At 43.3% G+C, this 144,179-nt stretch overlaps 2 protein-coding genes and 2 pseudogenes across 5 annotated transcripts; 1 reads left to right on the forward strand and 3 right to left on the reverse strand.

The window, feature by feature from the left end:
* Positions 1 to 2,577: 2,577 nt before the first annotated feature.
* LOC117015181 (proteasome maturation protein-like) lies at positions 2,578 to 3,003 on the reverse strand (annotated as a pseudogene).
* A 30,644-nt stretch (positions 3,004 to 33,647) lies between these two features.
* GARIN4 (golgi associated RAB2 interactor family member 4) lies at positions 33,648 to 35,366 on the reverse strand. Its single transcript, XM_033093425.1, has one exon. The coding sequence runs from the start codon at positions 35,364 to 35,366 to the stop codon at positions 33,648 to 33,650; it is 1,719 nt and encodes a 572-aa protein (XP_032949316.1).
* A 4,495-nt stretch (positions 35,367 to 39,861) lies between these two features.
* ATF3 (activating transcription factor 3) lies at positions 39,862 to 91,042 on the reverse strand. 4 transcript variants are annotated; one of them, XM_033093971.1, is made up of 4 exons: positions 90,942 to 91,042; positions 46,500 to 46,743; positions 42,478 to 42,585; positions 39,862 to 41,322 (listed from the first exon to the last, which is right to left on the reverse strand). In XM_033093971.1, exons 2-4 carry the CDS (start codon positions 46,737 to 46,739, stop codon positions 41,125 to 41,127), a joined length of 546 nt encoding a protein of 181 aa, XP_032949862.1. In that variant the 5' UTR covers positions 46,740 to 46,743; positions 90,942 to 91,042; the 3' UTR covers positions 39,862 to 41,124. The 4 variants fall into 4 exon arrangements, with proteins under 4 accessions (XP_032949862.1, XP_032949863.1, XP_032949860.1 ...); XM_033093972.1 differs by lacking the exon at positions 90,942 to 91,042 and adding an exon at positions 90,600 to 90,616; XM_033093969.1 differs by lacking the exon at positions 90,942 to 91,042 and adding an exon at positions 52,691 to 52,867.
* A 21,708-nt stretch (positions 91,043 to 112,750) lies between these two features.
* On the forward strand, positions 112,751 to 113,299 carry LOC117015030 (60S ribosomal protein L19-like; annotated as a pseudogene).
* Positions 113,300 to 144,179: the final 30,880 nt, after the last annotated feature.

The following is a 144,179-nucleotide window of genomic DNA, read 5'->3' on the forward strand; positions in this document are numbered from 1 at the left end:
CTGACTTCAGTGAGAAAACTTCTTGGGCCTAAACAGAATCTTTGTGGAAACATTTCCATTTCTTCTTTTTCGGTAGTCATATCACCTTTTTTTCCTTTGTCGTGTGTTTTCACGTGCTTGGAAACGCTTACTAACACCTGTTCCACCTCTTTCCACATTTTCCTCTTTGTCTTTCCTTTTCCCTCCTTTATCTTTTTTAATAAACGACAGAACCCACAAAATGAATTATGCATAACTGAATCTATGTTTGCCAATAAACGCTTTTGAAGGCAGCGAGAGAGATCCTGCTACATTTCCTCTGGGGGTTGTTCTCCAGCGGCCTAAAACACTTCATGGGCACAGCAAAGGAGTGGGCATCTTCCTGAGGCCACCCTTGGAGTGACCCTGAAGCCAGCAGGCACAGATCGTCCCACGTCCAAAAGAAAATGATGACGCTCCCATCTCTGAGTCACCTGACCTCAGTAGAAAGCTAGAAAAGTAAAAGCGTGAGAAGCACTCTGGGCCCAGATCAGACTGAGCAAATCTGTGCACTTACCCAGACCAATTCTTTACATTAATAAGGAGAAAGATGATGATGCATTTCAGAAATATCCAGACCCCCCCTTCAAACCTGGATTTCAGAAAGGTTTTGTGGTATACTTCCATTTCACCCTAAGGCCCTGCAAATGTGGTTGGTGGTCACTGAAGGTTCTTTGTCTTTTAGCTTATTGGGTGAGAAAATATGGAATCCTGTGTCTTTAAGAACTGAAACTGTCTAGAAACAGGATTTGATACCTTGTAGGAGACAGAAGACTTCCCTTTTCCTGTTCAAGTTTCATCTTCAGTTATTAGGAACTGCGCGGGGGGCACAGGACTTGGAGTTGCAGCAGTGCAGGTCTGTGAGCTGCTGCTTTCTGGAAATGAATGTGCTCTTCTTTCCTTTTGAATACACCTCATCACAGTGAAAAATACATTTAAGAAAGTCCCTGGTCAACTCTGCATGTCCTAGGGTTCACTGGAAGAGAGGAGCTCTAGGTCTAGGCCCAGAGGCTGGCCAGTCCAGGATTCCCCAGCACTGCCCTTTGTTGGGCACAGCACCCTATGGTGGGTGTCGGGGGATTCTGGAGCAGTGAGCACAGCGCCCAGCCCCATCTGTGCTGAGTGGGAGGGCAAGCTGGCTGACAGCATAGTCAAGGGACCTCACACTGGAAGGCTTAGACAGTCACTTAGCCCATCCAACCCACTCATTTTACTGAAGCAGTCAAGGTACAAGATGCCAGCGATGTGCCCCTAAGGTGGTTGGTGTGCAGCAGGGGTCGGCCTGTCAGGAATCCAAGTGTGTAGACTTCCTGTGGTTGGCTCTTCTGCCGTCCCACAGTTACCCGTGTCGCTGCCTCACACGGGCTATGGAGGATATGATTATGCTGTTGTATCTCACTTGCCCTCTAAACCCACACACCTCATCCATTCCCTGCCTCGTCTGTGTTGCTGAGCTGACCCGTAGGTACTCCATCCCCTGCTCCCCTGATGACTGGTTTCCAACTGGCATTAGCCAATGGGAGCCCCCAGAGGCGACTGGAGGGTGAAAGGAGGGAGAGGTCAGCCCAGTCCCTCCCTGATTTGCAGTCTTGGTTCTGGCAATGGCTGTCTTCCTCAGTGATTATTGCAGCCACTCCTCCCCAGCTCATTTCCACTGGGCCCCAGGAGTGCCACCCTCTCCCTCTGCCCCTTCAAGCCTAGATGATAACAGCACCCCACTGTTGACATCCCTTGGGTGCCTCAACATCTTTTGTTGGTTCCCCTAATCCTGCTCAAATCCCTGTAAATGGTCCCTTCATTAAAATGTCCACAGTAGAACCATCAGAGCGGAATCCTAGAACCTGACCGATATGCTGGTCAAATTTGCTCCAGCTTCTAAACCAAGGGCCAGTTGGCGAGGGGCTAACAAAGTCCACGTTAAATAACATCACCACCACCAAAAAAACCAGGGAGAAAATTGCTTTATACTTGCTCAGAGCCCTAGGATGCAGCGTCTGCCCAACTAATTAACGTCCAGAGAGAATACCTTGCTCACCGGCAGGGTCTGCCCTAAGGAGGCAAAAACCAAGCGGCTGGCTGGAGTCAGTCCATCTCTAGCTCTCTGCCTGCTGTACATACTCCATGGAACTGAATTCCTGAGCACTCTTTGTAGATGTAATTCTTCGCTCAACCTCTCATTCCCACTCCCATATATAAACCTACTTTGCTCTGTATTTCCCAAGTCCTGGAAAATGAAACCATCACCCCCACCGCTTCCCAAGCTAGAAATTGCAGTTACCTGAAGTTCTTCTTACACCGATTCCAACTGCTCCCCAAATCCATCCCTGTCTTCCATCTGTTCTCACTTTTCTATTTCCATAGGTGTCACTTTGTCTGGACTAGTAGTTCTCAACTAGGATCAATGGGGGAGTTTTTTCAAAATGCAGATGCTCTAATTCTCCTTCCCCCTGTTTCCTACGGGATTATAAGTGTGTGTGTGAGTGTGTGTGTGTGTGTGTGTGTGTGTGTGTGTGCTTTAACAAGATGTAGTCCCTCTATTTTCATGAACAGCACACTGCATTACAGTAAACTGAGTTTACATTCCACCATCCAGTGTGGTTCTCCCATTAGTTCATTTCCTGACGAGTTATTAAAAATATCTTCAAATCCAATAGTCTCATCAGTACCCCTCAAAATATCCAGTGAAAGGTCTGAGCTCAGAAGAAACGGAAGATGCTTAACCGGCAGCACCACCTTGAATTCCATTTGCAATTTTAGTGGAGCCAATAGATTCTGGATATTTCTCAGTGTGGAAAAATTCATTTTATCTTGGTTGAGCTGGAAATTTTTTTCTGATAATTCAAGAGGAGGACTGGGCAATAGTTCTTTTTTCACACAAGAAATACCTTGTCAAAGAAGACGATGACTTTCAAAAGGTCCACTTTCTGAAAGTTCAGTAACTGGACTACTGTCCTTTAGCTGAGACCCAAGTCCTCTAGGCTTCATTGGCAACTCCCTCTGCAAACAGCCTCTCAGTCCCGTTACGGCAGTCCGTGTGTGTGTGTGTGTGAGTGTGTGTGTGTGTGTTTTAATCTAATTTATGGGAGGGAAAGACTAGAAGAAAATTAATGAAAAATGTTAATGGTTATTTCTAGGTGATGGGACTATGTATTTTTAAGTTTTTTTATTAAAAATATAGCTAACATGCAATATTATATTAGTTTCAGGTGTACACCATAGTTATTCAAGATTTATAGACCTAAAGAAGTGATCACCGTGATATGTCCAGCAACCATCTGACACCGTACCACGCTATCACAATATTATTGACTACGAATATATTCCCCATGCTGTACATTACATCCCTGTGACTTATTTGTTTTATACCTGGAAATTTGAACCCCTTAATTCCTTTTCACCTTTGCCCCCGATTTTAAAATTACAGTTGACAATCTTATTTTATGTTAGTTTCAGGTGTACAGCATAGTGGTTAGACATTTATATAATTTAGGAAGTGATCCCCTTGACTAGTCTAGTACACACCAGGCACTGGACCTAGTTATCACCATATAATTGACTGTATTCCCTATGCTGTACTTTACAAGGGGAGACAAAATTTTTTGAGCAGGGTAAGAATGTATTTTGCTACAAACCAATCCCCATGTTCACGCAGTTCCACTGGTTTTGACCTTCATTATCTCTTACTTGGAATACATTCTTCCCTGGTCTGCCTGTCTCTGGTCTCTCCATACACCATCAGAATTATCTGCCTCAAAGTCAAATCTGCCTCAAAGTCATTCTTTCTCTTGCTTAAGAATCTTCAGTGGCTGCAATGATAAAAGCCAACCTGCCTTGCCAAACAAGGCCTTCCACCATCTGCTTCTAACGTATCTTTTCAGCTTCATATGGGAAAGTATAGAGAGTAGGAGGAGGTGAGAGGCTGGACACAGACGAGAGACATTAGGGGCTTCGGCTGCTGAGGCGAGTAGCGGAGCCTCAGATCCATGACTCCTCTCCAAGCTCAGAGTGCACGAGGTCCCACCAAGGATTTCCATGAGACTTTATCTCCTGAACAGTTCCACATGCAACCCCACCATTTGATTAAACGGAAGGAGTTTTAGTTCCTTGTGACCTAAGTAAACCTAAGCAAAATCTAAGGAAATCAATGCCCTTTGTGAATGTCTCTACCTTAAGTACTTAATCATCTTTCAACGCCCAGTTCAAACGGCATCTCCTTTGAGGAGCCTCCCCTGAGTTACCTAGTGAGAGCTATGCTTCCTTCTTCTGTGCTGTCGTAGAGCTTCATATGTATCTCTGTCACAGCACTCGTCTTATTTTACTCTATTTGAGATTCACTGTATTATTTTTTAAATTCCATATAAATTTAGAATCACCTTGTCTGAAAACCACAGCTGTTTTCAAATAGAATTGCACTGAATCTATAGATCAACTTGGGGAGTACTAACATCTTGATAATATTGAGTCTTCTTAATGTGACATATGTATTTATTTATTTAAATATTCATTCATTTCCCTCAGCTAATATAATGTTTTATATATATTTAGTGCTTTATAATAGGGTAGATGTCTCACACATCTTTCATTAAATTTATTCCTAAGTATCTTATGCTTTCTGATGTTATTGTAAATAACATTTATAAGATTATAATTTTCCAATTATTTGTTGCTGGTATATGGTGTGAGTTTTTATTTTATTGTTATTGTTGTTGTCTTGTTTGTTTATTTTGTATTGTTCTTATATCCTTTAACCTTGCTAAATTTACTTATCAGTTCTAGTCAGGTTGGGTTTATTCTTGATTCCTTGGGATTTTCTATGTGGATAATTATGTTGCCTGTAAATAGAGAAGGTTTTACTTTTTCCTTTCCAAACTTTGTGACTTTTATTTCTTTTTTTTGTTTTATACATGCACTAAGAGCTTCAGCATAATATTTAATAGATGTGTTAAAAGCAGTCATCATTTCATTGTTTATTCCCCATCTTAGGGGAAAGCATTTAGTTTTTTTACCATTAAGTATATTGTTAGCTGTAATTTTTTTCAGAATTTCCCTTTATCAAGTTGAAGAAGTTCACTTCTATTCTTAGTTTGCTGAAAGTTTTTTTCATAAAGAAATTAAAAATTTTTTTTCAAATGCTTTTTCAGCAATATTGAGATGGTTATTTGATTTTTTAACCCTGTATTCTGTTAATGTGGTCAGTTACATTGATTCATTTTTGAATGCTGAATCAACCTTTCATTTCTGGGGGAAACTCCATTTGGTCATGGCACATTATTCTTTTTACATATTGCTGGTTCCAATTTGCTAAAATTTTAAAAGAATTTTTGCATCTATGTTCATGACAGATATCGATTGGTCTGCAATGTTTTCCTTGAACTGTTTTTGTCAGGTTTTGGTATGGAGGTTTATTTTTTAAATTAACATTTAATTTTAATCAAACATATGCATAATTTTTAAAAAATCAAGTCGTGCTAGAAGGCCTATGTAGCAATTAGAATTAGTTTCAACTATAAACAACAGAAAAACCCAAACCATTTGTGTCAAGCTGGTATGTCCATTCCACTTTGTCTTCAGAGACCCAGACTCATTTTCTTTTTCTGCTTATCCTTAAGGTCACTTCATATTCCAAGATGGCTGCTGGAGCTCCGTTCATCAGGTCCATGTTCCAGGCCATCATCAAGAGAAAGGGGAATAAAAGGACAAGGGTGTCTGCCTCTCACTTTTATAGAACCTTTCCAAAAGTACCACAGGACCCTTCTAATTATGTTTCTTTGGTAATCATTTTATCATATGGCCACATCTCGTTGCAAGGAAGGCTGGGAGGTACCATTTTTCAGCCAGGTATTTTGCCCAGGATTTACTAAAGAAGAAGGGGAGGATGGATGCAAACTTTATGCTGAGTCAAAAAGGCCAGGAAACAAAAAGAGTACATATTGTATAATTCTGCTTATATGAAACTCTATCCAAATCTAATTTATAGTGACAGGAAACACATTGTTGATGGAAGGCCAGGACTGAATGGGATGGGGTACAGAGAAACTTTTGGGAATGTTCTATAACTTGATTATGATGATGACTATATAGGCATATAAATTTGTCAACATTAATCCAAATGGACACTTAAAATGGGTGCATTTTTGTGTATAAACTATATCTCAATAAAGTTAATTTTTGTAAGTATGGAAAATCCCTATACTTACAAACATGTGGTATTATAACAAAGTACTGTTACGTTTTGTTCTTTTCCATCAAGTCGCCTTTTGTTTGCTGATCTTTACATGACTGAAATCAGAATGCACATCATGACTACGGATCTTGCTTTTTTCACTTACTATTACATCATGAAAATTTTCCACGTTGCTACATTAATTTTCATAATCACCATTTTAAATGACTCTACCATGCTTTGAAAATTAAAAATGTAATATATACTTATAGTAAAAACAAAATTCAGAAATACTAAATAGCACACAGTAAGAACAAAGTCTCCCCTGCCCCAAATCTGATCTTCAAGTTCCCTTCTTAGAAGCAGTGGACAATCCAGTTCTAGTATGTACGTTCAGAAATATTCTATGCACATAAAGTCATATATGTGAACGTATTTCCCTCTCCTTTTAGACACAAATACGACAATATTAGATACTTGCTTTTTCACACGGCATATCTTTGATACCATCTCAAGTTCACACATTGAGACAGACCTCATTCTTTTTAACCACAGAATAATATTCCATGAATGGATATTCTATAATTTACTGAACCAGTATTGATAAACAGTTTTCCCAGTTTTTTTTTCTTTCTATTACTTATACCACAAGGTGTAATGCTGAAGTTTTGACTCAGCTATCAAGTTACAGGAGATGCTACATTCCAAGGAAAGTGCTCAACTGTATGCAAAATTTGCCACAAAAGTAGCTGAAAGCTGGTTACATGACTATTGAAACCTTTCAGCTACACTGAGGATATAAAAGGGCGGAGAGAGAAGAGATTGTGAAGGGATTTTTGAGGGCCTTCTGAAGCCAAAGTGATTTTTAAAAAATCATTCTTTGGTGTCGTCTCATTAATTCAGAATAATTAATTCAAAATAACTGAATTTTTAAAAACTAAATTATTTAAATATTGTAAAGCACAAGGGCTTTTATTTCTTTCAAGGATATGTATTATCATTGAGTGGAGTGACAGAAGGTTAAAAAGGAGAGTCCCATGAATCTGCCCCAAATCACGTGAAGGAAGCATGATTTGAGAACCACTGGCCTGTTTTCCTGTTAGACATGAAGAACCTCAAAACAGCTTGAAAATGCCCAATGCTTTCCCACAGATTAGGGGGCTATGACGGGTTATCTCACGGGTTATCTCACTCATGTTTTACTTGACAATGAGGGCCGTTTTTAGGATTTCCTGTAGCCGCCCCCTTTAATGCATTCTCATATACCTTGAATAAATGAACAAATTGTTGAATTCATTCGCTTAGAAATTAGTTTCCTCATCGATTGTGCAAAAGTACACTTTGGTCTCACTACTATGTTGTTGCAAAGTCTGTGTTCTGCCCACATTGATGACACTTCCCTAAGATTTAAGCCAGTTCTGACATCAGTTTCCTTCTTGTGGCCCTGCAGCCCATGCATTACTCAAGGTTGGGGGAACGTGTGTTCCTGAGCAAAGCTGAGCAATCATTTTTGTTGCCCATTTATTATCACCTCTCCCTGCCCTTGTCATGTGGTGGCGGGGGGGTTAGGGATGGGGGTGCAGAAGGATTGACAGGGAAGTTCAGAGGGTGATTTTAGCGGCTTCCCAGTAAATTGCTGTATGGCTTCTCCCTGAGTCATCAAGACAGGGACAAGCTTGAAGGAGCAGGGTTTTCCTGCCAGTATCTGTGTTCTCTCTGGGTGTGAGCAGACATGAATGGCTCTGGTAACCAGACCCACAGCTGCTGCCCCATTTGCATGATGATTTATAAGGCTGGGTCCTGGACACTCAATGGGGAGGCATTTTCCTGGGGTATTTAGGTGAGGAGTTGTTTGAAGTGATGACGGTCAGAGAACTTGATTTTGGGCTGTTTCCTCATTTCTGCATTTCTACTGCTACCGCAGTCATAGCCATGAAGCTGGAATATCTACCTAGTAGAGATATAAAGGGCACCTTATACAGAACTTCATATGGAGCCTTTGGCGTTGTAGAGGAGAGGATATAAAAACAACTAGTAAATACAGCCCTGGCTTTTGAGGAACTGACTGTTTGAGGCAGGAACAGAAGCAAAGAAAGATCCTGAGAACACTCATGAAGGAACTTCTGTGCAAATGCCTAGGGGGCATAAGGGCACAGGGTGGTGACCATGTAGAGAACAGAAGGTGCTATGGCCTGGGGTAAAACAGAGGGGAATTAGCTGTGTCCTCTAGGGAGTTACTTAACTTCTCTAGGTTTCAGTTTCGCCTAGAGTAGCATCTGGCTCTAAATGGCATCTGTCACAATTATTATTATTGTAAATAAGATGAAACTGTGGACCAACCAGGATGCTGTCTTGCATATTCTTGCCCACTGAGATTTCCACTGTGAGGAAGTCCTGCCCTGAGCTCTCTCATGCCCTCAACCTTCGGGTTTTCGCTTTGGGATCTACAATACCAGTGAATGGCTGGATGGAGCTCAAGGTGCCACCAGCAGCCACCAAACAGGACAGACCAGAATGAGGCTGCAGGGTCTACTTGAGGGGAAAACTTGGGACTTCGGCCTCAGGGACAGCATCCCTAACTTTCATCCCCAGCCAGCTGGCTGTAACGTGTTGGCAGAATCAGAGGCTGCATGGCGTGTAGTTAAAAGCACAGAGCCAAACGGGGTTCCAATCTCAGCAGTCACTAGTTGTCTGACCGAGGGCAAGTTATTTAACCTTTTTGTGCCTCCGTTTCTTGATCTGTCTATGAAGATAATAATAGTACCTACCTTGTAGGGTTGCTGTGAGAATCACAGGAGTTAACACATGTAAGATGCTTGGAACGATGTCTGGCACCGAGTAATCACCATGAAAGTGGTAGCCATTCTTATTTAGTAGAGATCCTTGGGTGTGAAATTCTGAGTTTTGTCACTCTCTGATAAGTTTTGAGGGGTCGACGAGGGTAGTGTGAGGAAGGGTTTGTGAGGACAGCCAGTTGGGCAGGCAGAACCTTCCTCCCTAGTCCGGGGGTCTTCAGGGAAGAGGAGGATAAATATGGGAGCCAGGAGGGAGGAGGACATGCCTGTCCACGGTCACACAATTCCTCTAAAGGACTCTTACTACTTTTCTAGAAGCATCCACAGAAACATCACACAGGGAACTAGATAGCATGCCCAGAACGCTATCCCGTCCTACAGATGGAGAATGGCTGTGTCTCTGTGACCCTTGTGAGGACCAAGCCTGCCAGATGCAGCCTGTGCTTCCCAACTGGCTGGCCAGACCCTCGGCACGTGCATTGGTGACTAAACCTTACCACGGCGACATCTGGCTTTTCCTACCATGATTTTTCCTCCTTACCATTTCCTTCTTTACTTACAAAAAAAAAAAAAAATCTTGCTGTGTCATATCTATTTTTGTAAGTCACTTTAGGTTGTTCTTGGAATAGGCAGAGAAGAAATAAATAAACTAGTTCCTGGAGTTCTTATTTACCTTTCTCGAGCTTTATATAGTAGAAAGAGGAATCCCTTTCTAAAAATGAAATATTTCATAGAAGCCTTACATATGTGTTACACAGATGAAGTTAAAGCAGGGAAAAGAACTCCAAGACCCCAGTGCATGGCCACCCCCTTACCACCTGAGGCGTCCTTTCCAAACCCCAGCTCTGAGGACCCCTGTTTGTAAACCACCAATCCGCTCCATGGAAACCCTACTTCAAAGCTTAGTATGTCATTTTGATGTAAAAATAAGGAAGTGAGATGGTTTCTTGTGACCTTTGGGACAATTTCCTAATGATTGGTGCACACTAACTGCTAAAGAATGAATACTAGTTAATATCTAACAAAAAAGAAATAGGAACAAAATCAAAAGTCCTGTTTTCCCTCCTATTAGATAAGATAACCATTGTCAGGTTAAGTAACAATGAGGCCTTAAGTACCACTGACGGACTTTAATAGTTAAATGTGGGTTCTTGATGTGACAAGTATAAGGAAAAAATTCAAAAGTAGTTTTTCATCGATGACCAACACAACCTGTGTATCAGCTGCTTCAGTTGCCCCCACACCAGTGAATTTCCCATTCCTTAAAATGCCTGTACTTCCATCTCTCTCCTTTTATGTTTAACTCTCTCCTCAAATTTCAGTTCCTTTGTGAAGCCTCTTGTGATCTACCTAGTAGTCCAAACCCTATAGCACTTTGTCACACACAGGCTGCTCTGTATTAGGGTGGAGGTCTGGCTTCCTTATTGAGGAGGTGATGTGTTGTCTGAGTCGCTTTGCACCCAGGGGTCAGCTTTCATTAGGGCAGTGGGCACCTGCTAACTGCTACTGATATTCCCTAATTCTCCCTGGTAACTAACACAGTGCCTGTTTCTAAAAAAAAAAAAAGAAATTAGAAGTTATATGCCTGTGTTGGTATAAAGACAGATATATTACTATTACACATTAAAACATTTTCTTTAAGCCTAAAAATTCTTTTTTTCTTCTGATTTAAAAAAGAAATTAAAACGTTTTTGTAATTCCCCCAAAGCATTGTGGGCCCTTGCAGATATATAAGGCCTACCACTTACTGCTATGTGGACTTGGGCAATTCATTCAACTTCTCTGGGTTTCATTTTCTCATTTGTAAAATGGGGAAAATAATAGGACCCAATCTGCAAGATTAAATGTTGCCTAATACTTATTTTGTATTGCACAGTTAAAAATAGGGTACACAAGGGACAAAAATCTTAATTTCTTCTTGTGCTCCCGTGCAACCTCAAATCTAGTTTTTTATTTCATTCTTGGCAAAGATGGACTTCCTATTTCAAGGGAAAAGCACAACAAGAAAACAGACAAAACCAAATCAAAAGCTTTCCGAGTCATCCAGGGACTCTTGCTAAACACCAACTTGATGAGTTCACAGTAAATGAATCAGAGACTCATGGTTTAGATTTCAGTCTCAAAGTCCAGAGAAGGAAACAGGAAGGCGTGGACTTCACAGAGCAGCTGGCTATACCAGCCTTACTCTGCCAGCTGAGCAAGAGATCAGCATGTCCCAGAGCCCCTCAGACACCTTCTTTCTCTGGGCTCCACTCACATTTCTCATTTGAATGTGTCCTCCTCCTGAGAATAGATGCCATCAAGTGGCCCTGACTAGAAACCAGAGTAACCAGAGCACCCCAAACCCAAGATTTTGTTATTGCCTAATCCTTGATCTCCATTCCATTCATTCCCTAGCTGCAGACAAGTAGGATTTCTAAGAAAGATTTGGGGGTGGAGGTGGTAGATGTGCTCTGTGTGGATGACGTTTTCCAGGAAACTCAGCTGGCTTCCTGAGAGGTGTCATATACTGGAACATTCCCGTGGCTGGTAGGGGAACTCTGGAATGACTCAAGAGAAGACCTGAACCAGGAAAGGGTGGGTTATGTCCTAAAGCCACAACCTCCTCTAACTCTGTCAAACTGCATCCGGTTTAATTAGAGCTTCAGGCCCCTCCACCTCACAAACCAGGACGCTTTCCAAGATGAACCAGAAGGCCCTTCCACTCCAAGTCACCCTCACACCTCTAACACCCTCATTTGCATATGTGGTTAGCTTTTTATTGACATCTGAGTGACCTGTGAACAGCTTCAGCTGGCCCTCTGATGGACTCGGATGAGTTGGATCACAGCTTCTTTAAAGATCTGCTTGGAGATCCAGCTTTCTTTTTTTTCAGTTTCTGTTTTTCGTGTGTTTTTTTATTTTATTAGTTTCAGGTGCACAAGACAAAGTAATGCTTAGACGTTTATCATTTATATCCCTCACACTGTGTGAAACCCCCTCCCCCATCCACTATCCCTCTGACATCGCACACAGCCATTACATTTCCACTGTCTCTATTCCTAATGCTGTGCTCCGCTTCTTGTAAGTATATACATACATATATATACATATATATATAAAATTATACTTGGCATTCATTATTGTTCAGCTTCAGGTGGAAAGTGCAGTGATCAGGCATCTACATCTTCTCTGAGGTGGTCTCCCACATGGGACAAGTGTCCATTGGATACCCTACAAAATCTTTACAACATTATTGATTACATTCCCCAAATTAATTTTCAAAACCCCGTGGCCATCTTGTGGTTACCGACTGTTTTCTAATCCCCTCACCTTCCCCCTTATCCCCACCCCCCCGCCCATTTAGCAACCCTCAGTTTTTCCTCTATGTCTCCAAAACTGTTTCTGATTAGTTCATTCACTTATTCTTTTCTTTAGATTCCACACATAAGTGAGATCATATGGTACTCTCTATTCTGTTCCATTGATCTATGTGTCTGTTTTTATGCCAGTACCATGCTGTTTTGATTACTGTAGCCTTGTAGTATAATTTGATGTCAGGTATTGTCATACCTTGGAGTTCCAGCTTGGTTGAGCCCCCAGAGCCAATTTGTCAGTCAGTCAACACACATGGAGTAATTGGGCACAACCAGCAAGGCCTTTTGCCAGGCACTGGTTAGTGCAAGGTGGTGAGTGATGATGAGGAAAGACCTGACTCTTAGAGATGAAACAGTCAGGAAAGACATAAATAGAAACCCTAGATGTTTGTGCCAGACACAAACATCTACAAACTGACTAGTTCACCTGTGTGGCGAGAGTTCCACGCTGTTTTAATCTAAGGGTCTACAGGCCAAGGTTCTTTCCCCTCTGCACAAGCAGGCCTTTATACGGAGCACACATTCTCTCCAATGCTGAATGGAAACAAAACAACCTTGGCACCACCACCCGCCCACTCTAGACATCCTCCCAACCCCGGGGAGCAGAAGGGGCTCCCTGGCCTAACGGAGGCTACAGTAGTCCCCCTTTACTTGCCGTTGTGTTTTCCAAGATTTCAGATACCTGTGGCCAAACATGGTCTGAAAATAGTAAGTGGCACATTCCAGAAATAAACAATTCATAGTTTTAAATTGGGCACCGCGCTGAGTAGCGTGATGAAATCTCGCGAGATCTCGCTTGACGTGTGGGTACGAGAACCGTCCCTTTGTCCAGTATCCACGCTCTGTACACTCCCCGCCCGTTAGTCACTTAGTAGCCATCTTGGTTAGCAGAGGGACTGTCCTGTTATCACTGTGCTTGTATTCAAGTAACTCTTATTTTACTTAATGATGGGCCCAAAGCTCAAGAGTGGTGATGGTGGCAATTCAGATATGCCAAAGAGAAGCTGTGAAGTGCTTTCTTTACGTGAAAAGGTGAGTGCAGTTCTGTAAGGTATTTTGAGAGTATGAGAGACCGCATTCACATAATTTTTATTAGAGTACATTGTTATCATTGTACTATTTTATTATTTGTTGTGTTGTTCATCTCTTACTATGTATGTCTAATTTGTAAATTAAACTTTATCATAGGTGTGTATGGATAGGAAAAAACATAGTGTATACAGAGTTCAGTACTGTCTGTGGTTTCAAGCATCTATCTCCTGGGGGGTCTTGGAACACATCTCTTACGGATAAGGGGGGACTGCTATATAAGGCTATAGCTCTCGTCACTCAGAACTGGGCACCCTGCCCCACAGCAGAGAAGGGGAGGGGGCACTACGTAATTGCCTATGTAAGACCCTACCACCTGAGGAAGACAAGATGGGGGCAGAAAATGTAGCCAGAGGCTGTGCTTTGTGGTGATCACTATGACCCGCTCTAATTACTGTGCATCCGGTGAGGGCCTGTGCTGGGTGCTTCTGAGCATAGACATATATAACATAGCCTTCTGGCCATGAGACATCCTGTATGAAAAGTCAGCCCCAAACAGCCTGGATTGAATGCCAAACGCCTGGTGCATACCGTAAGTGCCAGAGGAAAAGAAATAATAATGGTAATATTTATTGTGCATTTACTGTGTGTCAAAGCACTATTCTAAATGGTTCATATGTATTTAATTTTTCCAACAACCCATGAGGTGGGTGCCAGTATTATTCTCCTTTTATTGATGAGAAAAAATGAGGCTCAAGGAGATTAAAGAACTGGCTCAGTGTCATAAGTTTTAAGGTGGACCATAATTTGAACTCAGCACTCTGCCTCACCAAGTGCGTGTGCACAAACATACCTGAACATGTTTTTTTGTTTTGTGTTGTTTTGGGGGGATTTTTTGGTAAATGATGGGAAAGGACTTTGGGAAAGAGAGATAACGGCAGGCACAGACGGACTCCTGTTTGTAACTTATTTTTGCTATAAAGAAGGAACTTCGAAGGCTGAGTTTTAAAGTAGGAGCATGTCTTAATAGCGAAGAGATCATTGTTGATGTTTTGTTTTGCAATATTTAAGATCCTCAAATTGTGAGCATGCTGAAACTGTAATGTAGGAGAGCAGTGGGCAGGGACTGGCTGGCTAGGAAGGGGAGGAGCTGAGGGGAAAAGAGAAAGGCAGTGCAGGGGAGGGGAGGAGCAGCTCTCCTGAGCGCTGCCAGGGAGTCGCTGTGGAGTCCCAGCCCACTGCACGACTCCTGTGCCCTGGTGCGGCCCCCACGCTGGGGCCAGAGAGGAGGAGGGAGGGGAGGGGGATTCCGGTGGCGGGTGGAAGAGAGAACTCCACAACCGCTTTCCGTGCCCTCGGGTGGGGTCCTTCTTGGGGTAGCCCTGACCTGGTGGATCCCATCCCCCAAGGGTCTTGGGTCTTGGTCCTCGGAGATGTTGTCAGGCAGGACCCCGAGTCTCCTGAATCACAGCGCCATCTCGTGGCCACTGACCGGTCTCTCTCGGTCTCCTCTGGCTCCGGACCTGGCTCCCTCCCTGTCAGTGTGGGTGGACTCCAGTTGGCTTTCTCCTGGGGCAGGGAGCCCAGAGGGGAAGTTGACCTGGGTGCCGAGGCCAGGACCAGATTTGCCGGACTCTGAGAACTGTCTTCGCAGCGGGTAGCATAATGGAAGGAATGATTCTTAGAGCCGGGCAGGCTAGAACCCTGCCCCTTGCTTATGAGCTTTTGTTTCTGAGCCTCTCCAGGCCTCAATTTTCTCATCTGTTAAAGGGCATGATAACGCTGGGTAGAGAATAAATCGCGCAGCCTCTAGAACACTAGCTTCAAGCAGTAGGAGCTCAATACATTACTGATGGTACCATCATCCTCGGTAACCACAATAGGTCTCAGTGCTGCCGAAACTCATGCTGGCAGATGGCAGGTGTTGGGGCGCATTGCAAACTGGTAGTGATGCCTTCTTAGTGCCAGCTTAATAATGGTACAGACCTAGCACTAAATATTTGCCTAGTTTCATCAAATATAACGGTCCAGCTGGCCTTGAAAACCGTGTAAAAATAGCTGGCTATTTTATTCATCAGCCCAGGGGGATGCTTTATCGTCTCCAATTTCTCTTGCCTTCCATATCTGCTGTAGGAAGCGCTCTTGGAACAAAACCACCCTGCTTCTGAGAGGCATTATAGCAGTGAGGGGAAGGACAGTAGTGAACGGACCGCACAGACCCGGGGTTCACTCTCCAGGTCAGGACCTGGGACAAGTCACTAACGTCTCCAAACCCCACGTTTCTCACCTGTAAGTCAGAGATACTAATACCCACTTCCTTAGGCTTTTATGGAATTAAATGAGACATCCATGTAAAACACTCAGCTAAGTGGATTTAGCATGTATCAGCACCACCAGCGAACTTATTAAAATACTAGTCCCTGGGCCCCACTAAATCAGTATGTCCGAGGCTCATGAATTTGCGTTTCTAATTTGCATCTCAGGAGATGTTGGTATAATCTGTCCAGGAACCCAACTTTGAGAAGGACTAATCGAGCACATACTGTACCCTCAGTGTTCATTGTCATCCCCCAAACACCCAAGTATAAATCAAAAGGGAGAATGAGGGGCTATGGAGGGATGTTCCCCCAAATCCAACCAAACAAAAGCTGCAAACCCAACATCTAGCTAGAAATAAGGACAGTTCCATTTAACAAGTGTTAATTGAATGTCCTCTCTACGGTACTTTCATATGCTTTGTTGGGCAGTGCTTCACTCACGTGCACCGTCTCATGTGATGCTTCTGAAGTATCTGATGGTCCTGAGGCAGGGGCTCTCAGAAAGGCTGAGTGACTTGCTCAAGGCACAGAGCTCTGGGAGGCAGAGCACAGACTTGGTTGGAGTCGGCTGACTGTGATTCGGACCTTCAAGCTGCCTGTCAAGCACCTGAGCATGCTTGTGGAGGCTGGGTGGGCCCATGTAACACCTGCCTTGGGCCCTGCCCTCTGATGGCTTCCATCTCGTCTGAATTCTCGGCCCAAGCACACGCTCTTAACCAGCTCACCCTGCTCTGGGGTCAAGTGCCGAATGGTCTTCCCTTAGCAGGCTCATTGGCTCTGCTTGTCTTCTCTCTCACAGGACACTTGGTCCTTCCAGAGTACAGCTTGTCTCCTGACCTCTGGCTCTTTCTTTTGGGCCCCAAGGCCCCCAGCAAAAGGAGGAGGCCCTCGGGGTTTGCGGTAGAACCAGGAGGCTCACTGTTGGCAACCAGACCCTACCCAGGCCCTGACCTCAGAAGGAGTAGCTCCCTTCCCATGCTGGGCGTCTGAGAGGCCACAGAGAATGAGCCTGAGCAAAGCCTCAGTGGTGAGCCTCTTTCAGGCCTGGAAGGAGTTGCTGCCCTCCCCCACTCAGCCTGGGAGCATTAACTGCATGGACTCCGGGATGCCAGGCTTCCCCCCTCTCGCCCCCAGATCTGCTTCAGTTTTTATGGGTGGTGGAAGAAACATGGCCTTTAGAGCAAAAAGACCTGATATGAAGCAACCTCCGGTCTCTGCTACCAAACTAGCTATGCGGACTTAAAGGTCTCTTACTGTCTTTGCCTGTGATTGTTTCCTCATCTGCAAACATGGGCTGAGAAGGACCCAGCTCCCAGAACTGTTGTGTGGCCTGAATGACATCTGTGTATTCAAGATGCTGGCAGCTAATGAGCAGTTAATAAGCCCACTTTCCTTCCTTTGACATTTATCCGCCTATGGTGAGCCAGTCCCTGGGGGTGCACAGGCCAAGAGTCAGCCTGCTGGGAGCTTCCATCCCAAGCCCTTGCCCAAATAGGGCAATGGGGGAGGTCTGTTACTAGATCTGCTGGGGGTACTGGGTATGGAGGCAAGCCTGCTGGTCCAAGGGATGGGCGCCCAGTGTGTGAACTCTGTAGCACAGTGACTAAAGTCCACTCCGTGCCAGCTGGGCTTGAGTCAGAGCTAATCGCTTGCTAATGGTTTTCAGAGCTTTGACTGGGAGGTGTGGAGAGCAGTGTGACTCACTCCTGTGCCAGCCAGGGAGTCTGGAGGCTCCTCCATCCAGCAGTCTCTGCTTTCAGCACCTTTTGTTTTACGTTCATTTATTCATTCATTCCACAAATACTTGTCAGGAACCCCAGGTATGCTGGGCCCTGGGAACAAAGGCCTGGGTGACAAAGACAGACTTGAAGGGGGAAGGACTAAAGATGGGTTGCCACCCACCCATCCCCACCGCTCCTTGCCAGACCCTGAGTGAGGATGGGGCTAGAGGAGTAGGAGCTTCCCTCCAGGTTCCCAGGGCGCATCTCCCTTTGTCGTGGGGTCACAGAGAAGGCCTGATGCAGGAGAAGTTTCTGAGGTTAATTGATCTGGAAGTGGCTCCGGCAAGGATGTGGGATGAGGAAGGAGTCGTCTAAGTTGGTGACTAAGGAAACAGGTACCACTGACGGACAGAGCCACGGAGTTGGCTTGGAGAGGAAAGGGATCAGTGTGGTCTCAAGTTAAGTGTTCTCTTGAGTTTCTTTTCTTTTAGGAGATGAAAAGGGAGTCAAGATGCCCAGGGTGGGGATATTGGAGGATAAAACTGAGGATCGAGAGAGGGCAAAACACCCTCACAGAAGCACCCAGAATATATTTGACCAAACATCTAGGTAGCCCATGGCCCAGCTCAGTTGACACATAAAATTAACCATCACGCCACTCCTGTTCCTCTCATGTCTGCCCTCTTGACTACATCACAAAACTCATCCACCTTGGAATATTAGGGGGCATTTTGTGTCTCAGGAATATTTACATTGTATCTCTAATGGTGGGATTTCAGAACTAATTTCCCAGGCATAGGAAGTATGATTGGGGCCACAGCTGGTGGGGTGGGATTTGGGGGGGGGGGTCGTTCCTGAAGCCCCTGAAGAAATCACAGCACATTGGTATTTCTGCCAGCTAGCTGCTTTCCTTGACCCATATTCTCACTCAGTTTGGTTCGCTGCTTTCAGCTTTGCAGAGTACAAAAGTTCATTTCTAGCCTCTCTCTCAGGTTCTCTTTGGCCCAAGAACAGCTGCAAGAAAAACTGTGAAGTAAAGTACAGGGCAAGAAAACAACGCCAATGGCCTCCTCCGTGAGAGGAAGAGGACCTTGCTGCGAGGCCAGTGGGGAATCAGAAGGTCCAAGAGACGCAGGGCGTGGAGCCCAGGGTGAGTGAGTGTGTGTCTGTGTGTGTGTGTGTGTGTGTGTGTGTGTGTGTCCTGACAGAAAGAGCTGCAGACACGTCTTACCTTCCTCAGGCGCTGGCGTTTCAGGGGTCTCTGGCCACAGCCCTGCCCAAACCCAGCCCCTTCTTTTTTGCCCCCTTGCCCACGACTCTCAGAGGCCGGGATCCAGTCTCTGTCCCTGTGGCTGCCCATCGGTCTTCAGGGTGTTGGGGAATCTGCGCTGAGGTAAGACTCAGGAGACAGGTTCTCCGTCTGGTTTGGCCTCTGCATATGCTTTAGTGACTCAAAGCTGGTGCACCTCCCAGGTCTCTTCCAGCTCCAACAATGTGTGATTAATTATTTTGGGAAACAGTGAAATTCAGTGAATCTGTGTATCAGGATGTTTCAGGTACAAGTAACAAAGTGCTTGGAATAAAGAACTAAATGATAGAGGCTTTCATCACAGGAAACCTGCAGATCAGAGGGAGGTGATTACAGGATTGGTGTGGTGTCTCTGAGAGATCATGGAGGACTCGGGCTCTTCTACCTTCTCTTTCTGCCTTCTTCACGGCTGCTGCTGTCTCCTCTCATGGTGGCAACATGGTTGCAGTTGCTCCAAGCTTTCCTTCTTATGTAACGGCTCCTCAAGCAGGAAGACACGGGGTAGGGGTGAAATCAGTGAGGAAAATCTTTCCCAGAAGTTCTTAGCAGTTTCCTCTTGCGTCTCTTTGGCCAGAACTGGGTAATAGGTCTAGCACTAAACCCATCAGTGGACAAGGAGTTGGGGCTGACTGATCATGACCCGTCCGCTTAGGCAGGTGGGTTTATGAATAAATGATGACTTGGGGCTCTGTTAGTAAGACAGCGGTGGAGCGGCTGTTGGGTGGGTTACTCATAGTGCCTGCCACAACCAGGGGGTTGTCCATACTTGTCACTGGGACATGGGTTCAGAGACTCCAGGGGTCCCAAGAGTGTTGGCGGCCAGCCTCTGCAGTGCCAGGAATGACTGAGCATGGCAGGTATCTATTGCACCTTGGCTCACTGCTGTGGGACCATGCCCATATTGTACCAGGTACTCACGTTCCTTAAGAGCCTGGAACCATAACTGCACACAATACATATCTGTTCCCACCCAGTGCTGGGCTATCGTGAGATATAATTGACTAATAAGACAATTGCCGATCACTCTTCCAGAGAGATCATCATTTTAAAGGGAAGAGACGGTGTTAAGTCCAAGAGTACATTTTCCAGTATAGAATCTTGAAAATGTTTTGGGAGGTGGGGAACGGGACAGGTCTTCTAGCCCCTGCCAATTATACTTGCAGGCTTTCCTATCGCCATAGAAAATTTAAAACCCTTTACTTCTTTCTCCCTTGTCAATGATCCTTTGCCTCCCTCTCTTTTAAAAATCAGATTGGGCTGATTCTATCATGCGCAAACTGCTGGTTATTCTCAACTTATATTTGATAGAATATAAGTTAGGTCATCTTAATGTATATTAGGTTGATTATATATATATATATACACATATATATATATATACATATATAAAATATGTATATATATATATGTATATTTGCCATGATCCTAGTATGGACTTTATATGATATTGACTCAAGTCTCATTGGCTTGGGGTAGGGATGATAGGATGTAGTGGTGAGCTGCAAAGCATTGCTAATGGCTTTGGCATGCTTTCATGATGACCACGGCTGTACTCCGTGTCCTTCAAATTTATAATCCCACACCCATGGGATGGAGCCTCAGGGCGAGGTGAGTCTTAGGGGAAGGTGGCAGGGAGAACCCGGATTGTCATGAATAATGAAAGGGTATCTCCATACATGAAGTAACAACAAAAGTGGTTTTGTATATGTTCAGCAGGTGGTATGATGGCTGATTGTTCACTTGATTTTATGTTTTTGTTTAGGCAATTTTCTCTAAAATCTTTAGGAATCTATTTCTTGGTTGTGGTAGCAGCATGGAGGGGGAGAGGTGAACTGTGGGATTAAGTAGTATTTTATAGTTCAACTTTCATATTTTTGCTGCATAGTGTGACAGTGTGGCTTAACGAGAGAGGATGGTCTTTGGACTTTGATAGACTTCGTTTCAGATCTTGCCTTCACCATGTTGTTAGTCAGGATAAGCTAAAATCTCAATGCTTTAACACAGTGAAGGTTTATTTCATCTAAATCATGGTCCAGTGCAGATGGCAGAGGTCAGGGTGAAGGGTGCTCTGCTCCATGTAGTGATTCAGGGACCCAGCTCCTTCCATCTTAATCGCATGGTGTCATGGTGCCCTGGGTCATCCAGATAGTGATGGGGAGGGGGATGAGGGACCACCTGCAAGATTTTTATGGGCCAGGTCTGGAATCGGCATAAATCACTTCTGTCCCATTTCATTGACCAGAACGCAGTCACATGGCTGGCCTATAACAAAAGAGGATTGGGAAATGTAGTTTGATGTGTGCCTAGAAAGAAAAGGAGAAAATGGATACTAATGAGTAATAGAAGGTTTTGTCACAATCATTCATCAGCTGTGTAACCTTAGGCAAATGACTTTAAGTCTCTTAGCCTTAGTTTCTTTGTTTATACAATGGGAACGATACATGTCCAGTGGGACTATTATACGACTTAAAGGATATAATATACATAACATGCTTGGTACACAGAGTGCACAAATGAGCAGTTTTTCCTTTCTTTGGGTAACCCCAAATACTGACGAGACGAAAGTTGGCCCTCAGCCACGTTGTCTATCTAGTTAGGGGAACAAGGATCAATACACACTGCTCCCTATCGCCTGGGGTGGAGGGTTCAGTTTGGGTGTTCTCCTCTCAGGGAAGAGGGGAGGTGGTCCCTGAATCTTAGGGGAGTTTATCTTAAGGTCTTTTCACAGCATGTATTACGGGTTTGCTGGAGTAGTACCTTAACAGCCAGGAACAACTGTTCTCTGGTTAGAGGAAAGGCCAGAGAAAGTAAATGATTTCCATGGTAGCACGTAGCATTTATGTTAATATAGGTAAAAACCGTTCTGAGGAAACTTAGCGGACTCTTGGAAATATTTTGGAAGAAATATTTTCTTCTCTTGAAATCTTTAAGACAAGGTCCGTTTCTACCTTTTCTTTCTTTCTTTCTTTCTTTCTTTCTTTCTTTCTTTCTTTCTTTCTTTCTTTCTTTCTTTCTTTCTTTCTTTCTTTCTTTCTTTCTTTTTTAAGATTTTATTGGGGAAGGGGAACAGGACTTTATTGGGGAACAGTGTGTACTTCCAGGACTTTTTTCCAAGTCAAGTTGTTGTCCTTTCAGTCTTAGCTGTGGAGGGCGCAGCTCAGCTCCAGGTCCAGTTGCCATTGCTAGTTGCAGGGGGCGCAGCCCACCATCCCTTGCGGGAGTCGAACCGGCAACCTTGTGATTGAGAGGATGCGCTCCAAACAACTGAGCCATCCTGGAGCTCAGCGGCAGCTCAGCTCAAGGTGCCGTGTTCAATCTTAGTTGCAGGGGCACAGCCCACCATCCCTTGCGGGACTCGAGGAATTGAACTGGCAACCTTGTGGTTGAGAGCCCACTGGCCCATGTGGGAATCGAACCGGCAGCCTTCGGAGTTAGGAGCACGGAGCTCCAACTCCGTGCCTGAGCCACTGGGCCGGCCCCCTGTTTCTACCTTTTAGAGTTAGTCAGCCCATTTCAGTTTAGGGTCAGAAGGATGGGCTGTGGCTTCTGGGCCACCTTCCTCTGTCCTTCCTTTTTTGAAGTGGTTCTTTCCTCCCTCTGCCTGGAAATGAGATGACTAAGTCTTTGCGCCCGAGCTCACCTACCCGAGGCTATCCTCAGGTCTTCTTTATCTGAACATGCAGACCACCTTGCCCCTCTGGCCCAGTTCCTGACCGTTATATTCACTTTATCAGCCATGCTCAGTGAAGGACAATTAGAAGAGGGTCAGTGTAGGCCGGACAAACGGAAAGGAGACTAGCAGAGTGTTGTCAGGGGAAGTGCGATACATATAAAATTCCCGTTTCCAAAAGTGCAGTGACTCCCTGGGTGCTCTGCTCTCCAGCATGTATGCTGTAGGGCAGTTTTGGCAGAGCAGGGAGTTCAAGCAGATCTCAGAGCCAAGAGAGAAGGGGGAAAGGGTTGGTGGCCAGAGGAGTGCTCTTCCTCCACTTTTGCTGGGTCACTTAGAAACCACATGGAACCCAGTCTGTGCTCCTTCCTCGGACTGACTTCCAGCCACATCCCTCCCCAACCCCCAACTGGAGGTCACTCTATTTTTAAATTTCTCTTGGGAAGTAGATTCCAAAATTTCCCTAAGTCTTCCCATCAGAAGAGTCTCTGATTTCCAGTAAATCCAGGGTCACATAGTTTTCTATATTCATTTGCATTCAGTTTGCATAAATTAGCTTGTCACCAGAGTCCTCAACTAGGAGTCAAAGCAATCCAGGAAATTAATGCAAATGAGCTCCAGCTGTTTTGTGCCCCCGGGAGGTGGCAGAGGAAGGCCTCAGCTAGAGAGAGAAACAGAGAGAGCCAGAGAACAGCAACTCTGTCTTGGAGGCAGGCAGTCTTGTCAGCCCCTTGGTCTGCAGATCCTCACCCTGGGCTCACTGAGAACTCCATCAAAGGGTCCTCTGTGTTTTGGATGCTGAAGCTTTATCCTCAATGTGTTGGCGCCTATGAGAGGGGATTGGAGGCGTGTGGTGGGTGTGGAGGTTAAGTTCGGGCAGACTTGAGCTGGGTGAGGAGGGATCCTCAGATCTGAGGAAAGGTTGGAAGGGAGCAAAGCTGGGGGCAGGAGTGGAAGGAGGGGGACAGAGAGTCTCCCTGGAAATGACACAGCCTATGGGGAGGGAGCCCGGGGGTAGAAAAATGAGAGAGAGAAGAGATAAGGAGCATGAGTAGGTGGGTAAGTAGAGGCAAGTTGATGCATGCGTTGCATGGCTAGTTAGAATGGAGAGTGGACTTTTGTTGTCAAGGAAGTTAGTGATCAAAGAGAGAATGTGGCCAGGAGGTTCCTCAGGGAACATTCCTTTCCTCCTTTGCCAGGCAGGTGTTAGACTGGGGTTTCTTGGGGGGCCTGGAAAGTCATCCCTTGAGTTTGTCCAGGACTGTCTGAGATGTCACAACCTGAGAGTGCAGATGACAGATTTTAAAGTGGTTTCAGGTGAGACACGACAGCAAGATGGGACTTTGGGTTGTTTTTCCAGAAGAAGGAATAGACCGTTCCACCCGCAGCTCATTTCCCCAGCGGCCAAGACACCGCTGAGCCTGAGTGAAAGGTGCTGCTTATGGCAAAGGAGTGGAGGGAAATGGAGTGGTCCCACAGCCAGGGGGAATGGTGGTGCCCAATTCAGTGCGCAGTGTTCCAAGCCGTGGAGTTTCTTGACTGCTGGCAGTAGGCTGGCCACTCGCCAGATGTAGGGGCAGACACCTTTGAAGGCCAGGCAGCCCAAGGTGGGGTCAGGGGTGTGGGCTCTAGTGTCAGAACCCTTGGGGTTTAATCCTGGCTCCACCCCTGGCAGCCTTTGATAAGTTATTTGAGCGTGTCTGTGGCTCAGTTTCTTCGCCTGTAAAATGGGAATAATAAATTTTGGAGAAAGAGCTAAACATAATAAACCCTATATAGTTCTTAGAACAGTGGTGTCAGACAGAAAGCACTCAATAGATGCTGCTGTTACTACATGCAGCAGCCCCAAATAATGTGCAATGAAAAGATTGCATAACTTGGGAGAGAAACGCCGGGTGGGAGCCTAGTTTCTTGGCTCTGTGCCCAGTGTGGCAGCTGCTCTTACCCTTTCAGCTCAAGCTGATATGGCCACAGCAACAAACTGTGTGAATGAGGGCCAGGCATGGGCTCTGGCCAACCAGAGGCTGGGAAACGACACTGTGAGCTGATGATGTTTCTTTTTTCCCCCTCTCTCCAGGAGGGGAGTATGAAGGAAAAGAAATGGCACGTTTATTTGTTTGGCAGAAAGGAGCACATGGGCTGGAGGGAGGGACCCCAGCAAGAAAAAAAGTGTGAGGCTCTCCTGACTTATTTCTACCAGTCCCAAGAGAGGACCCCTGAGGAAGGTCTGCTAGTCTGGCATCTGTGGACAAGGAAGGACTAAACCTCATTAGTGGTGTTTCTCCATGTCCTGGGCCTATCAAGGAGAGCTGGCAGAGGCCACTGGAAGGTGAGGAGGAGGGGATACATGGAAAGATGGGACACCCTGGCTGCAGAGGAATGACTGGTGGACCACTGTCTTTAGTGGAGCCCCTAATATGTGCCAAGGTCTGTGCAAGACCTGGGGACCCAGAAACAATAAGACATGGCCACTCCCCTAAAGGAGGTTACAGGCTCTACGAATTAAAATAATGATTTCAATCCCTTCTTTTCAACAGAATCCTCCACAGATGCTATTTCTCCCCACTGCCCCTTCTGTGCTCTGCTCTCAGGCACACGGACAACCTTGGGGACTCTCACTGTTGTCCCAAGGTGACTTCCCTGACAGCACAGCCACATCGTTGCCCTCTCAGTTTATCACCGATTTGTAGCGCTGAATATATGGTGGCCAAAAGCACTGAGATGGTGGATTACAAAAAGTTCTGAGAGACTTCTTAGCAGGCTATTGAGGTCCACCTCATTACTATTCAGGTCCCAGAGCAATGTGCCATCCCCCTGTGTTTTCTCCAGCCCTTGCTCCTCCCTCAATATCCAACCCCTGATGCTACGGGATGTCTGCTGGCCCAGCCTGGGATCCCCACTCTGGGCCCTCACCTCCTCCTGTTTGGAGTTATCAAAGGAAACAGACTTTAATATCACAGAGTTGTTGTCCGTGGGCCTGGCCATGGAGTTCTCTTCTTGCCCTACATCACCTCAGATTTATCCTCAGCCTGACATTAGTCATTATCAGCCTAAATTAAATTCACCATCCCTGGATGTCCAGAAAATTTCAAAACTGGCTGCTAGCTGATGCTTGAGTTCAGAGAGTTCTTGGACTTCAGGATCAGAAAGGACATATTTGTGTCTGGGGTGCAATGAAATGATTGGAGGGGAGCTGATTGCACTGATCCCAAATTGCTCCATCCATCTCTGAAGGCTGGGACCTGGGCCAGGGCTGGGACAGGCTTCTGGGCACCAGTGTTGGTTTCACTCCTTGACCAAGGGACCAAAAGGACATTGTAATATTGAAGCAATGAACGTGAAACAGAAACAAGTGGCTTTAGTTTCAGGAAATCAGAAAGGGAAAGCAAGTGTTTCATTCTTTGAGACCCAGGGTAGGCTATATTTTGTGCTGTACTAGCCAGAACTTGGCTACTTACTTGAAGTAGGACCTTGGGAAAGTCCCTCTCCTCTCCAGGCCTCAACTTCCTCATATGTAAAATGCTTCTGGGATTAGTCAAGACCCTTCCGGGCCTGACGTGCTATGGTTCTAGGTGTCCTAGTCATCTATCACCCAGGGTCAAAGAGCTTGAAGATATGTGAGGAGACATGGGAAGGAAGAAACTAAGACGTGTCCAATGGGAATCCTTGTGAGTGTAGTTGACTGAAAGTGGGGAAGAGAGAAGGGAGTACAAAAATACAGTGAAAAGAGGGAAGAGCGTAAGAGAGCGAGAAAAAAGAGGGAAAATATGAAAGACAGAGGTGGCCACCACAAATACCTCAGGGCTCCTCAGGTACACCCTGGTCAGGTTTACCTTGTTAGGGTGGGAGGGGGACTGGAGGTGGAAAATTGCATTTCCCAAAAAGGGCCACGATATTATTGCCACCAACCCCCATGCTCTTTGACAATATGATCTTGCCATTTCCCTGCAAAAGGGTGGAGTCTAGTTCCTCTTCCTTTAAATCTGGGCTGGCCTTATGACTTGCTTGTAATCAATAGGATGTGGGAGAAGTTATGCTGGGTGACTTCTAAGGCTCAGTCAGAAGCAGTTTCCACTTGGTTATCTTGGGACACTTGCTCTGAGGGGAGCCAATCTGACTACCTAAGACCTTCGTGCTGGAGAGGCCATACATAGATAGGTGTTTCTGTTGATACTCCCAGCTGAGCCTCATCTTTAGGCCACTTCCCTCAGGACACCGGGCATGTGAATGACACTATCTTTAACTCTCCAGACCAGAGTACTCATCACTTGATACCTCACTCGATACCACAAAGAGCAGAAGAACTGCCCAGCTGAGCCCTGCCCAAATTCCTGACACGGAAGTATTTGAGCTATAAGAAAATGATGATTGTGTTAAGTCACAAAGTTGTTTTTTTTTTAATTGAAGTTTATTGGGGTGACAATGGTTAATAAAGTTACATAAGTTTCAAGTGTACAATTCTGTAATACATCATCTATATGTCACATTGTGTGTTCACCTCCCAGAGTCAGTTCTCCTTCCATCACCATATATTTGATCCCCCTTACCCTCATCTCCCACCCCCCCACCCCCCTTACCTCTGGTAACCACTGAATTATTGTCTGTGTCTATGAGTTTTTGTTTCTATATTCGTTTGTCTTGTTCCTTTGTTGCTTTCAGTTTTATATCCCACATATCAGTGAGGTCATATGGTTCTCAACTTTTTCTGCCTGATTTATTTCATTTAGCATAATAATCTCAAGATCCATCCATGTTGTCACAAATGGCACTATTTCATCTTTTCTTATGGCAGAGTAGTATTCCATTTTCCATCCACATCTTCTTTATCCAATCTCTGATGTTCACTGCAGCTTTATTTACAGTGGCCAAGACATGGAAACAACCAATGTGTCCTTTGATAGACATTGAATTTTTAAAATTCCTTTGTTATAAAGCAAAAGGTCCTGGAACAGGATGGTATGAGAGGTTTAAAAATATAAGCCCCCTTGCAATGAAAAACCCTTTACAAAGTATAAATAAGACTTTTGAAATTTCAAAGATGTTTGAGATTTCAAAACTAATTTGAAAGCCAACTTTTAATTTTGCCTATTCAGGACATTACTACAAAACTATCATTTTCTGTAGGTCACCATATTATATTTTTTAAAACCATATTTTGTCACGAAAAGGGGGAAAAAAGGCAGTCCATCCTATTAGAATGGCTAAAATGAAAGAGATGAACAATATCAAATGTTGGTAAGGGTGTGGAACACCAGAACACTTGCACATTCTGGGTGGGAGTGTGACACAGCACAGCTGTTTTGGAAAATAGCTAGGCAGTATCAACTAAAGCTTGAGCATATGCACATATTCAATTCCATTCCTAAGTATATGCCCAGCAGAAGTTTATGTATATTTTTACCGAAACATCTCTATATAAATATTCATAGCGGGAGCCGGCCCGGTGGCTCAGGCGGTTGGAGCACCGTGCTCCTAATGCTAAAGTCGCCAGTTCGATTCCCACATGGGCCAGTGAGCTGCACCCTCTACAGCTAAGATTGTGAAAATGGCTCTTCCTGGAGCTGGGCTGCGGTGAGCAGCCAGAGGTCGGCATGTGCTGCCGCGGGCTGCTGCATGCTGCCAGGAGCGGCCAGCAGCCAGTGTGAGCTGCCATGAGCTGCTGTCAGCGGCCAACCAATGACTGGCGACCGACTGCCTGGGGGAGTGGGCAGCACGAGGCTCATAATCCCAGCATGGGCCAGGGAGCTGTGTCCTACACAACTAGACTGAGAAACAGCGGCTTGAACCCAAGTGTGGGGGCGGGGGCGGAAGAAAGGGGGGAAAATGTTCATACCATGTTTCACTGAAAAGAAGACCTAGCCCGACAATGAGCCCTAATGTATCTTTTGGAGCAAAAATTAATGTAAGACCTGGTATTATATTACATTATATTAGACCCAATCTTATATTATGTTATGTTATATAAGACCCAGTCTTATTTTAGTTATTTTACTATATTAATTTTTACTCCAAAAGACGATTAGAGCTGATTGTCCAGCAGGCTAGGTCTTATTTTCGGGGAAACACGGTATGAATATTTTCATGGTATGAACATCTTCCTAAGAGCCCCAAATTGGAAATAACCCAAATGTCCATCAACAGCAGAATGAATAAATAAATTGTAGTATATTCACACAATGGGATACTGTATAATGTATTGAATTATTGCCACATTGAATTATTGTAACTGTAGCAAATTATTGCCAGAAAAATCATGGACAAATCTCATAAATACGTCAAGGAAAAGAAACCAAAGTCAAAGAGTACATACTATGTGAATCCATTTCTATAAAGTTGAAAAATGAATCTCTGGTGTTAGAAGTTAGGATAGTGGTTACCTTTGGGGGTAGTGACTGAAAGAGAATGGGAGGGGGCCTTTTGGGGGTGGAGTGAAGTTCCGATTCTTCCCTGGATGCAAGTTGTACGGGATTGCTCATTTTGTGAAATAGCATCGAGCTGTATATTAACGACTTGTGCACTTTTCTCTATCTATGTACTACTTTAAAACAAAAACATTAAAAAAGACAGAGGCAGGACATGATCTCAAAGCAAAGGAGAGGTCTTTAAAAACTGATCTAGTCTTATGAAAAATCTATGTCTGTTTTTAGTTCTCTAATTTCTCCTTGGACCAATGTAAATTGCATAATGGCAGGATCCTGGGGCTGTGAAAATATCAGTGGGAAAAGATACGACAAGGAGCAGAAGAATTGGGACACTCGGGGTGACATGGTCAGCATCAACTAGGAGCCGTGTGGAGCAGGTTCTTCTCAGCAGCTCCTGGATGCTGCTGCACTCATAGTTCACACACAAACTGTCGTGTGCATGCATGTGTGCATCTAGGAAGATGCTTCCTGACCTTTTGCAGACCATGGCACACATAGAAAATGACAACATTGGGATGGCACACTGGGTACCAGATGGGCTCCTGACAGCCAAAGCCGACAAGCCCCGTCCTCTCTATGCCCCCCAGGATGAGGGGTAGCAAGATTTTGGCACACCTGTGGGAACACGTCTACTCGGCGAGTGTGTGAGAAGCTGGGCCTCTACTATACATTTCAGGTTCTCTCAACTCGCCCTTCTGCTCCCGAGAGCCGAGCTTTGAACACCCCTCAGCCAGTCTTGGATTACCGGCCCTCTTGCAGTAATGAAGATTGTGGGATTCAGCAGAGGGATGCAGCATTCCAGGTCTCTCCTCTATATTGTGGCTTCCCCTCCTCTTCCCTCCTTTCCTTCACCCTCCCCCCACTTCCCATACCCCACTGTCTCCCCCAAATGACACCCTGGGCACGCTGCACTTGTCTGCTGTCCATGAACACCTCCCAAGCCCCAAACCCCCCCAGCCCTTTTTTCCTCCGTCAGGCTGTTCCCTCTGCCAGGTGTACCCTGCTATTGCTCTGCTCAGACCTCCCCTCCCCTTTGAGCACTGTCTGAGGCCACCATCACGTTTTGATTTGTATTACTGGTGTGTGTTTGTGTGTGTGTGTGTGTGTGCATGTACATTTCCTCGTCCCTGATTTCCTATCTTGCTCGTAGTAGGTGCTCAACAATTGTTTCTCAAATGACTTCTAGGCCGCAGAGGGCCCCTGACACTGACTCCACCCGCAGCCCAATTCTTGCTGGTCACTCATTGTGTCTTTGAGTCTGAATTTTCCAGCTCCTCGAGGACCTGTCTTGCGGGCCATTCGGCCTGGATGAGACATGTCCTCCTCACCCAGATGCCCAGCTCACACCACTGGGATTAGCATTAGGCTAACTGTGGTGGGACGAAGGGAAAATGTGGCTGCCCCCTGGCCTCAGTTCTGGCTTCCCTTACTCAAGCACCAACCTGCAGGACCAGGACTTGACCACAAGGGGCTCTATCTGGCGACTCTGCCCAGCGGAGGAGGGATGTGTGGGAACAGGCCTGCCTGGATGAATGAGGAACGGCTCAAGGGGTCTCTCCTTTCAGAGATCTCCAAGTGCTGAAGCCCGACAGCACCTGTTGGGGGCTTCTCCTGATGTTTTATGCCTTATCCATCTAGAAAATACTGTTCTATATCTTAACACATTCATCCTTGCTTTCCCATGAGCCTCTCTCCTTACCACTCATTACTGACCAAGGCACCACAGGGAGAAGACACCTGTACTTTTGTCAGTTCCTCCTCCTTTAGATGAGTGCTGAGCCTAAACCATAAGCTTCCACCTCTCCTGACTCTGCCCCCACTGCCGTCCAGGTTTGGGGCTCCCTTTCACTGGCCAGGGTTAATGCAATGGCTTCCTGGGGGGTCCCCTGTCTCCAGACAGCCCCCTGCCCATCAACTCCCCACCCCGCAGCTAGAGCGATCATGCTGCCGTTAGGTGCTGGCCCTTCAGGGTCCTGGACATTCACCCAGCACCCAGGCCCCTCAGGATCCAGCTGCCTGATTCTCGTCCTCCAACCAGCAATACTGACATACTTGCAGTTGCTCAACACACTGTGATGCCTCAAGCCTTTGTACTTTGCACACATTCTTTTCCATGGCTGAATGCTCTCCCCGCCCCTCCTGCCACCACCTCCACCTTTCTCCTTGGTCCCCATACTTCCTCCACCTGGCAGAGCCCTATTCATCCTTCATGCTGCCAATTCCTCCGTGAAGCCTTCCCTCACCCACAACTGCTTCCCTTGCCCCAGAGCCCTTCCTCTGAAAGGATCCTGTTCCCCGAACAGGAGCCTCTCCTCTTATCTGTCACTCAGAGTTGTGACAATTACTCTCGCCTGTCCTGTTTCTTCCACTGGCTCTGTCCCTCGAAGAGGGACCTGGGCCGGCAACGCAGTAGATGCTGCATGAAAGGGGTTGCACCGGGGTTGCTCTCTCTCTGCGCCATCACCTCCTGCCTTAAGCAAGGCCTTTAAAGGCTCTGAACTCCCCTTTGCTGACCTGCAAAATGGACAGAGAGGCGAATCAGAAGGGTCACGGGCATTCAGTTGTTCAAAGGGCTAAGGGCTATGCACATGTTTTCATTGCAAGTTTCCCTTCCAGCCTAGTGTTTACCTGCACTTGCCTGTGTGGAAATCACAAGATGAAAGGAATGTGATGTGATCTTTCTGTAATTTCCCCACCTTGAGTCCAGGGAAAAGCTGGTCAAGAGTAAACCATTAATTCTCTCTCCCTGCGGCTCCCAGTCTTCTCTGAAGCTCTGGGTTAATGATTCTGGGGTTGTTTTCTTCGCAGGGCCCATTCGTATCTAATCTCTGGCATGTTCCCTTCTTTCTTAAGAATAACTTGACTCACTCCAATAATCCCCCACCCTGGAGTCAGGAACTTGCTTTGCCAGAGGAAACAGTGGACGTGTGTTGGCCTCAGCAGTGCCCCTCCCCGTGCCCACCATGCCCTCTACCAACAGGAGAGACCTCTCCCCACCCCCAGGGGCTGCGAAAGTCACCAACTGTGAAGGTCCAAGGAACGAGGATGCTGTGACCTAGCTCATAACGTCCTTCATGTGAGGTTTAAGGATTTGTTTCTGGAACTCCGGAAGAAGGAAGTTCTTGAAGATTTGGTATAGAGAAACCATCCTGAGCCCGGCTTTCAGAAGTTTAATAAGTGGCTGGGGGAGGAGAACTGGGCTGCAGAGAGAAGCAGCCCCAGTCAGGAGTGGGCCCTGGAATTCCAGGCGGGAGGTCTGTGTATGGCTGCAGGGTAGGTCATCTCAGAGCTGGGGACGGAAGCCTGGGAGCCAGACACAGCTCAAGGGTGGTCTGGACGCTCTTGAGATAAGGCCAGCTAAGGGCTGTGAGCTCGCAGGAGTTCACAAATGAACTCACAGTGGCTCCCCAGCAACCACACCTCTCCCTCCCCTCAATCCAGTAAATTTGGTGCTCATCTCTGCAGAGTTTTGGAGTGTGCTGGTGAGAACGCTGACGTCTCAGGGTTTTGTGCTGGCACAGTCTCCTGAGACTTGTTTGCTCTGCCTCCTCCCCATGGCTGAGACAGGGCTGTGCAGGAAGCAGTGGGCAGAAGCAAAAGACCCACTGTGGCAAGTTATCTTCTTTGAGCCTCAGTGTTCTCATCTGTAGAACAGGGATATCATTCCTTCTTTTCCTAATAACCAAACAAAGGTTCTTGTAATAATTTACCTTGAATAAATGTAATTTAAAGAGACTAGACCTTTCAGACATATCACTTTTGTGCATACATCAGAGTGAATATATAGGGGAAGACATTGGCTAAGATATTTCTGAGGCAATAACTTCATTACAGCCGCCATGGTGATTGTACCTCTGATTTCAGAGATATTAAAATGTGGGAAAAAAAATACCCACCACCTTGCTTACGAAATAGAACAATTACCAACAGCACCGAAAAGCTTGTACTCACCAACTTGATCTCTTAACTTTCCATCCTAGAGAAAACTCTTGTGCTGAATTTTGTGTGTTTACTGTTCTGTTTTTGTCTACATTTAGCAAACATGTATCCTATGCAGTGTATTGTTTGATCTTGTTTTTGAGCTGTTCTCTGGGTGGAATGGTACCCTATTCTGACTCCTTTTAAAAAAATGTTATGAGAAGTTTATCTGTGCTAATGTGTGTAGCTGCCATTCATTTTTCACTATTGAATATCCCACTCTATTCATATCCTACTGTATTATCAACTCTGTTGTTAGAAATTTGGGCTGTTTCTAGTGTTTTGCTATTCAATTATTTTTGCTAGAAACACTCTCATAGCCGTCTCCTAGACGTGTTTCTCCAAGGTGTATACTTAAGCATGGAACTGCTAGGGCTGAACGAGAGTCCTCCCTTCTGATTGCCAACAAATGCTGCCGCACCCCCCCTCCTCCCTTCCCTGAATAGCCTGAGGGAACGTGAGTCCTGTTTTTGCTTTGTCTATGGAACTTCAGGGAGAAGAATTGTTTATAAAGGACGGGGAGATGGTGGAGGTGGAGCTTCCCAGGTCGTAGTCTGACTTGGACCTGGCGAACGAGGTCAGAAGGAGTCAAGGCAGGATGGATCCCTCCTGTTGCCTCTGCTGGGCACAGGGGAGGTTGGGCTGCCCTGCCTGGACATTGGAGTCTCAGGCTGCAGCACAATTAACATCACAGAATCCACTGTGAGGTCACTACTGGGCTCCAGGGCATAGAAATTCAGACAGAACGCAGCATGACATTCTCAGGTGGTACCGTTCTTTATTTAAACTGCAGGAAGGAAAGCTGGAATAGGCTCTCCAGAGTGCTTCCCTGAGCCCTGGTCCCTTTTGCAGCTTCCAGCTCTGGGTCCTAGTCATGGGCTTCAAAGGTCACCGTCTCTGTGGTCTCAGATGTCACACTATCAGCCATTTTCAGCCCCTGGCCACCCAGTGCTGTCTCTTTGATGACCTCCACGCGGTTCTTCTCTGACGTCTCAGTCAAGATGTCCACATCCTTACCGTGTGGTGAGGCTACTGTCTTTGTAGTAAGATTGGCTTTGATGTTCCTCAAGAAAAAGCTGAACCTGTTGAGTTTCTTGGTTGTGGAACATGAACTTGTTGTAGAGCTCCTCCCCAGTTTGTGAGAGGTCCTTGACTCCTTGGTGATGGGGCCATGACTGCCGCGCCCTGGGCTGCTCTGGCCTTTCTCCGTTTTGTCATCTCTCTGTCTGGCTAAGGACCGGCCAAATGGTTTCTGGAATATCTTGTCCCCCTCTGCCTTGTGTTGGCTTTCAGTAGTCCTGCGGCGATGGGAACCCCTGAGAGCTCTCTCCTTTTCCCTTCGCTCCCTCCTCTCCCTTCTGCTCTTGCGGGCTTCAGCCCTGCCTGGGGACACTCGCCGCCGCCTTCTAACCTGTTCACTCAGGCGACCTTTCCTGGGCAAGGTTGAGATGAGAGGTCCTGTGGCTGCATCATCAGCTGTTTCTCCAACAGTCTTGCTGGTAGGTTCTGCTTTTGCAATTGCAGCGACCGTGCTGGCTTCTGGAGAGAGGCTAGTGCTGGAAGGACACTCTGAGGACTTGTTTGCAGCACCTGCCAAGGCCATTTTAATGCTCTTCGAGGACATGTTGGCGGCGCCCGCAATGGCTCTGCTGGTTTTACTTCCTCCTGGACCCTTGGTAGCTGCCCTTGCTGTGGCCATGCTTAGCTGTTCAGGGGCAGCAGACTCGGTTACTGCCATGCTCAAAGCGCCTGCTGTCAGCCCTGCTGCTGACACTTGGTCCAGCTCTGAAGGTTTTGTGTGTGGGGTGGCTGCATCGGGCATGGCAGTGGGTTTGTGGAAGTCATATATGGTCTCCTCCCCGCCAGCAAAAGCTGCAGAAGTGGCCCCAGCCACCTCCAAGGTAATGTGGAGGCTTTTGGTGCTGACCTGGTCCTGTTCCCCTTCCCCCTGGAAAGTGACCACTGCTGGGCAACTCCTGTCACCTTCCTCAAACACAGGCAGGCATGTCGTGTCCTCGGCAGGAGTGGCATGGGTGCTACTGTTAATGTCCCGTGGTGGTCGCAGGAGGTAAATGACCTTTTCCCAATAGGCAAAGAGGTCTTCCTGTGCATCCAGAGAGGGACACAGCTGTAAGTAGCAGGAACGGCCCGTGGCAAACTTCAGACGTAGCTGTTGCTTCTCACGGTCGTGAATGGAGATCCGTACAAACTTCAAGGGAAGGAGCCTGGTGAGTTCTAAGGTTTTTGCAGCCTTGCGGCTTTTTCTCTTGGTGACCTGGCCTCGCCCAGCATGCTTTTCACCTCTGGTCGCCTGTCGGGCCAGCAGCATGACGTCTGGGAGCGGGAGGATGGGGCTGGTGGAGGCGACGCCCACGGTCACCATGCCGGCTCGGTTGTGCACATCAATCACCTCTCCCCTTCTGGTGATCTGGATAAAGTCGCTCTCGAATATCGGTGCGTACTTGAAGATGTCATATTCTCCCTTGTACAGCTGTCGCTGTAGTTTCCCCATGGTGGTACTGAACATGCCCGCACCAGAGCTACTCTGGGACGTGTAATACGGTAACAGAGACTCACTCTTGTTCATGGCTGTGTTTTCTCATGACAAGCTGGGCTGGCAAGGCGGGTCCCTGGGTCTTCTCTGTCTTGGTCTCGTTGTCAGAAGAGGGAGCAGCGGTGCTCCTGTGTCACACAGATGGCTCTGTGGCAGGTCCCTCCACCCCACCCCAGCCCGCCAGCAACCCCTTTGCCTCACAGAGTCCCAGAAGCAGGGGTGGGGGTGGGGGCACAGATGATTGCCGTAGGGATGCTGGAGGGAGCCTGGACCAAAGACTGAACCTCTTCAAAGATGTAGAGATTGTAGAGTGGGCTTCCCTTGGGCCTCACCTCACCTCCGCCTCTGATTTTTTATTTCCCTGAGAGGCTGTGAACGCCCCTCACTCAGCCGAAACCCCCTGCGCAGCCATATTTATCCTCTGCTGCCCTTTGTGACCTGTTACTGTCACACACTCCTTTGTTTCTCACCCCCCAGCTGCCCCCTCAGTGTAGGGCCACCATCATCCCCTGAAACACCCCCATTGCCTCCACAGAGGACAGACCCTTCCTGCCAGGGGCTCAGGTGGGTACCACAAGAAAAGCTGGACAAAATCTATAGGAACAGAAGATGATGGGGGTACATTCGAACCATTTGAGTTTACGGTTTACGTGAATTGAATAATCTAGAGTTGGCTGCCTTGGTCCCTCGCCCGTGCTTGTATAAAATCTCAGTAAATGTTGACATGGTGACCTTTGATAATAACATTAAAAATCGCTTCCTCTAGGCACTGCGCTACGTTCTTCACACAGGATCAGAAGACTCCATTGAGTTTGGGACTGTTGCTACCATCCTCATTTTACTGAAGTTGTATCACTTGCCTAAACTCACACAAGCAGTGGTAGTGCAGGCAGTATTGGAAGGCAGATCTCGCTGATTCTAAAGACTTTGTTCTGAACCACTGCAGTACTTGGCCTCACAAAGAACGCTCGGGCCAACCAAATGTTTTCAAGCGGGGTGGATTTAACGACCTTCCTTAAGAAGACCCATTCTGTGCATTATTAGAAGTTGCATAATGAATTCTATGTGTGTGTACATGTTATGCAGAGAACCCAAGAGAGTGGCTGAGTTGGGAATTAACTTACCTAGGGGCTAACCTCAGTTCTCCTCCCCGATTATGCTTGTGCAAACAGTTTGTGTGTGGAAACCTAGTACTCTCTCTTAAGACCCCAGTGAAATGGTGGTGGTGGAGTAACCTGAGATGTAAGCTTCAATTCCAGGTGCCTGCCAAAGGCCTTGCTGTAGAAACTCCCTGCCATGCAGAAGTGGCTTGGAAGCACTGACCCCTGTGGGGAGCATGTACCCTTATACCTCCTGCCTTACTACCTCTCCCACAGGGCTAGGCCACAGGATAAGTGATTTCTAAATGGTTATTTGAAAGTTCGGAGGAAGACCCTTGTCATGCAGGGCGTCCAGCGGGGTCTCTGGTCCCGCTCCCCACATAAGAACGCAGGACATGGCGAGGCCAAAAAGGAACCCCCACGGAGCCATAGGTAGGGGAGTCACACCGCTATCCTCTCGCTGGCGGCTGGGTTGGAGACACAGGAAGCAGGAGCCACACAATTCTCAACCCTCACTGCACAGCTTGCAGGCTCAGCCAGCATCTTCTTGCTCGCCCCCATTTTCTGCTAGCCTAGCCACGGCAGTTATATTAGTGCCCAATGGCTCACTGGTTACAGCTGATGGCCAACTAGCCACAGCTGATGGCCATTTGATCACAGTCGATGGCCATTTACTACCTGAGCCAGCACCTTTCTATGTGAGGCCGAGAGCCTGGAAACTGCTTTTTGGGGCTCTGTCCCCACAACCCCTGTTTCCAACCCTCTAATCTCCCAATTTGAAGTTATACCTGAAATCCAACCTTAGAAAGTCGTTCCTTGAGGATAAAGGCTATCTTTCCGTTAAAATACACACATCTGTCTATCAGTAAATGAACAGATAAACAAAATTTGGTTTATCCATACAGTAGAATATTATTCAGCCATAAAAAGGAAGGAGGAAATACACGCTACAACATGAATGAACCTTGACAACATGCTAAGTGAAAGAAGCCAGATATGAAAGACCACGTATTGCATGATTCCATTTATATGAAATATCCAGAAGAGGCAAATCCACAGAGACAGATTATTGGTTGCCTAGGACTGGAGAGAGGGGAGAATGGATTGTGACTGCTTATTAGGTACAGGATTTCCTTTTGGGGTAATGAAAAATTCTGGAAGTAGTGGTGATGGTTACACAGTATTGTGAATGTACTGAATGCCACCAAATTGTATACTCTAAAATGGTTACAATGGCAAATTTTATGTTATGCATATATTAATCACCCCTCCCCCCCACATATATTCCTGCTCACAACACTTATAGTTAAAAATCATAGGTTTCAGCTTTAGAAAAGTCAGTTGTGTGACCTCGAGCAAGCTACTCAGCTCTCTACTTCCTCATCTGTAAAATGGGGATAATAACAGTTGCTGGATTAAATAAGATAATGCATATAAAGTGTTGAGCATACTGTCTCGGTAAATGTTCCTCTTATAAGCATTAGTCCTCAACGGGCCCTTTAAGTCGTGATGTGAATTCCTTCCTGAGAGCAGTTTTTGATAAGACAGAGAGAATCTTCTGGGGTTAGAGAAGACAGAAGGATTATCAATGGGCACCTCTGGCCTCTTCTAAGCTTTCCCCTCGGCGGATCCACAAAATCACTGTTTGGTTGTATTCAAGAAACTGCTTCAATACAACCAAATAGTACTGTTTCCCCGAAAATAAGACTGGGTCTTTATTAATTTTGCTCCAAAAGACACATTAGGGCTTATGGTTAGGGGATGTCATCCTGAAAAATCATGCTAGGGTTTATTTTCCGGTTAGGTCTTATTTTCAGGGAAACACAGTATGGCATGGGATGGGGAAGAGAGGAGAAAGCTTGGTTTGGGTTTGGGTTTGTTCAAAGCCCATGGGGAGACATTAGGATTTAATGGAAAATAGCATTTTAGCTTTTGGCAGAAAGTGAAGGTTTCAGTTCCAGAACCCCTGTCCTGGGCCAGAACCCTTTACAGCTCTTTGCCCTGAAGCAGGTGTCAAGTCAGGTCTCAGGGAAAGGCAATGGGGACAGGATGAGGACAGGAGAGAGGGTGGGCTTCCCATCCCATCCGTGTGACATAACCACAGAGGCAGCCCAATGAAAAGACATTGATTGTCAGCCTAGGTGCCTGATTCTGGAGGAGGTCCCATCCAAGTTTGCTCTCCTAGCTAGACACCCCCAACTTTCCCTCTCCGTCGAATGTAAAACAAGATGCACTAAACGATTTGAGGGTAAATACATATTCATCCTTTTTTTTTATTAAAGTATGAAAACATAAACTTGGCTACAGAAAACAAAACCATTTTTAATGCATTTGTTCAAAGAACGTACAGTTCCATTAACCATATACAGTGCATTTCTCAGATCAGTTTTTCTTGCCGTAGCCACCAGCCCCCTCCTTCATCTCCAATCCGTTATCGCCTATGGCAGCTTAACAACTGTTGGCACCTATGCCCACAACCAGAGGGTAAATGCAAGGAATTTTTCCCCTCCATCAGGATAAGGGAAAGATTATCTCCTAAAGGAAGGGGTGAATGGTACTTCCACCAGATGGCTCTTTACAGATTAGGAACTACCCGTGATATGCAATTAAAGCAGCAAAATTAGGACACCTGTGTCACAGGTGATAGTTTAAAGGAACCATACACAAGTTCAAAGGAGCAGGCACATTCGTGTGCACAAATCCTAACATTTAAGGAAGCCACTACCTCTCTGAAGAGCAGCATTGGTAGCAGGGTAGCCAATTCTTATTTCTCGCCTGTGAGTGTTAGATAAGTACACAGGCAAAGAGCAAGGGAGCCCGGCTCTGCTCCAGACCTAAGGAATCACATGCTCTGGAGAGTCCAGAAAATTAGGTAGAATAGTTTTCTTTGAATTATCACACCTATCCCCTCTAAAATTATTCTTTCTTCCTCTCCATCCCCACCCCTCCTTTTCTGATAGTTGAAATACATTTTTTTGCAACCATGAGACACACACTTGGATATTATACTATCCAGGGAATACTTCAAGAGTTCTGTGGCAGAATGTAAGGTGTCCATGGCTCAAGTTGAACAACAGGTGTATGTTTGAGGCTTATGGACATTCAGAGAAACTACTAGTTGAGATATTCAGCAATTCAGATTTCATATCAAAATTCTATCTTAACACCAAACAGTGGGTCTAACCGATTGATTTGGTGCTGTGTTCCAGGGTTTGTTAATGAGAAATCGAGCATCAGATGCCACAGACTGAGGAACAGGGTTGAAAGTCAACTGCCCCAGCTAGCGGTACCCCAGAGAATAAAGGAGGACACTGGGGAATAGTCAAGGCTAAATAACCCCCTCCCTAAGCCAAGGAGAGGAAAAGGGATGGGAAGTGACAAGCTCTCAACAACCAACCCATGAAAAAGAACAGAAACCAGCACAACACTTAACGTTTACCATATCTTGGTTCCAATATTTATTATATGGACAGGTTAGGAATACTAGGATAAATAAGTAATATTTTTCTCTTACAGAAAATTGTAATGATACTATCGAGTAAGTTGAAACACTCTGAGGATTTCACAGAAACATCAGAATTTAAACAGACAGTAGTAGCCAGCGTCCTCGTGGCCAGTGCGAAGGACCTCTCACAGCTGCACATGCTCTAGGCCAGATTTCTACAAACATCTGCATGACAAAAACAATGCCATTGACATCCAATAATGCTAAAGCCTAGGCCTCACCTTGCCTCAAACCTGTCTCCACTGAATGTGGTTTTCACCTGCAAGTCAAGGAAAATGAAATATTCTTTGGCTCTTCCCACCTAGAAATAACGCCGGACCTGTCACTGAGCGGAGAGTCCTAACCTTTGGTAGGTGGACTGTCTGCTTTCTTCCTGTGACATGATAACTGAGTTTGCAACAGAGGACCTGCAGCGGTGCCCTTGAATTTTGCGTTAACGCCCGGGTGCCAAGGGAAAGGAGGCCTTCTCTGTTGGCACAAAACTGCATTGCTGGCCGTCAGAATTCTGTTTTCCTGAAGCTGACAAGCTCCGGGAAACATTTTGTAAGACACTACATGTGGTGATAGCCCTCGCAAACTCTCAGAAACAGATCTGAGGAAAAGTCGTAGCAAAATCACACCAGTGTTGTTGGAACAAACATCAGGAGAGCACAACGCCTAGTTATGAAACAAACGCCTTGCACACAGTGTGTCCTGTAATAACAGCATAGTTGCTAGAAGCACAACCCTGGCCATTGCACAACGTTGCTAAATGCCATTGTCACTCCACGTCCCCTACCAGTGACCACGGCAGTGGCAGCGGAACAGGTGGCCCCACCCCACCCACCCAAGGTACAGGCACTTCTTTTGCATGAATCCTAATGGTGGGAGTCCTGGTTTTTGTAGAATCCAGACGAAGGCAGGCAGGACCCTAAACCAGGGGCCATCAGGACAATCCAAGAATGGGCGGTATGTAAAGGCCTAAACCCTGGAGTTGAGGCAAAAAATGCCCTTGTTCTGGTCCGAAGTCCACTGTGGGGCAGCGTGGAGAGGCCCACCTGAGTCACCGAGCCCTCCCACCTCCATGGTTCTTTGCTGCTGGGATTCGAGAGGTGCACAGGAAGTCAGATCTCCAAAGCTGCAGGGTTTTGGATGTAGAAGGATGATTCGATGAGGACTCCCCAATTGCCCCCAGAATCACAGCTGCTTAGCTCTGCAATGTTCCTTCTTTTATCTGTTGGATAAAAAGGTTTCTCTCATCTTCTGGAGTCCTCCCGTTCTGAGCCCGGACAATACACGTGGGCCGATGAAGATTCAGCATGTATATCAGATGCTGCTTCTCATGCTTGAGCTCCTCAATTTGGGCCTTCAGTTCAGCATTCACACTCTCCAGCTTCTCCGACTCCTGGGGGACAAGCAACAGTTAGTAGGAAGGGAGCCAAGGTCCAGCAAGGAGGAGGTGGCCACAGGGTGGCCCCTGGGACACATCAGGGCTCATCGAGCTGGGAATGGGCTGCAGAGGAACGCCCTGGGCTCCATGCTACAGCGCCCCACACAACCGGGACAGCAGCATTAGGTTTGGGAGAATCCAGACTCTGGAGAAGCCTTGGAACTTGGAGGCTTCCCCAGAGATGACTTTGAGTTTCCACTCAACATTGAGGCAGGTTGTGACTCTAACAGTAACAAAGCGGCAGTAAAAACCAACAGCTCAGAGAACTCCTTTGCCCGAGTCCAACAGCCTGTGTGCAGGTCTTCGGGACCTGCAAGCGCCTTAGGGGCTGGGAGAAATCCAAACTCATGGTGCTTAGTCTTTTTGTGCACCACGAGTTTCACTGAGAAGCTCATCTCCCCAGAAAGAATCTTTATGGCAACACACAGAATGTCTTAATTTTCACTGACTCCCTAAAGCAACCAACGGAACCCTTGGGGACCTGTGGAACCTGCGTGAAGACTCTGCCCTGGCCTGTCCACACCTGGGGGAAGGGACATAATCACCAGAAAGACTGGACCACGGCCGCCCTGCCTGCCACATATGCCTTTCTGAGAAAGGGGAGCTGGCTGAATGCAGCCGGAGCTCAGACTATTGGACAAGCCAATGAGAAGGGCTGCAGAGTGAAGAACTACACAGGAACACCAAGGAAGGGTACCCACTGCTTGTGGATTAAGGAAATAACTTGTTTGAAGAGATTAATTAAAGGCTTTTCATGGTGAGCCAAATGAGAGCTGGCAGCTTCCTTTTCTTAGGAAAATGAGTAAAGGAAGCCTCTTTAACTGGATGACATGTCCTGTAGCCTGGAAGCTGCTGGACGTGTATGGACTGGCCGAGACCGCCGTGGTTTCTCATTCACACACCTGCCTTTTATACATCCAGACTCACATTCATTGTGCAAAGAGCTTTGTTATGTTCTCATTCAGCCACTGGTATCTCTGCTGCCCAGCTGCAATACCCGTCTTGGGAAAACACTTCTGGGGAGGGGCCGTTTTAAGTCCCCTTCTGATAGTTTCACAAGGTTGGTGGGGGGCAGGCATGAGCAGGAGGAAGGGGTGAGGAGGCACTTACTTTTTGCAGACACTCTGTCTTCTCCTTCTTCTTATTTCGGCACTTGGCAGCTGCAATCTTATTTCTTTCCCGTCGCCTTTTTTTCCTTTCGTCTTCTTCAGGGGCTACCTATAAAATTCAAGAGGGACACGGTTAATGGGAGGCAAGAAATGCGACCTGCCTCAAATACACTGCCTTTTATTGCAGCAAAAACTGGCAAATCAGGGCAGCCCTAATGCTAAAGGACCTGGAAGGAATACAGCCCTAGACTTCTGTGTGAAATCTCGCTACACACATACACCTTTAAGAATGAATGATGAAAATCAAAGAACTGTTAGTTAAAATTATATGGGTGATATTGGTAAATTAAAATTGAGCTGATTTTAAAAATGCATTTGGATTTTGAAATAAGAGTTTGATATTCACATGGATAACTATTGGTGATAACAGTACTACTTTAGAGCAGGAAACAGATTCTGTTTGGCAAACACGCCCTTTCCCCTTGAAGCGGGAATGACCTCAAGAGCATCACCTCGCCACCCTCTCCCCCTAACTCTTCTCAGCCCCATTCAGCTCGGGCTCCTCCTGGAGCGCCAGAGTGGCTCCTTCCTGAACTCAGGAGAAACCTGGGGGAGCTCCTGGAGAAGAGGAACCCAAACCGTTCCCCACCAAGATGGCGTGATCAGCCCATGACTTGGCGCCAATGGTGTGTGGTTAACTGGAACCATTGATTCATCTTCCAGTTAAATACTGATCTCTTCCTCTGTGCCCCACTCTGAGCCAGGCCTGGGGCTCCTCAGAGAACAAAACCCTGTCTTGCCTTAGGATCTGGCCCTCTGGAAGTTCACTCTGATCCTGACTTCGTCTGAAGACGGATGGGGAATCAGCAAAGTCCGGCTGCTGGATGGGGCTCAGAGACCAGAATCCAGCCGGGATGAAGCAGTCCCAGCAGGCTGCATGGGTGATGGCTTAGGCTGCTAAGATCTGACCTTTCATGTCACTTATCACTGCTCTGGACAGTGGGAAAGGGCATGGGAGCCGCACCTCAAACCAAAGAGACCCTGGCCTGCCATAATCACCTCACCTCTGACTCATTACTAGTCCTTTTGGATTAAATGACACTGACTTTGCTTGAACTGAGATGGAAGGCCTTGCAATTTAGAGCAACGAAGACCAAAGGGGAAATATGATGAGAGAAATTCTCCCTTTTACGCTTTCCAAAAGGGTAAAAGAAATTCTCCCTTTTACCATGGGAGCATGGTAATTAATCATTATCCATGATTAATGCAGGTAATTAACCCAGGATCTAAGATTCCTGTATCTTAGAACCACACAGGCAGACATTTGGGTTTAGACTAAATTGCCTCTGAATCCCAGCTTCACCACCTGTGAGACCTTGGCCAAGCTACCATGCTCTTTTGGAGCCTCAGTTTCCTCATCTGTAAAATGGGATTAATAATCTCCCCTAGTAGGGTTGTGATGAGGGTCAAAGTCATGAATATATATGTTAAGTGCTTTGCATAGTGTTCAGCTTAGAGTCAGTGCTATGTAAGCATTGAACCTCACCATCAATGTCTTCATCAAGAACTCAAAACTCTAGTATTTCCTTTACCACCTGACAGGTATTTTTGGATAGGTGGGAGAGGATTCAGGCTTTTCTCATATGAGGAAGTACTGGAAAGTAGATCGAATCTCAGAGTCACACACTGTCAGAGATGGAAAAGCCTTTCTAAAGCCCATTTAATCCAATTCCCTCAGTTTATTAATGTGGAAATGAAGAATGCAACCAACAAATAATAAATACTGATCTACTAGTCATAGTAACAGTGGCCGGTAGCGGTAGTGCCCAGGGAGGCCCGGGCATTATCAGCTCCTGGTCAGCAGCCAGGAGGCTACAAAACCCGGATGTAAACGCAGGCCTTTGGCTCTTGTCCTGTGTCCTCTCCCGGCCACAGCTGCCTCGGTCCACCTGGCTGCCTTCCCAAGAGGTGACCGGGACCTGGGGAACAGGCTCATGCTGCCCAAACACACAGGATGCAGATGGGTTTCACCGGCTCGGTGTCTCCCTTTAAGTGGAGAATTACAGAAACCAAGAGGATCCGGATATTCAAGGAGGTCAGTTGGTGTAGTCTCTTCCCAGTAGAGAAAGCTACTTGTTAGGCTGAGCTAACATCAGAAGGTCGCTTGGTGAACACAGAGTCACAGATGGGTTGGGTGGCTTTAGGAGTGTTTCCACAAAGCAGGCTGCCTGCTTCTGCCTCTGGAGAACCCTCCAATATCCTTCCAAAATGCTCTCTTTCCTTCTAATGGGGATCCTACTACTTCCATTGCATCCGGTTATCTCAAGATATTTAATTAAAAAATTAACAATGCCCTTGAGAATCCCATGATCCACCCTGCACTGCCCAGTGTTGGACTGGGTACCGAGGACCTCCCGTGAGGTTAATTAGGCCCCGTGCATGCCCCTAATGATGTCTTATGGCTACAGCATCACACAGCACTCACTGAGCTATCAGCCAGGTCCTCGGCCAGACCCTTAACAAATGTAATCTCCTCAACCCTCAGATCAGTCCTATAGTGGAGTCATTACACCCGACCCCCTTTTATAGAATCATAGAGAGTCTTAACCAACTTCCTTTAAAACTCAGTTTCTTTTTGGCCAGTTCCAGTACTCCTTGCCCAAATGCAATGTTCATGCTAGGTAAGTAAGCCTGGCACACTCCCCCCTTGCACCCATGTAGGAATGGCCAACAAAACAGCTAAGACCTCAGCTCTGAAGTCCTTGAGCCACCACAGCCTCACCAGCAATCACCTCCCAGACTTCTCACCATGTCTGTCACTCCAGGGGTCTTATAAAGGGTTGCCGAGTGGGGAGGAGTACAAACGTTGGAGACAGAAGGGAACTTGGAGCAGAATCTGGTACCAAGGCTGTGAGCATTGCACACGGCTGTAAGCGTGGCTGACTGGTCCTTGCTCCACAGTCTGGCCACCTGGGTCCTCGTAGTGATGAAAACAAACACTTGGTGCTTCTTCAAAACGATTAGACACAACAGGTGATCTCATACAGACAAGCTCATGGCTTTAAATGACAGCCATACGCATACATCCAACTCTACATCTCTGAACTCCAGACCCACGTATCCATCTGCCTTTTCCATGCTGCCACTGGGAGATGGAATAGGATGGACCCAACCCCCTATAATCCCAATCTCAGCAGCGAGTGGGCACTCCATCCTTACAGTTGCTCAGGCCGGAAATTTTGGAGTCACCCTTGACTCCTCCTCCACTTGGAGCCATACCCCACGCCCTATCTGTCAGTAAACCAGCTTTACCTTCAAGACAGACCCAGACAGCCCCTCACTGCTCCCACGCTGATGCAGACCCTCCTCTGCTGACCTGGATCACTGCGACAGTCTCGTTTCTGTGCTCTGCTTCCTCTTTTGTCCCTACTGCCCATTCTTAACGTGACAGCCAGGGTGAGCACTTAAAACTGTAAGACCACGTCACTCCTCTACTCAGAAACCCTCTAGTGGCTTCCCATCTCACTCTGAGTAAATGGCCATATCTTTATAATCGTCTGTAAGGCCCAGCAGGATCTGCCCTCCACCTACTAGCTCAGCTCCCACCTCACTCCCCACCCCACGTGGCCCACCTTGCTACTCCCCGCAGGCACCAAGCATACTCCCCACTCAATGCCCTTGTTCTTGCTCTTTTTCCAGATACCCAGACGTCCTCCTTCCTCTCCTCCTTTGTTCTATCAGTGAAGCATCCCTGACCTCCTGATTTAAAACAGCATCCCCACCTCTACTCCACTCTGTTCCCCTGTGCTGCTGTATTTTTCTCCTTCACCCCTGTCTCTCGTAGTATGTATTTCTTTTGTGTTATTATCTGTCTCTTCCCAGTAGAAAGTAAGCTTCCTGAGGGCAGTGGTTTTGTTTTATTCACTCTGCAGTCCCCTGCCTAGAGTATGCCCAGCATGTGACAGGTGTGCAGGTGTGTGATACATAAGTGCGGAAAGAACCGGCACATGTGGTAGAACCTACCTGGGCTTTGGTGACTGACATCTCAAGAGGTCTGCTGCTGACAGTGACTGACTCTAGTGCAGAGGACATCCGGTGGCAGAGGTGCTTGTTCTGGATGGCGAACCTCAGCTCTTCCTTGACAAAGGGTGTCAGGTTAGCAAAATCCTCAAACACCAGTGACCCAGGAGGGGACAGGCAGGGGACGATGGCAGAGGCACTGACTTCCGAAGCAGAGACCTGGCCTGGGTGTTGAAGCATCATTTTGCTGAAAGACACATTGAAACCCAAACTACTTCAGGGACTTGGGGGCATGGGACCAAGTTCCCCCACACCTGCAACCTCCAACCCGAGCCCCACGCCCAGGGGGAAGTCCCGTCAGCTCTTGGTTCTGTTTGCACTTCACGCCACCCTCAGCTTAAGTAAAACGGGTTCTTAAAAAACACAGGTCAGTGATGTGGATAAAATGCCTAAGTTTATCAGGGGTGGCGTTTCAGACTATTTTGAATTCACAAAAGCGTTAGTTTTGGCTTGTATGCATACATGCAAATATAGCCTCAAACAGTCCTGAAAGAGGAAGAACATTAAAAAAAAAAAAGGAAACTATTATGTAACCCCATTTCCAGTCTCTTCTTCAAAAAGGAACTTGGAAGGCATCTGAAAACAAGTTGGATCTGCCAATGAGTGGCAGAAAAGCAAGGAGTGGGGGACCCCTGAATTTGGAAAATGTATCTCTGACGCTTCTCCCTCGGGAAGTTAGATCCAAGTAAATGAGAATGAGGATGGTAACTGTAGCAGGTGTGTTTCTGTGAGCCAGTCCTTGGCAGGGGCTGGAGGATGAGGATTCAGGTCACGAGGGACTAGTAGCCCCTTTGTAAAGTTGAGATTGGTGAAGCAAAGACCTCAGAGTAAAGAGAAGGGAGGAGCTAAGAATTTGGATCTCGTCTGGAGGTCTTGTTCAGCCCTGTGCTGTGGCGAGGCTTGGTCAGGGGCTACAGGGGGTCGGGGTCTAGCTCTGGCACTAAGAAGCAGGGTGACCTGAGCTATCTGAGTCTCAGACTTCATCTGGCAAATGGTTGAGAGCTCCTGCAGCACTGGGACTGGGTCTCCTGTCACTCTTTCCCAGAGCCTGGCCCAGTGCATGGCCCCGGCTGCTCCCAATGCCTGCTGACCACTTGAGACTGCCTGACTGACTGAATACGTGAAATGGGAAGCAGCAGTCAAAGCAATGGCTTCTGAGGTCCATCTACCTCCATCATTCTACAGCCAGGGAATCCAGAGAGGCCACAGGAAAGTAAAGGGTAGAAACAGTAATAGTTTCATGGTCCCAATTTGGAATAGCCCCCTATAAATCTCTCCCTGCCATATACTCCCTCCAGCAGCAGTTGTCCTCCCACATCACCGCAGCCAGTTATCCAGGGGTGATGAGTGTGGGGACTGTCTAGGCAGGGGGTCCCCTGAAGCATCCCTCTCAATCTGGGGACCTGTAGTCTTTAGCCTACGCCAGCCAGACAGGAAGACCTTTGGCAAATCGCTAACATTTAAGGAGTGCCTCCTTCATACCAGACACCTTATGTGCATTATCTCACTTAATCCTCGTGAGAAATCAGTGAGTTAGGTCCTAGCCCCATTTTATAGATAGGGTAACTGAGGTTTACACTTGCTAAGTAATTTTCATGAAGTCACAGTGTGAGGCAGAATCAGGATTTGGAATCAGGTTTGACTCCAGAACTCATGAGCTTAACTTATAGAATATTATTCCACATTGCAAAAACAAAAAACCAGAGCAAATTTTTCTTGGGGGGGGAGGGGGCAGGCGTGGGAGCACATGGAGGTCCTGGACTGAAGCGATGGAGGGAAGACTAAGCACAGAACCACAGGGAAAACTTAAACTCTAGGCAATGAATTACTGATCTCTCTAAGTCAGGTGTACACTCAGGCTGCTACCTGCTTTCTGGAATATGTATGTGGGGTTTTTTTAATCCACAAAATTCCAAGACTGGGGTCAGAAGATCAAGATTTGAGCCCCACGTAGTCATATGTCATCATTATACCTCCCAAGGCCTTCTTCTCCTCTGTAAAAGACCATCACCCTATTTTCTCATAGAGTTGTGCAAGGAGTTGAGGAAATAATACATGAATATGGCCTGGAAAACATAATGCCGCCAGGAGGTATACTCTTCCTGGGCCTCCCAGGGATCTCTCCAGCACAGGGTTAGTTCTCTGACAGACACTCAGTGAGGTCCAGGTGGGAGGGGGGCTGGTCACTCACTTTGATCTCAAACGCTTCTGAATAGCACACTGGGACCTCTAACTTCCCTTTAAGATCAGAGATAGACTGTTGGAGGCCAGTATTCCAGGCCGATGAACAGCACCGTTGACTATTCAAAGAAAACCAGGAAATCTATCTAACTCTCTTCTGAAAGCCCTGGATCATGAGTTAGAACTGATGTTCTTCTATCATTTAATCCTACAACCTTAGGACGCTGGGATGGTTCTTCTCTGGCAGGTGGTAAACTCTGACAAACCAGCTTTCCACAGACAGGCTTCAGATTCTCCCAGGCATTCATGTTTTCCCTCCCTTTCCAACTTCATTAAAAATCTAGTAGTGCAGGGATGGAATTCCGAGCTACCACTGGGCTGGCCGTTGTTTGGAGGACCAGCAGGTTCCCCTCTACGTGGGGAGTTTGATTTCCATAGCAGTTGAGTGTAGTTCCATTTTACCACTCTACTAAGTTTATTAATGAGCTCTCAAGGCTTGGGGTCTGCTGTTTGGGAATGTTTTTTCTTCCTTTCTTAGTGTAAAATCAGTAGTCCTGATGAAAGAAACTGAAGAATGTCAGTGGTGTGGAATGTTTTTATGAAAAGGATTGGGTGGGCTTATTTGGGGACAGAAATGGCTTGTAAAAATGGTAAAAGCCTTTTGGAAAGTAAAGTAGTATCTGAAGAGATCTGGGCTTTCTCGGCACTGGGCTAAAGCTTAGTTTCTTGAGATACTTTCTAGTTACTTCTTTACTCAATTCTCTTAAGGTATGATTCAGCCCAGATTCAGGCTGTGCCCCTATGAGGAAAATGAAGTTAAACCTTCAGTTTTTTTTTCCAAAAGTTGAGAATCTCTAACATCCCCCTCACTGAAAAAAGAATATATATGTTTGGGATTTTCTGAGTTGACTTCTGCATTGATCTTAAAATTGCCCAGACTTGCTACAAAGCACATTTTGCTTCTGCTTCATTGTCTCTGGTCAGAAATCATGTCATATCACTGATACTAGTTTCATAATTTTCAAGAAAGTGAAACTTAACTCATGTATTTCTTTAACTGGAAATTCACCTCCTAGATTTTATTTCCTAGTAGCTATGAACAACTGCATTGAATTTTCACTTTTAATTTTCATCTCTTTCCACTAAGAGCTGCTCGTAAAACGACTTACAGTGGGAGCCAATATTGGTCTTTTGCTAGCTTCGTATGTTGGTCTTGCACCCAGCCCACTTGAAGACGGGAGGTGTAAGGCTGGGCTTCAGGCTCAGACTCTGTGCTTCATGCCCTATCACTACCATTCACAAGCTGAGCAGCCACCAACCAGCCACTCATGCTTTCAGGGCCTTGGTCTCCTGGTCTGTGAAACGATACCAATACAGCCTGCCCTGGTTCCCTCACAGGGCTGAGTTTCACGAAGGTGGGTTTACACACATCCTGGGTAGTCATTACTACTGTGATTCCACTTTCCCCATTTCAGGTAGAACTCACAACGTTGTTGTCAATGCATTTTAGCCCCATTAATCAGGAATTAATGGAACCCTCAAAAATTCCGGTCAGTGCAGCCTCTTTTGCACTTTGATTGACCTCCAGGCTCCTGACACCCCAGGTCAATTCCACCCCCTCTATTTGCTGGCCCCAGCTTGTCTCCCCTGGTCTTAAGAAATAACTAGTTCTCACTCATGAAAGCATTTCTGGTTTCTGTGGTATCCTGGCTATGTACTTCCTCCGCCCAAGGACAGTTAACACTTGAAGCCACTGATCCTGCTCCAAGCCCAAAAATCTGAAAAAAAGAAAGACATCCTCGGCTTTATCGAAGGGGATAGAACACCCAATATTAGAATCATCTAGATCAGGTCTTCATTTGTAATTGACTAAAATGAGGTCCAGGAAGGTAAAGTGACTTGCCCAAGGGCATAAAACTGGTGAGTGGTCTAGCCCAGGCCAAGCTGCTGACCACCTATCAGCTGCTCATTTTGCTTCATCACCAACAGAGCTCCAACCAACAAGGCAAATGGAGAACAGAAACACTGACCAGGTAAGAAGAGAGGTCAGTAGTCAAGAAACCTAGTACCCACCACAGAGGAGGTTTGACAGGACTAGACAGGGAAGGGGTATAGAAGAAAGAGAACAAGGAAGAGAAAGGGCCAAGAGGGAGAGAGAGAAGGGTGGGGTTAAGACAGGAAAGACCCAAAGGCTGGGATAACTGCCACAGGTACTGAGTGTTGTATCTTACCCACGCTGCGGGCCTAGAGTGCTACCTGCCACGTTATCTCTGAAACCAGCCAGATAATAACAACTGCAAAAACCACCCCCACCCTGTCTTTGTCTGGAATATCCTCAAAGCAAGAAACTATATGCTGTAGCATTATTCTACAACACGTGCTCAATGCAAAACATGGGGATAGTAATATCAATTTCTCCTTCATTTAAAGTTGGGGAGGCAGAGGCCACAAACAGATGTAACTGTCGCCAACACCAAAATAAGTGCCCTGGAAGACGTGACAAACAACACAATAGGCTCACAGTGTGGATAAGACATAGCACCTGTGGCAGCCCCCTTCCTCTCCACCACCACACACACACACTTTTTTTCTCCATCAGGGTTAGCAACTCCTTTACTTGTAAGGAAACATATGTGCTCTAGGCAATGAAATTAGAGAAAAGAAAGGGCTTAGGAGGAAAGAAAGAGTAAGTAGATGAGCTGAAAATGGGGTGTGGGGAGCAGAGAAGGAGAACCAATCCAAGGAAAGAAAGTTGGGAAGGGAAGAGATGCCCCATGAAGAAGTCCCCCTTTCCCCATTGCCTCCGAGGCTGGTCAGTGACATTAGATAGAAACCCTCCGCATTCAAGTCCCCTCACTGGCCCCTTTCCTTTCAGTCACACCACTCTAGATAGAATCTAAAAATCTTCTGGCCAATAAGGACCTTAATGGTTATCTGGTCCAACCACCACCTCGCGCCAGCAAACCCGCGGAGGGCCAGTAGTTCTATGTGCCCCATCTTCCAGCCGGGGATAATGAGGCTCAAGGACATCAAGTGTAGTATGAGCTCTCAGGTCCTGGCCACTGGACCATAAAGCCATTCTCTCAATTGACTGAACAACTGGCCTCGCACCTTCTCTTCCCCCACAGCGGGTCTCCATGTAAGAAAAGCAGAGAAATCTGCGAACCCGCCAGAGGAAAAGCCAGAATCACAGGTCAGGGAGTAACGCGTGAGAGACTTGGGACAGGAAATCTCAGGCTCAGGAGTCCGACACCACCCTGTCCCGGAGCCCTCTCGGTCTTCCGCCCCAAGACAGCTACATGAGCGCTGGCCACTTCTAAACTTATCGCAACGAACTTTTCGCGCCTGGATCCCTGCGCTGAGCTTGCAGCCTGGCCCTCCCGGGTGCGCAGGGCGACTCCCAGCGGTCGCTCCCGCCACCTCGGTTCGCCTGTCCAGTCTCCATTCATTCCGTTCGGCCCCTGGCGCAGCCCTTCGGCGAGCCGCCTGCCTCCGCGGCCCTCTGCGGGACCTCGGGAAGGCTGGGCTTGGCAGTGGCAGTGCCCAGGCGCCAGGCGAGGGATGGACCGGGCAGCGAGCAGGAAGGAGAGCCTCGGACACCCCCGCGCACCCACCTTCCCACGCCCGCTCCCAGTCTTGTAAGAAAGCCACCAGGGCGGAGAGGAGCAGTATTCCCAGCCCGGCAGAGAAGCGGGAGCCCCACCTCTCGGTCACCGAGAACCTTTCGCGCCCTGAGTCAAAAGAGAAAGTGAGTTCTTTGCGAGAAACTTTCTGAAGCTCCGAGAAGCAGCGGCGGCTGGGAAACATTCAGCCAGAGTTCTTTCGAAGCAGGAGGCTGGGGGCCTGGGTCGGGGGTGGGCGCAGGGGTCGCGGGACTGGTTACTAGCCGGGCGCAAAGGGAATGAAAGCGAGCCACCCTCGCCGCGCTCACTCACTCGGCTTCCAGCGCTCACCTCCGGTCTCCACTCGGGGCGGCCAGGGTCTGGAGGGCGGGCGGGCGGGGTCGGGGCGGGGTCGGGATTCCTGTCGGTAGGGCTGGCGGGCAAGCACCGGGGACGCCCGGCCGGCGCGCGGGTTGGCGGGTCCGCTGGGGCGGCGACGCCAGGAGGGCGCTGTGGAGTGTGCGCCTCGCTGTGTGCGACTGTGGCTGAGAGTGCGTTGCATCACCCCTTTTATAGCCCTCGGGCTGGCGCCGCGCCCGGATTACTCCAGTCTCAGGCTGACGTAATGCTATTAATAGCTTCCCCCGAGAACCAGCCGAACTAGGCAGGGCAAAGGGAGGAGGGATGAAGGAGGGGCCATCGGGGAGGAGGGGAGAGGTGGGGACTGGTGATGCAAGCTCCGGGAGGAGCGGGCTGGGTCGCGTTCACCCGGTCTCGCGCGCTAGGACACACACCCGCCCGCCCTCTCTCTCCATATCAGGACCGGAGTCGCCCAGGCTGGCCGCCAGATGTGCGTACTCGCCTCTGCGTGTTCCAGGCATGAGCCAATGGTGCCCAAGCCAGCGGCATGACTCCACCGCGCTGGCATCTCTCCCTCGGATAGGTTGGGGGGGGAGGGCGCTCCTGGGGGAAAGAAGAAAGGGGTGGATCCTGGCCGCAGCCCAGACTAGGTGAGGCTGGGAAACGAGCACGTCCCCGTCCTTTCTCTAAAATCCGTAATCATTTTCTGGAGTTTCAGGAAAATACCCCCTCCCCCGCCAAGCGCCTCCTTCGCAAGTAGGGGGTGGGGTAGGAACAGTAGCTTTAGCCTCTGGTGAGGGAGAGGTGTCCAAAGGCACCCTACGGTGAACCCACACTGTTACCCCCGGGGATGACCTCCGTGGCGGAGACTCCGAGAAGTCTTGTGGGTTAACCCCAGCGTGGAGGGCAGCACTCTGTGGGCACCAGGCTCTCGCAGCCCCTGCGCACCCTACAAGAGTGCACAAGCGGGCCATCCCTGGAACGGGTTGGGAGCCCGAGCCCGAGGAGAGGGCGAGTGGTGGGACCGTATGGGCTAGGATTTTTTATCAACCAGAAAGCGTTTGAAATTGACTGTGAAACGAACAAGACCCTGGAAAGACGAGAGACCTGGAGAAATCATAGGCATCTCTGAGAGCGACTAAGAGTGGGGCTGAAGCCTAGAGGCCAGGGAGAGGAGGAGAGAAGGTGCTTTGGTTTCTGCGCGCGGGGCTGGGCGGGGGTCGCCTCGCTATCCCGCATTGTTTAGGGAAAAGCCCTCTTCGGCTTTCACGTATTTTTCTGCGCCCAGAGCGGATTGGGCTGGGACGGAACCGCCTGGACTGGGGCCGCAATGACCGCCCCCGAAATGAGGCCCGGTAGCAGAAATTCCTTCCGGGAAATTCCTTCCAAACCCGGGTGGCGGGAAAAGCTGGGTCCCGTGACCCCAGATTCGAGCCGAGGCTTTAGCAGAAGTGGATTTGAATCTTTAAAATGAGGTTTTGGTTCGTATTCCCCGACTTTAGTTGTCTCGGCTTCAAGAGTGGCAGAACCGGGACCTTCAAAACGGCCCATAGAGGAATATGTGTGGACGCCAGTGTGGCCCTCGATGTTTTTGAACCTGCCTCTCGCGCCTCCGTACGAGTCTGTGAGGTGTGAGGGCACAGCCGGCGGCAGAAGCACCTACTTCCACCTGCCTCTTAGGAAAAAGGCGATCGAAGATCATAGTTTGGTAATTTGGGTAAAAACTACAGGGTCTCAGAGACCGGGTCTCGCTCGCCCGCCGCCCCACTCCAGCGCACCTGCAGCCCTCGACTGTTACGGTCATGATGGAGGGTTCAATCAGTCTGTCTCTCTTCCTTACACACACACGCGAGTTTTGCACACACACACACACACCCCGGGAATCTATGACCCTCTCCGATTGCCCAGCAGCCTGGGGCAGAGACCCTTAGAGCTGCAGATAAAAAACTGAGTCTCCCGCACACGGGTTCCTCTCCCTCCAACCCGAGCCTCACACTAAACACCCCGCTTCGGCCCCACGCTTTCGGCTTAGGACAACGCGGAGGGCGGCCTCGGAAGTCCGCTCCGTACCCGGAGGGTTCGGGAGCCCCGGGGTTTCACGCAGGATCCGCCGGGATGTTTCCTGACAAGGTTTCCAGCAGCGTTGCGCGGGAAGCGTGGAAGCGTGGGGCGGTTGTTTTGCTTTACTTTTCGCCATGGTAACGGCTCTCCCAGCCCCACCTTCCAGCCCCCACGCCCACAGCCCCGCAGTCCCCGCTCCACACCCGCCCTTTTGCGGAAGAGTCGGCTGGTAAACCCCGGGGCAAGCTGGCAGGTAAACCCCGAGACAAGCTGGCAGGTAAACCCCAGGCGTCGGTACAACCCATAGACCATAAAGAAGGGCGTCTGTCAATTTAAATGAAAGTTATTTGGGATTCTCCACTTATGTGTTGTATCTTCTTAGCTACTGCCTGGAATGGACTGCGCATCATTATAAAGTGAAACAAGGAGATGGGGGAAGACATGTGAAAGCTTTATCCCTCTGGGAAACGCCTGCAGAAATCTTCAACCAGTTTACATTTAAACTATGAGCGGTTCATACACGCAAGCCAGATTTGTGGAGGCTGAGTCGTGTCCTTAAGGGGAAATTAAACTTCAGGCGTAGGGTAAACAAACAGACCAGCGTGCACAAACCAATGCAAGAGAAGGGTAATTAAGACAGAGAGATCCACATCCCACACCCCCAGCCCCCATTACCATCGTGCCTCGGGTTCCTCTTAGTCCTGTTTCGGTCTAATAATTCTTGGTTTTGAATCTCCAAGTCACACCTGGATAGAAAAGCTCTCAGCTATTCATAGAAGTCGGAACCAGCGGGTCTCTGCCTAACTCTCCCACTGAAACTCTAAAAGCGTTAAGAATCTAGAAACAAAAGTTAAGTCCACCCCGTCGTGAATGAAACTCTTATCTAAGGAAAACAAAAAGGACTCCTGCCTGCCTCCCTGCCCCCAGCCCCCAGGAGACCTGCGAAATGCCTGGCTAATCGCAGAGACTGGGAAAGTGGAAGGGAAGAGCCCCAAGGTCTGTGCAGTCCGACGAGTGATCAGTATCTGAGTCCTGTGCGTCCTCAGTTTACCCTGCCTGACCTTAGTTGTTGCCACCCAATGTCCAATGCGCACACAATGTAGCCTCTAGAGGAGGAGCAAGAACAGCTCCCCAGACCAAAATGCTTCCCTACACCAAAGCAAACAATGCTTCTGCCTCCTGAGAAGGAAGCACGGGCTCGGATTATTTAAGGGGTTCATCTTCAGTGAAAGAGGGTTAAGCAGAGACTTGAATATTGTTGAAGCTTCACGCTGGAGAACCGCCTGGGGAATCTACATTCAGACCAGCCTTGGTGTGTTTTGCTGAGTGAGATAAGAATTGGAAACTTCATGCTGGGGCATGTGCGAAAGGAAGGGAAAACAGTTAAAAGGGGAGGAGATGGAACTAGGCAGCTAAAAACAGTCCACTCGTGGCAACCAAGTCTAAACACCAAAACATTGCAGGGAGCCAAAAAAAAAAAAAAAGTTCAGAGATATTTAAAGGTTTTAGCAGTTTCTTAGTCCAGAGAACAGTTCCTTCCCACTCCCTCCTCCATCCCATTACTCTTCCAATATTGTATTTGCTCATAAAGCTCTAGAGAGGCAAATTAAACACAAGTTAAAATCAGTCATGTACTCGAAGACTTGTCTGATTTTAACCCACTTCACCTCAGAAAAAGTGTGGGGTGGGCTTTCTTCTCTGCTCTGCTTTCCAAAGCCCACACTATAAAGTCAGTTGTATGAGGAGATTACTAATTTCACAGTCTCCAGAACGGGCCTCCTCAGGAAATGGGAAGCATGGCACAGTGGGCTCTGAAATGTGGGAAGTGGTACGTTGATTCTGGATTCAGCACTTGGCACCTGTATCTCCTTGGATAAGGCATTTCACTCTCTGGGCTTGAGTTTCTTCAGCTGAAATATGGCACTAATAGAAGTACGTAACGCATAAATTTATTGGGACGATTCACGGAGAATGGGGCACACAACCAGCAGTGGTGTCATTGATTATGAATCAAGGACGGCTTTCGGGAGATACCCCTGAATCTCTCCCAGAGCCAATTCTGTCCCCTAGTGTGTGACAAACAATTGTGGACAAAGTTGAGCTATATTCAAGAATGACCATCTTCCCAGGATTGGGTATAAGACTCCACACAGAAAATAATGAGAGTGGTCCCTGTTCTCCACTCTCAGCAACTTGGGGACACACAGGGGCTCTCTCAGTGCAGGGTGGACCAATGGCCCAGTGCAGGAGAGCAAGGGATTTGTGTTCTGGTCTCGTTCTGCCTTTGGTATTCTTTTTTTTTTTTTTAATAATTTTTTAAACACATTACAAAAAAACTCTTTTATTTGTTTAAGTGTGTTTTTCCAGGACCCATCAGCTCCAAGTCAAGTAGTTGTCTCAATCTAGTTGTGGAGGGTGCAGTTCACAGTGGTCCGAACAGGCAACCTTGTTGTTAAGAGCACTGCGCTCTAACCAACTGCGCCAATCGGCCATCCCACCTTTGCTATTCTTGAACGAGGCACTTCCCACTCTGAAATGAGGAGCCTGGGCTGAGCTCTGAGGGTTTTGAATGGAGACCTTCCACTGGAACCATCCTGCAAGCCCCTGGCAACATCTCCTAAGAGAGTAGGAGGGAGAGAAGGCATGGGGGTGGGGGGAGGCACTGAACAAGGACAGACCCATTTCCATCATCTCTTTTCCCTTCCAAGAACTAGACTGGAGAAATGTTTTCCGACTTGACTCTCAAACACAGCCTGTGGTCCTGACAACCTTCTCTCTCTTCCTTCATGTCTCTCCTCTCTCTCTCTCTCTCTCTCTCTCTCCCCGCCTCCTCCTCCGCAACATGCCCAAAAATATTTACCAATGGACCCTTACTAGAGAGGAGGCTGTAAAAGCACCCCAGGTGGGGATTGCATCTTTGAGGACCTTCTTATGTGGAATCCATCTTTAACAGCCATAGACACCCACCTTGGACCACAGAACCAAAGCCCAGGTAGCAACTATTCCCATTTAAGAGTGGGGATCCTGGAGCCCCAGGGACCCAAAATGATGTCATAGCCACCAGAATATTAGCAGGACTCGGGAGACCTGAGACCCACTGAAAGGTTTTGCTTTAGCCACCCAAGTGGCTCACACAAATCATAAACGCTTCATCTGTGTTCTAGTCTGTAAAATAAAAATATTTAATATCATCTCCACTAAAAAGGTTATAAGAATCAATGAGATGACAGATGTGAAAGTTATTTGAAAATAATTAAAAGAATCATACTTTTAAATATTCCTTTGGGGGAAATTATATATGTGTGTGTGTGTGTGTGTGTGTGTGTGTGTGTGTGTGTGTTTATTTATTTATTTATCATTGTAAAAGTATGGGAAATAGGTAAGTGAAAAAAAAATTACCCATAATCTCAACCCTGTTAGCATTTCGGTGTGTTTCTATCCAGTCTTTCTTCTCATGCATATACTTTTTAAAAACACACTTGTGATTTGAGATGCAACTTTGAAATTTGTTCTTTTACTGCTTATTCTGAATTGTATGCAGTCTTTATTACCATCATTTTTCTCTCAGAAATTTTTTGTCATATTGTGAAATGTAGCATACATACAGACGATTATAGACTATATATCTTCATTTGAGTAATAAAATAAACATCGAAAGCCCCATCCAAGTTCAGAAACAGACCACCCCCTCCAGTACTTAGAAGCCCCATGCAACCATTCCTGGGCACATCTGCCTCTCTCCACCTCCTAGAGGTAACCACTTTCCTGACTTTTATCACCAGTGGAGGTGGCATGATTTACTCAGCCATTCCCCTACTTTTAGCATTTAGGTGTTGCCAATATTTTGCTAGAGTGTTGCATAAATTTAAATCTTTATTATGGAGAAGGGACATCAGATTTCATCATTGCCCAGGTTGCTTTAAAGGGTTGCTAGAGAACAGGTCTTGATTCCTATCTTCGAGTGCTACACGAGGCATAGTGGAAAAGGGAAGGACTCCCGAAGACTGTGACTACCTGTGCCTTTTCCTTGTTTCCTAACATCCAGACAAAAGTATCCTACAGGCACTTTACCCCCACAGAGCATCCCTTTAATCCTTCCTCTCGCTATTTTCCCATCCCGTCTTAGTTTCTCTTTGTCCACCTTAGAACAGAAAGCCCAGTCTGCGGCATGGGTGAGTGGTACAGGGGCAGAAGAGTGGAAACAATGCTTCTGCCATGCCTTCTGGGCAAAATGCTCCGTGTGGCTCATGAAGCGTCTCAGCTCCGAAATCTCTCTGCCAGCTCCGAGACATGGCTGGCATGGGTGATACCAGTTCGGTTGCCACCAGAGCAGGTTCCTGGAGTCTGGTAGTGCTGATTCTCCCAACAACAAGGCGCCAGAGCCGAAAGGGCCGTGGAAATCATAGACTGCCATCAAACTGAGTGTGAGCGTGCCCGTGGGTACACTAGTGCCCACCAGAGCCAGGAGATAAACAGAGGGGATCTTGCTGGAGTGTCTGCTTTAATTAATAAATGTTTTAAATAGCATTTTATGTTACATATGGATATGTTGACTTTAAATATGTCACACAAGAATTTTTAAGGAAGGGAGAAGATATCAAATACATTTTGGGCTTGGGACAGGCCGCTGGAAGTCATACTCCTGGAACCCTGGGGGGAAATAGTGCCGTCTCTTCTGCCTCTAAGTGTAAAATAAGACCAGCAAATGCTGTTATGTAGCACTTGCTGTGTCCAGACTGTGGGCTGAGCCCTTTACATGTAGTTAAAGCCTTTGATCCTCATAAGAACTCTATGAGGTAAGTACTGTGAACATCTCCATTTTACCGATGAGGAAACTGAGGCACAGAGAGGGTAAATAATTGCCAGAAGTTACACAGCCCCCAGGCAGCAGAGCGGGAACCAAGCCCAGGGAGTCTGGGTGTGTAATCACAGTACCTACTTCCTCTCAGCTCACGGGAAAACTTGGGAAGCTCTGGTGTGGTTCAGGGTCCTCATTTGATGGGTGGGGAGATGGAGCTGCGAGAGGAAAAGCGGCTCTCAGAATCTCACACTGAAAGGAACCTGAGCAGCCAGATTGCTGAACCCCCATTTTGCCCTCTGCCCCAGGAAATGCTCCATTTGAGAAGATTGGTGAGGAGCAGCTGATTGAAAGAGCGACTGACATTTTGGGGGCTAGTGGCCGGCCGTGCCTAGCATCTCTGGAGCTGAAAAGGTGAGCGATGGAGGGGTAGAAACCAGGGATGGCTGAAAGAACCTTGGACCTGCACTCAGATAAAACAGGTTCAAATCCCCACACTACCACCTCCTATTGGGCTTTGGGTGAGATCTGAAACCTTAGCATCTCCTGTAATCTGAGGATAATACCTATCTTACCAGATAATATTGAGGATAAAAGAACAATGCACCCTCAAGGCTTCCACATAGGAGGTATTTACTAAATGTTACTTTTGTCCTTCTTCATGCCTTACCTTTGAAGCTAACAAGTCACAAAGAACATTCATACATCAGAAATGTCTGGATCCAGTGGAAAGCTTTATCTCTTAGGTTGACTTACTGATTTTTAAAACAAAGTAAAAAAAAAAAATCAACATGAGGCCAGGTCATACTTGGTAATTACTATTTACTGAGCACATACTACATGCCAGGCACAGTGGGAAGCACTTTTAAAAATATCCAGTGTCTTATTTCATCCTTATAATAACCCCAATGAGGTAGGTATTATTATTTCAGTTTTACGGATGAGGAAACCAAAGCTCAGAAAGGCTAAGAAAATTGCTCGTTGGCAGTTGATTCAAACCCAGGTCTGACTTAACTTCAAAAGTTTTAAGCTATATTGTCCCCCAAAGCTTAGAGAGCTTTACTCATGCCTTATTTTTCTTTGGCCTTGCCTTCACCTTTGTGGAAAATGGGCACACCTGCTTTACCAAAGACTCATTGAATGCATAGAACCTTCTAGAGTTGACCTTACCAGGAAATTCATACTCCTGAAGTCCCAGAAGTTTCCCACTTGACAGACTCCAGATCCCTGTGTCCTCTGTGATACTGTCATGTCTGCCAAATTTGCAATTAGTCCATAATTTGCTTTAACCACAACCTAAGTCCTGCTATTGACTGAGTAAACTGAGTAGGGCTTTTGGGATTTTTATTCTGTTTCCCAAAATACGATGAACTGAAATCATCTGATGATGAGCTTGTACTTGAAACTGGAGTGGCTGAAGGTGGAATGAGTCACTGTGAATTTATACCTGTCAGTCAATCCTTCAAATGGTGTCCTGTTGCCAGATCCTGATTAGCCATTTTGGGGGTTACAAGGACAATCAGTATAAGAGGGAGTTAGTTTGAAATCATGTTTAGGTGACATGAAATAGTATCCAGCACATAGTAGGTGTTCTGTAAACATTTTTATTCAGCAAACATTTAATGAGCACCTACTATGTGCTGGGTCCCATGTCAGAAGCTACAGAACACAGTGGGGCTTCCCTGTCCTGAAGGTGCTCACAGCTCTTGGGGAGACAGATTTTGACAACAGATAGTTACAGGCTGATGTAATAATGGCTCAAGTGGAGCAGGAAGGCTCTTCCCAGGAGAGCTGGCAAAGGCTGACTTTTGAGCTGGATGTTGAGGGCTGATCATTTTATGGGCAGGAGAAGAGGGAAGGCATTCCAGGCATAGAGAGAGGCATATGCAGAGGCTATGGGTGCCAGGAAGACGGGGGCTGGGCCCTGTTCATTTCTATGCTGAATCCCAGCTCCTTGCACTACTCCAGGCCTATGGGAGGCCCAACTGTAAACATGCATGCAATTAATAAAATATAGAATTGTGAAAACCTGTAGCACATTTGTAGGATGGTGATGCAGCTCCTGAGCAGGATTATGTGGGGGGTGGGGAGTAGGAGTTGGGGCGTAGGTGGTGAGGAGGGGACAGACTGTGATAGGTCTTGAAGGTTGTAATAATCAGTTTGGATTGTGTCTCAAGGACAAAGCAGAGAGGAGGGCTCCAGGGTCTTTGAGCAGTGGATGGACACAAGGAGATATTGAGGAAGACTGCTGGGGCAGGGCTGAGGGTGGACTGGATAGGAGAGGATGGGCAGAGACATGAGGAAGCAGCAACACTGGTTGAAGGCCAGATGAACTGAGAAGACGGCGGTCCAATTTCTATGTCGTTCATTTAAAATAAAAATCATCCACAATGGGGTCCGATAGCTCAGTTGGTTAGAATGCGAGCTCTCAACAACAAGGTTGCTGGTTCAATTCCCGCATGGGATGGTGGGCTATGCCCCCTGCGACTAAGATTGAAAATGGCGACTGGACTTGGAGCTGAGCTGCGCCCTCCACAACTAGATCGAAGGACAACGACTTGGAGCTGATGGGCCCTGGAGAAACACACTGTTCCCCAATATTCCCCAATAAAAAATTAAAAAAAAAAAGTATCCACAAAACACAATGCTCTTATGTATTGAAAGTAAAATAGCTTTTTCTCCCCTACATCTTTTCATTGAAAAATTCAAGATTCCTTCATTAAAGCTGAGCTCCTCTCATTTCGGGGGATGCCCCCACTTTACCAGTGCCCTAAGTGGGTGCCTGGCCGGCCTCAGGAGTGAAGCAGTGCTGCCTGTACTGGGGTGGGGGGCAGTGAGGTGAGCGGGACACGATGATTTGGGGAAAGATCCAGGCGGCCCTCTTTGGATTTCGGCACCAGGTTGGTGTCAGGACAGACTGAGAAGGAAGGCATCCCCTACCTCAGGTGTTACAGAGCAGAGTTGGGGATGGGGTGGGGAGGGGGCTAATTGATATTGTAAGATCTAAGGGCTGGAAGAGACTAATAGGTTTATTTGGGGACAAACACAGTGTTTAGCAGTGGGATGTCAAAGGAGGGAGTGGTCCCTGGACATTATCATGCTGGGGACATCAAAGTAACAGAAAGACTCAGAGGAGAGGGAGGAGAAGGAGGAAGGGTAGTTCCTAGGGCTCAGTGTAGCCTGTTCTAGATTTTTGGAAATTTACTGCTAATCACCAAGTACCATGTAAATCTGCCCGCACTGGTGCAGGGCTCTCATCTGTGTTTTCCCTCAGGCATTTGACAACAATAATGAACCTAACTCAACAATAAGAAAACAAACGACTTGATTTAAAAACGTAGTCCAAGAACTTTAACAGACACCTCCCCAAAGATGATATACAGATGGCATGTAAGCCTGTGAAAGGATGCTCCACGTCATGTCATCACAGAAATGCAAATTAAAACAACCAATGAGGCATAACTACACAACTATTAGAATGGCCAGAACCCAGAACACTGAGGACACCAAATACTGGGGAGGATGTGAAGCAACAGGAACACATCATTTATTGCTGGTGGGAATTAAGAATGACACAGCCACTTTGGAAGACAGTTTGGTGGTTTCTTAAAAAAACTAAGCATACTGTTGCTATACAACCCAACAATTGCAGCTCTTGGTATTTACCCAAAGGAGTTGAAAACACACATATTCACACAAAAACCTATACATGTATATTTGCAGCTAGAAGTAACCAAGATCCCTTTCAGTAAATGAATGGATAAATAAACTGGTTCAGCCAGGACATGGAATATTATTCAGCACTAAAAAGACATGGGCTATCAAACCATGAAAAGACATGGAAGAAACGTAAATACATATAACTAAGTAAAAGAAGCCAATCTGAAAAGGTTGCATATGGTACCTTCCTCTCAGTTTTGCTGGGAACCTAAAACTGCTCTAAAAAACAGGTAGCCTTAATAAAATAATAATAATAATAATAATAATGTTGACCCCAGGTAGCTTTCTGATAAAGTGGTTATGAGCAATGTGACAACTACTAGTTGTTACCAAGTAGTTAGGAGAAGTCAATGATCCCTAGCCTGGCATATTTGAGAACTCACAAAGTAAATGCTCATTTAAATAAAAGTCTATTTTTTCCCCTATATGTTGATACTGTTTAAAAAGATGTTTCCAAAGAACATATAACTTAGTGAATGCTATAGGAGAAATATAAGTTTAAAAAGATGCATACATCGTAAATATGGAACAATCACACTCAGTAAAAACTATAAATAAACAACAAATACATGAATAGAGAAAAAAATAAATTGCCATAAAATTTTAAAAGTGTTTCAGTTTGGTTGGTGGATAGATGGGTGGGTGATTTTTGTTCTCTATATATTTCTGAATTTTTCAACTTTTCTATAATAGGGGCATGTTAATTATGAAAAGATGAAAGTGTAAACTTTATATTATCATGAAGGTAAAAACTAGTATCATCCGATGCCTTTCAAAGGGTATAGTTGCCTACTTTTTTCCAGTCCGGTCCCTGAAGGATATTAAGGACTGAGATTCCATCCAAATCAAATCCTGGCTTAGTCGTATCAAGCACTTTTTGAATTCCTACTATGTGCCAGTGACTGAGTGAGACGGGATACAGGAAAGAATAAAACAGTTTCTAAGGTGGGCAATGGGATGACTAACTCATTCCCAATAAACTTAGATAATTTTTGTCCTGCTAAACCTAGCATTGACTGACATCAAAAAGTCAGAAAGAAGTCCAAAGTGTATTCATCTAGAATTAAGAACATTGGGTACGTGGAAATGACCTGCGTCTTGGGTTCAAGTCCTGATTCTGCACTCAGAATAACCGTGGATACTTTTTCTGAGGGTCAGATTCCTTCTGTGTTAATCAAGGAACCTGTGCTAAGGAGATGGCTCCAGGAGGCAGCAAGAGTCCCAGCTCTGCACTCGCTGTCCTAGGACATTGGAAATGGAGCTAGGAAGGCCTGCTTATTTGTTGCAGTATGAATAAGCTGGGGGGTGGAGGGGTCGGGTGGAGTGGGAAGGGGGACGTGTGTGTGTGTGTGTGTGTGTGTGTGTGTGTAGTGTAACTTAGTGCCAGACTATAACAAATTATCCCAAACCAGAAGCTTCTAGTATTATAAACTCTGAAATTCCTTACAGTTCTATGACTTTAAGCTCTGTGTCCACAATCAATGATGATGATGAAGACGGCGGTCATGGTGGAGATGTTACACTTTAAATGCCCTCTATTCTCCTGTTTGACCATTCCGTTTTGACCAAGGGTTCTACAGAAGAGACATTGATGTACCTGGTCGCTGAGGAGTCCCCATTTTTTCTCTGTCTACCTCAGACATACTTGTTTGAACGTACCATCTCTTTCCCTCCATTTCCAGCACAGAGTCTTAGTTTCTGTTTCCTGATCTGAAAAGTTGCCACAGCCACATAGGAGTGCTGTCAGGAGTAAATTAATTCACTTATTCATCAGATAGTTGTTAAGTACTTACTACATGCCAGGTGTTGTTCAAGGTGCTGGCAATTCAGGAATGAACAAGACAGACAAAGACTCCACACCTGCACTTAGGAGATACTCAAACATTAATTTCTCCTCTTGCATTTAATTTAAATTGAAATAAGGCTGTGGTGGAAAGCCAAAGAGATTCTCAATTCAGAAGAATGAGCGTTGTCTCTTTAACATGCCTGTAAAGAATTTGGGTGCAAAATGTTGACGATTACCAGCTCATCATCAAGATGCTGGAGGAAAGACACCATCTTTCCCCCCCCCCCGCTCCCCCTTTCATGTTGGCCCTGAAAAGGGACAGGCTAGGTGAATAGGGACCGTGTACTTTCATTCTGACATAGAAAACCTTAGTTGTAACTTTCAGATCCCCCGCAGCATACTTCTCATTGACTCTATGACAAGTCCTGACATGTAGAACCAAAGGAAACAGCAAATGAAAATGAAACAATGTTCCACCTGAGTCACCGTCTGTGTTTCTCTTTTATCACCAAAGCAATGAACTCCCACACAATTGAGGCTTGTTCTATTTAAGTTTTAAAACGTCACCTTTGTAATTAAAGCACACTATGATGGCTATAAAGTAAACAATCGGAAAACACGTTCTTAGAAACATCTCTCTGATTCATAAATATTTGGGTGGTGAAGTCACAGAGGTGGAATGTTAACTTTGCTAACATGCTGATGATAAAGATCAGTAGATGCTAATATTACACAGTGAAAAGTTAGCCTTCATCTGCAGTGGAAACGGAAGGTGGAAAACTGGGCAGTTTTTTTGTAATGGTCATTTGGAATAATGTAAGTTTAAAAAACAAGTAATTTTTCTAATGTTGTAATTCACTTGACTTGTATTTATTAATTCATTAAAACAATATTTATCGCGTGCCAGCCTCCTGGCTTGGTACACTAGGTACTTTTCTGCCTCTGTCTTTCCAGTTCAGTGGGGGGCCACGTCCCATCAGCACTTTAAGCGGAAGCCACTTGAGGCGCTAGTGGTTTCATTTTCTCGTTGAGTCTTTCACCTCACTGCCTTGTCTCTGCTCATCAATCTGCTTGAAATTTCCTCCTCCTACCCCCACCCCCAGCCCTCTCCATGTGGAAAACTGCTATTTTATCTTTCAAAATTCAGTTCCAAAGTCACTTCCTCATGTATGTAATGTAATGTTAGTCACAGCCAGGATTAACCATGTAATTTATAATTTAAGTGAAAATGTGGATCCCTTTGTTCAAAAATCATTAAGAATTTCAAGCTGGAGGATTAAACCAAGGGTGGGATCTTTTAAGAGCGGGACTGCACAGATGGCAAGCTCACGAAGCCAGCTGTGGTCACACCTTTTCTGTGTTCCCATCATTCTTAGTGGATATTGTTTCTTGACCGTTCATCATCTATCCACCCGACCTGTAATGGTTTCCTGGTTTTCCTCTGGGAAGGAAAAGCTATTCCCCTCACATTCCTGGTCCTTGTGTCATGGGCCATGGTGATTGGTCCAGGAATGGGCTGCGGATCCAATCAGAGCCAACCAGCTGCTGGATGCATCTCACTGGGGCTGCTGGAGACCAGCCCTCTCCCTTTCCTCCTTTTGGGGGCTGTGAGGCAGGGCTGCTGGGGTTGCCACATGAAACGAGAGATAAGGGGCAGAGCCGCATGTACCGTGCAGTTTTTAGTTATGTGAGCTAGTAAATTCCACTTTTTTGCATAAGCCATTTTGTACTGGGTTTTCTGCCACTTGCAAACAAGAGTCCTACAGGAAACACATCTATTTGGTCTTTATATACCAGTTCTTTTATGTGTGTTCCCCCATTATTCTGTGAGCACCATGGGAGCAAGCATCCTGTTTCGCTCATCTTACCATCCCTAGTGCTTGGGATAGGGTTAAAATATCCTTTCTTTTTTTTTTAAATAAATAAAATGATTGTGATAGTAGATGGTAAAACAACAGTTGACAGCCTTATCTCTGTGAACCTGATTTTCGTTGTGAAATTTAACTAGTCTGTACAATCAAGATGACTGTGAGCCTCTGCCACACTTCCATTCATTTCAATACATGCTAAGTGTGGGTGACCAGGCACTAGATTGATAGGTTAATTCTCCTCCTGGGTGCTGGCAACACTCTCTTCTTTCTCCCCTGTTAGAGGCCTTTGAGGGGCTTCAGCCTACAAAGCACGTTCACACCCACAAGTTCCTACGAATCCCATACAACCCTCAAAACAGATCAGGGCAGGCTGGGTTATCTCCATTTTACTAACTAGAAGTTGAGGGAAGAGTCTGAGCAGTTTTGTCAAGATCTAGAGCAACGCTGTCCAATATGCTAGCTACCTGCCCCAAGTGGCCCTTGAGCACTTGAATGTGACTAATCCAAGTTGAGATGGGCCGTAAGTGGAAAGTACACAGTGGATTTGGAAGACTTAATACAAAAAAAAAAATGTAAAAGAGCATGTTGCTAATTTTTACACTAATTACATGTTGAAATCATGTTTTGAATATATAGGATTAAATAAGATATATTATTAAAATGAATGACATTTGTTTACTTTTATTAATGTGGCTACTAGGATATTAAACATTATATATGTGGCTCACATTTATGGCTCGTATCTTATTTCTATTGGATAGCTGATCTAGAATCTAGCATGCTGGCTCCTGCTCTGTTTCTATCTATAGACCCAAGCTCTCCTCCTCTCTCCTGCAGCCCTCATCTGAGGCTCTTCTGCCCCATTGTTTCTGCTCTGTCTTCTCCCTCCTTGTTCCTCCATCCTTCTTCCCTAATAAGGCAAAATGTGTAAGAAGTAGACTGACTTTTTAAGTCTGTCACTTTTTTGGCCTTTGCTAATATTTAAGGGCACAAAATAAGCACATCAGATCTGAACTTTGGAAAATTGTCAGTTGTTTTTTTTTTAGTTCATATTCTCTGAATCTTTATTTTTTTAAAAAAAATAACTTCTCTGTGTTTAATTTTAAAAGAAAAACAGTGAGCCCTGGCTGGGAAGTTACAATAAAGTATATTCTAGTCCTTGTCGATCTTTTGTTATGTTCATGAAGGTACATGTAGTCTCCCTGGCATGTGTCTGAGCCTCGTCCATCATTTCTCCAGCCCCCATCTGCAGGGTCTGCCTCCCAGCTGCTCTTCAGCCCCACCGAGCCCCAAGTTAGGGGAAATAAATGGAATTAAACTCCAGGAAGAGAGTGCGATTAGACAGAAGGAAGACTCATTCTCAGTGAGAGCTCGCCATTAGGACAGGCTATCAAGGCAGGTGGGCGAGGATTCCTTTTAGGTAGATCTCTGTGGCTCTGAGTGGGTACCCATTTGTAGGCAACTCAAGGACCAGCTGGAAATAGGGAACCATCTTGGGTGAAATCTGAGAGCTTAAGAATTCTGGGAGTGGCGATTCAGCATCACAGATTGAGTAGAGATGGTGGGGAGTTTTGAGGATCCTATGGAACAAATAGAAGACGGTTCCAGGACTGCACATGGTGACTAATATAAATGCACACACAGAGAGACACAGACACATGCTTAGGATCACTTACAAAGACTTAAGAGCACTTATTTTTAAATGCTACATTATAAATGGATGGATCAGACGCAGCAGCACCAGAACTCATGGATCCATTTTATATCCCTGGAAGTGGGACCACCAGACACCATGGGACTCTTATTGTGATGCAATAGGTGGCACACAGCCCACCAAGGGAATTGAACCTGAATTTTCAAAAGCCCCTGATCTGACCATTGGTTTTCAGGGAATTTAGGGGATAGAGGAAATAATTAAACAATGCTATGAGGATCAGTCAGCCAAATCCAGAATGGGGGCATTCTATGGGACAAGTTACTTCATTTCTTCAACAAATAAATAGCATGGAAAAACAAACAAGGAGGAATTATCATAGATTAAAGGAGACTTAGGAGACATAATCAGCCAAATGCAACATGTGGACCTTGTTTGGCTCCTGAGTCAGTCAAATTAACCATATGATGACACTTAAAGAGATAATTTTGGAAAACATGAAGATAGGCTGACTAATTAGATGATATTAAGAAATTATTGTTAGTGTTGTTAGTATGCTGTGATCATTATTTTAAAAGTCTGTATCAGTCTTTAAAAGGAATGGAATTCTGATACATGCTACAATAGGGATGAACCTTGAAAACATTATGCTAAATGAAGTAAGACAGACACAAAAGGACAAATATTGTATGATTCCACTTATGTGAGGTCTCTAGAATAGGTAACTTTATAGAGACAAAAAGCAGAACAGTGGTTACCCAGCGCTATGGTGAAGGGAGAATGGGGGGTTATTGTTAGTGGGTATAAAGTTTCAGGTTTAGATGATGATTATTATTCTGGAGATGGATAGTGGTGGTGACGGTTACACAACAACATGAATGTACTTAGTGCCGCTGAATTGTATATTTAAAGTTGGATAATATGGTCAATTTTGTGTTATGCATACTTTGCCACAATTTTTAAAAAAGTACTTAGCTGTTAGAGGTATATCCTCAGATGCCTGGGATTTGCTTTAAGATACTCCTTCCCTCTCCTGTGTGGAAGGATAGGTAAAATAAGATCGCCAAAATACCAATCATTGCTAAAGCTGGTTTATGGTTATATGAGAATTTATGTGCACATGTTTGAAATTTGCCATAATTAAAAAGTGTTTAAATGACTACAACATGCCTGACTCTCAAGGGTAAATGAATACAGTGCAAATGTGTCTACAAACATAATAGCCCAGCTGATTGAAAGGAGCCTGAAATGGACAGGGAGCAGGGCTGTGGAGAGTACCTGCATTCTCCATGACTAACCCATAGGTCATTGCTGTCTTGGGCTTGATTTGTCAAAACTACCTCCCTCAATGACAGTGTTTTCCTGACCTCTGCCCTTGCTGGAACATCGAATGCTTTTCTCAACTAGCTTGATGAGCTTCTGCATTATATTTTCCCACGGGTATAAGTTATCACTTTAGAATTTTCCTTACAATGGGGGCCTAGTGGCAATTATTGAATACAGTTAAGGAACCTCTATGGAGCAACCAGATAGTACGGGCTGCTGGGAACTCTTGGGAGGGGTCCTTTCTGCCTATGGAGCCTGAAGAGGCTGCAGTGGGCGGGGGTCTCCTTTAAAGAAGACGAGTCTTGACGATATCCCCTTAAGAAGGCCAGGAAAGGCATTCCAGGTAGAAGAATCAGGATATAGAAAGGCATGGGATCACAACGGAGTATCTCTCCCTCCAGAAACAGACGGTAGCCAGGTGTCCCCGGTGCAAGGACACAGAAGGGAAGAACAGGCTGGAAAAGCTAGCTAGGATGAGACTGTAGATGCTCTTGTATGTCTTGCTATGAATTTCATTCTTCAACAAATTGAGAGCCTCCTGAGGGCCACTGTCTTTGCAAAGATGGACAGTGTCCTTTTCCCTCTGAAGAAGTGTGGTCAATAGCAGGGATGATGAAGGGAAATGTGCCATCCACAGCACAACCTGGGACACCTGGCTTTGGGGTCCAAAGTTACTTGTTACACCTTGAATCTCTAATCTTCCTTTAAACCCAGCTTTGTGATGTGCGTGGGACCAGGGCAAATAAGAAAGACCTGCTTAGATAATAAAAGAAGATTCTAGACTATAAATAGGGCTTGATCCAGGAAACCAGGCCCATCCTAAAGAGACATTTCTTACTTCTGTGCAGTCTCTCCTTATTATCTAAGTGGTTGGCGCACTTACCTGGTAGCCAACAGTAAGAGCCACAAAAATACATTATCCTGCCCTCATAATGTTGCCCATATCCAATGCTCACTTGTAAGTCTCTCAGCAAGAGACCCATTAAGTTTATATCACCATTTAAAGAGGTGCCTGGAAAATGTGCAGCTTTTGAATGAATAATAATAGAGATTGCCACTGAAAAATAAACACCTGTAGTTATGGCTCCTGTGTTTACATTAAATTGAACTTCTAAAAAAATGTGTGCTTTTCATTATAATTATTTTAGATTTTATTTAATTTTTAAAACGTGTGCTCTTTAAATGTATTTTTCCCTTTTACAGTTTTTGAATTTGAAGTATTATATGCACAAGATTTTAAAGAATTCAATAATATGGGAGTATATATAAAGAAAACCAACAGGGCTCACCCCACACTCATGCCGTTTTCCAGAGACTATTACTTTCAACTGCCTCTTTGAAAAAATTATTTAAAAAAATTATTGAGAATGTTTAAAAAAACCACAACAATCTCTTGTTTTCAAAAACAGTTAGACAATAAGACATTGTCTTATTTTGACTCACCTCCATAAAATAGGAGGATTTAACCTCCTAATTCCCGGCCCCCTGCTTTTTGATTTATAATTTAGTCTTTCACTTGTTCCTTCTGTACACTTGTGTGATATACTTAATCCTCCATTTCTTCTTCCATCTACTCAGTACCTTTTGATTTCCCACTATGTAGGCTGACGATATTGGCACAGCGCCCCTCTTTCCATCTCTCCCCTCTACCTCCCATTATCTGCCATTTGTACCTTTATATCAAGAGTGAAAACATCTACAATCAGCTCTGTCATCACAGTCAGGTCTTCCTTGCTTCGTGGAGAGGTGGATTTCAAGAGTGGAAAGCTGATAGACAGTGTTTGCATTATTGACTATGTGAATTTGGATTCCTGCGTCGCCCAGGGGCATGCTACGATCATGTTTCCTTCTCTGCCAGCTCCAAGTCACCACCTCTCTGCCACTTAAAGGAGAACACGCCGAGCAAAGCCAGTCACATGGATTCTCTCTTGGGCTCAAAATGACGCTACGTTTCGGTTGGCTTCAAATTGGGACAGTAATTTTCTTTTAAAAATATAAATATGTCTACATAGTCACAGAAAAATATCATAGCCACGTAGTACCTGTAGTTTTGAAAAGGAAATCGCTGCCCAAATATGAAGCCAACTAACATGTGGCATCATTTTGAACATTTGAAGGAGGGATGATGCGGATGGTGGAGGAAGAAAGCTGAATCCAAAACATTCACAGTTAGAAGTCAACAGATAATGTCCGAAATGGAAAAATTAGCAGTGTAAACACATTGTTTCTAAACATGGAGAAGAAACAGCTAAAAGAATGGAAAGTAATTGCTTTCGGGGAGTGGAAATCAGGGGTGGGGTTGCATGGGCTGGGAGACTGTTGATTTTTCGGTATGGAGCTGTTAATATTGTTGGGCTACTTAGGGGTCACCCGTCTTGATTCAGATTTATAAGTAGTCCCTCTGGATGGGGGCTGTCCGTGAGCAGAGTGGGAAGTGTGCTGAGCATCCGCAAGTTCAGGATGTGCAGTCTCACTTAATCCCCTCGTTTTCATCCAAGTCCATGCCCTGCCTGGAATTTTCGTGTCCTGAGCCTCTCCAGTTTCAATTTCTCCTTAAAAGAAGATTCTCAAGGTGGGAGGGGTAGTTACCTGCCTACAGGGAGGAGGGGAGGCTGCTTGGGGGGTCACCCCTCTTGATTCAGATTTGTAAGTAGTCTCCCTGGGTTCAGCTGCACCCCTCACTCTCACCTCCCACAGTTACTGGTGGCCCGAGATGCTGATCCTCAAGAGGATCTGTAGAGAGACCTCCATTCCCCCTAGCAGGCACCTCGCTTGGACTCCTGCTTTGCTAAATTAATTACATGTGCCCCATCCCAGCCCCCCTTTCCATCTTCCACAATTCTAGTGACATCTCTTGTCTGCTGTTATTATCCTCCTGTTCTTTTTGTCCTTATAAATTAATATATTTTTAGAAATCTCTTTGGGGTTATTTTCAAGGGGCTTGTGGGGAAGCAGAATGGAGAGATACATGTATTTTCGAAATAATTGAATGCATGAATGAACGAATGAGTGAATGAATGAATGAATGAATGGCTAACGCTCTGTTTTAACTAAAGGTGCTCCTAACTTTAAAACAGAAAGGCTGCATTTTATTTACCATTTTCTTCCCTCTGCTGTGAGTTCACACTCCAGGGTGTTTACCTGTTTGAAATACTTTGTTCCTTGGTCAATGACTGTTTCCCTGAGCTCAGCCTGTGGGCTTCTAAGTGTGTGGATTGGTCCTGAGAAGCCCAGGCTAGAGACTGTGGTCTGCGTCATATAACCCACCCCTCTGGCAGCAGCCCCAACTTCTGCAAAAGTCCAGTGCAAGCCAGTTGTTTGGGATGCAAAACATGTTTTTCTATAGAAAAAAATGATTTTGCATATTTTTCTATAGAAAAATATGATAAAGGAATGTTTTAGTTCCCAGGCCAGCTTTCAAGAATCTATTTAAATCTCATAGGGATGAATATTCTTTGTTTACTAATATACTCACCCCAAATTTAATGAACACCAATAATGAGTGACTTGAGCGTTATATTTTTATAAGATCCTAACAAACGCAATCTTTTAAATACATCAGTTTGCTCAATTTTTAGCTTCCATTGTTTTTAACTTCCAAATGGTCATCTCTTTTCCAAACATAACCCCCTTTGTTTCTTCTTCCCACAAATCACCTGCCCTACCTTAAGAAAAAAATGCAAAGTTTATGTCAGGGCCAATGAAAATGTTCATTTGTCAGACATTAAGTTCTAGAAGATGCTCGTTGCACCCTCGGAGCTCCTCTGCCCAGTGGAGGGCCGGCCATCAGAGGGAGTCGCTCACTGCTCTTTCTCCCCAGCACTGCAGTGACGTGGATGAAATTGGGAATAATTAGCTCTTTGTCAGCTATCTTTGGGATTCCTAAGGCTGTAGCACTGACATGAACAAAAAGGCACTTTTTAAGGCTTAACGCCAATAACTGTTGGTTATTTTTTGCCTTCTCACAACATGGAAAGGTGGTTGGAGCATGTTGCCAGAGCAGCACTTCCTGTGTTTATTCTCTTGTACTGAGTTTATTCACTTCCGGCTAGCAGAGAGCAGTGCTCTCACTCGAGGAGAGGGGATAACGCCTTTGCAGTGGACATTTGAAACTCTCACCAAATTAAGTTCTTTGGCACTTTCTCCAAGGTTATTCTGGGCAGGAATATCATCCAAGATGGCCAACTCACACTGATAGAGTCATTTGTTCGTTCATTCTTTCATTCACCAAATACTCACTGGAGGCTTACTATGGGCCAGGTAGCGTGCTCAGGCCGGAGGAGGCTCTCCTGGAGTTACCTCTGCACCTTGAGCAGCAGAGAGGAAGTAAGTACTGTGGCCGCAAAGGACTCTTCCCTCCCACTGTCCTCCCTCACCCCAAATAAAGTTCTACCAGCTTGGTAGAGAAGAGATTATCAGAGAGGGACAGGAAGGGGGGCTGCCTATGTGGGTCTCCCCCGCATCTCCAGTAAAGCTCTGGGGTCAGAAGATAATAGGAACTCCACGAAAAGAGAGGAAGAGTGGTGGCATGGCAATAGGGCTTGACCGTCTGTGGCCTCAGAGACCTGAATTTGAATCCAAGCACTGTCACTAGCTACATGACTCTGAGCAAAGGGCTTGGCTTCTCTGAGCTTCTGTTTCCTGGTTTATAAAGTGGGACCAAAGCATAGCAGGTAGGAATGGGAGTAGAGAAATAATGTTACTTATATCACCAGCTCAGTAGTGTTGGTGTTTCCTCCCATTTCTCCTAAGTTCGAGTCTCATGGCAATGCCTGAATTACCTGCCTAAAATCACTTGGTCTCTTTTTTTTTTTAGGTTAAAAAATGCTGCTTAATTTCTGCGCAGGGAGAGATGTCAGGGGTTTTGACTGCTGGCTAAAAAAATGTTGCAGATGGAGGCTTCCAGAATCCTCCGCATAGGAGACAGATCTTTTCTCCCCAGCTTTCTTTCAGGCATTTCCTATTACCAACTTGATTCTCTTGTGACGTGCATGGGTAACGGAGAATCTCATGACCAGCTGAGTTTTTTCTCCAGCGCTAATGACTGTGACTAAAATAGGACGTTATAGGGGAGAGCCCACACCACCCTCCCTTCAGAGAAGTTCTAAAGGCTGCACTGCTTTACAAGGGTGCAGTGGGTTTGAGATCTGTCGATTGGTGAACCTGCTAGTCTCTATAAGCCTCACAATGTGTAAGTGAAAACAATAATGCAAGCTCACTGATACAGAATTTACAGAGTTTGGGACAGAGACTGGTCCGGTTCCTTCCAGAGGGTGGTGCAAAATGAGGGTTAAAAGAAGTGAGGTGAGTTGGGCTGCCAGATAAAGTACAGGATTCCTAGGTAAATTTGAATTTCAGATAAACATCAAATAATTTATTAGTATAAGTATGTTCCAGGCAATATCTGGTATACACTTACACTAAAACATTTTTGTTTTTATTTCAAATTTTCATTTCCTTGGGCTTTGTGTGATTTTATTTGCTACATCTGGAAGTCCTATATGTGCTGGGGAGAGAAATACCTCACTGGTCCAAAAGAACGTTGTTTTTAGGCTCCTTCTCACACATTTTAGAAGCTCTCTCTTATTTGGAACCAATGTGCTTTTTTATAAATTGCTTTTCTATATTCACTAAAAGAGGACTGTAAATAACATTCTATTAGCTGAGTTCTAATGGTTATGTTCTTGAAAATAACGAAACTATATTTCCTTAAGAATCTGTAACTATATCCTTTATCTAGAGGCTATGTTTGTAGCAACTTCAAACATCAAAACACTGCCAAGCTTTTATTGTGTATATGTGTAAGATATTTCACATGTATATATTAAGTATTCCACAGGGCGTTCGGTAATTGCTTTATGCTTTTAATTTGTATGGTTTGCATTTTCATAGGATAGGACATATTTTGTTTATGCCTCTTCAAATCATTAATAATTATACCATAAAGATTATTATGTATAATAGTGCAAATGTCTAAGGAATCACAAATATATTTTGCATTTTAAATTCAATAAAGCACGCTTTCATTGACAAAAATAACAACGATAAGAACAACAAAACAAAACCCCTGGGACACCCATGAGAGAACCTGTCAGGCTTATGTACTTTACTGGGGGGACTGCTGAACTTTTCTTAGATATCTACTCAAAGTCAATTTTTCTAGTCATTGACCTTCTGAATTCTTGGTTTTCTGGTTTTCTACTTCAAGGGAGCACTGGGGAGGTGGCTGGGCTTTCCACGAGAGGCACTCACCCCAAAGTAAGTAGGAGCAGAAGCCCCACGGAAAGATGGGACCCAAAACTCAAAGGGTACCTCAGCCATGGGCCATTTCCTGTTGGGGACAGCAAACCTCACGCTGAGTTGTTCCCGTCACTGAGTTACTGAGGCATATAATAATGTTGTATGTCATCATGCAAAACCTAAATTATGTTCTGGTCAAAAGTTTTGTCTTCCCATCCCCAGAAAGGGCACCATGACACCTTTTAAAGTCCGTATTATTATATTTCTGAGGATTCTGGACAATGTCACAATTTTCTCAGAAAATTGGAATACGGCAAATACGGGATTGTTATTGACTTCCAATATGTTTGCCCTTAGTAGTGAAACTAGAGTAAAGAACGGTTATCATATTTACATACTAAACTGGAAATTGGGAAACACTCGTGAAAAAAAGAGGATCCTTCCACAGAGAGCTCAATATCTGTGCGGCGGAGGGATACAAGTAATTAATTGTATCTGCCAGCTTAGCCTATGTTATGCTGTGGTAACAAGCAACTCTACAAGTCTCTGTTTCTTAAAACAATGAATTTGCTTCTCATTCACACTACATATCCGTCAGGGGTGGGCTGGAGATCTGCTCTGTTATTCTCACTCTGGAACCTAGGCTGACAGAGCAGCGTGTTGCCATCCAATCACAGAATGTACATTTTATAGAAGAGGAATTCTACCTTTAGAATGATTCGGTGACTTAGTTAGGCAATGGGGCAGAGAACCATCTTGAAACCAAGGTCTTTGTGCTCCTACACCAGTGTTTCGTCCCTCCTTTAGATACAAATTTTCCTCTGCACTAGGCTGACCATTCTCCCGGGATGCGAGGAAACAAATCTCCAGGTTCAACTGCAGATATAGTTTGCGACTTGTTAGCCATCATTCATTTATTCAGCTACTACGTGTTGACACTATTTTATGCACTGGGTATACAGTGGTGACCAAAATATACACTTTTCCTCTTCTTACGGAGCTTATGATTTTATGGTGGGGGAGGTACATGGAATTGAGTTTCCAAGCTTGAGAAGAGAGGCTGAAAAACCACTCTAGAGAGCTGCCTGGGCTCTTGCTGCTAGAATTTGCTGATTGGGAATGAATCAGTGACTGGATCTTCTGTGTCCCCATAATCACCATGAAATGCCACCAGAAATTCTGGTTCAGGGTTGGGGAGCTGAAGGGCTGGGTGTAATAGTGGGAGAATGGGGAGGGGTGAGTGCAGAATGAGGAAGACAGAGAAAGAAAAAAGCAAAACTTCCACCTGAAATAAGCCTGCAGACCCAAATTCCAAAATACATGAAGAAATCTAATGCTAAGAAAGACAGCCAACAAAGTAATCAGGAATTTACTCCACATTGAAACAAATTTTATAGACAAGCCTAACTAAGACTTTAGAGTAAGGACATCTGACGTGTCAAAAGAGATGGATAAAAGAAATTATTCAAAATTATAAAACAAATTAGGTAAAACAATATCAGGTTTATATACTATATTTAAAAGAGGCAACTAAAAATCTCCTAAGTGAATGACACAAACATTGAAACTTAAAATGTCCTGGATGAGAAAATTTCTGGACTGAATAAAGCTGAAGGGCACAGTAGTAAGGTGGAAAACGGTGCTGGGGAACACGCCCAGAGTCCAGGCAGAGAAGAGAAAGTCTTAAGAGGCATGGAGGTTTGATTGAGAGATACCAACCATCATCTAATAGGGATTCTGAAAGAAGAAAAAGGGGGGAATGACAGTCAGGCAATATTTAAAGAGATAATTGCTGAGAATTTTTCAGAATTGAAGACTTCAAATCGGAAGTACATTTGCATACCAAGCATTGAAATAAGACTAAATCCTTTTCTAGACACATGTTAGCAAAATTGTAGAACATTAGAGATAAAGAGGTAATCAAAAGTTAACAGAAATAAAAGATGGATTACCTACAAAGGAATGAAAAAATTAATTTGATAGCAGCCTTCTCATAGACGACAATAGATTCCAGAAGGCAATAAGGGTTCAAAGAGCAGAGAGAAAGTAATTGTCAACCTAGAATTCAATACCCTGACAAATAAAGACATTTCAGACATACAAAGACCAAGAGAGTTTATCAATCACATACAATCACTAAAAGAACTACTTAAAAATATTATAAACATAATTGACTATTGATTATTAAAAAATAACTATATATTTAAAAGGATGAAACTGTAACTCTGGAACAAAAATAAGATGGGGAGCAGAGTTCAGTAAGTATCTAGAAGGGCTGAGGCCCTTGTGGTCAAGACAACTGTGAATACCTAACATCTTAAAAATATATTTGGCAAAAACAAAATGAAAAATCAAACAAAAACAGGACAATAAATAAATGAAGTGATAAACTTAAGAAACTAAGAACAACAGAGAAACCTAAACTAGAAATGAGAAAATAATAAATATAAGAGAAAAAAATCAACAAAATATTATTTAGGGGAGATGAATAAAATGGTTTTATTACAGAATAAACAAATCCTGAGCAAAAGTGATTTAAAAAAAGGAAATAAAAACAGAAAATAGGAATAAAAAGGGGTTAGAAATAGATAAAATGAAGATGTAAAAATATATTAAAAGTACTATTAACAACTTCATGCCAATAAATATGGAAACTTAGAAGAAATGGATCATTTTTAAGGAAAAATAACATTCTGGTCATTTATACAGATGAAACCAGAGTAAAGCCTTAACTATTAGAGAAATTAAATTGTCACTCCAAAGGTCTCCTACCTCCAATGATAAGAGGACCAAATAGTTTTACCAGATCTTCAAAAAATAGATAAACACTGTCTAAAAACAATCAAACAAAAAACTGTCTCAGAATGGGGAGAAAAAAGAAGGTTATCCAACTCCTTTTCTGAGATGTAAGGACAGCACAAGTAAATTATAACTTAATCTCTTATGTTTCACATAGACATAAAATCTTAAAGAACATATTGTGACCAAATAAGATTCAATCTCAAGAATGAAAGTATAATTTAAGATTAGAAAACCTATTAAAGTCAACAGATTAAAACAGAAAAAGGTTTTTCCTTTTTTAAAAAATTTTGTAGTGTCATCTTGATAAATACAGAAAGACATTTGATAGATTATAGCATTCATTCATGCTTTTAAAAAAATCTTTGCAGGCTAGGTATAGAAGGCAACTTTCTGTATTTGACAAAGGCCGTATATCAAAATTCTGCAATCAAATATTATACTGACTGGTAATATGTTAGAGTCACTTCCATTAAAGTCAGGAATAACATAAGGATATCAGTTATAAGCCTCTATTCAGCATTGTACTGAAAGTCTTAACTGATGCAATCTAAAAGAAAGGGGAGAGAGAAGTTGGAAAGAGAAAGGAAACTGCTCTTGTTTGCAAAAAATGTGATTGTCTACATAAAGAAGTCAAGCAAATTCACAGAGAAACTCTTAGAGCTAGAAAGGTTCAGTAAGGTTTTTTTAAATACAAAAAACCAAACAAAAATCCATAGCATTTCTAAGAGTAATAACTTAATTAGAAAATATAATAGAGAAAAAGAGAACCTTATTCACAAGAGTTAACAGAAATTTTGTGGCACCAAGAGATAAATTTGTGTAAAAGCTCTATGAAGAAAACTGTGAAAGTATTATTGAACAATATAAAGAAAGAACTAAATAAATGGAGAGAATTACCATGTTCATTGATGAGAATACACAATAACATAAAAATGTCAATTATTTCTATATTGATCTATAAATTTAATGAAATTTTAACTTAAAAAATCTCCAGTGTATGTATGTCTCTGTGTGTCTGTGTGTACACACACCTGTATTTGTGTGTGATTCTTAACAAGCTAATTCTGAAATTCATGTGAAAGGGACAAGAATAGTCAAGACAATTTTGAAGAAGAAGAAGGTAGCAAGACTTGTCTTATTAGATATTTGGGTATTTAAAAGACCGAAATGGCATTGGCCTAGGGGATAGACATATAAATGAATAGAACAGAACAAAAGCCCAGAAATAACTTATATACATGAGGAAACTCTATATACAACTAAGGTAGCATCACAAAGCAAGGGGGGAAATGGTGGGACTGGGACAAGTGGTTATCCATGTGGGAAAAAAAAGAAATTAGATTCTTACTCTCACCAACCTTAAAGATTAAAGACCTAAATGTGAAAAGCAAAAGTTTGCAAATTTTAGAAGAAAATGTGGAAAAATGCATTTATCACCAAGTAGGGAAAGATTTTTTATATAAGGTACAAACCTACAAACAATCAAATAAAAAGGATATATTTGATTATAGAGGAGAAAGTATTTGCAATGCATATAACAAAAAATAGAAGACATTTTAAGAAGCAGAAATTACACAAGCTTAAGTTTTTTATCACAAGGCAAGAAAACTATTGATAATAGAAATTAAAACAGAATAAAATATAAGGACAGAACAAAAGTTAAATAAAACATTTAAAAATATATAGCATGCAAAAAAAAAAGTCTTGCATTTTGTCCCATAAATACAGAATCAGTAATTCTTTGGCTTAAAGCTCTATTATAAACATTATTGGTGATAAGTATCAAGCTTGATATTTCAGCTATTTTTTTTTAAAGTTAAGTTCTCAGAAATTTAGCAAAATCCCATTTTATGGGAATATTCCTTAGAATTCATTTTGTTCAACCCTTTTGTTTAATATTTTAGGAATCTGGAGTCTTTACTAGGGCTAAGAGAACTTTCCCCATGTCTTACAGGTAGGTGGAGGCAGAACTGGACCTAGAAATCTATCTCCTGACTCTCGAGCTCAGTGTCTTTTCTGATAACTTTGTAGAAAAATTTTTTTCTCTTAATTTGACATGACTGAAATAATAAATATAAGATGTTATTTAATAAGTGTATGTGAAATTTTCCTATCATAAGATTGCATTGCAGTCTACTGTTCAATAGCCTCATGTGTATGTTTGGTTTTAGTGTTTAGGCTAGAAATCCATACCCTCCCCCCCCACCATGTTGGTAATAAATAAACATTATGAAATGCAATGCATTTTTAGAAAAGCATTTTTCAATGGTTGGTTTTGGGATAGGTTGGAGTCAGTCTAGGTAGCATCTGCAAAGTAAAGTACACTTTACTTTGGGCTTCTTAACTGCTTTACATATCAAGAGAGGCTCTGATTGTACAGACTTTTTAATTTCTGTTGTTTTTAACTGCTATATGAAATGTGATCAGATTATTTTACTACTAACAGTTACTTAAAAAGAGTCCAACTGTACTAATTGACTGATAATATATGGCTTAAATTGTCTTCATTCCCTTCATATTTAGAAATTTTGCTTTGCCTGCCTGCTCACTTGTGTGTGTATTAGGGAAATACACTGTTGTGAATACTGAAATCACAATCAAATAACTAAGGCCTTAAGTCATACATGATGCTAAGTGTACTACCTGCCTTCGTTGTTTCTGCAACTAACGTACCTTAACTTTGCTCAATCTCGTGTTTAAAAGAAACAAATTTAAGAACTGTATTGTGAGTGTGTGGTATGTTACCTTTAAAACAAACAAACAAAAAAAGAAATGATACTTGGAAAAAATATGTATCAAATACAGAAATTCAGTTCAAATAAAAATAATATTCTTAATTTATCCTTCAAGTATCTTAGCTCAGAAGTTCTCCTACAGTTGATATTATCTGCTTTGGGAATTACATTTGGACTGTAATCTTCAAAATATACCATTTTGAAAACTAGTTTTATCAAAAAGAAAACAGTGTTTATAGGGTATATCCTCAAGCTGTGATTTTCTGCCACCTTAAAAACATTCAAGTAATAGTTTTCCTAAATCTTTCCACATATTCAGTGGTTGGTATGTGCACAAATTTTTTTTTAATGACTTTTATGAGAGTTAGGGAAAGATCAATGTTTACCATATGAAAAAAACAAGATAAGAAAATAAATAAATGATCTTTAGTTTCTAGCTTTCAAAGGAAATTAAAGTATTGTGTGAATAAATATACTTGTTAAAAGTGTGAAAAAATTAAAGTGTAAATACCTAGCAGTTAGGAGATAATTAAAATAAGAACAGACCATATCAAAAATGATGAAATATTATCAAAGTGAATTGAAAGATGAAATTATAGTCTTTATGTTTCACTATTTTCAAGGAAAGGAAAAATTAAAGTATTCAGCTCAAGGATTATAAACAACAACAGCAACAATAAAATCCCTAAAGGAATCAAGAGAGAGAAGAAGAAAAGCAAAAAGAAAACTAAATGAATTAGAATATAGGAAAATTTATAGAAAATTCAAGTGCTTCTTTTAAGAAATAAACTAGACAAACATTTAGAGAAAGTAAAGAAGGAAAAAAACAAAACTCTGTGGATAATAACATTATCAGTTAAAATAGGCGATCCAACATCAGATACAGAGACATTTTAAACATAAGACAATACTTGCAAAATTATAAGTTATAAACTTGAGAACCTAGATGAAATGGATAGTCTTCTGGAAATATATACATTACCAAACTTACAAGTATAAAACCTAAACACACTAATCACAGCTGAGGAAACCAGAAAGAGAAAAGAGAGAAAGAACTCCCTTCAGAAAAAAATTGTCTAGGCTTAAAACCTCTACAGGGAAAAACCTTTCAACTCTTAAGTAATAGGTAGTTACTATCCTTCAATAATTTCTTCAAAACATTGAAAAATATGGAAAGTTTATTTAATGTACTTTATAGAGATAACCCTGATTTCAAAACCTGAAAGGCAGCACAAAACAAAGAAATAATAAAATTATCTAAATTATGAACACAGAGAAGAAAATCCAAACACAAATAACAGAGTATCAGAAGAATAATCCCAGTTGGATTTAACCTAGATTGAAAAGGTTTAATGTTTTAATGTTTGAAAAATCCAACAGTATAATATACCACTAAAAACGAAAATCCAAAAGATTCTCAATAGATGAAGAAAAGACATTAAAATTCAACAGCTAGTCCTTATTAAAATAATGATTACAGATTCAAAGCTCCTTCTTAACAAAAAGTATTTATTGCAAAAAGTCCAAACCACCCTTCAGAATAAAATATTAAGACAATATTATGAAAATCAGAAACAAAACAGGAATATAGTTTATTGCCATTTTTGTTTCATTTTTGATCTGGAAGTTTTGATCAATGATGTAGGATGCATATAAAAATAAGATACATAAATATTAGAAGGGAGAGAACAGATTTTAAATTATTTGTAGATGATATTATTAAACACCTGGAAACTCAAAAGAATAGTTCAACTAAAAATTATTAGAACTGATATGAGAGTTCAAGAAAACTGCTGAAAACTCATATACAAAGGAGACACAAAAGCCAGTAGTTTTTCTATATAGAAATACCATCCAGTTAGAAAATACAATGGAAAAAAAAATCAAATTACAATAGCAAAAATTAACAATGATGACATTGAAAATCTCTATCAAATGTCTTGGAATAGCTTTAATGAGAATGTGAAGGATTTATATCATTAAAACTACAAAATGTTACTGAGAAATATAGAAGAAAACTTGAATATTAAGTTCTATGGCAATGATGTCAGTATTTTTCAAATTAATTTGAATGTTCAGTATACGTTCTCAGCAAAATCATTTTCAGACATCATTCTAATGTTTACTAAAAGAATAATTAGGTATGAAGAGCAAAGAAAATATAGAACATGAAAAGGAATGATGAGACAGTGTTCCTGCCAGGTATTAAACCATTTTTAAAAGACAAGTATTAATAAAATAGTGTGGAACTGATAAAAGAACAAATGTACAAATGTACAAATCATTTGTACAGAGTAGATATTTTGAGACTACATTATACATGAGAGTTTAATTTATGACAAAAAAGCATCATAAATCAGTGGGAATAAAATTATTATTTGATAAACTATGCTGGGTTAATTGTTTAGAAAAATATAAATTTAGGGATTTACTTCAAATCATAATCAAAATTACTTTAGATGGATAAATAGATGTAATTAGAGATAAAATACAAAACTTAAACTGAAACAAAAAAAACTAGAAGCATTTGAAAAATGTTCAATAACTTTAGTCACCAAGGAAATGCAAATTAAAACTACAATAAACTACCACTACACACCCAATAGAATGTCTAAAATTACAAATGACTGACAGCATCAAATGTTGGAGAGGAAACGGAGCAACTGGAACTTTCATGTATTTTTGTGGCAGTAAAATGGTACAATCACTTTGGGGAAAAGTTCAGCAGTTTCTCATAAAACTAAACATACATTTATTCTATAATTCAGCAGTTCTACCCCTCAGTGTTTTCCCAAGAGAAATGAAAGCATATCCATAAGATGATATGTACAAGAATGTTCATAATGGCCCCAAACTGGAAACAGACCAGGTGTCCATCAATAGAGAAAGGGATAAACAAACTATAACATAGACATAAAATGAAATATTAGTCTTAGCAACAACAACAACAAAACTCCTGAAACACATCAACGCAGTTGAATTTTTAAAACATTATGCTAAATGAAAGAAACTTTACACAAAAGAGTTTATTCTGTATGATTCCATTTATATACAGTTCTAAAACAGACAAAACTAATCTAGAATGAAAAAACTGAAAATTGTGGTTGCCTCTGGGGTAAAGTGAGATGGAGGTCTATTGGCAAGTGACACTAGGGAACTTTCTGGAATGATGTTAATTTCTATATCTATTTTCACAGCTTGATTTAGATATAATTCATATATCATACAATTCACCCACTTAAAGTATACAAGCCAATGGCTTTTAGTATATTCATATACATGTGCAACCGTCAACTCAAAAAGAAACCCATAACCTTTGAATTTCTAAATCTTAGTAGGTTTATGCGTTTGTCACAACTGAAATGATCATCCATTTAAGATTTGTGCATTTCACTGTAAATGTGTAAAATATGTAAACTTTACCTTTAAAAGTTTTAACTATAATAAAACATGAAATCATTTCCAAAGTTCTATATGGAGAAGATCAGCCCTCAGAAAGGAAAATATTGACAGATTTGATCACTTCTAATCTAAAAACCTCTGTGTGTGAAAAATATATAAATAACTAACATTAAAATGCAAATATCAAGCCAGAAAATAAATAATATTTTTAAAAACCCATATTAGATAAGGAAATCTTTGTCTATATACTTGATATACATGTAAGACATTCTAAATCGTTGCAAATATTAAGATACCAACAATTATGTGGGCAAAGACTCTGAACAGAAAATTCATAAATAGGAAATAAAAGTTGTTAATAAACAAAGGGGGAAATTTTTTTCATCTTTACAGAAATTTAAGTTAAAATTATATCAGGGGATATATATATAGATTATATATATATATATCATATATCATATATCTATATCAAAGGCTCTGGATTTGAATACTCTTTTGTTTTCCTTTGAGATATATATTTATTCTCCTCTGAGAAGAGATATTTAAAGTAAGTAAGAATGGGTATACACAAAGATTAAGCTACAAAAATTCATTATAGCACTACTTGTAATATTGACAAATAAGATATTACCCAAATGTATAACAGAGTATTAATTAAATACATTACATTATAAAGTAAAAGTATTAAATTAACTTAGAACTCTTATACAACCATTAAATATGAGGTTATAGAAGAATATTTAATGATATGGGAAAATGTTTGCATCTTGAGTTTAAAAAAAAAAGAAAAAGGCCAAAAACCTCCTTGATCCTGTTAGGCTCAGCCACCTCCCTATAGCCCTTTTGTGGACACAGGCATTTAGCTTCTGTCAACTTTCTCCCTTCCCTTCTTCCCCATTTCCTGTTGGAAGCTGTTCCAGGAGGAGGAAATAGGCTGGCTGGTATTAGAATTGGGGGAAAAAATAAAACAATTTTAAAACAGAAAACAGGAAGTGTGCAAAACCCTGGTTTTTTTTTAATTGGGAAAAAAACATGTGCACACAATTAAAAATGGAAACAGTTAATATATGCATATAATGAAAAGTATCTAGTCCTTAATCAGTTTTAAAATCTCCTTCTAGATATATTTTTTAGAAATAAACAAAACACAAGAAAACAAGGCAAGAAAAGAAGGGAGGGAAGGAAAGATGGAGGAAGAGAGAGAAAAAAATAGAGGGAAGTGAGGAAGGGGAAGAGAAATAAAGGGAGAATATGGGGTGGGGGTGGCATTAGAATGAGTTTATTATGTGAGGGTTCTAAACAGCCAAATTTATTTTAGAATATATGGTTAAACACTTGGATCTCAAATGTTCAGTAACCTGCTATTAACTTAATAACACTATTAAATGAATATTAAATTATTTATAAATATAAGATAAATCAGGATTAAAAAATGAGGAACCTTTTTACTTGTGATACCTTAGGGAACAGTAACTCTGTCCAAACCAAAATAGGGTTCCTAGCCTGACAAGCATTCGTGTACTTATAGGAACAATGGGGCAGAGGATGTGAAATCAAGACTGTCCTGGCCAGGCAGCTCTGATACAAATGGAGTAGTGGAGTTTCAGAACCTTAGACAGGCCCCCCGCCTGGATTTACCCCACTGGAGAGTGTGCTTAGGGCAGAAGCACCAAATGACATCCACTGGGAACGCACACATTTTCTTTCCTGACATCATCCTCAGACGTTTGGGGTGGGACCACAGATCCTGCCTCTCTTTTAACAACCATTTTGAATTGGTTAGTCATGAATGTACTGGTTTATATTTACTGTTTGAAGTAAGCCTAACACTACTATTTTAATGGGTGGAGAGAGGAGAGATCAGTCAATCCAGGCAGTCCACAAAAAGCAAACCTGGGCCTCTCAGTGGAGGGCAGGTTAGGGTTTTCAGGGTGTGTCTTTCCCTGGGGGGGCACCCCTTTTCTCCATGATGCAAACGTTGACCATTCAAAGGTCACGTGCTCAAGGAATGAGATTTGATAAAATTAAATTTTACAGCTTCATCAAAGACATTCTCAAGTGAACAGGAGTATTTTTGTGTGTGATTAAGCTTGGTAGCTTAACAGTAATTACCAATTTATATATAAGAGCTCTCATAATTAGTTCATGATTTTTCCTTTGTATATATTTTTTCAAAACGTTATTGACCACTCACAATGTGAGTGACTCCTTGCTAGAAGCTGTAAGAAAGTTTATAAGATGAGAAGGGATGCTTGAGGAGGGAAGCAACATGGGAACCAGAACGAAAGGAAGGCGTTAACTTAGGGATGGAGGAAGCGGGGAAAGTAGACAGAGGCCGAAAGTAGGAATGGAAAGAACAAGAGAGCAGAGAGAGGATTTTGGAAAACGCTATAGCTGTACTTGTAAGCCCTTATCAAAATTTAGAAATATGTCCTAGCATATAGCCTGTTTCTCTGAAAATAAGACCTAGCCGGACAATCAGCTCTAGTGCATCTTTTGGAGCAAAAGTTAATATAAGACTAACTTATGTTAACTTTTATTATAAAAGTATTATTATATAAGTATTATTATATTATATTATATTATATTATATTATATTATATTATATTATATTATATTATATTATATTATATAACACCTGGTCTTATATTATAGTAAAATAAGACTGGGTCTTATATTAATTTTTGCTCCAAAAGACGCATTAGAGCTGATTGTCCGGGTGGGTCTTATTTTCGGGGAAACACGGTAAAATCAAGTGGATGTTTTTCCCATGGAAAAGAAAAGTGGCAGGATTAATTTTTCATGACTTCTTCTTTCTTTTATTCCTTTCAACACATATCAAGAATGGAACTTTTGTTTTTTAACGATTAATCCAATCCAACTCATTTATCCTTCACCTGCCTTCGTAATGCCCAGACACAGAGTTGACTTAATTGTCATTGTACCTGCTGTGATCCTTGCAGTTCAAGAAGCAGCAGGTGAAATTGAGCAGGACAGGTCTCCTGATTCACCTCCAACATATAAACAAATTGAAATGACTGCGATGCTTTTGAATGAGCCTTTTCTCAAGGAGTTTTCATCCAGTTTTAGTAGTTAGTTCCCGAGGATAAGAGCAGTGATTTTTTTTCCTTATTAGAGCTAGTACTTTCAGTAGATGTGTGTCGGAGCACAGCCCCACTTGCTAAGCGCCCCCATCCAGCCCTGGGAAGGGGGAACTAAAGACAGGAAGACCAACTAAACAGAAGAGCGGAGTTCTGGTATTCAAAGCTCTTATCTCATTCAAAGCTCTTATCTCATTTGTTAATTCTGCAAATATTTACTGAGCACTTACTATTGGCCGAGTCTCCCGGTTAGTCACTAGGGGTAGAGTGGTAGGCAGACACTGTCCCTGCCTTCGCAGGCCTACCTTCCTGTGAGGTAGGCAGAGCAGGTGTTATTCATATTGCCAGTACGAGATAAGGAAATGGAGGTGAGGGAAAGACACAGCTCTGGAACAAGACTGGAGCCCCTCTCTGTTCTCCTGAGGTGTAAATACTTGGCTCACTGTGCTCAGTGGCTCTCAAACTTTTCTTACTAATTCCACAAAGGAACGTTAACAATGGACCACATGGGCTTCTGTTCCCCACCTTGGAAATCATTTGTTTCTGTCCTTGCCTTTGAAGAAACAGCACATTTCTTCACACAACGTTAGACTATTGTTGTAATTATTAATACTGATCAAACCTCAGCTTTAAAAAAGTAATTTGCTGAAGTCTTTAAATCCATCTTTCCCTAGGGTTGGGTAAATGAAAACAAAACTATAAAAAAAAAGTCTTTCTTTTATAAAACGATCGGACATCCAGGTATTCAGATAAGCATACTACATCTGGATCTCTCCTCAGGGAACTCTGAGATCACCTGCCTTTCCTGTCTGAATCTTTTTCAAAAGAGAGCCCAGAGAGAAAGGGTGTTTTTCCTAGGAGAATTTTTCACTCATTTCAGCTGTTAGCAGCTGCTCTGTTTCTCCAGTGTGCTGAAATGCCCGCTGCTTTGTAAACATTCTCTCTAATACCGGCATTACTCATAGTTTGAAAATCACTTTGACTCCTGAAACATAATGATGTTAATGTCAGATGAGTCAGCAGGTCAGCATGCTGCTCCTATGGCAGCCGTGCCTTCTACCAGCCTCTCCACCCAGTGTCTGGTGCTTCAAAAGTAAAAAAAAAAAAAAAAAAAAATCAAAAACAGAGAAACCCCTTTTTGGTGGAAGGGTACAGACATTTTGTCCATGACTCAAAGAACAGCTTCAAAGGTGTAGTCAATTTCATTCTCAGGGAACATGAAAGGGAAAGGCAAAGTAAAATCCCTAACCCTAGGTTAATCGATTTACGTGAAGAATGAACAAGGAATTTAGCGAGTTTCTGTAGAGGGTCTGTGATTTTCCCGAAGGGATAAGTCGACACTGATCAGTCTGGTATTCAGTATACAGTTGTGATCTGTTATTTCCAGGACTCCTCTGGGAGGTGTTTTCGCGCCCGTGGGAAGTACACAGTGCAGGAATATTACCGTGAACATCCATGGGAAATGGGAGGCTGCTCGTTTACCCAGGATTCCAGACCCTGGCGGGGCTCCCCCACTGCCCTCTTTGCATTGGTGCTGTGCCCATTCAGACAAGAGATTGCAGCCACTCTCCTGGACTGTTTTCAGCATCATTTACAACCTTTCAATTGTCTCCCCTCCCAGAACTGCTGGGAAATGACCAGGAACTGAGCAGGACACAGTTGGAGTATTTCATAGCCTGGCTGACCACAGCCCCCACCTCCTCATGCTCCCAGCCCCGGTCACAGTCTGACCTGCCAATAAGTAACCCTAACTGTCCCCTTCAGCTCACCTTACCCCACCTTCTCTTCCAACCTCAGGGCATCATTTCAATACACTTACATAGTGCCTCCAAAAAGGCTTCCAGGTTCATTGTGTCACCCCTGTCTCATAATAATCCATATTTTGGAAGTGGGAAAACCTTGTGAAGGTCACATTGTGAGTGGCAGAGCCACACACTCAGACCCCAGGTCCTTTCTACTCTGCAACAACACAACATCAAACCCACATTTAGAGGACTAGCATGCCAGTGAAGGTTGGAAGGATTGCAAGTGCACACATACTATTTTCACAGACAAGAGGAGTAACCAAAATCTAAAGAGAGGCAGTGACTTGCCCAAGGTCACATGGCTCGAAATGTGGCACATCCAGTTGCCAAACTAGGTCACCTGACCCCTGGTCCAGGGCTTTTTCTCTCTTAACTTCTCCTTCCTCACTCTGGACTTATTCCAGTTTAGATACGAGTCTGTACTTCCCAGTTGACCCATGCACCTTACAATGCTGATTCAAAGCATTCTACTCCCAAAGCACAAAGCCCCACAGAGATGCCAAAGAGGAGAACCAAATCCAGTGGCTTTCCATTATGATATGAATAATCAATACCCCAAGTTAACTACGGCACCAATCAGTGGTATCGTCAAACTATACCTTCATGCTGGCTAATTTCAAAGACTGAGATAACATCAGTGCCTCAGTGGGGTGCTGATCTGGCCCCATGGTTGTTATGTAACCTGTAAGAGATAAAATGCCTAGTGCAACCCAAAAATTCTGCAGCACCCTAACTCCAGGCCTTTTCAACCCCCCTCCCTCCGTCCACTTCTTTGGGTGCCATAGAGACATCATGTAGCTGGTGCACAGAACTTCTCACTTTCCCAACCCTCTACAGGGCATGGTAGATATTCCCCCAGCTGAAGGCTTCCTGACCAAACATCTTTCTCCCATGACACTTTTCCTGCTTGGCCCCAAAGGCAAAGAAAAGTCAAGACTCACATTTTGAGGGAAGCTGCCGAAAATCCTTAGAAAACTGTGGAACATCCTATTTAGAGGAGACTCTTCCTTTGTCATGTGTTCCCGGCTGATTCTATTGAATTTATCCTGGAGGTATGGTTAGTCAACAAAAACTGACCCCGCCCCTGCCCCCTAAAGCAACCAACAGCTGTTACTATATTGAGTGGCAATATGAAGTCATAGATAGGTGACTAACCCACCAAGGCTTCCCTACGAGCCATCATCTAAATATGACAGCCTTCCATCATCCTGACCTTTTCACAGGAGAAAGCTGAGTGAGGGGCTTGACACTGCCTCCCAGGGCTCAAGTTCATGTTTGACCTTCTGCAGCCACCATCTCTGACTGAGCATTGGAAGACACATGCCCACTGCCACACACAAATTCCCTTTCTAGTAAAAGGTCACTTTACACAAGACAGCTTTTCTCCACTGGCCTGTCTTTGAAATTAGTAACCATCAGAATGTTTAATAATCAGTCATTAGGGAGGAATCAGGGTGGGGGTTTGTATATATTTACCATGCTGTATATCCCAGGTACTGGGTTAGACTCTTTACACATCGTTTTTCATTTAATTCTCAAAACCCTCTGACGAAGGCTTTACAGTCCTGTGGGTTTAGGAGAAACTGAGATCAGAGGCAACTTGCCAGAAGTCACAGAGCTGATCACGATGGGACTCCACTTCAAGTCTCTGTGACTCCACAGTGAACCAAACCTACATGCCGAAAGCTGCAATCACTTCACCTGGATTTTGTTAAAAATAGAATTTAATTTGTAGAGCGGTTATAGGTTCCCAGCAAAATTGAGCGGTAGGTACAGAGATTTCCCATAGAGCCACCTGCCCTCACAAATGCACAGCCTCCCCTACTGTCAACAGCCCCCATCAGAGTGGTACATTTCTTACAATGGATGAACTTTTATTGACACATCATTATCACCCAAAGGCCACAGCTTACATTAGGGTTCACTCTTGGTGTTGTGCATTCTATGGATTTGGACGAATGTATAATAACATGTATCCACCATTATAATCCTCTGTGCTCTGCCTTTTCATCCCTCCCCCAACCCCTTGTAACCACTGCTCTTTTTACTGATCTTGTCTCCATAGTTTTGTCTTTTCCAGACTGTCCTATAGTTGGAATCATACAATATGTAGCCTTTTCAGATTAGTTTTTTTCACTTAGTAATATGCATTTACGAGTAAGTTTCCTCCATATCTTTTCATGGCTTGATAACTCATTTCTTTTTAGTGCTGAATAACATTCCATGGTCTAGATATACTGTGGTTTGTCCTTTCACCTACTGAATCACCTGGATTTTAGAACTTCATTCTAGTGTGGTTTATATTGAAAGCAGAGATGGCCACAGAACCTGGTTATCCTCTTCTGGAGCTCATACCTGCCTCCTCTCTCCTGCCATCTACACAGCACCTGTGACAGGCGGAAGGACACCCCTTTGGCATCCATTGCTTATTTCAGCAGCCTGGGAACCAGCTATTCCTCCAGGATGAGTTCTAGGGCCGATCTATGGAGAGCTCATCCATGCACACCTACCATAAAATCAGGATATTCCCTTTTCCCTCTGTGCCAATATACTCTCATGTTTCCCTCCAGCCCCCAATACAGTTATTCCAAATATGTCTCACCAGCTACCATACAGGTTTCTCTCTCTCTCTCTTTTTAATTCTATCCATCCATCTAGCCAGCAAGTATTTATTGAGCACCTACTATATGTTGGTCCTAGATGTAAGTCCTTAGAGGACACTGAATGTGTTTACATAAGTTTGTATGCAGAGTTACGCCCATCACAACACCTCACTCCATTAATAAATACTTTTGATTGGCAAGGGGTGGCAGCAGTGTGTGTGCTCATGGAGATAAAAAAGACAAACATAGTGAAGGACTGAAAATAAGCCTATGAGACCATCTGAATTATTACTATCATCAAGTTATAATATTATATTTATTATATAACAGTATAATATAATTATTTTATTTTTTGAGAGTAAAGGAAGGATAAGTTTAATCAAGGAAAAGAGAAGAAAGAAGCAGGCTACTCCATAGACAGAGCAGCCTCGCTCCTGCTGGGGTTTGAGCCTATTATTGGTGCCCCTTTAATTAGGGACTTTACATTCAAACTTGTAGGATTATTATTATGATTGTTAGTATATTGTTTTATAATAATATTAATAATATTATTATAAAAAACCCTTATGTAGCACTTTCTGTGTTTTAGGACCTAAGTGCTTTTACATAAATGGTAAATCTACTTGTTGCCTGAAAAGGCTGCATAGGCTGAAATATAAATAAATAAAGTTTCAAATACATTCCTGGAGGGCAGATCTATAACAAGTTATTAAAGTGGAGTTAGGAATAACCAGGGTGCATTCCTAACCAATGAGAATGATGTCATGAAGGCTAAGTGCTCTAATCCAGCCCAAGCCATCTTGGTGGCTCCATCCGAGGCAGGCGCTTAAGTGGGACAGAGCTCAGGCTGACCCAGCGCTGATCTGCGGACCACTGCTCAGCCTCTGAGTTTCCACTATGTTGGAAGCCTGCCCAATGGCTTCTCCCGCATCCTTCCACCTCTGTCAGCAGCTGTGTGTGTATGTCCACCCCTCCCCCCCTGTAAAAGCAAAGCTTTGCTTTGTGTCATCCAGTGAGTCAGTGGCACAGTTGGGAACAGACCCAGGATTCCTGCTCATTTCTTTGCTGGTGTTGTTTGCTGGAGATCATAATCCTTCCACATTACTGGCCAGTTACATTTATGGCTTTTAACGATATTTAATGGGGCTTCTGGGATTAGAAACTGATGGGAAGTAAAGACTGGGAGATAAAAAATCAAAACCTGAAATGACACATAAGATCTGGATTACTGAAGGTTTAAAAATGGCAATCCAACTCATCATGTCATTCCATTGGGAAACGATTCCTGAGGAAAAATAACCACCTCACCTATCTTGAGGCTGAATGGGAGAGAGACGAAAGGGGAAGTAGAAACAGCCAGGGGACCTCAGAAATTGTGTTCCCCAATTCTTCCCAGTGGCTTCATCTCTATATTTACTTCAATTCCCCATTTTTCTTTCCTTCTATGACATGTTACAATTTACCATACACATTTATGCCCACATTCCACCTGAGACTTATAACAGAGGTGTGATCCATGGAAAGAGCAGTGGGCTGCAATGCAGGTGACTGGGGCTTTCTACCTAACAGGCCAAGTGACCCCAGGCAGGTTACCGCACTTGGACCTTACTTAGTCCGTTATTTATAAAACAGGGGCTGGCCTGGTTGGCTTGAAGGTACCATACTGGTTTAAGCTCCCATGTCTGTGTGTCTAGCTCCAGTACAGAGAAAGAAGCCGCTGCCCCCACAGCTAAGGCTGCCTGTGGTTTTCTCCATTTCCTCCCAAGACTGCGGTGGGAGCACATGCAAGGTGTTTGGGGACAGGCTCCAGAAAGCCTGGCAGTACAGGAAGAGCAGTGGGCAGTGACTCCACTAGAGGGGACAGGAGCCAGGGTACACAAAGAAGAGAGCTCGGTGGTGGCTGGAGGCTGGGTACAAGGGAAGAGGGGTCCGTTTTAAATGGCTCCATGAGGTGAGCTGGGGGAGGAAGGTACTCCTGGTAGACCTGGCATGTGTAGCCTGAGGTTGGGGCTGTGACTCTCAGCCAAGGACTAGTAATGATTGTCGGAAGATAACAGGGACCGCACCTCAGCCACTTGGCTCCATTTCTGGTACACAGTCCCCATCATTTTGCTCAAAACTTTGAGAAGCTGTTGTCTCTCATTTGTTTTCGGCAGGACTATGCTATTCCAACCGGAAATTTTCGTTTGCTTTATAGAGAGGGGATAATGATGGAGGAGAAACACTTCTGCACTTGAGTAGAGCGGGCCCCTGATGTGCCAGTGCATACACTTTAATTAAGCAGGGTGGTCGCTCTAGTTTCAAGAGAGGAAACACCGAGTCAAGGGTAAGGCCTGGCATGGCTGGGACTAGGGTGGGGTGAGTGAGGTGCCTGGAGTGCCCACCTTAAAGACTTGTTCTCAGAGTTGGTCAAGTGCAGGAAGTACCTGAGAGTGAGCGTCCTCACTTGCCTTACCCTGAGGCCTGGCACTTCCTTCTCTGGGGGTCTTCTGGCATGGAGTGGGTAACTTGTGCAGCGGCACTGGGCTTGTGTTAAAAGGGAAAAAGCTTGTTCTAGGGGACTCCACATATCGAGAATAAAACGTACATTTCATAGCCCAACTTGATCTCCAAAAACATAGACCTGGAGTCCAACTGATCTGGGAATGACTTCCAGTTTGCCATTCTTTAGCTGTGTAACCTCGGGAAACATACTTCACCTTGCTGTGCCTTGGTTTATGTTCCTCATCAATAAAATGGGGATGGTAATACCAACCTCTGAGCTAGGAGGATTACACGAGGGGCTGTGGGAGGGTAATGAAAATATCTGCCCTATAGTAAACCTCAGTACATTTTTAGTTCCCTGTGAGACTGTGATAATGCTGAATGATCAACTGTTGAACAGGGTTCCTGCCTCTAGAAGCTTCCACGGGCAACATTAGCATAAGAGGAGATGTTTGGACACCAGTTAACAAATTTCACACCCAGAGAGTTAACTAACTTGTTTCAGGTCACACTACTGATGACAGAGTTTGGACACAGTCAAAAACAGTGATAAAAGGGCCAAGCTGGCCCAAGGTGATGGGGATTATATAAATAAACAGTCAAACCACAGCCTTTATGTAGTAGCAGAGGTACAAGCATGAGAGAAGGGGCTGTAAGTGAAGGTGTTGGGAGTCAAGGGCCATGGAAAAACTTTTTGAGGCAGGATCACACTTTGGTTAATCAAGGAGGGCTTCCAGGAAGAGGTTCTGAGGTTTCAGAGAGCCTCCAATGAGGCTCAGTTGCTCTCCTTTTTTCATCATCTCAACAGTCAACACTTGTCAGTAGAAAGGGATATAAGATGGGCTCTGATTCTATGGATAGGTGAGTGGAGTCATCGCTCAGATCTTCCATCAGAAGCCTGGGCCCTTTAAGGCATGTGAACGTTCTAGGATAGCCCGGCGGCCTCCCCCTGGCGCGCTTACGTCATCTTTCAGGGAAGCGGCTGACGTCAGTGCGTCCTCGGCGAGTGGGGGCGGGGCCGTGACTCACCCAGACCGCGCCCCCGGCCCTGCCAGACAAGGGGCACGTGAGCGCGTATCGCGCTGCTTTCTAATTTTAGCTCCGGCGGCTCTGGTGGGGTCAGGCGAGGTAAAGAGGAGCAGAGGGGACTAAGGGGCTGGGGGCGCGGTTCTCTCGGTCCCTTGGTGGCTCTCCGTGCGTCTTCCTGGAGGACGGAGCTCGGCCAGATGGCGGGTCCCGCGGGACTACTGGAGGTGCAGGAGCGGGGGCCTCCCGAGGCGGGGCCCGAAGCGCCCCCTTCGCGTGAGAGCCGGCCCCGAACTTGCCTGCCTCAGAGTAGGCGCTTAAGAAACGGACCAAGCTTCCCTCCTGGACAGCGACTGGGTACTTGTTAGAGAGAGCCAGGGTTCTGGAAGGTTCCCTGGTGGACCAGGAGTGGCGTGAGCTACAGTCAGAACAGGAGCTGGGCTCAGCGAGGGCCCGGCGGACGGAGTGGCCACGTGGAGCCGTCCCCCAACCCGCAGCCTAGCTGGCGTTGCCATCAGAGCGGGTTGGGGGCGTCCGGGACCCCCCATTGAACCGCCAAGTCCGAATTGCGTTTGGCAGTGGGAAGGTGCCGCGTGTGTTGTGAAGGGCGGTGACCGTTCTAGGGTCAAGCCAAGCACAGGGGCCTGAAGGTCACCAGTTGAGGACCCAGCGCTGATGCCACAAAATCCAGGTGATCCGTCCGGAGCCCGGGACATACCAAGGTGACCGGCCAGGAACCGGATAAAAGCCAGACATCCTATGAAATCCACACTCACCCGTTCTTTGCGGGGAGGGAAGGGAGAGAATTCTGGAAAGAAGCTCTGTCAGCGTAAAGTGAACTGCAAGTTGGACTTTGCAGAGTGGGCTGCCCTGTCACAGTGACCTGCATTCTGTTGTTGGTGTGGTATCCTCAGGTTTCACAGGGTTTGTCTCCATGGACAGCTTATAAAACAACATTTGGGGAGGCTTTGACCTTGTTAGATGAAGGGTGTTGGATGTTACAAAAGAGTTAAATATAAAGATAAACTGAGAGAGTGTCAAATGGTAGTATGAGTACGTTTTTTTAATGGTTGGGTTGTTAAAATTTTCTATTTCAAGGCTCTGAAGGCTATAACCTTAAAAGAAAGTAAAAAAAACGAAAAGAAAAAAGAAAAACAAACAAAAAAAACTCCTCCTGTGCCCTTAAAAAGAAATGGTAGAAAGTTGTGGAATAAAGATACTTTGGAGATTATGACATGAGTGAATAACAAATCTGTCAGCCCAAACGTGTAAGTTTTCATTTGTTTTTCAAAAACACCACACTGACCTTTGTAAATTGGAGATTTTTCAGAGATAAATAGGGAAGCTGCAAGTTTTTAGGGCTTTCGTCCTCATTCGGAATCCATCTTAACACAGTTTAAATAGACGACTGATGGTTACAATCTAACAAATATTACATTGTTCATACAGCAACAGAAATTTCTTATCCTAATTTTGTACAGTTACTACCACATTTTCCTCAATGTAATGCCTGTTTTGGGAGGGTTTTAACTTGGGCAGGTGTGAATGATGATGAATCATGTTCTCAAACTGAGCTAATTTCCCTTTGGGTTATTGTATGTATATATGATGTATCAGAGCTTTAACATAAAAGTCCTCATGTTCAAAAATTAAGGTTTTTAGTCCGGAAATTGAGTTTTTGCTTGAAAAATACTTAACCTTGGAATGGGCCACCTGCATCCTGTAGCATTTCGTTACAGTCTTCCTTGACCCCAAGTTGTACCTACTCTTTTTGAGCGACATCTGTTGCTCAGTTATTGTTCACTGTCTTGTGATTGTTTACTTACATGCTAGTTTCACCCACTACACTAAGCTCTTGGGGCTCAGGCACTAGTGTCTTTATCTTTGTATCTCTGGCACCTGGAATTGTGTTAGCATATCATAAGAGCCACATTTTTGGGTAGGGGTTTGTTTCATTGAATAAATGGGGGTTACCAAAACCAGATTGCACGTTTTGGGAAGGGAGAGTTTGTTACAGTCGAGAGGATGAAGCTGCAGACTTAGATATCTGGGCTAGGGGAAAGAGTTTCCTTTTTTTCTAAACCCACCCTGGCACCTCCCCCACTCCTCCACCACCACCCTTGAGGAAGAAACCAAGGAACATAAAAGCAACAACCAAACTAAATTTTGGGGGGATCTAAGTAGTGTGGTGTACTTTTAAATTTAAGATGGTGGAACTTTGTCCTGCTCTCAAGGCCATAACTGGAATCCACACACTGGTATTAGTCAGGTTCTTGTCACAGAGCCGTTGGCTAGTCTTCATTTTTTTAAAAAATAGGAATTTCAGGACCTCTGCTGATTCTGTGAATAGTTAAAACTGGTTACCGTGTTTCCCCGAAAATAAGACCTAGCCGGACCATCAGCTCTAATGCGCCTTTTGGAGCAAAAATTATAGTAAAGTAAGACCGGGTCTTAACATTATTTTTTGCTCCAAAAGATGCATTAGAGCTGATGGTCCGGCTAGGTCTTATTTTCGGGGAAACAGGGTAAATGCAATGTTTACATTTGAACTAGAATAAGTTTCTTCTGCACAATGATACATCATGCCGTCCCTGAGAGAAAATTGAAGGATATAAAATGAAGAGATTGTACTTATTCTCTTCCTTAGAAGTTAACCATTGTCAGAGGGGGACTTTTACAGTAAAGCTTTTCTAACTAGAACTCTTAGCAAACTAGAATTGATGCCACACTTAATTTTATGAAAAGCTAATTAATGACAACAGATTAACTTGCTCTCAGAGACTTCATTTTGAAAATAATATGTAGTATGTTACAGTGATTAATATTTTCAGTAATAACCTAGTACCTCTGCAAAATCCCTGAATCAGAAGGTCCATATTTGTATATCTATGTTTAAGTCAAGACAGAGTAATGCGTATTTGGAAGATGTCTAACAAAATTTTTAGTAGGGTTTTAGAAAGTTCCGCTAAATTTTCCCATACAAAGAGTTGCATGAGTGTGATGAAACACAGAAGGTAGCTTTCGGGAAAATAGGAGAGAAGACTAGAAGGAAAGAACAAAGGACACTGCTGTTGGCTAGCTTAAGCTTTGACAATTCCTACTGACTTTCATACTTCCCTCCTCACCAAGAATACATATGTAGTCCCTGTTTCACCTGGATTTTCCCCTCAAAATAGAGCCCCCTATAATAATATATATATAATAATAATAATAATAATAATAACTTTTATGTATTGAGCATTATGTGCCAGGCCCTGTGCTTAATGCTTTATGAAATTATTTCAATTAATCCTAGTTACAATCCTATGCTGACTGGATTATTAATTATTCATATTTTATAGGTCCGCACAGGTTGAGGAGCTTGCTTAAGGTCACGTAACTGTTAAGAAACAGCCATGATTTTCAACCCAGTTTATATGAGGGTTCTCCAGAGAAACAGAACCAATTATTTATCTTTCGCTCGATAGATATATAGATACATAGATATATAGATATAGATATATGGAAAGAGAGAGAGAGATTTATTGTAAGGAATTAGCTCATGTGATTATGGAGGTTGACAAGTCCAAAGGTCAGTACTGGCTGAGTTGGCAAGCTGGCGACCCAAGGAAAGCGATGGTGTAGCTCCATTCTGAATCCAAAGGCAGGAGAAAACTGATGTTCCAGTTCAAATGTTGTCAGGCAGGAAGAACTCCCTCTTATGTGGTGGAGGGTGAGCCATTTTGTCTCTTCAGGCCTTCAACTGATTGGACGAGGCCCACCTACATTATGGAGGGCAATCCACTTTACTGAGTCAACCAATTCAAATGTTAATCTCACCCAAAAACACCCTCACAGACACACCCACAATAATGTTCGACCAAACATCTGGCCACCCTGTGGCCCAGTCAAGTTAATAAATAACCATCACACACATCAATTTGATTTCCAAAGATCATGCTCTACACAGTATGTCACAATGTCTCCCATAATGTCCCAACTTTAACCCTGGGTCTTTTCCCCCTCATCTGCAGTGTCTGTCAATGTTCACACCTCACTCATACCTGACAAACACACCTAGTTAGTGCAGGTCTTCAAATATCAGTAACCGACTCAGAATCCCCTTCCCCAATAGCACACACAGCACAGGCATTTCCTTCCTTAGAATAACTTCCCAGCTTTCTTTTTTTTTTTAATTAAAGTTTATTGGGGTGACAATTGTTAGTAAAGTTACATAGATTTCAGGTGTACAATGCTCTATTACATCATCTATAAATCCCATTGTGTGTTCACCATCCAGAGTCAGTTCTCCTTCCATCACCATATATTTGATCCCTTTTACCCTCATCTACCACCTCCCTCCACACTGACCCTCTGGTAACCACTAAACTATTGTCTGTGTATATGAGTTTTTGCTTCGCATTTGTTTGTCTTGTTCTTTTGTTCCTAGGTATTTTATTCTTTTTACTGCAATTGCAAAAGGAATTTTTTTTTTTATTTCTTTTTCTGAGATTTCATTGTTAGTATATAGGAATGCAATGGACTTTTGTACGTTGATTTTGTAGCCGGCAACTTTACTGTATTCGTTGATTGTTTCTAATAGCTTTTTTGTGGAGTCTTTAGGGTTTTCTATATATAGCATCATGTCATTTGCAAAGAGTGACAATTTAACTTCTTTATTCCTACTTTGGATGCCTTTTATTACTTTCTCTTGCCTGATTGCTCTGGTGAGGACTTCCAACACTATGTTGAAAAGCAGAGGTAATAGGGGACAGTCCCGTCATGTTCCTCAACATAGAGCAAAGGGCTTCAGTTTTTCACCGTTATTTATGAGATTAGCTGAGGGTTTGTCATACATGGCCTTTATTATGTTAAGGTATTTTCCTTCTATACCTATTTTATTAAGTGTTTTAATCATAAATGGATGTTGTATCTTGTCAAATGCTTTTTCTGCATCAATTGATATAATCATATGACTTTTGTCCTTTAGTTTGTTTCTGTGATGTATCACATTGATGGATTTGCATATGTTGAACCATCCTTGTGCCCCTGGGATGAACCCCACTTGGTCGTGATGAATAATCTTTTTAATGCATTGTTGTATTCAATTTGTTAGAATTTTGTTTAGGATTTTTGCATCTGTATTCATCAGAGATATTGGTCTGTAGTTCTCTTTTTTGTGTTGTCCTTACGAGGTTTTGGTATCAGGGTAATGTTGGTCTCAGAAAATAAGTTAGGGAGTACTGTCTCTTCTTCGATTTTTTGGAAGAGTTTGAGCAGGATTGATATTAGATCCTCTTTGAAGGTTTGGTAGAATTCACTAGTGAAGCCATCTGGTCCCAGACTTTTGCTTTTGGGAAAGTTTGGGGTTTAATTCAATTTCGTTACTGGTGATCGGTCTGTTTAGATTTTCCAGTTCTTCATGGTTCAGCCTAGGAAGGCTGTATGTTTCTAAGAACTTGTCCATTTCTTCTAAGTTATTGAATTTGGTGGCATATAGTCCTTCATAGCATTCTTGGATGATCCTTTGTATTTCTGTGACATCCGTGATAACTTTCCCTTTTTCATTTCTGATTTTGTTTATCAGTGTCTTCTCCCTTTTTATCTTAGTGAGCCTAGCCAAGGGTTTGTCAATTTTGTTAATCTTGTCAAAGAACCAGCTCTTTGTCACATTAATTTTTTCTATTGTCTTTTTGTTCTCTATTTCATTTAGTTCTGCTCTGATTTTTATTATTTCCTTTCTTCTGCTGACCTTGGGTTTCATTTGTTCTTCTTTTTCTAGTTCTTTAAGGTGTAATGTGAGGTTATTTATTTGGGATTTTTCTTGTTTCTTGGGATAGGCCTGTAATGATATAAATTTCCCTCTTAAAACTGCTTTCGCTGCATCCCAAAAAGTTTTGTAGGATGTATTTTCATTCTCATTTGTTTCTATGTATCTTTTGATCTCTCCTCTAATTTCTTCTTTGACCCAGTCCTTCTTTAAAAGTATGTTGTTTAATCTCCATGTATTTGTGGTTTTTCCTGCTTTCTTTTTGCAGTTGATATCTACTTTCTAAGCCTTGTTATCAGAGAATATGTTTGGTATGATTTCAATCTTCTTAAATTTGCTGAGGTTAGTTTTATGTCCCAATATATGGTCTATCCTTAAGAATGTTCCATGTACACTAGAAAAAAATGTATAGTCTGATGTTTTAGGATGAAGTGCTCCATAAATGTCAATTATGTCCATTTCATCTAATGTGCCATTTAGGGCTGCTATTTCGTTATTTATTTTCTGTTTGGATGATCTATCCATAGCTGTCAATGACGTATTTAGGTCCCCTAGTATAATTGTGTTTTGGTCAATTTCTCCCTTTAGTTCTGTTAGTAGTTGCTTGGTATATTTTGGTGCTCCCTGATTGGGGGCATAAATATTAATGACTGTTATGTGTTGTTGTATAGTCCCCTTTACCATTATGAAATGTCCATCTTTGTCTCTTGTTACCTTTTTCACCCTGAAGTCTATTTCATCTGATATCAGTATAGTACACCTGATTTTCTTTGGATACCATTTGCTTGGAGTGTCAATTTCCATCCTTTCACTTTGAGTCTATGCTTGTCCTTGTAGCTGAGATGCATTTCTTGGAGACAGCATATTGTTGGGTTTAGTTTTTTGATCCAATCTGCTACTCTGTGCCTTTTTATTGGTGAGTTCAGTCCATTTACATTCAGGGTGATTATTGATATGTGAGGATTTCCTATCATTCTATCTTTAGTTTTCTGGTAAGACTGTGTTTCCATTGTTTCTTTGCCTTTTTGTTTTTGTCTGTTATTTCTATGTGGTGGTATTCTATAATGTTTCCCTTTGTTTCTTCTTTTTTTACAGTATATATTTCAGTTCTGGATTTTTTTTTTGAGTGGTTACCCTTAAGTTTATTTAAAAGAAAGTTTGATATTTAGAGTATTCCATTTTCTTCAGCATGCCTACTTTCTCCATTCCCATATTCCAATTCAGGCCTTTACTCTCCCCCTTTTTATGTTTTGGTTGCCACAAATTGTCCCTGTTGACGGTGGTCGAATAGCCTCCTTTAATATTTCTTGTAGTGCAGGTCGTGTATTAGAAAATACCCTCAGCTTCTATATATCTGGAAAAGTCTTTATTCCTCCTTCATATCTAAAGGATATCTTTGCTGGGTATATTATTCTTATTTCATAATTTCTCTCTTTCAGTAGTTTGAATATTTGGTTCCACTCCCTCCTGGCTTGTAGAGTGTTGGCTGAAAAATCTGATGATAATCTAATGAGCTTTTCCTTTGTAGGTTACCATCTTCTTTTCCCTGGCTGCCTTGAGGATTCTTTCTTTGTTGTTGATTTTTGACAGCTGCAATACAATGTGCCTTGGAGAAGGCCTGTTGGGGTTGAGGTAATTAGGTGTTCTATTTGCTTCTTGGATTCCAAGTATCTCTGTTCCCTTCTCTCTTTCTTCTCCTTCTGGTATGCCCATTATTCATATATTGCTCTTTCTGATGGAGTCAGAAAGTTCTTGTAGAGTTCTTTCATTTCTTTTAAGTCTCAAGTCTCTTTCTTCTGCCATCCGTGTCATTTCTAGGTTTCTAGCTTCAATGTCACTGATTCTTTCCTCCATCTGGTCAACACTACCACCTAAGCTGGCTATTTCATTCTTCATTTCTTCTATTGAGTTCTTAATCTCCAGAAATCCTATTTGGTTCTTTTTTAAAATTTCAATCTCTTTGGTAAAATGTTCATGTTGTTCTTTGATTGTGTTTCTGAGTTCATTAAACTGCCTTTCTGTGTTTTCTTGCATCTCGTTGAGTTTTTTCAGAACTGCAATCTTGAATTCTCTGTCATTTAAGTCACATATTTCCATGTCTTTAAGTTCATTTTCTGGAGACTTTTCACTTTCTTTCTGAGCTGTCTTGTTGCCTTGGTTATTCATGGCAATTAATGATTTATTATTTCTCTTCTTAGACATCTACAGGAGTGGGTTCTATAACAGGTTGATAGGAAGAGGTCTTTCTTTTGTTTTCCAGTATGTGTTGGTACAATGTTTTATTTTCTCTCCGACTGTAGCCTTTTTTTCTCTCTCATGCTATAGTGTTATGTTTTCTCTGCACTATTCCAGCTTCTCACACAATGGGGGGGATTCCCTGGAAGGCGGGCTTCTCCTCTTAACGGTTCTCCTGGGTCATAGGGCACCACGTCCCTGTGGGGATGCGGAGAGCTTTTGAAGTTCCAAAGCTCTTCCTGCACCAGACTCAGAGCCCATGTGTTTCAGCAGTTCTGTTTACTCCTGCAGGGATCTGCCCAGATAGGTGGGGACACAGGCAGGGTGAGTTGTGAGAATAGGCCCAGAGCAATGGTGGCGACCACCACCACAGCAAGTCCTACTTCCACAGCTCCCTCCCCTTTGCCGGAACTAGTTGAGCTGCAAATCTGTGTCTGCGGACCACAGTTCTCAGAACTGCAAATATTCTGTTCTTCTGCTCTGACACTGCTATGTTCTGCTTCTAGCACCGGGCAGGTGGGAGCCGGACGAGCTCTGGGAGGGTAGGGAGGGGGCGTCTAGTCTCAGTGCCTAAGACTTCCGTTCTCTGCTCGGCAGTGAGGGCTTAAACCACTGTTTTCAGCCTTCTTCCCTCAGTCTTTGCTCCGAGGTCTCTGCCGTGAGCGTTGGGGTCAGCCGTGTTATATGCTGTCCCCTTAGCCCTGGGGGCCATAAGCAGAGCCCTAGCAGTCCGAGTTCTTCCCTCTCCCGCAGCTGCGGTAGATCCGGGATGCAGCGAGCTCGGAGCACTGAGCTAGGTCTGCGTCCTGCACCCGCGCAGCTCCGTCTCTGCACTTCTCCCTTCCCACCTACCCTGCTTGCGTAATTTGCCCACCTTTAGGTGAATTCAGTGGTGAGACTCTTCGTTTTGCCTGTCTGCTGTGTAGAGAGTCCTTTGTGAAGTTATAGTTTTTCAATTTGTTGTAAATTCCAGGGGAGATTTCCAGAGGCTCACCTCATGCCGCCATTTTGATGATGTCTCTCCCCCAGCTTTCTAATTATACTTCAAGCTTTCTGATTTTCTATTCACATAACCCTTTGAAGTGACTGACCCGGCATCAGCAAATCCTACCTGACTCTTTGTTCAGTACTCTTCACTGATCTCTTTGAAGGGCGCCAAGCCCTGATGGTACAGCTCAGGGAGCCCAGGAACGTCCCTGCTCTGCCTTCTTAGCACTGGCCTTTCTTATTGCTTATTCTTGACTCTCTCCTGCCATCACTGCCATTGTAGAACTCTAATCTCTCCACCCTCTCCCTCCACCAGAAGCAACTATCATTGCAGGGACCTCACTTGGTTGAGTTCAAACTTGTCAACCCACCTCCCAGAGAATGCTTATTCAAAAACACTTCTGTGACCTATGTATTTTTAATAAATATTGTTTATTAAATGTATTAACTTAATTACAATTTTGGAAATAATAAAAATTCTTGGAGTAATTTTTGCCTAGTTGGCAATTGTGTTACATCTTAGGTCACCTTACATAGATACTGTGGATGTCATAATATCGCTTCTTCAGCAATTTTTTCAGGAACAGCCTCAGCGCATTTGTTCTTAGTGGGTTAGTTGTCCTTTAATATCCAGAACATATTCATTCCCAGTAAAGTAATGCTTTGAATACTTTCTCTGCCTTTCAGATTTTAACAATTTTTTCAGTGTCATATATTATTAAGGATAAAAACATTAGAGAACATTAAAAAAACACATGGACAAAATCAGATTTTATTGACACTCAAAAGATACGGTTGAACCTGTCTAGCTTTTAAAACTGAAAATTTTGAGATGGGTTTTGGAAGATGGGCTTCATTGGGAAAGGACAATTGTTACAGCTAGTTGTCAGATGTTATCACTTAAGGTATTTTTCATTCTTCTAAAAGTTAACTTACCAAGCACATGACACTTAAAGGGTATTTTTATTAAAGCCACAAATAAAAATATACTCCTCTCCCACATTAGAAGAAAATCAGGTGTGTATTTTTTGATTGACAGTGACATCTGCCACAATTATATTACTTTAGTCAAGGCAAGAGAGTGCTCTCTGTTTACAGTACATTTGTTCCAGGGTTTCCAGAACTTAGAATTCTATTATGCCTCCTAATTTAAATGGACTTGGTTGGCTTGGGTATGTCTGGTAGAATAAAAACAGGGTATGAAAGAAGAGACATCACTTAATTAACCCTTCCTGTGTTCTTAATTGTGTTGGTTTTTTAAACCTAGTTTTGTTAAAAAACAATCATTACTTTTCCTTTGCCTTTTTAAGACACTGAGTTATGTTTTAGGACGCAATCAACTCTATCAAGTAATGACGCTAGCTAGTAGTTCTTTGTCCCTAACTACAAGCATATTATGTAAGCAGAATTTATGATAATATTATGGAAGTTTAAATCATTAAAATTTTGAACAGACTTAGATTATTTTCTCTTCGAGTTTTTAAAAAAATACATAGCATTGCCTTAGCAATATTATGCGTTTTGCCATCCAAATCCTTAATTAAAAAAAAAATTTCATAATATTTTTCTTATGCCCTATTTTAAAATATTGATACTGATATATTGAATTGTATGATTGCAAATTGGATTATGAACGTTATAAAATAAATGCCAAAATTACTAGACCTCGTTCTCTCATGAAAAGAAAGTTTGTTTTGCACCTAAATCATAAATTGTGTTTTAAATTTTATTTTATCTTTAACTGGGTAGTTAAGATTTCAGCCTTTCTGTTTTGTTTTTAAGTCATGTTTACTGAGGTAATTTACATGCAGTAAAATTCATCCTTTTAAGTGTAAACTTCTATGAATTCTGACAAACACAGTCATAATCTTTACCACAATCAGGTCAGAACATTTCTACTACCCCAGAAGGTTCACTTGTGACTCTTTGTAGTCAATTCCTTTCCTGAAAATAAAATTTTAAATAAAATTAATGAAATAAGACTTGTAAAAAGATGCCTAGTACACTGGCCTTGGGCCATTGTTGTAAACTGGATTATAACTTTACAGGGAAGGAAATGTAATTGAAACAAACCTAAGATTTTGAATATATTACTCTAAAATGATTGGGTAGAAGTGTTACAAACAAAACATAAAGTGAAGTATTGACTTTATTATGTTTTATCACATCTCTCGATGTATGTTTATGATGCATGTTTCTTCACCCTACGTCCATCTCCCCCGATATCTTGATATGATTAAATCCTTAAGGCATTTTCTCTTGCTGGCTTGTAGTTCAATCTTTTCAGTGAATATTAAAAGTGGAATATTTTTTTCTGCCTTCCTGAAATAAGCAACTTAAGGGCAAGGACCACGCCCTCATCATTTGTTTATTACCATCTAACTTTTCTGTACAAAGAGGCCTAAATATTTGTTAAATGAGTGAAATTTTCTTTCATTTGAATGGTTTCAGGCTGAACGAAGAGGAATCTGACAATAACTTGGATTTTCTCAAGTAAACATAGAGAGTATTGGTAATACTAGGTTAAAACAACTTAGTGAAAATCCTAGTTTTAGAGTTAGATCTAAATTTGAATACCAACTTTGTCATTTAGCTGTGAAACTTCAGGCACATTTATTTCTCTGGGTATCAGTGTTTCTCTGTAAAATCACACACACAAAAAAAATGCGTGTCCTATTAGAACTGCTGTGAGGAGGAATTTGAGGTTAAAGCACTTGGCACAGTGTCTTGCTCACAGCCCAATTCTTTCAACTTGAAATCTTCAGAAGTTCCTATAAAACCTGATCCCACAGGTGTCCATAGTGGAAGAGAAAACTGTCTCTTAAGAGTGCACATGCAGGTGTCTGGCTCTGGCCTGTGGGCTAAAGGGGAATAATTACTCTCCTAATTTACCTTTCAGTTAATTAGACGTTTTCATTTATTGGGTTTTCTCAGAGGAAAGAAAGAAGAGTGGCAACGCAGAAGAGAAAGGAAACAAGATGAGGAAATTGAGAAAGGGAGAAATGTTCATTGAATAAATGATTGTACGAACAAATGAATGAATGAATGAATGAACAGCAAAACACCAAAAAAGAGTAGTATTGTCCTATATAAGCCACCTTGTCATATGACACCTATAATAAAAAAGGGAAAAAGTAAGGAAGTTTTACAAACAACACACAAACAATAGGTGTCTAAATGTTTTGGAAAAATAAAGTAAGAATGCAAAAGTTTCTTTTTATACATTGTTAATTTGTATCTATTACATAGTATTAAAGTTCAGAAAACAGTGGGTTCAAAGTTGCTTGCTTTGATTTCCTAAAGATGTTAAATAATTTGACCAGTATGATGATATTAGAGCAGCTAAATTATGAATATAATGAAACAAAAAATGCCACTTTTTTCTTCCCCAATGAGCACAGAAAAAAATAATTTTCTATGCTCAGCCAAACTATCAAGTTTGAGAATAGAATAAAGACAATATCAAATATACAAGATCTCAAAACAATTACATCTCATTTGCTTTTGTCTCAGGAAGCTACTGGAGGGGGTGACCTATCAAAATGAGGGAATAAACCAAGAGAAAGGTGTGAGATGCTGGACTCCAACTAGTTGTTACAAAGGAATAGAGGTAACTTTCAAAAATATTCATAATATGAAAGATTGAAATAAAAAAGTTGAGGGAGTGCAGGTGAGAGAAAAAATTAGATAAAAAAATAGAAGGCAGAAATAAAAAAGAGAGAGAGATGTATTCTGTGAGCCTCTACAGTTTCAAGAATGGGATGGCAAATCTGGCTGTTAAGTTTCCTAGCATCCAAAGCAAAAGGGAAAGTGTTCTCAGTTGTAAGTCGCATAATGTTCTTAAGAAAAAAACAAAGCAGTTGTTTCCCAAAAGACCTATTGTAGATATTGTGAAAGGATCTTTTACTCTTAATTTTATCCCTACAATAGACTGTTGTGTTTCATGTGACTGTTTCTTACAGTGTACCTTATGGCCCCAAGTATTATTAAGTGAAGGCAATTCTATAGTACTTTCCAAGGTCAACCAAGGGCATGTGATTGTCTGGTTAGGTTATTATTAATTGGCACCCATTGAACTTCATGGAAGGCTAGAGGCTGTTGGCATGTTAGTCTTTCTATTATCCAGAGCAATTTAGCTCTTGCCACACAGTAGCTCCCTTAAAGCCAAACAAGATCTCTTGACTACATTTGTCCCTGCTTAGGAGGCAGTTAGCAGCTCTGGTTACTGGAGCGTGTTCATTTAGGGTCTCATGCCCCACCCCAGTGGCTCATCAAAGTATGATGAATCCTACCTTAATTTCTGAAAAAATCTTGGTAAATACACTCCTATCTAATGCACTACATTTCCGAAAATGTTTTCGTATCTTTAGACTGGATTTTCTGGCCCTCTTATTAATCTAATTCTGAATGTAATCTAGATATAAAACTTTCTGATGGCCCTGTTCCTTCAACAGGTAACATTTAGGATTGCATGCCCCTGAAATAATCTTCCATAAGGATTTATTTCTACCACCAGGCTTATATTAATAATTAAGACTGCAATTGGTTAGAAGCTATAAAGTTTGGACAACTAGCTAGAATTTTCAGTTATCTGTCATATATCATCCCCCCGACCAATGATAAGAATTTATTGTACTACCTGTGTAGTTCTCAGTTTTGAAAAATTCAACCCTTTATCCTTTCCTTTGACATATTTTCCATTAATAATAATTCTTAATGGAAAATGAAGTATAATTTTTATAACTCATTGAGGGTTTGCCACTATAACTAGTTCACTAGTTATTGAATAATGATTGGAAAGAAATATATTTTTAACTGGCTTTTGAACTTACCTTTAGAAAAATAAAATTGTGTGTTATTATCTCTTCTGTGTCTAATAGAATATGTTTATTTACACATAAATGGCTAAATCTCTCAGACATCCTAAAATTCAAAACCTTAACAGTAGACTTCTGTTTGTATAGTATTATTAACTGTTCTTTTCCAGGAAGCTTATTATTAGGATTATTTTTCAAAGTTATAAACTCCCTGTGTGCCACTTACAGGTCAGTTATTACTATGCTAGCATTTCTGTTGTTTGTAATAGAAATACTTGAAATCGAAGCCTAGAAAATGCCGTATCCTGATAGAGTCCATGGTAACATTTTTATTTTGACCTGAAGTAATTACCATATAGTAAATGAAGATTCAATGAAATAATATTTCCTCACAGTTAAGTCTACATTTAGTATTGCCGTAAAATTAGATTTAGCCAGTTCTTTTATTTTTCACAACTACTGTTATTTTTTCACTCTTTTAAAAAACAGAAACATGTTTTTCTCAAAATTGATATGATTTATAAACAGTGGTCTCTGAAGTACTGAATGTTATCGTCCTGTAAATAGAACTGTCATAAATCTAGAAATAATTTTTGTGAGAAAATAATCACAGATGTTGAAGAGTTTTTTTCTTTGTAAAATTTTTTCCAAATTTAGCAAACTATTTTGATGTTAGAAAGTTCTATACAATAAGAATTTTCAGGAGTGACATCAGCAAGGTGGCAAAGTAGGAAGCCCTGGAGCCTTCTTCCCCACAAACACAACAATTCAGCAACAATTCATGAACAAATTAACTTTGTGAGAAATCCAGAAACTAATTAAAGGTTCTTGCATTGTGGGAAAATGTGAAACCAGACTCACCAAAGGCATAGGGAGATTCAGGACACCCTCTCACCAGAATCCCTGCCCCTCCAGCTCAGCGCCATATAATCAGGGAGACACCCCTAGCTCCCAGCTTCTCCCAGAGGAGGGAAAGAGTTGTTTCAAGCATCTAACACCCCAGCTTTTCCAAGGGGGCTCCCCAGAGGAATGGCTTCTGTCTTGTAAGACTTGGAACTCTGATGGGTCTGGCATAATCTAGCCACATGTGGGAGAATGGAAACAATGGCATGGGCTGGTAGATGTCATAGATCCTCCCTCCTGCTTAGCACCTCTCACTTACCCCTTGGGGAGGGAAAGAGTTAATCCATGTGTCCAGAGCCCCAACTTCTCTTGGGCTGACCAAAGAACTAGAATCTGTCTTGGCAGGCATGGAGCTCTGATGAGTCTGGTGCAGTCTAACTACCTGGAGGAGAGTAGAGACAGTGATTTGGGCTGATAGATGCAATAGCGACCCCACCCCTGGCTCAGCACAGGGCAAGTGGACAAAAACCACAGATTCTTGCTTCTCTCTGGGAAGGGAAAGAGTTGGTAGAGGCCCCCAGAATCTCTGGTGAGGATGAATGATAGGAGTCTTTTCTTATACAAGGCCAGCCCATGAAGATTGGGAGAGGTGCCTGCTTTGTCTCATGCACAGACACTGACGTAGAGAGACAAGGAAAATGAAGAGTCAGGCAAAGGTGTTTCAGAGGAGCAAGATAAATCTACAGAAAATGACCCTAATGAAACAGTTATGTCATTTACCTGACAGAGAATTCAAATAACTGTCATAAAGATGCCTACTGAAGTTAAGAGAAAAATGGCATGAACAAAGTGAGAAATTCAACAAAGACACAGGAAATATTAGACTACCAAACAAATCATGGAGCTGAAGAACACAATAAATGAACTGAAAAATTCACTAGAGAGGTTCAACGTTAGACTAAATCAAGCAAAGGAAGGATCAGCCAACTCAAAGACATGTTACTGGAAATAATTCAATCAGATGAGTAAAAAGAAAAAAGAATGAGTAAAGAAAGCTTAAGAAACTCATGGGACATCACCAAGTAGATTTAATATATGCCCTATGGGAGTCCAAGAAGGAGAAGAGAGGGAGAGAAAAAGGACCAGAAACCTAATTAAAAGAAATAATGTCTGAAAATTTCACAAATCTGGTGAAGGAAATGGACATGATCCAAAAAAAACCAAAAAAAGTACCAATAGAGATAAACACAAAGAAATCCACTCTGAAACACATTATAATCAAATTGTCAAAAGTCAAAGAGAATTTCGAAAACAACAAGAAAAAAGCTACTTGTCATATACAAGAGAACTCCATAAGACTATCAGTGGATTTTTCATCAGAAACCTTGCAGGTTAAAGGGAGTAGAATGATATATTCAAAGTACTTAAAGGAAAAAAAAAAAGCCAATCAAGAATACTCTAATCAGCAAAACTGTCCTTCGAAAATGGAGAGATAAAGCCTCCATTAGCAGACAAAAAAAAAAAAAAACACAAAAAAACAAACAACAACTGAGGAAGTTCATCACCACTAGATGTGCCTTACAAAAAATGCTAAAGGGAATTCTTCAATAACAACATAATAGTATAAGAAAGTATGAAACTTTGGTAAATATATAGAGAATACAGAATACTGTATTACTGTAATAGTGATTGGTAAATCACTTAATTCTAGTATAAAAGTTAAGAAATTAAAGTATTAAAATGAATATAACTTAAAATATGTTAAAAGATACACAAGATAAATAGATGTAAATTAACATAAAGTGTGTGGAGGTGAATGGAGTTTTTGTATGTGATTGAACTTAAATTGCTATCAGCTTAAAATATACTCGTTACTATAATATTTTATGTAAGTTGCAAAGTAATCACACACGCACACAAGCACACAACACACAAAAATATTTCTATAGAATTTACACAAAAGAAAAAGAGAGCCTCCCTTTTGCGCTGCGGACACAGCCGTGAGTATGCTCAGGCTTCAGAAGAGGCTTGCCTCCAGTATCCTCCATTGTGGCAAAAAGAAGGTCTGGTTGGACCCCAATGAGACCAATGAAATCGCCAATGCCAACTCCCATCAGCAGATTCGGAAGCTGATCAAAGAAGGGCTGATCATCCAGAAGCCTGTAACTGGCCATTCCTGAGCTCAATACTGGGGAAACACCTTGGCCACAGGAAGAGCATATGGGTGGGCACAGGTAAGCGAAAGGGTGCCTGAGAAGGGAACCTGGATGAGAAGGATGAGAATTCTTCACCGACTGCTCAGAAGATACCGTGAATCTAAGATTGACCGCCACATGTATCACAGCCTGTACCTGAAAGTGAAGGGTAATGTGTTCAAACACAAGCAGATTCTCATGGAACAAATCCACAAGCTGAAGGCAGACAAGGCTGGCAAGAAGCTTCTTGCTGACCAGGCTGCGGCGCCTAGGTCTAAGACCAATGGGTACAATAACCTCATAGGGTTGTTAGGAGAATTACATGAGGTTTTAGTTGTAACATGCCTGGTACATTGTTAGTGCTATGTCTACGCTTGTTACATAAATAATAAAATTAACAAAAGAAATTTTTTGAAAAAGAACTGGTCAAATACATTGCTTTTTTAGATCTTTGCTTTCTAAAGATCAGTTGACCAACTGACTATAATGTTAGCATGTGATACCAAATCTGCTTGCTGCCTCTACTTACTCATCTCCTCTTCTAGACGGTTTCTATATTTGAAACCTCAGAGTTTAGGAAACATAGTAAATGCCTCGTAAATTCTCATTGAATGAATTTGAATGACTAGCAAATAACTACAAAAGGTGAATTATTATCACCAGTGTTTTGGAATGAATCATAAGGCTCTATTTACTCTTAACTTTTCCCCCACAGTCTCTATTTCATACCCTTGAATAGGCATGGTCTGTTTGTCTGTGTGTGTGTGTGTGTGTGTGTGTGTGTGTGTGTGTGTGTGTGTGTTATGAATGTTTCAGTGAGGTACCCACCTTCCCACACCGTCCATCTCTGTAATCTCAGATCAGAAAGATTTGAGGGACAATCATAACTTTTGCACAACTTTCATAATGGAAGTGTCTTTACATAGTTTATATGTCCTTTAAACATCTTCCCTAAGTAAAGATATATGATTCCTTCGTATTGGTTTTACAATTTTGTACAGTTAGTAGAGGGAAAAGATAAACATAAAATCATTTTTAAAGGAGGACGTTGGCCTAGGATGGGGTAACATCAGACCACCAGAACACTGTGTGGGAGGAAGAGCAGTAGTACAACCAGGCACTGGCTGGAGAGACCTGGAGTCGAGTCCTGGAGGTCCTCTGACAGCCGTGAGACCTAGACTAGTCCTTGGGTCCCTGTCTGTTTCCTCATCTGGAAAATGAGGGGGCTTGGTGACCTTTAAGATTTCTTCCAATTCTGTGGTTCTATGCTTTAAGTGACTTTTAAATAACAGAGTCCTGGCACTGCCTAAACTGAAGCCTTAATTCTTTTTTGATTTGCTCTTTTGTGCCTTCTCTATATCATTGTGACGTAAACACGAGTTTTTCAGAATTTCCATTTTTCAGATGGGAGTCTGAACGGCTGACTTTGAGTCATGTGATGGATTGCCTAACCTCATTTTAGGCAGCTTCCTTGGACCATCATATGTTTAGGAGGAAAACAAGTTAGTCTCTAGAACAAAAGACCTTATTCTACACCACTATTATGTTGGCCCACTCAGTTATTCCCTAGCTTTTCCCGTCAGACTAAATTGAGTAATTTCACTTTTTACATCACCCCCAGCCCCCCGACCCGGCCTCTCTATCTTATTCACAAACAAACCAATGTTTTTTAGAACAACTGCAAAGTGAAAATCACTGTCCATGCTTCATGGTCTAAGCTCCTGTCTTAATTCCCTTTATCCTTTACAAGGAACTCTCAATTTCTGTTCCCTTTCCAACATTAGAGCACTCTCCTGGATTCTTGATGTTCACCCCTGCACACTGGATCTCCACTTTAAAAGTCAACACTTTAAAAGGCTCTGAGGGGTGGATCCCATTTTAAACATAAGACATCAGACATTGTCAACAGCCTACATACGAGGTCAGACAATTAAGTTTGCAAACTCATCCTAGAGGAAGTGCTACATACCTCATTGCTGAATATCAGTATGGTCACCTTTGAAGTACTACCCTTGGAAAGCTATGCACCAACACCAGCACCTAGTCTACCCTTGAAAGCAATTTTGGAACTCTTTTTCTGAAATGGCCATCAGAGCTGTCATTGTATTACCCTTGATGTCCTGAATGTCATCAAAATGTCTCCCTTTCAATATTTTCTTTATCTTTGGGTAAAGAAAGAAGTCACTGGGAACCTGATCAAGTGAGTAGGGAGGTTGTTCCAATACAGTTATTTGTTTACTGGCTAAAAGCTCCCTCCCAAACAGTGCCGTGTGAGCTGGTGCATTGCCGTGATGCAAGAGCCATGAATTGTTGGTGAAAAGTTCAGGTCGTCTAACTTTTCCATGCAGCCTTTTCAGCACTTTCCACATAGTAAACTTGGTTACCTGTTTGTTCACTTGGTACAAATTCATAATGAATAATCCCTCTGATATCAAAAAGGTTAGCAACATACCCTGTTTCCCCGAAAATAAGACCTAGCTGGACAGTCAGCTCTAATGCATCTTTTGGAGCAAAGATTAATTAATATAAGACCCGATATATTATATGATATTATATATTATATATAAATTATATTATATTATATTATAAGACACAGTCTTATATTATAGTAAAATAAGATCAGATTTTACATTAATTTTTGCTCCAAAAGATGCATTAGAGCTGATTGTCCGGCTAGGTCTTATTTTCGGGGAATCATGGTAGTTACAACAAGTTCATGAATTTAATTGTCACCCCTCACATATTAATCCTATTTTTTCCAACAGAAAAATGAATGCATGTGCCAACAAATTCAGACAGTATAATAAGTAAATCTTTCAACTCCAAACCCTGAGTCCTTCTTCTCAAAAGTAATACTTTTGAGATTTTTGCCACAATTTATATTTTTCAAATAAACCATATATCATCTTGGTTTGAGCTACCTTCTCTAAATGAAAATTACTAGCTTGATTCTTTTGAGCAGTATACACATACTGATTTATTACCATTGTTGAACACTTTTATATGCTTTAATTTTTAAGATGAACACTAGATAAAAAAACAAAGTTATATTAGAAATGGAAAAGGATTAAAGGAACACCAAACTGAAAGCAAAAACTTGGTGTTGATATGGATCTACTACCTAAATCAAGTAATCTATGAGAATGGTTTACTCAGAAATTCTGTAATTCTGTGATTTTCTCCACCTACATCGCATTTAAATAATACAATCCTCTAGAATCACAATCATAAATCCATGTGATTCTTTTGTTATTGAAAGGGAGGAAGGAAACTAACATTTTTTGAGAGCTTAATACCCCACATCTGGTGCTAGTAATGATATCTAATTACTTTATTTAGTTTTTAAAGAACTTTAGGAGATAAGCTTGTTCTATGTGTGATGAAATGGAAATATCTTCAAGATAAATGGTATGTTTTATTAAAAAGGTAAAATGCAGATGAGCATGTTTTAAAAAAAACATCCTATTAATGTTTTTTTTAAAAAGTTCTTGTACATACCTAGAAAATTTCTGGAAAACTACATAAGAAAATGTTAACAGTGGTTGACTCTGATAAATGATAGTGGGGTTGGGAATAGAGTAAGGAAAAAGATTTTTACTCTTTATTTTATATTTTTTTTGCACTTAAAAAACAAGGGCAGGTATTAATTTATTAGGTTGGTGCAAAAGTAATTGCGGATTTTGCTATTATTTTTAACCTTTTAAACCGTAGTTCCTTTTGCACCAACCTAATAGGTCTTATATCCCCTTTAGGAGAAAGGAATTAGGAGGAGATTTTGAAGCGCTAAGAGAATCAGTATCTCTAGTACAACTTATTGTTTCCTTTGTGTGAAAAAAAATGATATTAAAGTAGAAGAAAAAATAGTTGCCTACATATAGATAAACCCATAAGGTTTTTCTTTCAGAAGGGTGAGAGGGGAGATCCTACGTTGTATTTGCTCTGCCTTTGGAATCTAACTTCCAATTTTTTGGCAAATGCAGTTCAGAGATAAACGGAAGTGGCATGAAACAAAGACTTGCATGTGCAGTATGATGCAATTACCGTGATTCAGTTCTTGTTGCCCAATGTAAGATTTATTCCTTTCTTTATTCTTCTTTGCTTTGGTGTATAAAAGGTGTTTTGCATTTGAATGAAATGCCCTCAAGTATAAGAAAAAATTCTGAACCTCTACGTGGTACTCATATCCTGAGACAACACTGAAACACAAAGATAATAATCCAAATATAGAGTTGGCTGAAAGACATAGTATATATTCGCAGGTTTTGGGTTAAATAAAATGGCAGTCCCACCCTCTGCCCTGGATTCTGGGCTTCAGGGGACCCTGCAAACACACACACACACACACACACACACACACACACACACTGCACTAAAGAACACATGGGCAGCCTGTAAATACTAAACATCTGCTGTAGTGACTAACACAATTCACGTCCCAGGGAAGTACTTCATCACATCTCTTTGCTATGGAAGTTTTGTGAATTACACTGCCACCGTCAGTCAGACATTGTTTTGAATACAGGGAGGATTTGAGTGGAAGAAGCACCTCGGTAAGAGAAAAGACTTGCCAAAGTCACTTGTCAAACCCTTCTCAGATACCACTGGTGTCTCTTCCTCTATAAGTACATCAGCCCTGTTGGATCAGGGCCCCACTCTCTTGACCTTATTTAGATCGCCTCCTTCAAGGCCCTGTGTTCAAGTGTAGTCATACAGAGGGTTACGGCTTCAACACAGGAATTTGAGGGGGGCCACAATTCTATCACTACAGGTGTTATGAAGGTGTAGTTGTCAAGGTAGAAATACAGAACATGCTTTACGTAACAGTTTGTTAGCTTGATTTATAACTATGTAGACGTGTGGCATGTGGTCCTCTATGTATACTCTTGCCCTTGACCCCACACGTGGAAGGGGCAGACCTACAACAAAGAAGCACATGCTACCATTTGTGGCCAAGGGTGGCTTCCAATGAAACGTAGCCAAAGGAGTATTTACAGAAGAATTTGTCAATGAGCGAAGCTGTCTTTCAATGGAAGGATCTATATTACGAGTAGTAAGCTCCCTGTCACAAGACTTGTAAAAGCAGAGGATGAGTGACCAAATGGCAGGAATGTCGGGAGGGAATGCCCACGCTGGTAGAAGGTTGAATGATCAGGACCCCTCCCAACTTGAAAGTCCTGTCAGACTCATTATCTGGAAATACAGGCTCTGAGGTCTTCTTCCGTAGTTATGTGTCTTTTAGAAAGGAGCAGTAGCTTTCTAAATGCTGGCGTCAGAGCAGTTTTCCTCAGGCACTTAGTTTCTTCTGAACAGTCTGCTTAATATCTACATAACCTCTTCATCCACAAAAGCTGTTTTCAAGTCGCATGTGCTTTCAAAGGCAGGTTTTTGGCATCTAATATTTCAGGTTAAGCGGTAAAACTGCTAAACAACAGGGTAAACCCAAGTGCATTACTTTCTGTGAGTGTAGTTCAGATAACCTCTAAATAAGGTATTTGATTCAGGTAAATCACAATCATGAGGGGACATTACAACAGAATTTTACCATTCTCTCAAAAATAGCTGATACGCAAATATAGGGGAACTGGGCAGTATTATTTACCAAGATCTAACTATGGAAAGGCTGTAGTTACTGATAGTCTTCCTTACCCCAGAGTGCTTTCTTTTAATGATGAGAATTTTCCAATTTTTAATAGGAAAAGGAAAATATGGGTTGTGCTATTTGTAAAGTATGAAAAGACCTTAGTGGTAGGTCTCCTAATCCTTTCAACTCATTGTGCTAGTGAGCAAACAGACTCGGAGAAGACAGACTACTTGCCAGAGTTCTACAGCTGGTAATCTAATCAGGACTAGACCCAGGTCTCCTGCTCCCCATCCAGGATTTGTTTCCATATACTATGCAGCCACAGCCAGTTCATCAACCCACTTAGAACCTGGATTCCCAATAATAAGGATCAAAAGCACACTGGGTAGAATAATGTCCCTGTTTCTCAAGAAAACAAAAATTACCTAACAACATACTTCATGTTGTGATGATAATTTCTTTTTTCTGAGTTCTATTATTCTAGGTACTGAAATCACACAAAGAGTCCAGAATTCTCCAACTAGAAGACCATGAGTAGAGGCCATCAAGCTCTCCCTCTCTATCTCGCTCCCTGCATCTCAGCAAGATGACACATCCCTCCATCCCTCTTCTTTCTGTCAGTGTTTATCCTTTCTTTATAAAAATAAAACTTATAGGCATTTGTAATCCTCTTCAGTAAAATGTTCTAATGCATTACAGTATTTAAATCAGATAATTCTTTTTGAAGAGGCCTCCAAAGGAAGTCCCTTTAAGATACGTATATACATATGGAAAGAATATAGAAAAATTAGAAAACCTTCAGTGGAAAAAAAGGGATGGAAACCATAAAAGGTAGCTTCACTTGTAAAACATAGACTATAAGGAACTGAAACATGAAGGAAAAGGCACCAAAACTGGAACTTGGGTCAAATCCACCAAGAAGAGAAATGAGTCAGGGCAGTACAAAAGGTTCGGAGTGATAAAAGCAGAAAACCCCAAACAGGAAATGAAAGTCAAATGACAAAAGACAAAGGGAAATTAAGAATGATTTGTATAAGGAACTAGAGCAGGGGTGTCCAAACTGCGGCCCACGGGTCGACTGCGGCCCGCAATCCATTGTTAATTGGCCCACAGCAAATTCCAAAAATATATTTAGTTTACTTAAATAAACCAGGTGAGGCAATACGTACTTCACCTCGAGTGAGTGGCCCGGCTGTTTGTGTATTTTACCGCAAATGGCCCTTGGTAAAAAACGTTGAAAAAAGTTTGGACACCCCTGAGCTAGAGGAATAAAAAGGAAAATACTGCCTTATTAGGTGTTGGAGGGGGAAAATGCGTAACTCACTCTCTTGCTCAACGCAGAGAAAGTCCAGGGGAGTCAGTGCCGCTCTGTGGGAACAGGTGGCCACCTGTCCCCCAAAAGGCCTCCCCGCCTGACCCTTGTTACTCACGGGGGATTATCCCCAAAGGCCCAATTTCCTGAACTGTAAGTTGAAGGTAGTAATAGTGCCTTCCTAAAAAGACTAAAGCACACACTTCGAATAACGCCTGGGACCTAATAAATGCAGGAAAATGGTAGGTGTTATTAATGTCATTACAAAGTTATTAATCCACATTTTTATTCTTTCCTTATGCTATTAATTATGTATTGCAGATAGAGTGTGATAGTTATATGACCTTCGCATACACCGATAACTACACTCCCAGTAGACAAGGCCATTGCTTGTAATCTGTTTTCATCAGCACCCTTGACAATGGGCCACTAGTGACAAATTTTACAATCTCAAATTTATAAAAATGGAATAGAGGCAGCTTAAGCAATTTCCCCAGTGTGATACAATAGTAAATCAGTGACTTAGATGGACACAAGACTTGCATCTCAGAGTTCTGTACTCTAGCCAGAATGTCCTGTTAGGATAAAAAGAAGCCAGTTAGCTTCTTCTTTATAAGCTGTATCATGGAACATAATCCTATTTAATTATAGAAAAATCTACATTTGCCCTGTGATATTAATATTTCTTCTTTTTCTTTTTTTTTTAATTTATTGGGATAATATTGGTTAATAACATTATATAAGTTTCAGGTACATAATTTTATAATACGTCATCTGTGTACTCCATTGTGTGTTCACCATCCAAAGACTAGTCTCCTTCCGCCACCATATATTTGACCCCTTTTACCCTCTTCATTCTCCCCCCAACCCCCTTTCCCCTCTGGTAACCACTGTACTGTCTATGTCTATGAGTTTGTATGTTTCGTTTGTTTGTTGCTTTCTGTTTTATAGCTCACATATGAGTGAAATCATATGGTTCCTGTCCTTTTCCATCTGACTTATTTCACTAAGCATGATCCTCTTAAGATCCATCCAAGTTGTTGCAAATGGCAGTATTTTATCATTTTTTATAGCTGAGTAGTATTCCCTTGCATACTCCTATATGTACCACATCCACTTTATACAATCATTTTGGTCAATGGACACAGGTTTTTTTCCATGTCCTGGCTAATTATGAGTAATGCTGCAATGAAATAGGGGTACAAATGTCTTTAAAAACAAGTATTTTCAAATTTTTCAAGTAGATACCTAGAAGAGGGATTGCTGGATCATATGACAGTTCTATTCTTAAATTTTTGAGGAACCTGTATACTGTTTTCCATAGAGGCTGCATGAATTTACATTCCCACCAGCAGTGTACGAGGGTTCCCTTTTCTCCACATCTTCTCCAACTTGGCTTGTTATTTCTTGTCCTATTGATGATAGCCATTCTAACAGACGTGAAGTGGTATCTGATTGTGGGTTTGATTTGCATTTCCCTTATGATTTGCATTCCCTAGTGAAGTTGAACATCTTTTCATATATCTGTTGACCATTTGTATGTCTTTGTAAAAGTGTCTGTTCAGGTTTTCTGCCCATTTTTAAACTAGATTATTTGTTTGTTTTGTTGTTGAGTTGTATGAGTTCTTTATAGATTTTGGATATTAGCCCCTTATCAGAAGTATCATTTACAAATATCTTCTCCCTTTTGCTTGGTTGCCTTTTTCTTTTGTTGATGGTTTCTTTTGCTGTGTAGAAGCTTTTTAGTTTGATGTAGTCCCATTCATTTATTTTTTCATTTATTTCCTTTGCCTTTGGGATCAAGTTCACAAAAACCCCTCTATGACCAAGTTCCATAAGTTTAGTTCCTATGTTTTCTTCTGTGTATTTTGTTGTTTCAGATCTTACATTCAACTCTTTGATTCATTTTGAGATAATTTTTGTGATGGGCTCAGATAAAAGTCTGCTTTCATTCTTTTGTGTGTGACTTTCCAATTTTCCCAACACCATTTAGTGAAGAGGCTTTCCTTTCTCCATTGTATGTTTTTGGCTCCTTTGTTGAAAATTACTTGCTCATATATATGTGTGGGTTTATTTCTGGATTATCCATTGTGTTCCATTGGTCTGTGTGCGTTTTTCTGCCAATACCATGCTGTTTTGATTATTGTATCTTTGTAGTATAATTTGAAGTCAGGGAGTGTGATACCCCTGGCCTTGTTCTTTTTTCTAAGGATTTCTTTGGCTATTCAGGGATCTTTTGTGGTTTTAAATATTTCTTAAGAGGAATGTTTTATACTTGCAAACTGAAGACAGCAACAAAAAAAAGGAACAGATGCATTTAATATTTAACATATACTCATATTATTACAAAACAAATGATTCACAAGCTGAAATGCTTATTAGGAAAACCTCCTGATCTTTCATACTTATAGTAAAAATGTATATATTTTATGTGGCCTTATTTTCTGTCCCTCTGCAATACTAATATAAATGCTAGTAATTTTACTATTAATAGCTAATATTTATTCCTGCTTCCTTAGCATACCCCTCCCTCCCTTGCAGAGTTCCAGCTCTCAGTTATAAGGTATTGAATAGAAGAAGATGTAAATTGGTGAAGAGGTGACAGAGTGAGCATTTATCTATCCCAAATACTATATAGTAGGGACCAGAGAAGTCAGACAACTAGAGGCTGTAAACATCCAGACTAGAGGTTCCCAGATTTAGGTTTCTGTGCTAGTAAATTCTCAAAAAATTGGGGCAATTGGCATTGAGATGCCACCATTTAATTTGCCAAGTAAGGACATTTAAAATAAGAACCACTACCATATACTAACAACATACTTTACTAAAAGAAAGGCCATTTAAATGTTAAGAAAAACCTGGTAGGAAAGACAAATTTCAGAGTAAAGGCAATCAACAGGAAGTGATAAATGATAACTTTCAAGTTTTTTCTCAGTTTGCTGGAGCCCAGTGAAAATGGACTGGCCTAATTCTGTGGACTGGTCTTTGAGAGCTGCTCCAGAGATTTGCAAAGAATCCTGTTGGGGACCATATATATGTAAAACACAGAAATAACCAGGTGACGTTTATTAAGGGGTTACTCTATTCCAGGCTCTATGCTAAGTGCTTTGCTTGCATTACGAGTGATGACCTCCTAGTGATGTAGATGACCTCCTAGTGATGCCCCTGCTTCTTTCTGATTCTAATTACCAGGAAAACCATTAGGACCCACGATCTCATTGATGATCTGCTCTTTCCAAAAAACACGATCACTATATGAAAATTTAAAACTCCAACATAACAAAAGCTTGAGCAGCCCTTTGGAGGCTGTTGCAGCAGGATCTAGCCTCAAGTGGGATTCAATGTTCTTCTTTCACAAAGGGACGGAAAGTTGCCAGTTGTTTTTTTTTTTTTCTGCCACAAGCTTCTGTGCTGTAACAGAGCACTACTTTGACCAGTGTACTGGGTCTGGTCTGAGACCACAACAACCAGCCAATTATGACAAACCCAAAATAGCCCTACAGTCTAAATCAAGACACATGGAGAGTGACCACCCTGAGTCACCCAGACTCATTTGTTACATACTTATTTTTGGATAACTTTGGTGGGGACTGAAAGTGTTTCATTTGCTGGTTTTTCTTTCCAAATAAGAATACAAAGAAAGGAACTAAGTCATGTGGTTTTGTTTAACTTTCCATGAATGTTGCAACTAGTATAGATGATATGATTCCTCAGCTTTGGAAAGCCCACGGCTAATTGATTGAGATGATGTGTCTCTCTGCCTAAACTGCCAAAAAGATCTTGGCTTGCAATCTGTTGCATAAGAAAATTTTGCTCCCAGGAGTGCATGTTATTCCAAGATCTTCACTGCCACTCAGGGCGGCAAAACCCAAGTAAATGCGAATGTTGATGTGGAATAGAATGTAGTAGAGCGCTTGCTTGCCTTCTTTAGGCTTATTTCCTATTTAAGATTTAGGTTAAGTTTATGTGTTTATAATTTACATTGTAAATCTTCTAAGTGTAAATATTTCCTCTTCGCAAATGTATTCTTATTCTCATCCTTAAGAGTGATTTCCATGAGTACATGTAATCCAGATTCTTCACCATCATCTGGTCCTCCTGTCACTCCAAATTCCTATCCTCTTGTTCTCCTTCCATTTATTACTCTTCAACCTTCTCTCTGTTCTTGCAAAACACCAAGGTCATTCTCACCTTAGGGCCATTGCATTTACTATTTCCTCTGCCTGCAGTGCTCTCTCTGTCATATTTACATAGCTGGCTCATTCTTGTCACTTAGGTCTCTGGTCAAGTATCATTCCATGGAGAAGTCTTCTCTAACCATCTTGGCTGAAATAACCCATCCCTATCAGTCACTTTCTAACATGTCACCTTATTGTATTATCTTTATAGCACTTATGAATATTTGAAAATATCTTGCTCACCTATTTGTTAACTTACTGTTTACCTTCTCTAGAGTAAAAGCCCTATGAGAATAGGGAGTTTTTCTTATCTGTTCCTATGGCCCAGCACTGGAACAGTGTCTGGCACACAGCAGCACTCAATAAATATTTGTTGAATGAATGAATAAATGAATAGAAGAATTCACTAGCATTTTTATATTTTGTCACCTTTATTCCAGAGAGTCCATGTCTAAAAGATACAAAGGCTAATGCATGTTCATCAATTCTCTTGATAATTTTATCAAAAAGATGGGCCAAATGATTCATAATTTATCTGATGTGGCTGTCTGTAATTGTTCATATCACTGAACAGTTGCCAAATCTCCACTTCACTTAGGTTTTGTAGCTCAATTTGAGAAAGCAAGCAGATAAGAACACAAATAAAATTTTAATATAAAAAGAGAAGGTTAGATGCAGTGATTTAGGATAGACAAATACATCTTAAAATAAAAATATTTAATTTAAACCAATAGCTAAAGTAATTATTATTTGTAGAGAAGAAGCTACTAAAAGCAAAGGGCCCATTGTTTTCATTTTTTGAATATTGTTCTGAAAGTTCCAACCAATGCAATAAGAAAAGAAAAAGAAAGACATGATATAACTTATTTTATTTTATTTATAGCATGGCTGTGTGCCAATAAAACTTTATTGATGAACACTAAAATTTGAATTTCATATCATCTTCATGTGTCACACAATAGGATACTTCTTTAAAAAAAAAAAAGATTTTTTTATTGGGAAAGGAGAACAGGACTTTATTGGGGAACCGTGTGTACTTTCAGGACTTTTTTCCAAGTCAAGTTGTTGTCCTTTCAGTCTTAGTTGTGGAGGGCGCAGCTCAGCTCCAGGTCCAGTTGCCGTTGCTAGTTGCAGGGGGGCGCAGCCCACCATCTCTTGTGGGAGTCGAGTTTAACTGGCAATCTTGTGGTTGAGAGCCCACTGGCACATGTGGGAATCGAACCGGCAGCCTTCGGACTTAGGAGCATGGAGCTACAACCGCCTGAGCCACCGGGGCTGGCCCCTTGTTTTGATTTTTAACCATTTAACAATGTAGATCATTCTTGGCTCACAGGTCATACAAAAACAGGTGGTAGGCTGGATTTGGCCTGTGGCAATTATTTTCCAACCAATATATTTTAACTATATATTGTTTTGACATTTATTTGCTGGCAATTAGTTCACTTCTTCATTATTAAGTGAGAACAATAATACAAAATTTGCTTAAGGTTTTGTCTAAACTGATGATATAACTGTTTTAAAGTGGAGACAAATTATCTTTATAGATCATGATTACCTACTAGGAAAAATTAAGATAATTTTTTTAAAAGGACTAATAGTGGCATTCAGTAAGGGTCAGTTACAAATAAGTACATAAAAAGTGATAGATTTCTTACAGCAGCAATAATTATTTAGAATACATAAGAAAAAATAGCTAAAGAATGTCGTGGACATTAATAAACTAGCTGCAATTTTTTTTATTTCCCTAGTGTCCAAACATGACATTAATCTTAGACTGCAGAATGCCTATGAATTTTAATATAATACTGTGTTTTCTCATGAAAAAGCATGACTTATCACTTATTTGTTATGTTAACATTTGCACTCCTCCTGTATTTGTAGTTCTGTAGAAAATTATGTAGAAAACAAAAGGCAAGGGAGAAACCTCTCTTGAAGACTTTATAATCACGTTGGAAAGAAATAATGTACACATGTGAAACTACTAGAACATTGTTTCTAGTAATATGTATTTAGTAAATACTAAATGTATAGCATCAGTAATGAGAAGACCCCCTTTGCAACTCGTATATGGAGCATTCACCGTAAATATGATTAGAACTCAGTCATTACCATCTGTGCAAGCTATCAGGGAGAATAAGGCACACACCTTTATAATGATAAAGCAGTTAAGCTGACCCTTGGAAGAAGAAGGAAGGTTTTCAGTGAATACTGATAAACCAGATGGCATTCCAAGTGGAGGGCATGACTTTAGGGAAGAAAGGAAAACATAGGACATGTTCATGAATATGAGTAGTCCTGTTTGGCTGGAGGACAGGTATGCATGAAAAGGGAGTGAGAGATAAGACCAGAAGGAGAGATTGGAGCTGAGGTCTCAGGATGGGGGTCTTGAATTCCTAATTGCAGAGTTCAGATTGTATTTGTTGAGCCTTCAAACATTCCAAAATAAAAATGCCACGTTAGGGCTCTGTTACATGTTTGTCTGATAGCGGCACACGGGCTGAGTTGAAGCGTGAAAAGGTAAGGGAACAAACAAAATTTTAATATAAAAAGGAAAAATTAGACATGATGATTTGGGATAGACAATACTGCTTAAAAGTATCTATGTTATACCAACAGCTAACATGGTAATTACTAGTGAAAAAAATAATAAAATACCAAAGGCAAGAAGCCGATCCTCCCCATTTAAAAAATATTGACCTGGAAGTGATCTACCAGATCACTCCCAGACCTGAACTAGTCTGGAGCAGACTTGAGAAACACTGCAGAGGTGGGACTGGAGGACTTCGGCACCCAGAACAGTACCTGGCTTTTAGTAGGTATTCAATCAACACTCGTCAAATGAATGAATGCTTTTCTGTCCTCTTGTAAGTTCTCAGGGGTAAGATCTCTCTCCCTCCCTCCTTCCCCTTTGTTTTTTTCATACTAAATCTCCAGAGTCTGGCATATAGTAGGCATTTAATGAATGTTACTTCAATAAAGGGTTAAGAGAGGTGGAGGAGTGAAAGATTATTCAGTGTTTTTTTTTTTTTGAACTTTAAATTTTTATTTGCTGTCTTTATATTTTTAAATGTTGACCACAAATTCAAACTCACAAAGTGTGAAGCATATTCTGTTTTGTACTTATTTAAATGTTTTCTTTCACAAGTCTTAGGAATAGGGAAGTTAGGAGGTGGGGCTGGTTTGGGGGAGAGGATGAATAGACACTTTTAAACCGATGCATTTGGAAGAGTAGGAGGGGTATCTAGATGACACAATCCAGCAGATGGTTGAAAATATGAAATTAGAACTCTGTAGATACATTGGGCTATGTAGATACAAAGGTCTGGGAACATCTGTATGGAGGTGCTAGTTGAAATAGTAGGAGTACTCAACATAACCAAAAAGGAGGTCTAGAAAAGGAAGAGAAACTGAGTTGAGGACAAATCTTGGGACACACCTGCGTTTTATGTGAGACACAAAAAGAACCAACATGGGAGACGACATCAGCCAGTCAGAGTTGAGAGGCACACTGGATTCCAGTCACTCCAAAGATGAGGGGAAAAGATTTTCCAGAGGCTAAGTTAACAGCTGCATCCAATTCACTAAGAAGATTAGTGAGGACACAATTCAAGAAAAGCTATGACATCTGGCAGTTCAAGTGAGCACTTCGGAGTTTGCTTATGTATGGAAGGATTAGGGGAACTGAAATCAGATTTAAATGGACAGGTACAAGACAAAAGGAGTAGATACAGTTACTCTCTCAAGAAATTTGGTGGGAAAGGGAGGGAGGAGAGGGGAAATAGACTCGTTGCTTTGTAGACGCCCCACTATTAAGTGAATAGTTTGCCCAATGTTTTCAAACTACACACCACGTCAGTTTGGGGTCTATCTGTCTCATAGCGCCCTGTGGTATATTCTGTGTCCGATGTCCAAGTCAACACGTGGTGGCTGATGAGCTCCTAAAGCAGCAGCACGGACTGGAGTCTGTAGAAGAAGATGCAGAAGAAGATGTAAATATAAGGGATAGCAAGAGGCAGCTCGTTAGGAGAAACTACGTACAAAGCAGCAAAGTACCACACAAAGAGCAGAGCCAGAAGTAGTGAACTTGATTCACGGACGTCACTGGCCCCTGTCCTGTGCCAGTCCCAGTTAAGGGATGCGTCTGGGGGCGAGTAAGGTCTCTGCTTAATGGTGCGGTGAGCTACCAATGGCTTCCATGCTGGAATAGTGAGGGGTGTCCCTAAACTGAATTACAAGGATGGTTTTATTGTGTCCGAGTGGGGAAGAGAAGGCAGTCTTCAACCTGTAGGACACATTTGAAGGCAGCAAAAGCATTAGGACCGCCTTCCTGTGGGCCAGTGACATCCGCTCCTTACTGCAGTGGATGTGGAGAGTTTAGGGGAGAATGAGATTCCAAAAGGGACCCTGAACTCTATTCACTGACCGTGGAGGGAGCTAGCTACTCCTCATGAAGGCCTGAAGAAAAAGTTTCTTTACTGCTTGTTTTTTCTTTTCCCCTACTATTTCTGAGATGTAAGCGGAAATATGTGTCTGTGTCATGATCACGCCACTGGTTAGGAAAAACATTTTCCACCAAAATAAAAAAATAAATAAATGCTTACAATCTATTATATCCATGTGAAGGGCCGTCTCAAGACCAGGCTCAGCTGGGCCACTCACCTTTCTGGAATAGGAGGAAGGAAATGCTCACCCACTCATTCACCCCCAACTGCAGGGCGGCTATAAACAGCCTCCCCAAATGCCCTGTCATCTTGTGTCATCTTTGTCATGAGACCAGGGATCGTGCCCCTGAAAAACCACGTGACTCCAAGATCCTTTCCTGCCATTTAGACCCCATCATCACACTTGTAGTTCCAAAGAAGTTGGTTGAACTTTATCCTTCTTTGTATTAATATTATACCACCTGATATCAGACCCCTTTCTTAAGGGCCCCTTCATTTTTAATACTGGGATTAGACAAATGGATCTCTAAGATCCCTTCTGAGTTGAAAGACATTCAGGGCTGTGGTCTTGTCTAGTGAACTCTGTCAGGGGGCACTATTAGCTTGTGTACTCCACTGAGGAAAGTCTAAAGCCACAGGGAAATAAGGCTTCTAAAGCTTCAGGAGAGCATGGTTGTGAGGCATTGAATTTATAATATTCTACCAAGGGCTGTTATTTCCTCAGGATAAAACAATGGGAAGCAGACGTGTGCACTGAGATAAAACTATGGGTCTAGGCAGTAATTTAGAGAACTATTGGGAGTTTCCTTTCCCCTTTGATATTCCAGAATGACTGTCCTTGAATTTAATGCAATACTTTGTACATCTTTGATTGAAATTCTGCCAATAAATATAAATTTTTAGGCAAGTCCTGGGGGTTTGAAAACTGAAATTGGTATGAGATAATCTCCGAAGAGTGGCAAAGAATCTGGTTATACGACAAGTTTTTAATATCCATGAAATGGGTATGCTAACAGTTGCTATCTAGAAAAATCATTCCCCGTCCCAATAAAGGTGCCAGGTTAATGAGTTTTGAAGAATCTACAACATGACTTTTCTGTTCAATCTGGCTCTGGTAACAAACCTTTGGAATTTCTCTGGGGTCACTAGGGACTTTTAGTGTATAAAATCAAGGGTGGATATTGGCAAAGTCCTAATGTCCCGGAGCAAAAGCAATGTAGTCTCCTTAGGCATCTCAGCATAATCATCTCAACTGGCCTCTGGAGAAGGGGCTCGCTGGGTGTGTGTGTGTTTCTGATCTTCAGTCTTACCTAACAATGTATGTCAAAGACTCAAGAGCAGGTGGTGCAGTTGTGCTATGGTGATAACTAAGCACCCTGGAGCTGGATACAAAGTAAGATTTCTTGTTGGCATCATTGTTTCTGGCAGTTATTGGCTCATGGCTCAGGTATGCAGGTTGCTGTGAATGAGATGAATGATACACTTTGTTCAAATTGGACACTGTTCCGGAGTAGAATCTAGATTCCCTTAGCAAAGACTGAAACCAGGAAGAAGTCTTGCTTTCGTCTACAATGTGGCATTTCCTGATTCCCTTGTTTATTTTTTCTTTCTCCTTTAGGTGTACAATAAAACATGTGGCTTTAGTCAACCATAGTATAAGGATTCAGAGCTCTCACTCCCTGTGTTTGGGGTTTCTCACAGTCTGCGTGTTTTACAGAGGAAGCAGGACCAGGGAAGGGCCACTCGCGAGAGAGAAAGCTGATATGTAGATACAGCTAAATCTTCAACCTTCAATTACTGCTGAACTTATGTTATTTATTTTCTCCCCCACAATTGGTGCTTGGAGTTTACTTTAACTCAGTTTCACCTGGATACAAATGTTAATGAGAAAAACTACTTCTAGACATACGAATTTGAATTTTTCATGCAGAATATAAGCACTAATGGAGAGGTGGCAGGGGACAGGTTCGCTCTGAGCGAAGCTTTCCCTGTTCTCTTAAAAGAAGGTGACTCTTGGGTTTGCTTGGGTCACCTGATCAAGTCTAAAGTCCTGGGGTTTTGCCTTACCACCTACTTCAGTATGAGCTTGATAAATCCTCAGTAGTGAATTCTAACAGGTTACCAAACTTCTCAGACACTCAGTTTCTACCCGTGGAAAAGGGGGAATGAGGTTGCCCCTCTCGGGGGTATTATGAGAATCATGAGCTAAGATATCCGAGTGGCTGCCACAGTGCTCCTCGAGACTTTGCCTCTTTGTCAGCTTTTACTCGAGCTGCTGAAAGCACTCTTTCTCCTGAAAATGCTTGGGAATGCAAGTGCAGAGTGACGCATTGTCTTAGTGTCATGAGGAATATGGTTCATGGGGAATGACTTCAGTTTACCGCATCTACTAGTAATCCTCTGATGCCATCGCAAAACAAAAAGCACATGACTCCTCGTAAGCCCGCTGTACCTGGAAAAGAAATTGGATTAGAGCCAGAGAATCAGGCCGTACAGCTAATCGCTCTGATCCAATAATGTGGCTCTGCAGAGTGGCATCATCAGCCCTGAGACCCAGAGAGGAGGAGGGACGGTGAGCAGCTGCCCAGCTCTCCAGACACTCAAGCCAATGAAAAATTCATAAGGAGATGTTTTATAGCCAATGTCTAATACCACTGCTGGGTCACAAGCTGATCTGAGCCAGTCAATAGCATTCATCATCCTGAAAGGAACTAGTGATTGCATGTTTATGAGAACTGGGAGGTTCTCCAAGCCAAGGCCAGTTTCTGGTTACTTGGTATGTGTCACCCTTAAAAATATAAAACTTATTTTGGAAATGGAAACCAAGACCTTTTAAAAAATTATGCAAGGGGAGGAGGACAGGTAGTTTTCAAATATAGGGGGGGAAATGTTTGAATTCTTTTTTAAGTCAACCCACGGAGTAGCTTCCCAATTGAAGCTGCTTTTTTGTTTGTTTCATTCTTTGATGGCCATTCTATGTGATTTCCTTTTACTGTGCTCCAGAATTTTTTTTTTTTGATAACACTTAGCATATGTGTCAAACTCCACCAAATACAAATAGAAATTTATAAGAATAACATCATAAAAGGAAAGACAAATGGAGTCAACTTTATCATTATATATCAGTAAGTTCCAGGTTTGTTTGATTCTTAAAAGCTTGTCAAGATCACAGGAATTTCCTTGAGTTTGAGGATCTGCCTTCTATGCAGGCAACGATTTGAGGGCAGAGGAAGGCTCAGATAGCAAGATGAGCCTTAAGGGTTATGTGTTCAGAAGTCTGCTGAGGATTTAAGGGGAAACTACACCTCAGTCTGATTAGATGGGTGAAGCTCTGAGAAGACTAGGGCTGTGTGTGTGTGTGCGCGCGCATGTGTGTGTGCGTGTGTGTGCACGCGCGTGTGTGCGTGTGTGCGTGCATGTGTGTGCGTGTGTGCGCGCGTGTGTGCGTGTGTGTGCGCGCGCGTGTGTGTGTGCATGTGTGTGCGTGTGTGTGCGTGTGTGTGTGCCCGTGTGTGTGCCCGTGTGTGTGTGCGTGTGTGCGTGTGTGTGCGCGCGCGTGTGTGTGTGCGTGTGTGTGTGCGTGTGTGTGCGCGCGCGTGTGTGTGCGTGTGTGTGTGTGCGTGTGTGTGCATGTGTGTGTGCCCGTGTGTGTGTGTGCGTGTGTGTGCGCGCCCGTGTGTGTGCGTGTGTGTGTGTGTGTGCGTGTGTTCCAGGTGTGGCTAAACCAGGGCTCCCCCTGAGGTCTTTAAAGCAGAGTCCATTGAACGCCATCTCTCCCACCCTCACAGAAATTGTTTTCGAACGAGTGAATTAAACATCAAGAGATTACAGGTGAAAAGTTTTGGAAAATTGACTTGCGAAGTAGGAAGGCAAGAGGAAGCGGGTCAGAATGGGATAAGGACTTTCATTCTCTCCCCAGTAACGGTGTCAGGAAAGAAGTTATGCCCTTGCGTCTTTGTGAACAAAGGAGATTTCTTTTAATGGTTGTAAAAGTACCACAAGATTATTGTGTTCGAAAAATACAGGCAGGAAAGTAAAAAATGAGAAAATAAAAATTATTCATAAGCCTCCTGTCCTGAAAAGCCCAGTTAACAAGATGGTGTGTGTCGTGCAGGGTGTCAGGCGGGGTCTCTGGTCCCGCTCCCCACATAAGAACGCAGGACATGGCGAGGCCAAAAAGGAACACCCACGGAGCCATAGGTAGGGGAGTCACACCACTGTACTCTCACTGGCGGCTGGGTTGGAGACACAGGGACCAGGAGCCACACAATTCTAAACCCTCACTGTGCCGCTTGCAGGCTCAGCCACCATCTCCTTGCTAGCTCCCCCATTTTCTGCTAGCGTAGCCACACAGTTATATTCATGGCTAATGGCTCACTGGTTACAGCTGACGGCCAACTAGCCACAGCTGATGGCCATTTGATCACAGTCGATGGCCATTTACTACCTGAGCCAGCACCTTTCTATGTGAGGCCGAGAGCCTGGAAACTGCTTTTTGGGGCTCTGTCCCCACAGTGTGTTTTCTCCCAGGTTGATGCTAAATTAGAACCTTAGTGTGTATAGTTTTATATTCTGAGTTTTCAATGTATATTTATTTTGTAATTGCTTTCGCATGTCAAAATATTCAGATGTGATATTTTATTGCCCAGTTAGTTGTCGTTAAAAGAATGTGTCCTTATGTGCTATTCCTCTATTGACAGATAGGCCTTGCATTTGTAAGCCCTGTCATTTTGTTCATGCAAGCAGATAGCCCTTCTGTCTCTGTTCATTGAACTCTTACTTGACTGTTTAGTTCAGATGCCACCTATGCTGAAACCTGCCCACTTCTCCACTTGCATTTAATCGCCCCTGGGAAGCAGAGTGGTAGAGAGAGGGGACTTAGAGGTTTGGGGGCTGACAAGCCTGGGCTCCATGGCTGGGGCAGCACTTACCAGTTGTGTGACCTTGGGAAGTCTTTTAACTACGCCTCAGTCTCCTCACCTATGAAATGGGGATGACACTGCCTTCCTTAGAGTGTTAATATAATGATCGAGTAAAAGAATATATGTATTATTTCCTCCCGTCTGCCCTTTTTTGGTTTTCTGGCTTTTCCCAAGAGCAACTATAGAGTAGTGGTTAAGAACTTGTGTGAACTTGAGCAAATAACCTAGGCTTTCTGTGCCTCAATTTCTTCATCTGTATTATGGGCATAGGAGTACCCATCTCAGCATTCATAAGTTTTTAGGGAGGATTAATCAGATGATCAACACAGGCACAAGTAGAAGCACAGTAAATGCTGGTTCTTCTTCTTTTATAATCTTATAGGACCTCTCATGAAGTCACTTTGTTGTCATCACCAGAGTGGGAGATCCTCTGAGGCTTCACAGTGGACAAAAACTCCCACTGTTGGCTGCCTCTTGGAGGCACTTTCTGGTGAGCCTGCAAGGAACCCGACGCCTGGGGCTGGGCCCTGCCTCACCGGTGGCCATATCCTGTGGAGGGCTCTGGCCACCCCGACTTCCTCAGCAATCCCTGCTTGATGGGTACTGGGAACAGAGGAGCCCTTCAGAGTGAGGGGCCTGAGAGGGGAAGACCCTCCTTAACCACTGCTCAGCATCCAAGTGTCAGGCCAGAGGAAAGAAAGTTTGGCTGTGAGAGAACTGCCTGAAAATTGACTGAGGTCGTTCTCAGAAAAAGGCTCTGAGGGAGAGAGAACCTCAGGGAAAGGCCTTAGCGCCCTCATGCTCCTCTGGAGCCTAAGCCTCTTGCCCGGAGGTCTCTTTCTGACAGGAGGTGGTACCATCCTGGCTTTGGTGCCAGCAGGCAGGGTCACAAGGAGACAGTAGGATTCACTCGGAAACCAGGGTGTGGTAGCCATCATGAAGGGTGTCTGCCCTGCCCTCCGTGGCCGTGTTGTATCCAGTAGTGTTCCCTGGACCAGCGGCATCAGCATCACCTGGAAATGCATTAGAAATGCGAATTCTCAGTCCTGCCTCAAACCTGCTCAGTCAGACACTTGGGGAATGGCTTCCCAGCAGCCGGTGTTGTAATGAGCCTGCAGATGATTCTATTCTGATGCACTCTTGAGTTTGAGACCCAATGCCCCACTGGCACCGTGGGGGGAGGAGAAGGGAAAGGAGAGAAGACCGGAGAGTATTCCTCTCTCCAGACCCTCTCTGAGGACTGGCTAGGTTCCGGCCTGACATTCTTCTCTCCATTTCTTTTAGTTGTTTGAGCTGGTTTCAGCAGATTTCTGAACTAAAGAGTTCTGATAATAAAGCAGGGGTCCTTCAAAGAAAAACTGTAAGAGAAGTGAAGCTTTGGGGTGCCTGTGGGGACAGAGCCAGGAGTGCAATTTCCAGGCTCTCGGCCTCACGTGGAAAGGTGCTGGCTCAGGTAGTAAATGGCCATCAACTGTGATTGGATGGCCATCATCTGTGGCTAGTTGGCCGTCAGCTGTAACCAGTAAGCCTTTGGCCACTAATGTAACTGTCGTGGCTACACTAGCAGAAGATGGGGACCAGCAAGAAGATGGTAGCTGAGCTAGCAAGCACAGATTGCAGCTAGCAAGCATGGAGTGTGGTGGAGTGTGGATTGCGGATTCTGTGGCTCCTGCTTCCTGTGTCTCCAACCAAGCTGCCAACAAGACTGTAGTGAGATAACTCCCCTATCTATGGCTCCGTGGGTGTTCCTTTTTGGCCTCACCATGTCCTGCGTTCTTATGTGGGGAGTGAGACCAGAGACTCTGCATGACACCCCGCATCACAGTGCCCACGCCTCCTTCTTCAGCATCTCCCCTTTGGGTGCCCCTAAAGCCCCTGCTCAGGAAGCCTGGTGGTAACTAGTGCCCCTCATCCCTCCTTTGTGGGCAGAGAGAGAGACAGACCATGCCAAAGTGCTTTATTACATGGTGTCCCTTAGAATTCAGTCCAAGGAACAAATCAGATATGTACCCAAATATTTATGTACAAATATGCCCATCTCAGTATTATTTATATAGAACCAACTGGGGGAGAGGTAGGGGACAACCCAAATTGCTAAGAGTATAAGTCAAATAATTATGGCAGACCCACGTACCATTATGACTACTATGCAGCCAATTAAAATGATGTTTTCATTAAACAGTGTCAAGGGGGGAATGGTATCAATTAATGTTCAGAGATAAAAGACAGACACAAAATAGTATGTATAGAATAAATCCACATATGTGCATAGGAAAAATCTAGAAGTAAACACAAAAAACGTTAATAGTGGTTGTCATCTCTTGGCAATGGTATCACAGAGTGTTTTTGTTCTTTTCTTTATACTTGTGGTATTTTCCAACTTTCTTCTCTTTTTCTTTATTTTCTCTTTTGTTTATTTTACCTTTTGGAACTTTCTAATTTTCCAAATGACCATGTGTTACTTTTACAAACAGAAGAAGGGCAGTAACGTTGTATGAACTCAGGTTGGCCGTTTTACGCCTCCAAGTCTCAGTGTCTTGTCCCTCCACGGCACCCCTCTAGGATCTGCACCGCTCAGTGGGGAAAGTGTCATTATTAACAACTCGTCTTCTCACCAAAAAAACCTGTTCTTGTTTAATCTCTACATTCACCATGTTGTTTATCAAGAATCAAATGCATCTAGCGGCTGTTTCAATTCTTGCTCATCTTCTGACCACCTAACTTGGATGATAGCCGTGACTAGTTTAGTTGCCATAATCGGAACAGGCTCAAATGTGACCACGCCAGACTGCGTTTGCCAAAAGGTCAAAAAGCAAGGCCAGAGTGGGCCATGAATGCACAGAGGAGATGGAGAGGGGCCCACTGGGGTTGGTCTGAGCTGGCCATAGAGAGCTCCACCACCGTGCTTTGAGAACAGAGCAAGCTCTGGCAGCCGATGTCCTTGGAGGCCAGCGGGCCCAGCTGTGGACAAATTCAGGCAGCCAGAAAATCATACAATGGCCCAGCACAGTGCCTGGCATATAGGGGTTACTCAATAAGTATTTGTTGAGTGGAGAAATAAATGATGTTGCATCATGGTCTCTGGCAATCACAACCAGAGGATGCCATCAGGGCCAGGGGTGGGCACAGACAAGCTTGCAGGGCAAGGGGGCTGGGGAGTGAGCTCAGCTGTGTACAGAGAAATGCTATAAAACAGTAGGGAAAGCAAGGGCCTTAGAATCTCATTCAGGTTTGAATCCCGCTTCTACCACCATGGTGCTGAGTAATCTGGCAGTTTACCTATCCTCCCTGCACCCCCTTTCCTCCCAGACTACCTGGGAATAACTCCCCCCGACCTTTTGGGTTTGTTTTCTGATGCTTCCGTGGGATAATATAAGGCACGTGAGAGACAGTTACAGATCTGCTCTGGTGGCTGAGCACAGCCTGAGAGCAGATTAAGGCAGGAGCTGTCCTGTGACCTGGGCCAGCACCTGTGGGGCGAGGTAGGGCATGCGGCCACTCGCCCAGGAACTGGGCAGGTCATTGGCAGCAGGCACTGGCCCTGGTTGGCAATGGAGGCTGCAGCCTCTGCACTGCCTGGCTCACAGGCTGGCCAGGCCCGGCCCGGAGGTGGATCCAGCAACTGAGCTGGGGAAGCAGAGAAGCTGGGAAGCTGGGAGGTGCTGGCTTTAGAAGCCAAGGATAGGAATCAAAGGTAAGGAGAGGGCTTGGGTCCCCAACAGAATCCTCAGACAGAGGATGTAGGTTTGCTCGTCTCTTTCTCATAGGCGAGCTTGAAATCTCATCTATTTGAGGTCATGTCTCTATGTGGCATTCTTACAGCTCTTTGCTGCGTGTGCTCCATGGTCACTCACACCTGCTCTGCCCTCACTGGTGTCCCAGTGGGTCCCTAATGCCGTTGCAACCACCCGAGGCCCCCAAAACCAGGTCATCTTCAGAGATGAGAGGTACTCACCCCTACACACCCATCCCTTCTTCTCACACCCACTGGCTCTTCTTCCTGGAGCTTTCTTGGTGCCAAGTCCTCCCCTCACATCTTTGGGTTTATCCTTACTTGGAAGGTGCACAGTGTTCATTGTTGCCTGGCTAATCCACCGTCAGTACCTGCTGGCTATTGCTGCACCCTCACCTCAAGCCCTCCCCCGCTCTCACCTCCAGGACTTGTGTGGCTGCTCTGTGTGCTTTTCAACTTCCCCTGGGTTGTTTAACCCCTACTGGTCCTTCAGGTCTCAGCCTCACTGACTTTAAGGAAATACGGTTAAAACAAAAACATCAACCAAGTTAGCTGAAGAGTGATGGTGCTTTTCATCATAATACACAGAAGGTGCCAAAAAAAATGCATATACATTTTAAGAAAGGAAAAAAACTGTATTAAAATTGTAATACTCAATATATACTGCTAATAGAAGTTGAGTACAAGTCACATTTGACTTCTGCAATTATCACAAGAGGTGCTCAAAGTGATTACCATCAGTGCAATTTTTAAAAAATTTTATTGGGGAATATTGGGGAACAGTGTGTTTCTCCAGGGCCCATCAGCTCCAAGTCGTTGTCCTTCAATCTAGTTGTGGAGGGCGCAGCTCAGCTCCAAGTCCAGTCACCGTTTTCAATCTTTCGTTGCAGGGAGCGCAGCCCCTGCGGGAATTGAACTGGCGACCTTGTTGTTCAGAGCTCACGCTCTAACCAACTGAGCCATCCAGCCACCCTACCCTCAGTGTAATTTTAATACAGTTTTTTCCTTTCTTAAAATGTGTATACATTTTTTTTGTACCCTGTGTGTGTGTGTTTCAGTTAATCCATCAATCATTCATTCATCAAAGAATCATTACTTCTGCTCAGATTTATAGGCACTGTACATCTATTGGCCTAGGGTGCCGCTGGTTCTTAGTGTCAGCCCACATGTCGCTGTAGCAGGACTCTCTTTTTGCAGATTCATTCATTCAGTCAGTCTGCATTTCCATCTTTTTTTGTATCTATTCAACAAATGACTATGCAAAAATTAAAAGGAGGTAGTCCCTGTTCTCGAGGGTCATGATGTGATAGAGAACCCAGGCTTATGAACACATCATCATGGCACATGATCAATGCCACAAGGAGGAAGGAAAAGCACTGCAGGGGTCAGACTCCATCACACAGCAGAAGTAAAATTGAACTGACAGGTGTGAACAGGTAAATGGGGCATCAGAAACAGGGGAACAAGGAAGCAAGCAAGGCAGGTTCTTTCCAGAAGAGGTAATAGCAGGTATAAAGGCTCAGAGATGCATTGAAACCTGGCTATGCCAGGGCCCACGTCTGTGTGCCGAATGCCCAGAGTGCGGGGAGTGCAGAGGGGCTGATGCTGGGTACCCCACATCCCTACACACTGCCTGCTGCTGGCACTTCATCCTCCACCAAATGGAGACCCTTTCTCCTTCCTCCCCCTCCAAGTCCTGCCCTTTCTCAAGGCCTACATCCTCATGAAGCCTTGGACTGGATTCCAAACAGGTAGGCACTTAATGCCTGACTTGCAAAGATTTCGTAATAAATCTCACCTTCCTACCAAATTGTAAACTCCTTGAAAGTGGGGACTTATTCTTAAATTCCTCAGGGCTGCAGCCTGGTGCCGCTGTGTGAGTGCTTGTTGAAGCAACACTAGCTGGGCCTGGAATCTCTAAGAGGCGCAGTCCCAGGAAGTGCGCACACACCTAACCTTGAGCGATGCTTGGTGAGGCTCCGTCTTCACACAACACCTGCTGTGATGTTGGATGTGATATTTGTGGTGAGGGTTGATTAGATGCTGTTAGCCTGATTTCGTGATTCCTGGAGAAGAGTTAAGTAATAATGTTACAAGGAATTAAAAGGATTCCCATTAGAAGCTTTAATCAACCTTTGAATTTACTGCTAATTAAGTTCTTACTCATAGAAAGCAAAAGATGTTGCCATATGTGAAGTCCTGAACGTGTAGATAGAAGAACCAGGTCTTTGTTCCATCTCTACTATATATCAGCCTTGTGACCTGGGACAAGTCATCTGTGCACTTTTAAGCCTCAGTTTCCCCCATCTTTAAAATGGGAATACTAATACCTCACAGGGTTATCACGACTCTCACAGGACTGTTGCAAGGATGAAATGTGGTAATGGATGTGACTTGATTGGTAATATGCAAAGTATTGTTGAAAAATCAGAGAGCACTTAAACTAAAGTTCTTGTCCCTGTTTTTTTCCTCAGGATTCAGAATCCAGACACAGGCTCTCCCCAGGGAGGTAAGTGAACTGCACTTATTTTAAAGAGAGAGTGTCCCTCGTCTCATATCTAGAAGATGTGCCGAAACCACCGTCTCAGGCGACTATAGCTGTGGAACAGTTGTGTCTGCCTTACTTGGGATTGCAGGTCCTCCGGGCAGGCGTGGTCCACACCACATAAGGTGCCCTTCCGTGCCCAGATCCCCAATGGAATAGCACCACTGAGGAAGTCGCCTAGGCTCTGCTCTTGGAACATTAGCTTTTCCCCGGCAGAATGCTGTATTCCAGGCGGTCCTCTTCAGAAAGAGAGTTCTGTTTAGATTTGTCAGGGAAGGTGGTAAAGCAACGCAAACAACGAAAGTGGGCCCCACCCCAAAGACCCTAAAAAAGAGAGGGACTCTGGAAGGAGAGATAGCTGTGTCTACAGAGTGGGTACCAATCTAACCTGCAATCTGAGGCCTGGACTCAAAGACTATCTCTGATACAAACTGGCTGTGTGACTGGAAAACTCACCCAACCTCTCTGAGCCTCTAAAAGTATGCCCTATAACATGAGCAGGATACATGAGCAGGATAATGCCTATCTTCTGGGGTTATTTAAGGACTACATTTGTATGAGTTTTGAAAAATGGAAAATGCCATATGATTATGAGCTGACTATAAATTTATCTGCCTAAAGAAATCATTCAGAATAACCCGATGAACTATGCGTCTCTGGGCCTCCGTGGGGTTGTTCATGAAGGGACCTTAATCAGGCTTCTAGGAACCGTCCTGAGGTCTGAAAAGGTAGCTCCCGCAGATGAGGGCTGTGCCATCAAGTAACCCTGGTTACACAGGTAACTAAAGGCCACCCCCAGGTGGTTTGCTGTTGTTTCCTATGGACAGACCCCTGGGGGGGGGAGCACAGCTGCACCCCTCCTGCCTTCCTGTACTCCATGCTTTATTTACGGTTCTCAAGGCTCTTCCACTTTCCCCATCTTTTTGGTTCGCCCAGCAGCCCCATTAGGTTAGCAGAACAGATAAACCCTCCGTTCACTCACATACACTTTTTTTGGATGATTCGCCTGAGGCCGCAAAGCTCAGGACAGTGTCTTTGGCCTCTGCAGCCTGGAGCTCCCAGCTTAGAAGGGCAGCTGGCATTTGAACCCAGGTTTCTAACAGCCTTGCTCTACCCATAACCCAGGCCATGGGCCCACGCTTAATAAGAACCCTGTGGGCTGCAGCTTTGGGGGTACACAGACACCCCCCCCATTAACAAAAAATTCCCTGGCAACCCTGGCTAGACCTGGACACCTGCTTCTACCCACAGATTTTTATTTTCTTGCATTTGTTTCCAAGGGGACCAGTAGGCACTTGCTCTCCCCGCTTTGGTCCTCGCTTCCTGTGTGTAATTGGGGAGTGCCCCGTTGGCCCCTCACTGTAATAAATGGGCTTCCTCAGGCAGCCGGCAGTGACTGAAGTCCAGCCAGCCTGTGGGCTGCAACCCCACAGCTCCACGCTCAGATGCAATTGCCCACATGTCACAATGCTTGGCAACGTTACAGAGGCAGCGAGGCCTTTTTGTTTATGTCATTGCCCTGTCAGCTGGCCACAGTTTCATTTGGCTGCCAGGTCGCTTGGCCTTTTGCATCACCCTGTCCTGCTCCCTCCTCCAGCAGCTAATGGTTAGTCCATCATCGCTGATTTTTCAGGGAAAATCGGGGTGTGCATGTAAAGTTCCTGCATCTTCCCCCTAAAGCAGCTTTGGGATTCTCACTATAGACAATGAAAAATGCTGCATGGTTTAGGAGGGATGCTTCCTGGGACTTCCCCCATTCCTGCTGGTGCTGAGGAAAAGGGACCACGTGTGGTAGACTTTGGCCCCATCACCTGGGCACTCGGAGCTTTATAGGAAGGGGGTTCAGACATTCGTCGCTTCAACACATTTTAACTAAGCACATACTATGTGCCAGGCCCTGGGACTAACGCAGTAAACAATACAAATGAAAAGCCCTGCCTTATGAGGCTGACATTCTGAGTCAGGAGGGGGAATGGAGAGAAGAGACAGGCAAATAAATTTAAAAATAGGTATGTTAAAAGATCCTATAAAGAAAAATAAAACAGGGAAGAAGAACCTGGCCAGAGGGAATGCTCGTCCCAGCGCCCACCCATGGTCTAGCCCACAGTGGGTCCCTGGCTCTGATCTGGCCAGCTTCTCAGGGCTAGGTCTAATTCCCACACCCCCAGCCACAGCAGGTGGGAGCTGCTAGAATGGAAAGACCCTCTGGAGTCACCCACCAACCCTGCTGGCAGGGGTACTCCCCATGAAGCAGATTTTACCCAAAGCAAGCCTCTCTCCCCAACCTTGCCAGAAAGTCCTCTTCTCCCATATTTTTTCTTCCTCCCTCCTCCAAATACTGATCTGGTGAGGCTTGGGCGGGGCCGCCCTGTGCTTTGTAGGCTGATAAGCAGCTGCCCAGGCCTCGACCCATTAGATGCCAATAGCGCCCGAGCCCCAAATTAGGACAACCAAAAATATCTCCAGATATTGCCAAATGTCCCCTTTTACAAATGTTACCCAATTTATTTGACCATGGTACACCTTTTATTTGGGGGGAACACCTATGAACACTGCAATAACCTACCTGTTCATTCTGAACACTCTGGGAAAGCCCTGTTTCTGGATGAAGCCCACATTCCCTACCCCCGAGTCCAGGCCCTTGGGATCTGGGTCCTGCCTAGCCCTCTGGCCATACCCCACACCCCTCTGGTCTCTACTGTTTGCTCCAGTAGAGCCCAACAGTTTGTAGTTGCTTATGTACACTCTGCATTTTGTCTTGGGCCTTTGCTCGGGCTGTTTCCGCTGCCCGGAACGCCCTTCCCACCTGTCGCCACCTGATTCATTCTTTAAGATTCCATTTGAGCACCATCTCCTGCGGGAAACCTTCCCTGAAGCCCAGACAGGGCTGAGCGCCCCACTTTGTGCCTGAGCTCCCAGAGCAACGGATGTCTCGGTTCTCCCTGCCTCTGCTACCTTAAACAGGACCTATGGTCCTCTAGTCCTCTAGCCTGGGGTAGTTCGGGGTTATGGGCCCATTTCTTCCACTCGACCTACAAGGCAGAGACTCTTGGCTTTTTATCTCGAGAATCTGGCAAAGTGTCTGGCACAGAGTGGGTATTCAGTAAAGGTCAAAATGAATTGACAAGTAAGTAGAACAAACAGGTGGACAAGATAAAGGGAAGGAGGACAAGAGAACACAGGCTTAGGGGAAGGTAGGACCCAGGGGGAATACTCGCTTTCCAACACGGGAAGGGATGATGAAGTTGCTGGCCCCTCGTTCCTTTTTCTCCTTCAGGCTAAATACTTCAATTGCCTTCACCTGTAATCTCGCATCCATCTCATTTTCCAGCCCTCTAATCATCTTTGTCATTCACGGCCCTCCATGCCTTCTCCACATTTTCCAGAGGCTGCTTCTGTGTTTAATGTGATGTGTTCAGAGCAGCAGGAACACAAAAAACCTGTTTCCCCAGAGCATCTTCCACTTAATTAGCTCGAGATTCCACAATCCCCTGAGCCTCCCATCCCCCTGGCCTGGCTGACTCTGGGCGCTGGCAAATTATTTCCACAGAGAAGGGAGTAGAGAGAATTAAATTGGTGAATATGCTAATTATTTCCTTTTCTGTGTCAGGGACTGCTCCACAGGGAAGCCAGCTTCTGTGGCTGGGGGGTGGGCAAGACGGAGGTGCAAAATTTGGAGGTAGAAGCCCAGGGGTCCAGGCCTGGAGAGGCTCAGTGCTCTGAGCTGGGGTGTGGAAAGTCTGCACTTGAGGAGACACCTCAGGGGTGTGGCATCTTGGCAGAGTTAGCACCTTCAACTGTGCTGGGGTGGGATTGGGGTGCAGGTTCTATACAAGTTCTAGGCTCTTGCATCTACACAATCCTGGAAGGAAGATATCCTCTCCATTTGACGGATGCAAGCAGAGCTTTGAGGAAACAACCCATAGAAGAGGGCACAGTCCCAAGGTCAACCACTAGGAGGGAAAACACAGCAAGCAGAAAAAGGGCTGTTCCAAGCTCGGTCTGTAACTCCCAGTGCAGTTTCCGGTACCCCACAGCCTCTTGCTGTGGAGGATTCTCGTATCAGTGATGGCAGAGGAGGCAGTGCGGGGCAGAAGCCCGTTAGCAGCTCTGACAGCCAATGACACAGGCCTGGCGTGTGGCCAGGCAGCCTTGGACCACCTGACCGCGGCAGCCCTGGCCAGCCCATTAGCCTCTCTAGTTCCGGTGTGAACCTCTGCTTTCTGGAGTCCTTTGCAGGGTCCCTGCGTCCAGCCTGCCTGTGCCCCCCCAACCGCAGCTCCCACAGGGCAGCCCTGGGGAGCCATCTGGACCCCTGTCCAACAGCCCAACAAACTCCTGCCACCCTGGCTTCTGTTAGTCATTGCAGCTGGCGGGTTTTCGTCAGTCATTCCATCATCTGTCAGTCGCTTGTCAAGTGTCCGTTCCAGGACAGGCACTGTTCAGAGTGATGGAGAAACAGAGGGGAATGGGGTCAAGCTCCTGCCCTCAGGCAGATTGCCCCAAGCTCGTGGGGGTGGGGGTAGG

This window comes from Rhinolophus ferrumequinum, chromosome 22 (genome assembly GCF_004115265.2).
Source record: "Rhinolophus ferrumequinum isolate MPI-CBG mRhiFer1 chromosome 22, mRhiFer1_v1.p, whole genome shotgun sequence".
NCBI classification, from domain to species: domain Eukaryota; kingdom Metazoa; phylum Chordata; class Mammalia; order Chiroptera; family Rhinolophidae; genus Rhinolophus; species Rhinolophus ferrumequinum.

Coding starts and splice junctions, on each gene's coding strand:
- GARIN4 (XM_033093425.1), bottom strand. CDS start 35,366: ATGAACAAGAGTGAGTCTCTGTTACCGTATTACACGTCCCAGAGTAGC.
- ATF3 (XM_033093971.1), bottom strand. CDS start 46,739: ATGATGCTTCAACACCCAGGCCAGGTCTCTGCTTCGGAAGTCAGTGCC. Junction 42,586..46,499: donor TGTCAGTCACCAAAGCCCAG/GTAGGTTCTACC, acceptor TGAATTTTATAG/GTAGCCCCTGAAGAAGACGA. Junction 41,323..42,477: donor AGACAGAGTGTCTGCAAAAA/GTAAGTGCCTCC, acceptor CTTGTCCCCCAG/GAGTCGGAGAAGCTGGAGAG.